Below are 144,179 nucleotides of genomic sequence, written 5' to 3'. Positions count from 1 at the left end.
ATTCAACAAGGTTTCTAAATTGGTTCATATATATAGAACTTCCAAGAATTTGAGTAGTGTAGCCGTCAATAATGGATAGAATTGGTGAATGTTACACGTGTGTAAAGTGATCACTTAAACCAGCCTATGACGGTCGTCAGCCCCGTAAATGCCCAGACTTCCATATTCTTCTTCATCTTTGATGAGATGTCAAAAATAATATGAAAATGACTACTGTAATTGGAGATAATCCAGATTTTGTGAACAAGTATTTGGACACACTCAAAATGTTGTAAGACACTGACATTAAGAGTATTTCATTAAAATTAAACACCTGAATATACCACTTCAATGAGTTTTATTTATATATTCTACTAGTTTCGAAAACTTACAGATGTTTTCATCTTCTGGTGCAAATTAAAACATAAAACTCATTAAAGTGGTAAATTCAAGTGTTTAATTTTAATAAAATAATCAACATGTCATTCCACAAAGTTAATGTTGAATCAATAAATGACATTAAGAGTAATTCAAAGACATTAAGACGTTGTTTGATTAATATTATGCTGATCTATTACAAGCCAGCAGAATGACAAGCTATCAGGCATAGACTAAGGGCATAAATTCAGCATTCACGTATTCAATACTCGACCAAAATACTGTCGAAAATGATACACGATTATCCCATTTGCATTCTAAAGTAAGTGTAATAACGTGAAAGGGATTCCGAATTCGGAGATTTACACGTTTCGCTCTTGCCTCAAATACTAACAATGTACGCACAAAGCGAATAAGTCGGCTAGGGGAGAAATTGTAAAAATAAATTTACAAAATAACCGGGGATGAAGTGGTACAATAATAAACACAGCTGCAGGAATTCATTGTTTATTATTTTAAGCGTTTTACGTGTTTTGATTGCGCAGACTTTGAAACGTTCAAAAAATAAAAATATACCGTATAATCGCTCTCGTTTTATCATTACTGAATTCTAACAGAAGTGAACACGACAATAGAAGTGATTCTCAAGGATGTAATCAATGGCGAGATATTAAGACTGAGATCTCGAACGTTCAAATTCAGAAGCCAGACGGCCTGCTAGAGGTCGGACGTGTTTCCGGACGTGTTTAATACGAATTTTTCAACGACGCATTTTTACTAAGTAAATGAATAAATATCTGAGAAAAACCAAGATCTAAGTACAACGAATTTGGTGCTGGCCATTGCATACTGAACACATTATGCTCTTTTTGTCACACTTCGAGGAATGAAGTTATTTTACATTTTATATGAAATTCTATTATTATGCTAATGTCAATGACCACTGTTAATCTCCATCTGTTCCAGAGTTCACTGGTAAGTAGGTTGAGTTCATCGCGGATACTTCAATAAAATTATTATATTGTGGTCGAATTAATGATCGTGAATAATAAATACATTTATAACAACAATAATAAATAAATAAAAATACATATATTAATACATATATACTTACAAAAATATTACACTTTGATATATTGAACATTTCTAGTTACTTATAATATGTATATATTATTTTTCTATTATATTATAGTTACAAAGTACCTGTTCAAAAAAGAGACTAAGCTCTTGTGCTTGGAGAACAACTTATACTGAATATTTGTTAATGATGTTTAAGGATATATCATAAAAATGATATTTTTTCCAGGCATATTATAAGTAATTGATTCAGCAGTCACTTTGTGGTAATATCTATCAATTTTTAATTAAAACTATTCTTGGTATATACCACTATTTCTTAAAATTTATTTGCATTTAGCATCACTATCAAACATTGTATTTTACGGTTTAAAAATTATGCTGCTTTCATCAAAAACACACGTTACAATAGATTTTAAGAAAACGTGGCATTTGCCTAGTAAAATTTACGTTTGAACAAGAGATTTAAGTATCTGGGAAATTTCATTACTTAAAAAAATACTTTAGTTTGCATTAATACAAACATTGTTGTTCATAAATACACACACTGGTGTACACAAATACACACATAATTGTGCATAAAAACACACATTGATGGGCATAAAAAACACGTAAGTAGGTGTGCATTAAAAAAACACACACACACACTAGTGTGCATAAATACACATACTGGTGGGTATAAATACACATATTGGTGTGCATAAATATACACACACTGGTGTGCGTAAATACACATATTGGTTTGCATAAATACACACTGGTGGGCATAAATACACACATTGGTATGCATAAATACACATATTGGTATGGATACAAATACTGATGTGTATAAATACACATATAATTTTCTCAATATTATTAATATTTAAAGCATTTACTTTGTGGTTAGTCATTTTTACTTATTTATTTTTTTACAAAAATGTTAATAAAATTAGTATATAACCACTCACCGAGATTTTTACGTCTACCGGTTTCGAGACGTACCCGTCTCTTCGTCAGGACAATCACTAACACAGCATGCAAACAATACTACCCTTCACCACCATAGCACCATTTACACACTCAAAACTACACAAAATGTCTAACACATGTTTTGAGTGTGTAAATGGTGCTATGGTGGTGAAGGGTAGTATTGTTTGCATGCTGTGTTAGTGATTGTCCTGACGAAGAGACGGGTACGTCTCGAAACCGGTAGACGTAAAAATCTCGGTGAGTGGTTATATACTAATTTTATTAACATTTTTGTAAAAAAATAAATAAACACATATAATTTTTGACATCTCATCAAAGATGAAGAAGAATATGGAAGTCTGGGCATTTACGGGGCTGACAACCGTCATAGGCTGGTTTAAGTGATCACTTTACACACGTGTAACATTCACCAATTCTACCCATTATTGACAACCACACTACTCAGTTTCTTGGAAGTTCTATATATATATATTAACCAATTTAGAAACCTTATTCTTGAATCACTAGAACTTCTCTAGAGACATCTATTGGCGAGATGTAAAGAAAATTGCCCGTAAATGCTCAGACTTCAATATTCTTCTTCATCTTTGATGAGATGTCAAAAATAATATAAAAATAACTCCTGTAATTGGAGATAATCCAGATTTTGTGAACAAGTATTTGGACACACTCATTGGTGTGCACAAATACACTTAATAGATATTTGCAGTACGTTTGTCGACATCCACATAAATTTGTATAAAAATGGTACGTATAAGGTTGAGTGAACTGTGACAAGGGTTGGTCCTGGGAGAGAGTTACCCGACTCACGAATAATTCACATTTGTTCCAAATATCCGAGGTAAGTTTGGAGATCATTCTAAAGTAGGGTTACTTTAGAGGGTTGATGGATAGAAGTGTACCGGACAGACGTCACCCTGTTGTATAATAAAATTACGACGGTTTATTTATTTTAATGTAGGGTATATATGTATGTGTGTATATATATATATATATATATATATATATATATATATATATATATATATATATATATATATATATATATATATACATAAAAGTATATATAAAAAATACTAACATTAATAAAAATAAGCCAATTACACAATTCCACCTTTTTTACAGGGCTTTTTTTTAATGTAACACATATTACTTTTTTCATAGATAAGTATATATATATATATATATATATATATATATATATATATATATATATATATATATATATATATATATATATATATATATTTATATATTTATATATATATATATATATATATATATATATATATATATATATGTATATATATATATATATATATATATATATATATATATATATATATATAATATATATATATATATATATATATATATATATATATATATATATATATATATATATATATATATATATATATATATATATATATATATATATATATATATATATGTATATATATATACTTATCTATGAAAAAAGTAATATGTGTTACATAAAAACAGCCCTGTAAAAAAGGTGGAATTGTGTAATTGGCTTATTTTTATTAATGTTAGTATTTTTTTTATATACTTTTTTATATGTAAAGCTATACAATTCCTGAATAAATAAATAAATAAAAAAACCTTCATTTCAGTACACATGGAGTGTTCAATATTCATTAATGATAATACAATCAAGTGAGCTTAATTATGTCCAATTAGGTGATTACATTTGTGAGCTTAGTCGACGGATGCAGTGATGGACATAATGATAAGGGACCTCTATGACGCAAAGGTCAAGTGCTGTGTAAACGCATGAACAATTTATGCATTTTTTAAACTGTTACAGAATCAAATGCATCGTAGATCATCCGTGACGTGTGACGTGTTTAACTCCCACTCTGAAAATTTATAAAAAATCATGCATTCTTAATTTTTAATTTTCATTGTATTGGTTAGCGTTTAGCTACCGTGTTGGAGGCCCCGGGTTCGATTCCCAGGGAGAGGGTTGAAAATAAATATTAATGATTTTACACTCAAACATTTATTTAATATTACTCTGGACTGGTCTCCGAAGCGCAGAAGTGATCACCTTGTCTTCATGTAAGTTACGATCAAGATAACAGTGCGTCAATACGATGCAGTGCCCTATACACAATTGGGTGTGGATAAGGGTTAGAAAAAAGACAGTTTTAATAGTTTAATTAATAAGATAATTTTGTTTTTCTGGGCATTGAGACTTATAGTAATAAAATTTTAAACAAGCCAAAATATCCAACAAATTTATTTTATTAAACGTATTTATGTTTTTGAACTAAAATACATTAAAAAAGATAAATTGCTGCCATGTGAAAGAAAAACAAACATATAATACAAAGACAGAAAAATTACAATATTTTTAGTGTGTCCAAATCCGGGTATTTACAATTTTATCAAGTTTTCGGCTAAATACAAAAACGTACTTAACTCAACCATAAATAGTACCGAGAACTAGAACTAGATACCGAGAAAGAAGGTGACAATTAGAGAATAGAAATAACTTTTCGAAATTAGAGTAGTGTGGTTCTCAATCATGGGTAGAATGGTGAATGTTACACTGTATAAAGTGATGGTTGAAACCAGCCTTTGACTGGTCGGAAGCCCAGTAAATACCTAGACTACTCAAATAACCACCCATCTCAAATTTCGGACGTTGTATTTATCCTTAGTGGACAAACCCAGATTTGTGAACAAACATATTGGTATAATTAAAATGTAACTTTGTTAATAACTTAATTAGGATAAATCAGTCTTGATAAAGAAACGGTTATCTTCGAAACTGGTAGACATTATAATTAAGTTACAATAAAATATTTTTAGTGATTTTAAAACAAAGTTACATTTTAATTATAAAATGGAAAATCACAAATTTAGTGCTTCAAATATAAATTATATAAAAATATTGGTAATATTTTAGGAATCTAATTTAATTTTCAGTAGGGTTATTTTCCATAATTTAAAATATTAAACCTCAGTTTTTAAAACGTTTTCCTTTCAAAATATTCTATGTGTATCTTTACGTAATTCAGCAGTTCTGAAAGTGCAACTTTTATACAATTTGTAGCGGATTCGACAGAATGGGAAATATGGGTTCCGTTGAGGAAATGCATAATGCAATAGCTATTCAAAATGCATTGCCACAGCAAAGTACCCATAAAGAGTGAATGCACTTCGAAAGCAGAGGAAACATGAAACGAATGACAGAAAACTATCTATGAATTACACTTAATCATTTTCCAAAGGACATACATATCGTAGTCGTACAGGAGAAAGTGACCAAGTGCATTTGTTTACAAAAACATGATCATTGACTATTTGATATCTTACTAGCTTAATTTTGCCCTGAAAAATCCCATTTCGATTTTAAACTTGGAAGTATAATATATTGAATAATAATAATAAAACCCTTATCCGCACCCCAATGGTGCATAGGGCACTGTGTCATATTAACGCAGTGTTATCTTAATCGTTTACACATGAAGGAAAGGTGATCAGCCCTCCGCTTCAGGTATCAGTCCATGGTAATATTGAATAAATATTACAGTGAAAAAAAAACTTATATTTATTTTACCCCCCTTGGGAATCGAACCCGGGACCTCCAGAACTTTTTGGCTTTTATTTTTGTTCGTTATGCGAATTACTCGTTCTCACAGGTGTTCGTTATAAGAGGTTCCATTGTATTTTATTATATCAGACACTGGATTATTTACCCTATGGACGAGATATCAATATTATTGGTATCATAAGTATAAGCTCATGGCATAAACTAAATAAATACTTCCCGAATTTTTCAACTGAGGGCGCTAAAATCAGCCATATTTTCAAATGTATTGAAATTCGTACCGACATGTGAAAGGTATTGCATATATAGTATACAGGTTTCATCATGTAATATGGATGTTCAAAAATGGGTAAAATGGTGAACGTTACATTAGTTTATAAAGTGATCGCTTAAGCCAGCCGAATGCTAGGTCGTAAGCCCTTGTATTCTCAGACTTCCAACTTTTTTCATTTAAATAAGAACGATAGATGTTTTATATCGAGTTGAGATACGTTTTATATAATCAATGCTTATCAAACAGTTTTTATTAATTTTCTTAAAACCACCCCTAGTGGACAAGTACTATTTCTTGAGTAATTCATTCACATTTAAAAAAGTATTAGAATTTACTAAATACATACTAAGAATGTTAAGTCAGATTACGTCATGCTTTGAGACTGGAGTAGTATAGGTACATGTGTTGTGTGAAGATAATAAGGCTTTAAAGTCTGTGACTCTTTGATGGCTTCTATGCCGCGTAGAGAGGGTGTGTACACAATACAAAGCTTAAATATTTCATCAAAGGAAACACGTCCTCACGATATATTGCAAGTACTATTAACAGTATTTTGTGTTTTTAGACATGTACCATAAAGTTTTGAATAACTCATTCATTCATTCAACCCTTATCCCCACCACAATGGTGCATAGGGCACTTTATCATATAAACGCAGTGTTATCTTGATCGTTAACAAAAGAAGGAAAGGTGATCAGCCCTCCGCTTCAGGTACCAGTCCAGGGTAATATTGAATAAATATGAGAGTGAAAAAATCACTTAAATTTATTTGACCCCCCTGGGAAATGAACCCGGGACCTCCAGAACGGTAGCTGAGCGTGCTGACCATAACACTACGGAGGCGGACAAAAATTTTAATAATACGAGCAGATATTTGAAATAAGAAATACGGGGGAATGCTGGAAACACAGTGAATGGTGCGCTGAAATTAGTAATAGCAAATATAAACAGCAAAAGCTAAACTGGCAGTACACAACGGAGTCCTGGTTTCAACTATAATGTATAGAAGTGAAGTATAAGGTGTGCAAAATAAGAATGGAAACAGACTGAATGCAGTCGAATTGCGATTTTCCAGATAAATAAGCGGTAAATCAATGTATGATAGATGTTCGGTTGGTGACAAAAGGAAATAATGGAAGGCTGATATAAGCATTATTAATCAAATTAAGAATGGTGTGAAGATTGGTATAAATGGAACGAATGAAGGGGAAAAAACAAACTGATGCAAACAATATAGTTGTAAATAGAAGCAGAGGAAAACCGAGAAAGACTAGACACAATCAAGTATATATCAATATATCAAGTATATATAATGGTCAGGAACCTTAATATTCTGCGGATGGATGAATGTGGAAGAAACGAAGAATGTTTAAAAATAGATAGTTTAAATCAGAATGGTGAGGCGTTCTATCCAATTTTCCTACCCTTTCGGTGGAGTAACATGATAGTTAGTTAATTGATAACGTTTATATATATATATATATATATATATATATATATATATATATATATATATATATATATATATATATATATATATATATATATATATATATATATATATATATATATATATATATATATATATATATATATATATATATATATATATATATATATATATATATATATATATATATATATATATATATATGGTTTTTCATACAGTATACGATCTACACTTTTAATTCCAAAGGATAAATTTTCTAGCTTGCTTTTAGAATTCACGTCACAACTTTTTCGAGATCTATTGTAAATGCGAAGAAAACCAAAAACTTTCTTCTCAATAACACCCCCACGTGCACAGGTATCGTTTCAACTTTTCATTTTTCATTCGTCTATCACAAAAGAGCACTTTTCCATCATGATATTTTTCGCATACAATTTTATATTGTCGCAGTTGTCTATTCAAATATGCTTATTCAGAATGAAATGACATTATTTAGCGATTCTCACCTAGAATAACGATATTTGGCTAGAAATGAAGACAAGGTGGTATTTTACATGAAATTTGAATTTGCATCGTCTCAGCAACGTGTTTTGTGTATTAGAACCTTCACGCACGATTAATTTTCCAATGAGTCACATGTCTGTCGACAAAACTATAATACTGATTTTCCGTTTAAAAGCGAAAACACACGTGAGTACAAAGGAGTTAATTTTCCATTACATATGCTCTACAAGAAACATATATTGTAATATTAGTGTCAGCAATATGAATTTCGAAAAAAATAATATGCAAAATGATATCATGGGTTAATTCCTTAAGTGAAAAACCTTAAATCAGGTAATTTCTTATCAGTCAGATATTCCATTATACTCGTACTTAAAAAATGTCGCCTAAAATTCATTACAATGACAAATTGAGTCACAACGTATCTATGGTGTATTCCATAAATTTTGGTAAGTATGCGTGTATTATTTAATTTCATCCTTAATATTTTCTAAGAATACATAGTTCGTTACATTGTCTGGTAAATGCTTATTGTAAGAGATATTTTTTAAAGTATATAGTATAGTATAAGCCTATATTGAGCATGCAGGTAGGATTGTAAGGATGGGGAAGGTAAGTTTATAATTTTTTTTAAAACATCATCCAAAACTAAGACTAATTGACCATAAATAAAGCTTGAATTCGGACGAAGTTATTTTTACATCCAGCGCCTATCTAAGCGACGACGCCTTAATGCTTAAATGCTTAAATGTACGCGGTGATAAGGTTATCGTGCGACTGGGCACTTACACTCGCATCTCTTTAGATCGAAAATCTTGCAGAATATTGAGATGTAAATATTTCTGGCAACTTGCAGAGTAAATTGTGCAGACATGCAAGTAATAAAGGTGATGCATGATGAGAGTATAAAGGACTTAGGAGGCTGAATCGTAGCAAGTTTGTAGACTTGTATCATGCAAGTTCGTGAGAAAATTGTCCATGATTTCCATATTTTTAAATAAAAAAACAGTATTATAATATATTAATAGTGTATGCAAATTATTGCCGTATAATGTATGAGAGAAATGATAATTAAAGAAAAATTAATCTTCACTTATGTATTTTTAATCGATGCACTACCTGTCAATTACACATCTAAAAAAAAATCAACCAATATAAGAAAGGCATCTTACAGCAGTGTATATATACATCTTTCAAAATTTTATATAATGATGGTCTATATAATGATTCACAAAATAATACAAATGAATAAAAACTATTATATCATTCATAAGTATAAACAATAAACAATGAGTGTAAGTCTGTCTCCAACCACAAGAGTTTAGTCTCTTTTTTGAAGATGAACAGCGTAACTAGTATTAAAAACAAAAACAACAAAAAGTGTATGAAAGTAATTATTTAAGACAAGCAAATGCCAGGTTCTGGAATGTTCAGACTTCCATTATCCTTTTGTATAAAAACAATAGATTCTTAGTCTCGGTTCAGACACCTTTGTATAATAAATATATAGTATTTCTTAAACATCAATTGTACTTATCTTCGTCTGGTATTCACAAATGGGATTATATTATTGTATATTAAATTCTGTATCTATGAAATTCAAAACATTTTTATCAAGAATCACCCTGATGAAAATTGTTTGTACTTTGAACTGATGATAGTACCAGAAGCTTTTACCTTAATGAGCTTTTTCAAGTGTGAAATGTTTTGCATTTGCTAAACTACGAGTGAATGAGTAGGGGGAACTTGGACCCTTATATAATTTTTCTAAGATAACAGAGAAGCAAAAAAAATAATTCTAAAACAAAATGTATTTCTACATTCAAATCGCAACAATAAAATATTTAATGTTGTATAATATAATATCTCGTTACTCTGTTATTGTCATTTGATGTGGAATTCTAATTTAGTAAATAAAATTAAGGATATATTTATTATAATTAAATCTAATAAGTCATTTTTTAATATAATAAAGTCAAGAAAAAAAGTACACGTCAAAAATATATATTAATTATTATGAATTGAATTTGTAAAAAAGAACACGTGTTTTAATTGGTACATAAACAAAAATAAATTATTTTACTGTTTTCATTTTTCATAACATACATAAATACAAACATATTTTCTAACCCTTATCCGCACCCGACGGTGCATAGGGCACAGCATCATATAAACGCAGTGTTATCTTGATCGCTAACACAAGAAGAAGGGGTGTTAAGTCCTCAGCTTCATGAACCAGTCCAGGGTATTATTAGATAAATATTGAATTGACAAATCACCATATCAAAAAAATCCATATATTTATTTAACCCCTCCCCCTGGAAATTAAACCCAGGACCCCCAGTACGGTCCGTGCTGACCAATACACCACGGAGGCGGACATACATATACTCACACATTCTCGTACATAAATATCAAATAGGTCGAACTAAAAACCTCTGGCACAAAATTCGTCATTGACCACGGGACCACATCCTGATCCAATAATGCATCGCCTAATCCATTATCTAGTCAATATGTGTGTGTGATATCAGGGTTTATGTGTGAATATACATACATATATGTAAAGTATTTTAGTAATAAAATAACAATTTGCAGCACAAATAAAGTTTCAGCATGCTTGTCGATTTATTCCGAAACTGCTTCATGTGTTCAGTGAACGACAACTGTTGGTTTTTACATAATTAAATAGCAACATGCCGGAACTGGAAATGCAACGGAGCGGAATTGAAATCAGAGTCATTACGGTTTCCAGCAATCCGAAAAGGTTTGCAATCTGCATTTTGAGTGCACTCGTTACGTTCATTTTTCACGAAGCACATGTCATATGTTAGGTCAGTGGGCTCAGAAAAATTAATGAAACGTTTTGTGAAATAAATTTAGTCCTTTGCCCAGGATTAGAATAGGATATTAGTTGTAAAAAAATTAAATTTGAAACATAAGTATATAGTTTTAAAGAATTTTGAAGTTAAACAAATCGTCACCCTTAATCATTTGTATAATTTCAATGTTAAACATGTTTTTTTAATGCAATGGTTTCTTTCTTCTTCTTCTTCTAACCCTTATCCGCACCCAATGGTGCATAGGGCACTGCATCGTATTGACGTGGTGTTATCTTGATCAATTACACATGAAGGAAAGGTGATCAGCCCTCCGCTTTAGGTGCCAGTCCAGGGTAATATTGAATAAATATTGGAGTGAAAAAAAACACTTGTATTTATTTGACCCTCCTGGGAATCAAACCCGGGACCTCTATTATGGTAGCCGAGCGAGCTGACCATTACACTACGAAGGCGGATGGTTTCTTTACCTATCGAATGTTTTATGGACTGCGATGTAATTGGATAATTATAACGGAACAATAAATAATTCTTCTTCTTCGTGTCGTGGCGGGTCTGTCAGAGTATCGTGACTATCACTCATGTCGTGGCAGTCCAAAACAGCTCCTCTACGTTCCGTACTCGTGTCCACTCGCGTATATTATGGAGCCATGAGATCCTCTTCTTTCGACACTCTTATAATAAAGTAAATTAATTTTACATAAAATATAGTAGTATTAGTACAGACCTATACATGAAAACAAACAAATAAACAAAATGATTATATTATATATTAGTTTGAGAAATAAAAATACTTTGTTTTTTGATCCACTCACATTTTTATAAACAACCAACTAGTTTCGGCAACAACCTGTTACCATCTTCAGGGTTTATCATTCACCAACCATAAAATTTATGAAAGTCATAAATTAAACCCTGAAGAGGGCAACAGGCTGTTGCCGAAACTAGTTGGTTGTTAATAAAAATGTGAGTGGATAAAAAAAAACTATTTTTATTTCTCAAAATAATATATCAATATGATCCACAAAAAAAAATTAATATCATACAATACTTAAAAATATTTTAAAAAAAAATATTTTTAATATCATACAATACTTAAATTCACTCAAATTAAATTAATTTCTCAATAAAATTATATCAAATCATGGTTATCAACTCCTGCCTTCTTTTATATATAACATAACAATTTGTATAGCCTCCCACCAGTCTGATGATGTCTGTAACGACGAAACCCGGTCGCTGGTCAAATAAAAATAAAGTGGAAAAGCTAAAAATATTGGTTTTAATCTAATAATATATTAATTATGATCCACAAAGGTAATGCTTTCGATATTCAAAATAGATTATATTAAATCCTTAATTGAGTACAAAAAATAAATATAGTGCTTAGTCTCTTTAGCGGAGAGGCACAGTGCCAATAGAATAAGCAATTTCATATGCATGTAGAAATATAACTAACTTACTATTATGCCATTTCTAACAAGAATAGAAAGAGAGAAAAGAGCGCCACACAATTTGCCTTTGCATATAATCTTCATCTATTTCACATTCATGCATCACCTCATACACACTCGCTGATTATTCCTACCCTTAACCTGATCGCTTTCAAATATTAGAAATAATAGATCATTCCAAGGTTTTCTTTGGTCTTTTTCTGCTTGTATTCCCAACTACATTGGTAATTTATTTATAGGTTATATAAATAAATTTAAATTATTGCTAAATCTTTCTATGTTAAGTTAGTACTAGAAATGATTTTCGACATGCAAAAAGCTCGTTATTAAAATTCAAGCATAGGCGTTTGAAAAACATAACCACAATATGCTAAAAACCCTTTTATGAAAAATTTAAAGCACTTGAGCTTTTCCATCGCCCCGGGAAAGTTATGGCATCGGAAAATCCTGAACGTGGTTCAGTTTACTGGAGAAATAAAGGCATATTGTTAAGAAAATCACCAAAGAGTAAAATACTGGGTACACCAGAATTAAAAGCACACCTTACGATAACGCACTGTAAAAATATGAGGTAAATACTTAGTACCGTTTTAAAAATTACCTACTTAATTCATCTATAAAAAGATGTATTCAGGCCCAGTATTTGTTAAGTCGTAACTTAAATTTTTCTAAATCCAGGTAACATTTTACGTAATTCATTTTTTATTAAAACATCGTTTTTTTTAAATAAGTTTTTCTTCAAAAAAGTTATATGGCTTTGAATAGAAAATAGTTATTGAAAGGTAAGGAGTTGAAAAATTGAAAAAATTTAAAAAACAATCCAATACACATTCTTTAAAAAATCGGGCGTGTACAGGCATGTGACCTCTCTGGTGGTCTCCGTTGGAATGAACTCTGTGTTTGCGTATATATCCCCTTAATTTCACAATATTTTGAGTGTGCCTTAATACTTTTCTGTCTTAAATTTTTTACATTTTTTTGACATTCGACATAGAATGTACATATGTATATTTGGATGCCAAAAAATGTAAAAACAACTCCCTTGTGGAAAAAACCTAGACCTGTGAACAAGTATTTGGACACAATAAAAATTTTGTAAATGAAAATAAGTTTAAAAAATCAAATTTTAAGCTGCATCAAAAAATTTAAATTTTGTTTTCGAGCGAACACAAAAGTGTCACACAATTTATAGCCTTGTGTTTTAAAAAAAAAAGCTTTCGAGATATTCCTTTATCATAAGCGATGTACCATTTATTCATGTTTTTAATTATTAATAACAAGTCCATAAATAACAATGTTCAGTATTCTTCCACATTCGGTATAATCATAACCAAGCATAAAGGTAGTGCAGACCCTTAGCAAATGAAAGTTTTCCTTTTATTCCTAAAAAGGAAGTGCGTTATAAGACCCTATTCGACCCTTTGTGGATTCCATCCCTTGATTTTCTATATACACACTCTTTGCATAGGATAAAATCCGAATAAAGGTCAATGTGCTATGGACGTACACCAAAAGAGTGTAAAATATTATCTGTAGAAAATTCAGATATTATTGCGAGGTTTTAAATTAAATAAATTATTCAAATTAAACTTTTTAAATTAACTCACTCAATTCAAACATAGATGCTGCCGAGTCTTCACCGGCATCTGTGGTTGAGCAGACTAAGTTTTTTTTTATTACCTTCCTCATGTAAGAAGGTATCAATTGAAGAATATGTATGTACAAATAAACAATTTCTGAAATTTCAGTATTGCGATTGTCAATTCTGGGTACAATCGTGAAAATCATTCAATGAATGGTGAATATAAGTGTATAAAGTGAAAGCTTAAACCAGCCTAGAACAGGTCGGAAGCCCTTTAAATATCCAGACTTCTATTTTCCTTTTCATCTTTATCGAGACCTACAAATGTACAATTTTTAAGGTTTATATTTCATTATGATTTAATAAAAAAGAAATAATTCCTTAGTGGACAAATCCCAGATTTATGAACAAGGATTTGGACACACTCTAAATATTGTGAATTAAATATAAAAAAAATTAAATGTCTTTTTCTTAAATGGAATATATAGATGAAATAACAATTTCTTAAATTCACTCGTGTAAAAGCTATAAACCCTTATTTTTTTAAATGATTTATTTTTTCAATATGGTGAAGCGGGGATCGTATTTATTAAGTCATAAGCTTTTTTATACTTCCAGGAAGACCACACATAACACGTTTATCTATTTCACAGACAATTAAGATACTTGTAAGGTTGGGTACAATCCAGTCCGGTATAGTGAAATAGCCCATAGATATAGTATTCTCCTGTGACAAGATGATCTCCGTAATTATTTCATTTAAGCTCATCAGTCACGCTCGCAGTCGGCGCCAAGATTTATTACTGGTATTACCTGAAAACGTTCGCTGAACGACTTCAAACACTTATACCTTTTTTAGTCCGAGCTAAGAAAGGCAAATATTTTTTGTGAAGGTTTATATAATTTATTTTGTATATTAAAATCATTGTTTACGTTGTGGTATGGTATAACTAACTAACTAACTAACTAACCATCACGCCGCTTCCCCGCAGGGGTAGGCAGAGAGAATCGAACGCCACACCACTCTGTCTTTGCAAACATTCTTTGCCTCTTCTACATTCATGCATCTCCTCATACATACCCGGCGATTATTACGACTCCTGACCCGGCCGCTTTCAAGTATTTGACATACCTGATTGTGCCAAGTTTTCCTCGGTCGTCCTCTGCTTCTTTTTCCAACTACATTCGCCTCATAAATTTGTTTAACCGTTCTTTCTTCACTCATACGCTCCACATGTCCAAACCATCTAAACACACTTTTCTTAATTTTATCGATAGTGCTTATCTAAGCCTTACATTCTTTCCTTATTTCATCATTCGAACATCTATCAAACATCGTTTTGCCACACATTCGTCTGAGCGATCGCATTTCGACTGCATTCAGTCTGCTTTCATCCTTCTTTTGCCAACTCCGTGCTTCGCTTCCATACATAAGGGTTGGAACCAGAACTCCATTGTGTACTGCCAGTTTAGCTTCCGCTGATGGTATAATATATACATAATTGTTTATTTAGAAAAAATAAATACTTGTATAATAATACTAATAATAATTTGGATAATTTGTATAGCTCTATTTTCGTAAAATACTACCTTAAGGACGCTTATGGATAATAATAATAATAATAGGATGATGACGATAATGATATATAAAAAATAAATGGATTAAAACGTCGTCAATCGGTCTCGGGCCGTCGAGTCTGGACCGGGGAAAAGATGAGCCGACAAATTAAAACACCTTACTCTTGATCCCATGGGCTAGAGAATGGCCAAGGTGTTGGGCAGGACGCCTTCCATTCCAATGCCACTTGAATGAGTTTTATTTCATTACACACGACTAGTTTCAAAAACTACAGATGTTTTTATATACAGGTAAAAAAAGTAAAACTAACGAGCAAAAAATATTTAGGTATGTAAAGACATAATATACACATATAGACATTTGTCCGCCTCCGTAGTGTAATGGTCAGTACGCTCAGCTACCGCACTGGAGGTCCCGAATTCGATTCCTAGAGGGGGGGGGTCAAATAAATATAAGTGATTTTTTCACTCTGATATTTATTCAATATTACCCTGGACTGGTACCTGAAGCACCATAGGGCTGATCAAATTTCCTTAGTGTGTTAATAATCAAGATAACACTGCGTTTATATGATGCAGTGCCCTATGCACTATTGGGGTGCGGATAAGGGTTTGAAGAAAGAAATATAAAAATGTATTTATTAAAAAGAAAAGAAAAAAACTAAAATCAGATATGTAGCGAGAAATATTAGGTACATGTTAGGGACCACCTGAGTGCTTCCGTTCATCATGTGAACACATCCGCATATCAAGTTTCTTTCTCGCTAATAACCGTGGCGTATTACCATCCCTCGCACGCGACAGCCCGTCTCGACTCGAGTGATTCTATTCACGAGGCCAAGACGATAAAAACAAAAGGCAACCCTGTATTGTCTTTTGTCTGTTGCTTCTTGCCATAGAGTTCCGGGGATGTAATTATGTGTTATAAAGACAGGGTTGCCACAAACCCCCTTTTGTAGTAACCAAAAAATGTATTTTTTAAAAGGTCATAAATAAATTATTTAACCTTCACGTAAATTTAAATACTAAGGATTTTGATTTTAGAGTTATTAAAAAAAATATATAAAAATATATATTACACATATAAATCTTCTTCGTCTTTTTCTAGAGGATCTCAAGATGTTCAATCATAGACAAAATGGCGAATGCGACAAAAGGGACTAACTAAGTGCACTCAAGAGTAAAATGATATTTAGAGAAAAACTAAAAACGCATTTTTAGCTAAATCATTTTCACTTCTCCTTTTTATTACTTTTGCTGAAATATTATACATAATCTACATAAAACATTTAAAACAAAAAAAGGATGTGTTTACTATATACTGCATTTAATTTACATTAAAATGGGATATAATTATCATGTACTTCATTTAATTTACATTGTCTGAACTGAATTTTTATGTTAGAGGTAGGATGTTGAAAAACAAGAAATTTTAATCGTGGGTAATTTAAATCTGTAAAAAAGAAAATGATTTATAGACAGCGGTTGAGATTAATGTAAGAAGCATTAGTTGTGGTGACTTAAATAGAAACTACTTAGAAAAAAATGCAAAAAAAGTAGTATAAATTATTTCAGGGGACATCCCTGTCCCTCGGAAATATCTGGTATTTAGTATCACCCCTTGAACCAATCTGCCACAGTACAGTTCCAAGTTTCCACCCCTCCATAGCTCGCAGGCACTCTTGTGTGACACCCGACACGTGACAAGGAACTCCTCGGCGGGAGTTTCCTGCTTCGCTGGACATCAATGGAGCAGCATCACAAAGGGTTCACATGCTCTGAGGGAAAATGTAAACCGATAGCGGGACAAAGGGGAAGTACGAAGGGAACAAGAGTGGCGTCAAATGACAAAATTGTCTTAGGATTTGATTATGATTTATTTTGTTGATATCACAAAATGTATATATATTCTTTTAACCCTTATACGCCCCCAATGGTGCATAGGGCACTGCATAGTATTGACGCAGTGTTATCTTGATCGTTACTTAGATGATGAATTCACAAGTACAATATTCACAATTCTACTCATGATTGACTACCACTCTACTCAAGTCTTTGGAAGTCCTACATATATCATTAATCTTATGACACTGTCCATGTGAGTTCACTGGAGCCATCTGTGGTTGGATTGGGACAGATTTTTTTTTTAGCAGAGACCCTTTTTTATTTGGATGTATGCAAGATGAACCCCAGATTATTTTACACACTGGGAAATACCTGAAAACATGATTTTTCATTTTATACAGCTCATAATTCGACCAGTTATTTTTGTGAACCAATATATTCAAGAATCACAAGTTTTATCTTGTGAACACGTATTTGGACATTCAAAATGTTGTCAATGTAATAATAGTTCTACAAGAATTTTGAGTAATTGGAAGGTATTGTTTCATACCAATAAGCCCGCTAGTATACAATAGATATATTATGCACAATATGTTACCTACATACGTATATCTGATAATATAAGCGAAAAATTCAATATTTATCATTCAAAGAGCAGCAGTTACCGTGTCGTAATAGGCAAATATAAGAAATTAATCCATTAAAAATCAAAATAGTTCCCGACGAGGATGGGATTCGAACCCACGCGTGCAGAGCACATTGGATTAGCAGTCCAACGCCTTAACCACTCGGCCACCTCGTCTGACAAGCGGCTCGCCAAATCGGGCGATCATTTTATCAAAAGATGAGCAGAGCATGACGTCATGCCAACTGATTACACAAACGCAATGAGATCAACGGAATCGTGACTGCTAATGAAGCTACATAGAAATCAATACGTTGTTCCTATTTAATTTCAGCACTCATTTTTATTCTAATGTATGGTAAAATAAGTGATAATATTCGAAATAGTCCATTGAGAGGATATTCTTAAACACAGAATTCATTCTACCGAAGACCACCGGAGAGGTCTCTGTTCACACCCGTTTATTTTTTAATGTACTTTGTTTATTTTATTCAAAAAATAATACATACATTTTTTCTTTCAGTAACTCTTTTCTTTTCAAAAACATTAATTAATTATTTAGAAAAAAAAGGATTTTTTCAATGCAAAAACGGTGTTGAAAGAAAAACATCAATTACATAAAATGTTACCTGGATTTAGAGAAAATTAAGTTGCGACTTAAGGAATACTGGGCCTTAATAAATAGTGTCATTGTTGCCCAAAAACGTAATTTTGAAATAATACTTTAAGTTCCGAGACTCCCATAGAGGAAATATTCAACAAATTACAGCTTATGACAGTCAAACAACTGTACATGCTAAAACCTTCCTTACATTTGCATTTAAGAATCACTCTCATATAACACAAGAAAGCATTGCATAATAAACTCCAGAAGTCACAATTAAAACACTTTATGGTAACGTACATAGAACTACAAGATCCATGACATAGAAATACATCAAACAAAATCACAGAGGTACCCCTTTTGTTCAAAAGAACTTCTATATTTATGCAATAAAGTTGTACAACATGCTTCCATTATCTATAAAGTCATTAAAAATATAAATTAAATGAAAAAATGCTATCTATAAGTGTATAATGGATATAGGCAGATCGGAAATAGATCGCATCATTTGATTGTATGAATAAACAATTTTCTTACATTAATCAAATAATTTTCGTAAGATGTGAAAACACAGTGAGGGCACATTATTGTACGTTGTTATTTGTAATTATGTATATGATAAATTAAATTAAAAAAAATACATACGTTATCTTATGTACTCATTTATTTATCTCTAAATAAACTATGCATATACTTATTTTTTGACATCTCATCAAAGATGAAGAAGAATATGGATGTCTGGGCATTTACGGGGCTTACGACCGTCATAGGTTGGTTTAAGTGATCACTTTACACACGTGTAACATTCACCAATTCTACCCATTATTGACAACCACACTACTCAAATTCTTGGATGTTCTATATATATGAACCAATTTAGAAACCTTGTTCATGAATCACTAGAACTTCACTAGAGACATCTATTGGTGAGATGTAAAGAAGCTTTTTATGCATATACTTAGTATGAACTCTGTATAAACTCGTATATAAAATTGTCTGTATGTAAATAAAACAAATATCAAAAGATAAATTTTCAAACGTAAGTATAACTAATAATAAAACCCTTATCCGCACCCCAGTGGTGCATAGGGCACTGCGTCATATAAACGCAGTGTTATCTTGATCGTTTTACACATGAAGGAAAGGTGATCAGCCCTCCGCTTCAGGTACCAGTCCAGGGTGATATTGAATAAATATTACAGTGAAAAAATCACTCATATTTATTTTACCCCCCCTGGGAATCGAACCCGGATCCTCCAGAACGGTAGCCGAGCGTGCTGACCATTACACTGCGGAGGCGGACTAAAGTATAACTAAATATAACTAAACTGGAGAAATAAAAAACTACATGCATTTTTTAAATAATATTTAAATCAAGGGATGAAAAAGGAAGTAAAAACAGTCATTGATTTAAAATTCCGACAGAGGTAGCTGAAACTGGAGGGGAATTTTGGGTATTCTGTGAATATCAAAGTCCCACAAAAATGGATTATGTGATAAGAATAATGATAAATACAACTCTGATGAATTGAAAAAAAAGAAAGAGAGAAAAAAACTAAATTAATAGCAGAGAGAATACAATTCCACTCTAATTTGTCTCCAAACAGTCTTCGCCTTTTTCACATTCTTGAATCTCCCCATACATACACGCCGATTATTCCAACCATCGACCAGACCACTTTCAAGTATTTCAAATACTTGATCATGTCAAGTTTTTCTCGGTCTTCCTCTGCTTCTATAACCAACTATATAAATTTGTTTTACTATTCTTTCTTCACTTATTCGATTCTCATGTCTTTCATCAGCACATTTTTTTAATTTTATCTTTAATATTTTATCGTTTTAAATTATTTAAAAAAAATCTTGATGTAGTTAACTCCCTAAGTGGAGCGTATTCATAATTTGTGAATAAGAATTTAGACACACATATTCATATTGTGAAAGTTATTTTTCAAAGGTTGCACCCTCGCGTTCGTATTACATAGAACTGGCGAATCACTCCGACGAAAATATTGACAATTTCTACATACAACATACTTTCCCTCAGGGGTTATACAGCTACGCACCGGTGTGGTACCTACACATCCCAAAGAATGTCAAACAAATACACTGTTTCGAACATATGATAAATTGTTAAAATTATTTATCAATTTCCGGAAAAAAATAATGATTTTAGCTTAAAAAAACATTTATGAGCTGATTTTAGTTGGTAAAAGAAGCAGAGGAAGACCGATAAAAACTTGGGCGTGGTAGGTCGGGGGTCGGAGAAATAACAGAACAGTAACGGAAATAGTATGAAATTGAAATATTTGTGTAAATAATAAAAACACAAATATTTCTCTTTTTAAAAAAAAAAATTGTCAGGTTTGTATGAGGAGATGCACTATGTAGAAGAGGCGATGATGGTTTTTAAATACCGATTGGTGTGGCGTTCTATTCTCCTTCGTACCCCACGTGTAAGGGGCGTGATGGTTAGTTAGTTTTTTTATTGTAGTCTCAATAGAAATATTTTAGAAAAAAAAATAATTTCCATAAATATTAAATGTTTGTCTTAATTGATAATTTGATCGCAACGTCATTTTTAGGTTAATTTCGTTTGATAGAAATCAATTGATTTAGGAGTAATTTATCCTTGAGGCATGATCGCCAGGTTTACAGCATGTTCATGTTCTCTACGTCCTATGTGCCCATACCATCTCAATTACCTTTCATTTTCATTATTTTAAATTTTCATTATTTTTTATCATTTTCATTTTTATTTAATAATAAAATTGAAAACGATACGTTTTTCATGTGTGTGATTATAATCCAGGATTCGGACCTCACATACTCTTAAAACAGTTTCTGCTCAGTAAAAACCTTCTTTTTATCTTACCTATAGATGTCTCTAGTGAAATTTTAGTGATTCAAGAACAATGTTTCGAAATTGAATCATACATATGTATGGAACTTCCAAGAATTTGAGTGGTGTGGTTGTCAATCATGGGTAGAATCGGTGAATGTTACACTTGTGTAAATTGATCGCTCAAACCAGCCTATGACGGTCATAAGCCCCGTAAATGCCCAGACTTCCATATTCTTCTTCATCTTTGTTGATATGCCGAAAAAAATCTATCTATACCTTACTTTTGATGTCAGTTACAGCCAGACCTCCACGAATGCCTGAACTCTTTAATTCATCTCTAAGGGACACTCATTATATGCACTTTGATAATTGAGTATATTTTTAAAAATTCAACATATTTTTTTATTATTATAAATAACGTTATATCCTTTCTTCACAATAAATAACTGTCAAATTTTTACCCGGCCTTCCTAGTTTGAGAACCGCCGAGAGCTTACCGAATCGGTTGCTAGGCAACGTCCACCCCTGCTTTATGATCTGAAGGAAACTCTCGCAAACCGCACTTCGTATTTACTGCACTATATTCTGATATCAATACCAATACCCATATACCCGTACTATCATTGTCAATACGCGTTATAATTCACAAATTTTAATAAGTCAGCGATCTGGATTCCAAACAAGGAAGGTATTCGCTCAAGTATGAGGGAAACTATGTACATAAGTATAATTTATATGGTGTAATGGTTAGCGTGTTTAGCTACCGTTCCGGGGGTCCCAGGTTCGATTTCTAGGGGGGGGGGATGAAAATAAATATAAGTGATTTTACACCCCAGTACTTATTTAACATTACCCTGGACTGGTCTCTGAAGCGAAGAAGTGATCACCTTACCTTCATGTAAATAACCATCATCTTAATACTGCGTTAATACGATTTGGAATGGATAGATTTCACCAAAAAGCTGACTGCCGGATCAATTAATGAAAATATATTATTTTTTGACACCTCATCAAAGATGAAGAAGAATATGGAAGTCTGGGTATTTACGGGGCTGACGACCGTCATAGGCTGGTTAAGTGATCACTTTACACACTTGTAACATTCACCAATTCTATCCATTATTGACAACCACACTACTCAAATTCTTGGAAGTTCTATATATATGAACCAATTTTGAAACATTGTTCTTGAATCACTTGAACTTCACTAGAGATATCTATTGGTGAGATGAAAAGAAGCTATTTATTTATTTGATGAGATGTAAAAGATAATAATTAAATAATAAAAATGTAAAAACAACTGCCTTGTGGAAAAAACCTAGATATGTGAACAAGTATTTGGACACACTCAAAATGTTGTATGAAAATATTATATTTATTCATTAACTGACAGTTTTTCAAACTCACTATCTGTCGTCTGACCAAATGAACATCGCGCCTCAATGCTTTCAATGATGCGGTACACACGTAGAATTTCAATTATTTGCACCCCTAACGATTTCACCCACCCTTAGTAATATGCGCGAAGTACTTATATAGTGGATACAGGTTGAAAGTTCCGCCTAACGAACTACGCCCGGATTTTCTGAATGAAAGATATACCTCGCGATAATTTAAAGGGGCAATGCCATCCGTCTTGTTGAGGTGAAAACCACCCTTAATTCTAGTTCTACAAAGGGAATTTATGTGTGCAGAGATAGCGCGATAATACGAATACAAAGCAGAAATAAAACTCGGCATTTGTTTGGCACCTTACTTCGCTGTAGTGTAGCGGTTAGCACGTTTGTCATGAAATACACAGTGACATATAAATATCTTCTTCTTCTTATTCTAATCAAATGACTTACCGAATACGAGAGATCCAGTTTTAAGAGCTTTTAATGATCAGTAATAACGAAACCCGGTCACTGGTCAAATAAAATGAATGTGGAAAAAACCGTAAATGTAGTTGTTGATTTCATACCTAACATATTTTATTATTTGTTAAAATCAAACAATTTTTGTTAGCTTTAAATATATATTTTTTTTAACTTGATCATTTTAAAATCTAATTAAGTCATTCGTATTCGAATAAAAAATAACATCATGTAAATCTTGAACACAAGAAAAAATCACTTAACCAGTTCAAAATCGTTTTATGAGGCTCAACGAATGGTTCGTTCCTTTTTACACAGTGTGAGTAGATTTTTCGTATATTTTCGGATTGCATCCCCACCCTTATATCTGCAACAGGATATCCGGGGTAAATATTTATCTTCAATGGCGGAAGATTGATGAAAGCAAACTTTTCATTGTTATGCTTTATTTTGCACCGGTTGAGAGCTGTATACGCATCCCCACGCGGGTAATACAACTATGCGAGCGAGATTCAAACAGAGACTTTTTTATTTGTTCACTGGATAATGTTTCAGTGAGTCATAATTTATATAGCTGTGTGTCGCAAGTATTTGATATTGCAGAATCAGGCTATGAAAAGGATTGTGTCGGGAATATCAGAAATTCCAATAAATGTATTTTATTAATTATTTTTTTACAAACTTGCAATATATTTTTTTAAATAATTTAATTAATTTGTTAGACATTTATCCTTTTGACAATCTTAAAACTAGTTACGCTGTTCTCTCCAATAAAGAGACTAAGCTCTTTTGCTTGGAGAGGGACTAACACTCGTTGATTATTGTTTATACTTGTGAGGGATATGATTTAAAATAAAAATAAAATGTATTTTTAATTTTGTTTGTGTTTTTTTTTCTTGGATTGACATGTATAAAATGTATTTAATTTATTTTCCCTTTTTCTTTCGGGTATTTACATAAATTTACAAATGTGGAATTTCGAAATTGGAATAGTACAAGTACTTAAAATATTTTCTACAATTTAATTTATGGAACTAGTTTGTAATTTTTTAAATAAAGTAATAATTATAATAAAAAACAACTAAAATAAAATACATAATGTAAATCTGTAGGTGTAAGAAATCACATGCAAAAAATAATAATTTTCATTCATACCTTGTGTAAAATCTAAATGTAAACATTTTGAGAAACACTGTTTGAAAGAGAAAAGAGAAGGGGTAAATGGATAGGATTGCCTGTCACTGCATCAAGGATTTCATCCCGAATTCGGATTTAGAAGATTTACCACCAACTTGACGTAGTACAGTGCTTATAACGGAACGTAAATTGCTTCTTCAGATACTTTCAACCTTCACACAATCCAACAATACGTATCACCTTGGTGAGTTCCATTGTGAGCTGCTACAAAGAAGATCCAATATAATCAATTTTACTTGAAAAAGAATGAATCTATGGCGGTTTTTTATACTTGGTTAGACTTGTCAAAAGGTTTATCATCAACAATTTATTCAACTCCACAAAAAACATCTCATAATTCATCGTCACATCGTCGTGGACTAACAAGTAATTATTTTTCGGAATTTGCAAATCATATCATGGAAACTAACCACTCATTTGACTCTCATACACTTAAATTATTACAATCTGTTACAAATAAAGGTCAAGTTATGAATAATTTAGAAAATTTAGAAATACATAAAAATTTATATTCAGATAAAACAATAATTAATAATATACTGTTTCAAAATACGTCACCATTATTATCAATGTTTCCTTTTACAAAAAATTTTGTCCCTAACCCCCCTACCTGTATTTATTAACCTATATATACACCTAAACATATTTTTATTCGTTAGTTTTAATTTGTACCAGAAGATGAAAACAATTGTCGTTTTCGAAACTAGTCGCAAATAAAAACAAAACTCAATTAAGTGGATTATTCAAGTGTTTAATTTGTATTAAAATCTCATAATTCAATATCAAAATTAAAGTACATCTAAGGTGATTTAATAATAATTATTTCTCTGAATATGTCAATCACCTTATACATAAAGATAATTTCTATAAACCAAAGGGCATAGAAATTTTATATGTAAATAAAACTGGTCTTCGTTTAGATAATCATGAAAAATTAGAAATAAATAAAGCAATTGATAAAGATTTACCAATAATACATAACGAATTAATTTTAACTCCAAGTCTGCTTTTTAAAATATTGTTATTGTGATTCCTTCCTCCTCTTTCTCTCATTTTCAAATAATAATAATTTTATTTTTTGACAACTCATCAAAGATGAAGAAGAATATGGAAGCTGGGCATTTACGGGGCTGACGACCGTCATAGGCTGGTTTAAGTGATCACTTTACACACGTGTAACATTCACCAATTCTACCCATTATTGACAACCACACTACTCAAATTCTTGGAAGTTCTATATACAATATGAACCAATTTAGAAACCTTGTTCTTGAATCACTAGAACTTCACTAGAGACATCTATTGGTGAGATGTAAAGAATAATATTTTTTGTTTTATATAAATAGGAGATCGCAGCATTTTCACTTTAGTCTACATTTGACCTGATTATGGAATGGTTATTCTGAAGCCAACAGTCACGAAGAAATGTTTTTAAGTGGTATTACACAAAGTGAACAGTAAATGATAAGTAGAGTGTTATATCATAATATTACACCACAAAAAAAATATTGATGTAACTTCTTTATCTTCAATACTTTATCTGCACCCCAATAGTGCATAGGGCACTACATCATATAAATCCAGTGTTACCTTAATTGTTAACTGATCAGCCCTCCGCTTCAGGTCCAGGGTAATATTGAATAAATATGAGAATGAAAATATATTATTTTATTGATATAAATAATGTGATTTGTCTTATTATTTATTGACATCTCAACATAGATGAAGAAGAATATGGAAGTATGGGAATTTACGAGGCTTACGACCGTCATATATCGGCTTATCTTATGAATTATCTTAGTTAACCCTTTCAGGTCCAAAAAATAAAAATAAAAAATTCCACCAGGTCCACAATAGATTTACAGCATTACAGGGTTAAACAAAACATCCAAGTTTTTTTAAAAATAAAACTACACTTATGTTAAAAAAATATTTTTATTTTGAATGTATACAATCTTGTCTCTTATTATTTTATTTTACACTAAATACGAGTGAGAAAAAATATGTTTGCTTGTATTTTAACACTTAACTGATGAAGAAAAAAATGTCGAATGACATTCGACATAGGACTCACCGGAATAAAGTCGATATCGAATGACATTCGACATAGGACCGGAAAGGGTTAACTTGGTGTACCCCTGAGGGAAAGCGTACAGCTGATTGGGAAACACTGTTCTAATGGAACGCTCTCCGTCGTAAAAGTATACGTAAGCGGGCAACAAGTTATGAATTGTTCTAACCTACGACATGGTTCAAAAATAGATTGACTCGACCTCTCGGAAATGTCCACTAAGTGCACTTCCGGTGTCCGGGACTGGCCGGAAGTACTTCTGTCAAATTGTTCCGACAAATCTCCTCACATATGGCTGCATTCCGTTAACCCGGCGGATGTAGAGTTAAGCTTCAAATTGACTCGATGCATTTCAAATGTTATTTGTTCAAAGCTTCATTGAAGCGGTAATTCAATAAATCAATGAGTTAACCCAATAAATCCTGTGTGAGTTGTAAAGCCATAGGGCGTTTATGCACTACACGGAATTTTACCGTCCGGCAGTCCGGTTTTGAAAAATAAAAGCGAGTACGACAGTTAAGCGTGATCGAATTTACGCGCAACGTGTTCACGCACCGATCGAGCACACCGATCCGAAGAAAAAAAGACAAAAGCACAAGCCAATCATCGTTTTATCACTTTAACTGTAGTGCCGGACGGTAAAATTCCGTGTAGTGCACAAACGTCCATAGTCCACTAAATCCCAGATTAGAATAAAATATTAATTTCAATTTATTTAAAACTAACGCAAGTCTAGAGTTAAAAGAAATGCGTACATAAAACGTACATATAACATCAAATTAATTTCATTTAAGGTATCGTTTTTATTATTATTAGGTATTAATAAGAAATAATTACTAGAATTTATGGCATTCGCCGTAGCGTAGTTGAGTAGATGCTCGACTGCGAGACTGGCGTCGCGGGTTCGATTCTCACCTATTGCAACTTAATTCAAGTTAGATTTATTTTCAATTGATCTGGGTGTATTTTTTTACTTTACCTTCCTATCATTACTATCCTACCTGCAGACAAACCTCAAAAAATAGAGGCTTTGCAGGTTATTCTTTTATAAATACATGTGTATATTATAATTTCACGTAAAAACCCATGTTTTACAACAGCAACAAAAATACCGGTGTTTGTTTTAAAAAAAAAAAACTTCTCTCAAGTAAAGAGGTTTCAAATCGAATCGAGGATTCATAAAACTCTCGTTAACGAGAAAAAACGATTTTCTGAATTTTTCTGTAATTAATTTTTAAATGGAAATTTACTGACAGTCAGGATGTCAATAAGTTTTAAAATATTGAACAGAAATTTAACAGATCGTCAGCAAATCACAGTCAGTAATTAATATTGACCAATTGTATAAAAATGAATGACAACTCTAGTATACAAAGAATTTTCATACGTATATTTTCTTTCGATAATGTTGAAATATGTTCGATATAGTCACATGGGTGGGATAATGTACATTTATTTCTAACAGTAAGAGGGGGTTAGTGACTAGGGATGATTGGTATAGAGCCTTTCTTAAAGCAGATTGAAAGACTGAGGAGATTGCCAAATACGTATAAGTAAGCTCAGAGCTTTCGAATATTTAGGTGCTTACACAAATCGATACTCTCCTTCGGCTTTTATATTTTTTGCGATATATGATTACTAAATTATTATATTTAACGAAATATTTGGACTGATGTTTCCAAATTGTAATATTATGATATAAATTGATCAAAGGATAACAGTAATACGGTTGTTCCAACTTCTGAATTTGTGTCTCAATGACTTAATGATTTGAATTCCAAAAAGTGGAATTTATGATTTGAGATTCAACTGTCAACGGTTTTTAGCAAAAAGAGCTAAATTAATAAAAAAAAAAATAGACGAATAATTATTTTTGTAGGAATGCCCTAATTACACCAAATGTTATATAATACACAAGCCTTGAAATATTTTGTATGTAATCATTTTAAATTTTACTACAAATTTAAAAGTAAGTCTCGAATATATTAAAAAATATGCAATCAAGGTCCAGGGTTCGATTCCTAGAGTAAATAAATAAGTGTTTTTCACTATAATATTTATTTAATGTTTCCCTGGACTGACATCTGAAGCGCAGGATTGATAATCTTGCCTTCATATAATTAACGCTCAATATTGCATCAATTTAAAGGAGTGTCCTGTACACCATTGGGTGCATATAAGGCTCAATAGTAGTAAACATACTATCTTTCTTCTTTTTCTATGTTTACTCCTTAGGTGGAGCATATGGCCAACACAATACGTCTCCAAGTCGCTATCTCCTTGGCTTCTTCCCAGGTCAGTCTGGCATCTCTGCTGAGTATAGTCGATGAATGGTTGTCAGCGGCCTTCCAGGCGCCGGAATCCTCGTGGTTAGAAGATGAGAATGATGGAAGCTTAACTTCTGAAACATGTAGTCTATAATAAAACTCAAGTAGTAAAAAACAAGTGTTTTCTTTAATCATTGTAAGCTAGTAAGATATCAAATAGTCAATACTCACGTTTTTGTAAAATTGCACTTGGTCACTTTCAATTGTATGACTACGATATATGTTTTTTTTTAAATTAAATGTTATTTTTCTTATAAAACACACATCACACTGTGATGATTACCACAATAAGACGAATGTAAGTTAAGGTGAATGATTGATTGAACTTTTCGCTCCGAAGTTTTAGATACAAAAAAAACAACATCGCAACGTATGTTATTTTCTCGTACCTATACGAACAAAAAATAATTAAGTTTCTTTCGAAAGAAAAGTATTTCTTTAGAGGTTGGGTCTAGTAGCTTAGAGGTCCGGTTTTCTTGTTCGTTTTGTTTTTATGGCTCACCCGTTCACTCAATTTACGTCTCGTAGGGGATGATAGTAGGTACCCATATATATTTCTTACGCTTATCTGCTTTCTATTTTATATACACGTAAAAATAATTAATATGAATTAATTTAAAGCATTTAATAATATATTGACTGTACAAATTTTAAGATTGTTTTCTTTTATAGTTGAAAATTACAATTATATAAAAGTGATTCAGAATTTTTCTTATAAAATGATATAGATGCTTAATTTTAGCACTAAATACCGTATTTCTCAAATCCGGCAAATCATTAAACAAATGGTTTTTACAAAATAGGTAAATATTTTTATCTCAAAATGTTGAAAACACATACTTCTACGTAATAAATATTTTATCATTTTTATACAGTTAGATTAATTATATCTGATATTAAATCATAATTTATTTATTATTTTTTTACCCATTTCCGCGTCAAATAGTGCATAGGGCGCTACATCGTATCGACGCAATGTTACATTGGTAAAAAAGGCAAAATAGAAGAATCAGTCCTGCGTTTCATGTATGAATATAAGATTTTTTTAAACTAATATTGACTCCTCTGAGAATCGAACCCGGAACCTCCAGCATGGTAGCCAAACACACTAACGAGTATTACATTACGGAGACGGACAAAAGATTATAGTTTAATATTATATAATATTTTGTGTATTAATAAATTTACCAAAAATTTATTGATACACCATATAAACAATATTCCTCGTCGACTTATTTATGTATGCTTTGCGGATTAAGGCGCATATGACGAAATGAGATGGAAAAATATATGCAAATAATCCTACTCAAAAGTGTATGAAGTTACGGTGTTCATATTTTCACAAACGACGTCTAAAAGCATAAAATTTCCAATGAAATCTTTTGAACAATTATCCGAGTTTCCACGCTTTTCACATTCAGGCTTTTGATAAATTGACAAAAACTACATAATTTCTCATTATGTGATGGCGTGAAAACTTTCGGCAGACAATTTTACAAAGATAAAGTTTTCAGGGTTTTGTTTTGTGTAAAAAGAATCTTCTTTTAACTGTGAAGTCCGGAATCATATTGGCATAAAGCCCACACAATCTTAGAGTTTCGGGGAGGTTGCTATACCGGGAATACGAGTAATACATTCCCTTATGACAATTTAACTGCAGTAATATCATGGAATAACAGGTATTTGAAAGATGCTAAAAAATCTCTAAAGACAAGACACATTCAACATAACTATAATATAAAATATTCTTTGACACAATTATTAAAATCTTGTTAAGACGAAAATCCGCCTCCGTAGTGTAATGGTCAGCATGCTCGCCTACCGTTCTGGAGGTCCCGGGTTCGATTCCCAGGGGGGTTTAATAAATATAAGTGATTTTTTCACTCTAATATTTATTCAATATTACTCTGGACTGGTACCTGAAGTGGAGGGCTGATCACCTTTCCTTCATGTGTAATCGATCGAGATAACACTGCGTTTATATGAAGCAGTGCCCTATGCACCATTGGGGTGCGGTAAGATATTTATTATTATTATTAAGACGAAAATTTGTTAATTTTTTTAACAATTCTACTCATGATTGACAACCACACTACTCAATTATCATAACCCCTAGATATATTGATCAAATTCGTGACACAGTTCATGTGAGTTCACTACCAGCGTCTATGTTGGAATAGGGAAAGCTTTAATTTTACAAAGATTATTTCTATTCGCATGTAAGGCCCGAATCTTGGATTAAATTAACATACTTGTGCCCCGCCTAAAACCATGATTTAATTTTTTTTATGTAGGTTTTGATTTGATCTAGTGGTTCCGAAAATTGAGTATTATAGTTGTCAATCATGGGTAGAATTGATGAATGTTACACGTGCGTAAAGTGATCACTTAAACCAGCCTATGCCAGTCGTAAGCCCTGTAAATGCCCAGACTTCCATATTCTTCTTCATCTTTGTGAACTTAATTTTCGACTAGTTATTCTTATTCACCAAATTTTTGTTCACTTATTCTGGATTCAGGAGTTATTTATATCAATATTTTTTGTTGTTGATATTTTAACATGGAAGAAGGATATGGAAGTCTGGATATTGACAGGGTTAACGACCCTACATTGACAGGCTGGTTTGAGTGATTACTTTATACACGTGTAACATTCACCATTCTATCAGTGATTGTCATCATTTATAAATTAATAAAATGTTATCCGTTTATAGATAGTACTACGGATATTACATGAGATTTTTCCTACACCTTTATATTGTAAATAAGTCGTCAACTTTTATGGGAGACGGTCGGTATGTTGCAATATAAAATTCGCCCGACACAGCCCCATAAATAAGGGGGATTTTCCCTCTCTGTGGGAAACTTTCCCTTGAACAAACATATTTGAAATGTTTTATGAAAATACTACTCCACTGCATTAGTTTGAAAATATTTTACGATTAATAAGTAAGGAATAAGTTTTTTTGATAAAGAGAGTGGGGGACTTCAGTTTATAACATTTCTTTTTTACAGTATTATGCTGTATTCTTAAGGTGGGATAATCGATAGCCCGCAACTTAATTTTCTTTAAAGCCAGATAACATTAAACGTAATTGAATTATTTGAATAAAATACCGTTTTAAATAAATATATGGTTTTGAAAAGAAAAGAGTCATTGAAAGGTAAAGAAATTGTAAACTAAAACACTTGTGTTTTCTCATAATGTGAATGCCGAAATAATAAATGAAAGGTAAGGAAGGAGATAAAAAAATATTCAAAAATATTTTTTCAGTATTCATATATTCATATTTTATTTATTGTTTTGGCATTATATATATATATATATATATATATATATATATATATATATATATATATATATATATATATATATATATATATATATATATATATATATATATATATATATATATATATATATATATATATATATATATATATATATATATATATATACTCACTTTGTGGTAAGCCAACATGAAATTTTTAATGTAAATCACTTGTTACTTTACCCGTTTCCTTATATATAGAACAGTTAATTATTTATTTTGTTTTAGTTTACATTTAGACCTGAAGATGGAAGCATGGCTTCCGAAACAAGTCGTCATAAAATAAGCCTAAGTGGTAAAAACAAGTGTTCTTCATTTAAAATCTCATATATTCACACTATTAATTACTCCAATTCTTGAAAGTTCTATATGAATGATTAAACTCGGTTGAGATGTGAAAAATAATCTAAAAAATAACTCCTAATTGGAGATAATCCAGATTTGTGAACAAGTATTTGGACCCACTCAACATCTTGTAAACGGTGTGAATACATTATAATCTTTCAAAAATCATGACTTTGGTTTTCTCAACGTTCACGAAATAATATATCGTGGGTATACTGGTAAAAAACGTTAACTCTAAAACGTTATTTAAAGCTTTTAGGCTGAATAAAATACCCGCTATTAAACTTAAAGTTCAATTTACTTTTAAAACCACATATACATATATGACATTTCAAATTACTTAGTGTATTTTGCCAGTTTATCGAACGTTGAAAACTTTATGTGCATCATTAAGTCAAAATTGCATATTTATGTAATGTAGAACATACTTTCTTGTAATATTATGTATTTGAATGTGCTTGTCTGTGTTCTTAAAACAACTTCATATTTTTTGTAACTTGAATTTTACTTGTAAAAGCCCTCCGAGCGTTTATGGAAAATAAAAATTAGTAAAATAATAAATAAATCAAAATATTTTCGACCTAACGTTTTTTGCCAGTGTACACACAATATGTAGTATGAGAAAGTAGAATGTCAACCCTCGCGACATCCCCTCCATCACCTGAAGCCAGACGGGGTCCAATTAACCCGATGGGTAATTATCACCCCGCAAGGATGCTGTCTTTATGGAAGTTTGAATGACTTTCGCTCCCCGAAGGGTTATGCACATAGCTCTAAAGATCAGAAAAGGGTAACCCTTAATTAAGAGCGACCCACGGGCGTACCTGCGCATACTAATATCGTAATAATTTGATCCAATTCTCATGGTTATCCTATAACTTCGCTTAGGCTCTTAAAGGATATACAAAAAAAAATCGCACTCGCGAATTATATTGTTTTCTAAATTAACACATAAATAATAACTTAGCATTTTAATGTTATGTAAATATGTTAAAAAGGACATTGATAATTAAATATTTTGATATAAAATAAGGATTAAGTTTTTAATAAATAAAAATATGCATATACATATAAACGGTTTTTTTTTTCATGTAATGGCGTTCCGGTTCCTTTTTCAAGGACTTAATTTTTAATTTTCAAAATCAATGAGACATTACACGGAACAATGTTTGCGCGTACGTTATTACAATCTACACGTATTTTTTATTATTTTATTTATATTTATTTCAAAACATATTACAAACATAAATCATATACACATATAATATTCCAGATGAGTAATTTCTATTTCTCATTTTGGGACATGGGATTAAGGTTAAACAGACTGGAACACAAATAATAACGTAACATTTTTTTAAAATAACCAAAACTAATACTAATACATGGCAAAATATAAAAAACAATAAACAGGTATAATAAATAGGCACAAGAAGCATATTTAAAAGAAATAAATGAGAAAACACAAGGTAAGAAGCATATTTAAAATAAACAAATGAGAAAATATAACAAATGAGAAAATATTTAAAAAAAACACACGGTAAAAACAAAATAAGAAAACATGACTAATCACTACATATATATCTTTCCATAAAGTACCTTCTCAGATCATTTATTTTGGATCAACGAATGGATATATTTTTTACTTATTAATAGAATGTTAAAAATATGTTATTGTAATGAATATTTAAATGATTTCCGGAACATTTTTTGGCTAAAAAAGAAACCTATATTATATATATATATATATATATATATATATATATATATATATATATATATATATATATATATATTAGAAATTATATATATATATATATGTATATATACATATATATATATATATATCTATATATATATATATATATATATATATATATATATATATATATATATATATATATATATATATATATATATATATATATATATATATATATATATATATATATATATATATATATATATATATATAATATAAATATAACGATGTTTGATAGATGTTCGAATGATGAAATAAGGAAAGAATGTAAGGCTGAGATAAGCATTATCGATAAAATTAAGAAAGGTGTGTCGAGATGGTTTGTACATGTGGAGCGTATGAGTGAAGAAAGAACGGTTAAACAAATTTATGGGGCGAATGTAGTTGGAAAAACAAACAGAGGACGACCGAGGAAAACTTGGCACAATCAGGTATGTCAAATACTTGAAAGCGGCCGGGTCAGGAGTCGTAATAATCGTCGGATATGTATGAGGAGATGCATGAATGTAGAAGAGGCAACGAATGTTTGCAAAGACAGAGTGGTGTGGCGTTCGATTCTCTCTGCCTACCCCTGCGGGGAAGCGGCGTGATGGTTAGTTAGTTAGTTATATGTGTATGTATATAGATCAGCGGTCGGAGAACTGGGGAAAATTACCCCAAATGGGGTAAAAATGATTTTTTGGGGTAGTAAGGATATTTTCCTAGTTTTCTTTTTCATAATCGTGTAAGTATTTTAACAAACTTAAACAATTCAGGTGTGTGCGTGAGAAGTAAGAGACGCGTGTTGTGTGTGTGCGTGCATTGTTGCATATCAAAAACTCCCAACTTTGAAGTAAGTGTACTTATCAAAAATGAAGCAGCATCATTTCTCCAAAAACTGAAAAGGAAACCTGAAAACCCTAAAGTGGTAGTAAGCCTATCAATACAAAGATGTCAGGCAAGATTGTTTACTCAGTTGGGGACACCTGGTAGTTTGGCGTATTGCATTTGGATCTTGTATTAAATTCTAGTATTAAATAACTTACATGTAATTATTATTATAGTACAATACTAAATTAATTTAAATTAATTTTGACAGAAAAATAATATAAAATCATAGTTTTCAACTCCTGCCATGTTGTATATACTTATAGCATGTAATTTTGTCTAGCCTCACAGCACTCTGATGATGTCGGTAACGACGGTTGCTGGTCGAATAAAATTTACTTGGTAAAAATTACATACTCCACCAAGAAATGTCAGTACAAAACTTAAATCTAATAAAATATACTTATGATTGTATTTGTACCTACTTACTTTATTTTAAGTATTTTTTATATTTCGAAAAACTTTCTAACAGCGATTTCTGTAAAAAAAAATAAAAACCGAGAATACCGGATACTACTGCCATCTGCACAAAAATTAGTTTAACAGTTAAGTTGTTTTGCTCATTTAATCTATAGATGGCAGTAATAATTATATTAGATTTATGTTTCCTTATTTCTCCGTTCCGGCGGTATGACGAGGTGGCCGAGTGGTTAAGGCGTTGGACTGCTAATCCAATGTGCTCTGCACGCGTGGGTTCGAATCCCATCCTCGTCGTATAGTTTTGTTACCGAATATAATTTTCTTATCTAATGATACCTTTTTATCATTGATAACATTTTCGGCTAACTGGTATCTCTATTTCACCTAGCATTTGAGCGAGGAAGAGACGAACTTAATTATCATTATTGCTTTTGTTATCTTATCTGGAAACTTGTAGGTGCGTTTTTAGCTGTTACTCATGTACATTTTTAGTCTCAATTTTTTAGAGAAAACACTTGCTTCTCCTGTTGTGAACCAAAAATCAGTGTATAGTAATGTTTTTGTGTTTAAAGAAGAAGAAGAATACATCCATTTAATAAAAGGGTTCATATAAAATAAGCATAAGGTAAAAAATTTACATATAAAGCTTTTTTTATTTCCAAAATGGTTGCTACACAGTTGGCAGTAATTTTTTTGTATAATAAATGTTATTTTTCAATATTTCAAATATATTTTAGACTTGATAAAATTTCAGTGATCCCGGGTTAGGTGCTGCAAATTTTAATTTTTTGTCAATATCTCAAATATATGTATTTTGTAGTCTGTGTTAAATCAGAAAATATTAAGCATAACCGCCCCTGATCTTAAGAAACTCAAATTTTTAATCTTAACGTATTGTTATTAAAAGACTTTATTTATAAAATAAAGTCCGTATTCCATATTTAACTAAATCGCAAAGTTGCAGATAAAATTAATAATTTTGTTATTTCTTAGTATGTTCACATATTTTATAAATATTTCCTATGTTGGTTGGACTGGCAGCTGATTTTTCCTAAAAGCACATTTTCGGCTTTCTTCCACTACGACAGCTATCATTACAACCAAATATGTTATAAGCAACCTACCTACAAAGATATTTTTTGCCATAGCATCACATTTTCGGTCGGTATCTTATCTTAGGATTGAGCAATGTTTTCTAAATTCTAGTACACCACATTAGGAAACATATTACACACAATTGAGTGTAGGTCCATAGAACAATATAGCTTTGGGATAGGAACTAGAGCAGTGGTTCTTAACCTGGGTTCGATCAAACCCCAGGGGTTCGGTGAGTCAGCCTCCCGGGTTTGGTGGAGGTCAAACACACACCCGACTTATTGTACAATATCATGAAAAATAAGACATATTAATTTAGCCAATAGATCTAGTATATTATTTAAAAGGTATACATATATAAATCTAGCAATAAAAATTTCCAATTAAGGGTTCGGTGAACGAGCATATGAAACTGGTGAGGTTCGGTACCTCCAACACGGTTAAAAACCGGTAAACTAGAGTGCTGTACCAAAGGATAATGAATTGGTCTTACAAATAAACCCTAGATTATGGGAATTTGTATAGTTTACAACAGACAACCAGTCTATGGGCAGCACCGAGGCAAGGCATGTAAAGAATGTAGTGATAAATATCATGTTTCTTAGTTTTTTACTGATATTTTATGTTCATATGTTATAAAAAGTTCTCAAAAGGCATGCTGGCTCATTTTTAAATGTTTTTAGTAAATGCTTTTGGTAAAATGTGATTTTTCTCGACTACCGTACTGGACGTCCCGGGTTCGATTGCCCAGGGGGAGTTAAATAAATATAAGTGATTTTTTCTCTCTAATATTTATTCAAAATTACCTGAAGCAGAGGGCCGATCACATTTCCTTTATGTGGTCATGATCAAGATAACACTGCGTTTATATGATACAGTGCCCTATGAACCATTGGGTGCAGATGAAGGTGTGAAGAAGAAGAAGAGATGTGACTGAGATGTGACTGACTCTTTCAGTTACTCGACTGGGATGCATTTGTTAATTTTTCTTGCTGTATATTTCATTTAGCTTATGTTTTTAATGTCAAATTTTAAATATATTATCAGCTAGAAATGCGCAACATGCAATCAAATTTGTACAGTGATTGGAGTGATTAGCTTTGAGTGATCAAATCCAAAAATCAACTTTAGTAATGACTTCATTTGGAGAAATAGTTTTTTATTCAGGTTTTTTAATTTGATCAACCTATGTCTAGTTAGGATTCAGATAATGTAATTGGAAATCCTCAGGATGAAGGACAAAGGTACACGGGCTTGCATACCTGTACTCATATAAGCTTAAAGTACTTATATTTCCAAAAATTTTATAAATCTAAGCAGTTTTAGATTTTTTAGTCAATTTTGAATCCTGTCCATAATACAAAACACTTTTTTGTGTTTTTTAAAATTAAAGAGAAATATTTGTGTTTTTATTATTTACACAAATATTTCAATTTCACACTACTGTATTTCTGTGAGCCTAAGCGGCTCATTATTAGAAATAAGCATCAAATTGTGGTATAGTGGGTTCAAACCGAGAAACTCTGACTTCTCAGTCTGCAACACTAACCACGGGATCACAACCCCACTGTTTTCGAAAACATTTATTGTTTACCGTAACATTTTTACACATGTCATTTTGCAGTAACATTTTTACACATGTCGCTCACTCTTTTCAACAACGTCATAAATAAAAAAAAATGATTTTTCAGGAGATCGTTTTTTAAGTTTAAAAATACAATAAAATGTATTAAAAATAAATATCAAGCCACTTATTGAACTTTTTACTGTGCAACATATCTTTTTAGGTAAAACCTGAATGTTTTTTCTCCATTTGTAAAATATTTAGTATATTTAAAAAAATAATTAAACAATGCCTTTTCTTCAAAATGCAAAAACAACACTTTCTGCCCTGTAGCAGGTAAATATTAAGTTGAAAATATGCCGCTTTTGCTGGGATATAGTACATTTTTCGGGCAATCCGAAAACATGCACCACTGAAAATTGACGATTTTTGATATGTGACATTGTTGAAAGGAGTGAGCTATTTGTATTGAAATAAACAAATTTCACCATAAGATGTTTTTTTTTATAAATATTCCATGAAGAGATACAATATAATGATCATAATGTGCTTATAAAACTCTCTGAAAAACATATTTCACGTATGACGATAAAATCTTTATTTTTTACTTTTAGTTCCTCATATCATACACCTGTTAAACATACATAAACCGAAGATACGGCATTTCTTATTGATGCGTAATATATTGATTTCGTTGAAGTTTGTTATACAAATAATAATCATATCACAATGGATATGGATGGCGGGTTGTATTAAAAAATGCGGCCACTCCCTACTTACAGAATAGTGAGTCAAGCAGGGGAACCTTATCATTCGTTGTTTATCTGTTTTTATCCACACCAAATAGATAAAATCGATCATTAGCAGTTTTACTTTGAATTCTGATAGTGAAAAAGCAAAATTCGGTGTGTGAATTCATTCTTCTTTTATTCAGAATTAACACAGTCATTTATTAGTTCAAATAAAGTGAACACCTTATGTTTTAAACATCTTGTACAGGTAAACATTGTTTTCTAGGTTTGTAGAATTGTGATAAAAACTACACATGTATGTTATAAGTGATTTATCTGCAAGATTCTTAAGTTTGTGAAGTAATAAAATATTTGGAAGAGATGAGGAGAATAATAGTGAAAAGTTTAACACTTAACCTTTAGTATTCGCAGGATCACGTTTGATTTCTAAAACTGTAAAAAAGTTTCTATTTTACTATATTTTATTTCTGATTTTGGATATCTCTGGAATTTGCAATATATATCGCTTAGTATGACGCGTGGGGTGAGATAGTTTAATGCGCCACAAGTTTGAATGTTTGAATTTGACAATTTTGGCAGGAGCAAATGGTTATGATGACAAATTTTACTGATTGCCTTGCTTCCATGTTACTAATAATCAAGATAAGACAACATTCTTTAATATATTTTGATAATAATGTTGTTCAGTTGGTAGATGTTTTTAGTATCATTTATAGTAAAATGTGATTGTAAAAAGTTACAACATATTTACGAGGTAGTATTTCTTAATTATCAAATCGAAAATTGTACTAACAAACAGTTTTTAAATATTTTAAGCATTTTTCATATAAAAATAATTATTTATTGTGTTTAATTTATTTCAGAAACATTTCCAAAATGTTTTCGAGCAAGATATTACTATTGTTTGTTCTGTCAACGATTGCATTTTCACAAGGACAAGAAAATGCACAAACGGGTATTCCTGACTCGCTCATCGAGTGTTACCAAGATCCTATACTGACACAAAGAGATTATAGACTACCTATGACCATGAACATGTTAATTGATATAATTAAGAAAGCCGAGAACAATAAAGAAGGAAAGAATATGGACATGAAAAACATAGTTGTGAGTCTAGTTCACAGGTAAGAGACAATTTTCACAATGAATTTTATTTGTATTTAATATAACATCTTGAATGTGTTCTCTTGGGTCCCGATCTGTTACGTAGGACAGATTTCCTTCTTTAGTGTAATTTATTTACAAAATGATACTGCGGAAATTCCGAACAGTGTTTAAAATTGTCTTTGGGTGCTAAAATATCCCATGGTTTATTTCTAGTAGTGGTTTATATATTTATTTTTAAGAATAAATCACAAATTTCTGTTTTTAGAGAATAGTATGCAGGTAGGATAGAAAGAATATAAGTGGTAAATGTTAAAAATACATTACAAATACCCAGACCAATCGAAAAGAAATATTTGTTGAATTCATTTTGCGATTAGCGTGACTCGAACCCACAACGCCAGTTTCGCAGTAGAACTAATAAACAATGCCATAGCGCCTATCCGATAATGTTCTGCCAAGTGGCGGACGATTTAGTTGAAGATTGTCAAAAATTTGGTTTGTGATCATATTAGCTGCATAACTGACATGTTGCATGGAAGAGATAATAATAAAAAATAAAATAAAATCTGTTAAAACTCTAAGTAATCTTCAATCAATCCAAAATGTTATCTAAAATTTTTCATTGTTATTTTATATTTATATGTCAATAATAATAAACCTGTATTTATAAAAAAACTATTAAAATAGTTTGAAAGTTAAGATGTCATGTTTTTTTTTTTATTGAATATGTACAATTGTTTTTTTTGTTGCTTTTATTGATAGATTCCGGCTGGATGGAATAGTTCGAGCGAGTAATATTCCTGCTTCCTCTAGTTTTATACCGTACAGTCCCTTGGGATACCAATTCTATAAACATAAAATCCTTCTCGTCAACCTCGTTCCTGGAAATGCTTATCAGTTCCCGAATGCCTCTTTGACTTCGGTTGAAATGGTAAGACTCTAAATGAAACTTATCAATAAACTAACTAATCTAAAATTTTAATGTTTAATATTACTAATTGGTTTATTTAGTGTTCCCTCCACCACATGATGTCAAGTACGATAGAAAAGGAAATTCGCGGAGATGAAGGAAGTGTTTGTAATAAACTTTCTCAGTATCGAACTGAGAGACTGCCGAGAGAAATACGCAGAAATTCTGATGTGGAGGTGTTGGACCCAAATCTTGTGTAAGCCCAATATCTTTTTCAACCCTAGATAACTAAACATTTGACGACGCCCCTCTCCGAGAAAGTCAAGTGCACTTACTTCCCCGCGCCCCACACCCGCCATGCTTTGTTTACCTTCCTGATTGGTGCGAATAGTGCATCGGGTGATGCGATTGCAATTACACAATAATTAGGAAGTGACCTGCGGCTATATCGTCGTCCGGTTGACGAAAGTTTAGTTACTACGTTAGTTTTTCGTAAAGGTATGTATTATTATGACATCATGATAAAAAATATTCTGGGTGAGTCTTCAAACCCTAAAACCCCTGTTCATTCTGTGACTAATGTGCGCAAAATCTGTTATTTACGTCCATCAAAGGCTCGTAGGATGACAAAACATTGATGCATGAAATGCCAAAATGCCATTTGTGGATCGCACAATATTGAGATATGTAGTAGCTGTGCGTACTAGTGATTTATTGTTAAATGTCTCTTACATTCATTCCTAATCAAGCCAACTTAAGCGTCATATAACCAGTTCCTATTTTTAATACATACTTTTGATCATTTTCAAAGTTTAGTTAGTATGTATCTAAAAATATAGTTTAGTTATCTAGGATTAAGCATCATTTAATTATAAAACATAAATTGATCTCGACAAGTCAGGTATCCAAATGACCAGGTTTTTTTTTCAGAGAGAAAATGAACACAAAAGGTCACATAAGAATGTCACTGGGAGACACGGAAGATACATTAAATGTGGACATACTTCCTGGAGTATATTCGTATGGTTCAGACACTCCCTCTAGTCAGTGCCCAGTGGAGACTGGTGTAGTACAAACCCAGTGGGGAGCTGTCGCTGTTGGACCCCTTCTGGCAGGAATAGCTGCTGGCCTGGAACCCCAGAAAGTGACGATCCGCGATCTCGTCAAAGGAGACATGTCAAATATAACAAGCATTACTATTGACAATAAGTTTGCTGCTACCCTTGCTGGTATGTTTGATTTTTTTTACAATTCTCCTTTGACCTGTAAATAGTTGTGTAGTTGAATAACCCACAAACACATTTGTTCTCACATATGAGTATACAGATATGTAATTCATTTGGAATTATGTCCAGTATAGCTTAATTCCTTGATGCTTCTATATGAAGTTTTGGCATTGGCATTTAAGCTACACACAGATTTTTTTACAAATACTGTATTTTCATCTTCTTCAAACCCTTATCAGCACTCCAATGGTGCACAGGGCACTGTATCATATAAACGCAGGGTTATCCTGCTTTAGGTACCAGCCCAGGGTATATTGCATAAATATTAGAGTGAAAAAAATCACATACATTTATTTCACCTCCCCCCCCCAGAGAATTGAACCTGGGACCTCCAGAAGGGTAGTCAAGCGTGCACTGCAGACAAATACTGCATATGGGGGTCTAAATTCATATACACATATTTTAAATGTAATACATTTAAAAAATGCACATTTGCTGCCGTCAAAAGATTAAATTATTCCATTAACGCCCACTAATAGTCAACTACTGCTGTGACATTTGCTTTTCTCTTGACCACCACTGTTCTCTGTCCACGAGCTAGAGTTGTCCCTCAAATCTAATAATCTAACCACTTTAAGAGTTCTAAGAACTCTATGCACTGTTTAACCAAATAATATAATATAATTTCTACAAAACATTTAGTGATGTTTGGAATGAAATAATTTTAGGGGACTTGGCTGAACTTGCACTACGACAAGGTCCGGTAAAGCAATCATCCTTCAGTGTCGGTGCAGATGGTGGCTGGAATAGTACTCAAGCACCAAAGTGGTTCTTCCTTAACCAAGCTTCAGATCACGAGATGACAGACGCAGAAATAAGGGGAGGTATTGATGGTCTCATATTGGCCACCAATATCCAATCGTTTATGAGCAAAGCACCATCCATGAAGTTATCCCAGCTACTTGACAGTTATTATTCGCAGGTACCTATATTCATCTTTTTATTTATTATTTGTAACTATATTTCTGTAAAAAAAGACATGAAAACTTTCCTACTTTTTTTTTTTTAATTAAAAATAAAAAATACAAAATTGTAAAGTCTTGAAATATGTATGCTATCAGGTTATTGAAATAAAGTTCAATTTAAGTATTACAATGAAGAAAAATTTACTTAATCATCTACAATTTAATGATTTGAAAATGAAAACAGCAGAAAAATAAAACTATATAAATATTATTTACTCAAAACAGCATATTTTATTTATCGAATAACAAATAACAAAAAAAAACACAAAAGTAATCAACCAACTTACATACATTTTCGCTCATTTTAAAGTATCTAGATCAGTGGTTCATAACCTGGGTTCGATCAAACCCAAGGGGTTTGGTGAGTCAGTCTCCCGGGTTTGGCGGAGGTCAAAATACACACCTGACTTGTACGATATTATGAGAAATAATATGACGTATGATATATGCATTTATCCTATACATCAAGTATATTATTTGAAAGGACAATATCAATCTAGCAATAATTTTTTCCAATTAAGGGTTCGATTTACGGGCATATGAAACTGGTGGGATTCGGTACCTCCAGCACGGTTGAGAACCACTGATCTAGATTATAATGCTAAAAGATGAGTTGAACCATTGGGGCTATTCTCATTTTTCTTTCCTGTACTACTTATCATTCCTCCTCAAGTACCTTTCCATATGGCAGTAATGTCATTTACTTTGAGATCCTTCACTTACTTCATCTGCATCCCAAAAAACGTACTCCACTCCTGAATTTCTTGAATCTGGAGTACAGTCTTGATCACCCTGCCATTATTTAATTGCGATTCAGTAAACACTTCATTTATTGGATGCAGTATTTTATGCATCAACTGAATGGGAAAGGAGTTAAAGATGATTATTAAGTTGCACATGGAAGTAATTTAATTACTTCCATGTGCGAAAACAGCTAATAAGAAGTGAAAATATTATTGATAAATTCACATTATTTTGGATCTGTGCAAATAAACGTGGCTGGCCTAATAATAAATTAAATATTTCATTTGATGTATGTTTGAAAAACATAGTACATATTTCATTTAGAATTGATATTATATTGTGTAAATGGAATATTAGAAAAACAACATTTTTGGTTCTTGTAATATAGAGTTGGTCATGTTTTGAAATACACTGACTTATATACACCATCATGTTATCATATAAACCTTTTATTATCTATTTATTATCAATGACGTTTTATTCCTGCGAAAAATTGTTAGAATAAAGATAAAGAAATTAATTCTCTTTTATATTCACGAAAAATGATAATGTGCACTCCAAACATAATTGTCTAATTCAATCACAACATATTCTTTTGAAATTGTTTCCAGCGTGGTGTGTTCACAAACAATGTCCGAGCGTGTAATCGTAAAACCCTTATGACAGAAGTAGCTCCGAGAGAAACACTTCGAAACCAAGTTCTTGGTTTCTCATATGCCTTGGACAAAATAATGCTTTCCAAAGTAACTATCCGAAACAGTGGTTTTAATGAATATTCAACAGCAGCAACAGATAGTCTTCTTTCATACATACGTAAGCATGTGTTTATTATTTTTTTTTTATATTATTTAAACTCAAATGTATTCTTTATTCTCATTTTCTCTCTTAAAGTACCTCCACTTCCTATTCCATAGAGAGCATTCTTCATCGTAAACTGCATCACTTATAATATTTGCTTAAGCATTTTATTCCTTTATCCGGTAATCTGGTATGCAGGATTATGATTAATTATTGATTTAAAACCCCGTTGATCAGATGTAATATCCTAAGGACTATTGAGGTGGAGACTGGGTCAAAGAAATCAAATAATAATCATTAAATAAAAGAAAATGTGATTAACCTACCTGAACGTAAAATGGGTATTTAAAAATCCCTTAAAACATGCCACTGACTGCACGTTGTTTGTCTCAAGTTATGTTTTATTAATACATATAATATTTTTATGAGCACAGTTCCGTCATTCAAATATCCCCATTTGGAGCATGCGTAATTTTTAAATACTTCAGGTGAGTTAAAAGAAATCCATTGGTAACAAGAGATTCTTCTTCTTCTTCCTTCTGAAAGATCCGGGAATCTGTTCCGTTATCTTTCTCTTGTGATGTAGACTGCCAGCGAGTCACACCATCGCTTTAGAGGTCTTTCAGGTGGTAAAGAGCAATTCAAGCATTCTATTGACATGACATGGTCATTCCAGAATCGTCTTCACTGTCTTCCCCATCTGACTATTCCTCCGTACTACCTTTTTTTTAAATGTTCCTTATTTGGTCTCTAACGTGTTTCCAGTTATTCACCTCAGTGTCCTCTTTTGTGAAGTTCTTAAAAGAGTTTTTAGATAGGCGCTGTGGCGTAGTTGGGTAGACGCTCGACTGCGAAACTGGCATCGCATGTTCGATGTCCGCCAATTGCAAAATTAATTCAAGATATATTTATTGTCTATTGGTCTGGGTGTTTGTGATATATTTTTCACATTTACTTTCCCTATCCTCACATCCTATCAGCAGAGAAGCCTCTAAAATAGAAGTCTTGCAGGTTATTCCTATTTAAAAAAAGGATTTGGTTCTCGCTGTGCCTGCTCTGGTCTCTATCCAGTGGTGGGATTCAGAACTAAAAACTATTTTTTTAAAGGGGGGGGTAGAGGTAGTACCTAAAGGGCGAACCGGTTCTTGAAAATTTTGAATCACCTCACTCTCTTTATCCCATGTGTGCAATCGGTCATACACACGTCATAGAAGAGATTATTGAATATAATATATATGTTGATTCACAAAGAACTTCATAAAAAATAAAAATTTCAGAGCACAATAATGCATTTTTTTACTGTCATTTTATTTTTTCAGCAAGCCACTTGAATGATTTGTCGTGTTCAGCGTCTGCTACTACTGAAATGAATAATAAGATAGAAGCATCAACCGGTATATATTTGGTATTGGATACCACATGGCAGTACACAAACATTTATGCATCAATCACAAATTTACTGGAAAATCTGAACGTCGGCCCTGTAGGATCAAATGTAACCTTACTTTCTGGCAAGGAAGGAAAGGTTATAGTCAATAATACCAACTCACTGGCTACTTTCCAACAGCAATACAATGAATCGGTCCACCAATCAAGTAAGTAACTTTCAGAAACCCAAAGTGTGTTTTCTATAAAATAAATAAATAAAAGCTTTTAATGTATTGTTGAATTTTCAGTGCCCATAGGATTAGATATACCTAAAGTGTTGGCATCCATCAAGGAGCTTGGCAAAGCTGAACTAAATAATCAAACCGTTACAAATGAAGCCGGAGGTAGATCTTCAATAGTTCTTATTGTAACTGGATCAAATACAGTAAGCGACGGCGATATAAATTATTCCATAGAACAACTGCAATTCATACAACAGGAGCTCCCAGGTAAAAATAAAATTAACTCATTTTCACCTACAGTATTATAAGCTAGATTTTTCTGGATCAATGCATAAATTAATACCTGAAACATTACTATCTTTCTTTAAGACCCTAAGAGCCCATCATATCATCTTTTCTTCGGATCCTCTACATCAACTCCTTACATGATCCTACTCTATTAAATCAATTAAGAAACTTCATAAATATACAATGATGAAATTATTTGATCATTCATACTTTACTTTATAGTGATTCATGTTTTTTTTTAAATTATGTACAAGGACTATCGGCCCACTATTTTCAATCAGTTGAGTAGTACCACCAAGCCGTTTTAGGTTGGATGGAAATTATGACTTCTTAGCCATAAGCCTACCAATGTGTATTTATTCTGTACAAAAGTTTAAATGAATAAATATTTCATATTATTTTTTGACATCTCATCAAAGATGAAGAAGAATATGGAAGTCTGAGCATTTACGGGGCTGACGACCGTCATAGGCTGGTTTAAGTGATTACTTTACACACGTGTAACATTCACCAATTCTACCTATTATTGACAACCACACTCCTCAAATTCTTGGAAGTTCTATATATATGAACCAGATTTAGTGAACAAGTATTTGGAAACACTCAAAATGTTGTGAATAAATATTAAACCAGAAAAAATAAATAAAATATCATTGTGGTTTCACGGTGGTTCGATCTCAATATCTATTTAAAATATTGTACCAAATGATGCATATTGCTGATCAAGTTTTCCTTTTTTAAGTAATCAAAATAATTTTGTTTTCTTTTTAGATATGTACTTCTTATATCTTGTGTCGGGCTCCAAGGAAAGATTCAATCTTTTAGTAAAGAACCCGGCAAAGGATATTATGACACTGACTGTAACTGGAACAGAAAGTACAGCTGCGCAGATAAATGAAGTTGTTAGGCGAGTTAAAGATGGTGAGCTAATTAAAAACATTTAAAAAATACTGACATTATTTTGTGGCAGAAACTCATCCTGACTTTGAAGACCGTTAAATTAAATTCTCTTTTTTTCACCAAATATTTCATTAGCTAAGATTATTAGATCATTAAATGATCAAGAGTTAATTTTATGAAAATTGTAAAAAAGTTTATATTCTAATTTTTTTCTCTCTTTTTCGTGTGTATATTAATTAGGTTAAAATGGTTAAAAACAATAAAAAATGTATGTAAAAAGAACTCCACCGACAAGACACACAAGGTGGCTTGGTGGGTCTCTGCAATTATCTTTTTAAATATGTTTAAAATTGTTCTTTGAATAAATGTATACAATTTATGTTAATAATAAAAATAAAAATAAATAATTATTATGTTTGAAATATTAATGTCAAAAATAATGTCATTTAAATGTTAAAATTAACGTAAATCATAAAGCGCCCTGGAGGTGATTTCTCACGAAAATGACTATATAAATTGTTAAATAAATCAATAATCGTTTTTATTATTTTAGTTCCTAGACGTCTGACAAATCACCGTTGCGGGGAAAACTGGAAGGCAACTTCTACTGGAAGCAGCACTCACTATGGTTTCGTTACTCCTGGTAATGTGAACTTCTACCGTCTGGCTCCCAACTACTTCTTCCGTCTCGGAGGAAATTCAGCCGTGAAGATTCAAGGCATGGGATATGGATCAGTAACTGTCTGCCATTCAAGAAATGTCGAATTGCCAAGGTAATATTTTAATCTGCCAACATATTTTTGCCATTGTTTAAATACCTAATTTCATCCCATCTGGTAAAAGGGGCAATTTGCAACTGTATCAAAGACCAGAAATATAATGTAGGATATCTTTCACCAATTTGAAAGCAGAAACGCAACAAACTCTTTACCTCACTTTGCGCCTATGTCTATGATTAGAAGGAATGTGTAATTGATTATGCATTTTTATCAATTGTTGCGCGGTGTGATCGATAATCCTGAAATTATCGGGAGCATCGGTCTGTATATTCCCAATAGTTACCTAAGACAGCGACAGCATAGATTGTTTCACATTCCTATATACAGGACCAACTTGCTAATGGTTGTACCTGTGGGAAGAGTTACCGCATGCTGAACAATGTCACGACATGTGTCTGAAGGGGTATTCCAAAGCGGGATTCTTCTACCACTTTGACAAGAGTCTTTTTGCATTTTGCACTTGTAATTAATATTAATAACACCTACTTGTAATTTATATTAATAATATATATGCCTTAAATGTAAGTTTGTCATGCACATATTAATATTTAAAAAATTGAATTGAATTGAATTGAAGTTGAATTTTAAAGTAATTGAATTTCTTTTACTTTAGGGCGAACTCAACAAGTGGAAATGATGGTGTAACATGCGTTCCGGTTACAAGCAATACGGTGGATCTGCCATTAGAAGGCGCATGCTCCAGTTATGACTTTATCAAGGACTGTCCACCGCTTTACATATCTGTTGAGGCTTCCTTACCTGTAGATACTTCACAAAATACGAGATGTTCTGGTAAGTAATATGTAAATATTTAAAGTGGTCTAAAATAGGATATTATAAGTTTTCTATACATATCTGAGCTATATGTATTTGCGAAAATCCCATGAATTCATTAACATTCCGATTCATACTGGTCTACCTGCCTTACTACATTCGATTTAAGAGGTAAGTTTGATAATCAGCATATTCCGGATGGGCGATAGGTGGTAATGTATTACTTTATTGATGGTACCTAAAACATCAATAAAGTAGGTATGTACTATTTTTTAAACTGGGCTAACAATTATTACTTACACTGTTGATGCTGATTTTCTCGAGGTACTGCTATTACTGATAGAGGCTGTGTCATTGAATGTCAATTTTAGTGATCAGTGCTAAAGGAATAAATAAATATATTTTTTAATCAACTTCAACCTTTTAAATGCTCTAAGGTTTGGGGGAAAATAAGAAATTTTACATTAATTAGAAATTTTGTTAATATAGCATGCAGTATCTTTTGAGTATAAAAACAATACACTTTTTTAAGTTTACTAATGAAAACACAACATTTTTTTTTTACTTTTGTGAACTTCAGATGTTCTATCAACAGGTGAAAATACAAACTGTTCAATTTAAACTTAAATCTACACGTTTGGTAGATTGATGGTTAAGGGTAGGATGGGTATTTTTACCTTCTGCCAGAAAAAAAGAAATTATCCAATGTTTTTATTTGAATATTACATACCAATATCTTTGTTAACTATACGTACATAATTATACCCATCTGAAATGTGTTAATCAATATAATGTATACTTTATTTTGTAGAACGAGACTGCCGCTACGCCGACAGCATAAAGTTCACCGTGAATCTTCAAGAATTGGGATGCTTCAGTGGCGCAAGTCAAATAATTGTCAACTTTGGTCTATTATTTATTTCTATAGCTATAATGCTGAAATCACTTTTGTAATAGTATGGTACCAAAGATACAAGTAATACATTATTTAAACATGTAGTTAAACATAAGTTCAACAAACACCATAATTTTGTGTTCATTTTGAAATTGTACAAATAATTTATGACAGTAAATAAATTCACATATAAGTTATCATACAAATAGTATACACATCAATGTATACAAATCATCTGTGTAAAAAGTTTGTATTAATATTTTTTACATGTTCATAATAATATTATAATATAATTACAGTATTTATGTATGTATTAAAATAACCATTTTTAAGTTTTACTTGAAAAATTTCAAATTTTAATAGTACATATTATTTAAAAAATGAATTCACCAAATTAAAACACATCTTTAAGTTGCATTTTATCTTAAGCTCTTATTTTTTATATTGAATAATAATAAATCAAATGAGATAAAAACTGATTATATTGTTTTATTATTGTTATAATTTTAAGATTTACAGGTCATTTAATTGGGTTTATAAAAGTTTTGGTCATCATTATCAAAATTCAAGTTTAGATTTTATAATTAATCAAGGACAAGTACTGTCAGGGGATTGCACTCCAGATAATCCGGAGTCTGAAATATGGATTATATAAATTTTCTTTAACAGTGAGTGTGGCATTTTATCTTCTATCCCTGCAGTAAACCAGTATAATGGCAGTAAAAGTAAGAACTCGTTAAAATTTAAAGTAAGCATATTAAAACCCAAAATAAGATTATTTGTGTAAGTAATACACCGAGAGCAATAAATAATAGGTTTAGTGTTGTTATTTTTTTGCATTCTCTAATGTTTGTAAGTCTATAATCTAGCTTTGGCTTATGCAACATGGCTTATTGTATTCCTCCTTAGGTGTATAAAGTTTTGACAAAAAGACGTAAAAAATAGTCAAAAGTTTTGAACACAGATTTTGAGTGTCCAAATACTTTTTGTATTTTGTGAGTTATTTTTACATTTTTGACATCTTGATTCTACGATAAGCCACAGACTAACTAATTTATATATAATTTAATTTATATAAGTATTATAATTTATGCTAAGCCCCCTGATTTGACAAGATTCCATGCTAGATAAAAGCTTTCCCAATCCAAGCATAGATGGCTCCAGTGAACTCACAGTACGGTGTCATGAGATTTGATACATCGCTCACTCCTTTCAAGAACGTCATAAATCAAAAAACTTGATTTTTCAGGAGAACGTTTTTAAAGTTTAAAAATATAATACAATGTGTTAAAAATAAATATCAAGCCACTTACTGAACTTTTTACAGTGCAACAGATCTTTTTAAGTAAAACCTGATGGTTTTTTCTCCATTCGAAAAATATTTAGTTTATTTAAAAAAATAATTAAACAATTCCTTTTCTTCAAAATGCAAAAACAACACTTTCTGTCCTGGAGTGGGTAAATATTAAGTTAAAAATATGCCTCTTTTGCTGGGATATAGTACATTTTCTGGGCATTCCGAAAACATGCACAACTGAAAATTTTCAAATTTTGATTTATGACGTTCTTGAAAGGAGTGAGCGACATGTAGGAGTTGTATCACTACACTTAGTTTTTATAACTAGTTAACGTCGGGGGGTGAGTGTGGTTTTCAATGATTCTACATTTAATAGTTCCTGACGGGATATGAGTTTGAGTTAAGTGCGCTATGCCCATCGACTGCACTTAGAAATTGAAATAAAGTAAAAAAAACACTGTATTAAATTAATAATCAAAGCAAACACTGTCGTAGGGAAAGTGGCAAGTTAAAAACCCTGCGCAAAAACAAAGTGGAAAATACAACGCGAAATTGAAATATTTCACACATTTCACACTCTCTAGAACTTAATAATATACTGTAAAGTAATGCATAATTAAGAATGTAAACATGCTTAATAGGTAATTTATAAAATAATACTAAGTAGTTTATAATATTACATATATTAATTTGTATGGCCAGTAATAATCAAAGATTAACTAATTTATATAGGTACATAGTTTACGAGTCGAACCCCCCTGATAATAATATAATCTTGAGAGTCATCTCTTGGATTTTTTCATAATAATTCTAGAAGGTAAAATTTAGCACTGTTTTATCGACAAGTTTTCTGGTATATTTGTTTTGAGTTTAGCTGGTTCAGTTTTTTTTTGACAGTTGAGTGGTTGTCTTAAAAATGTCAGATGACTTAGATACTTACGATCGAGGTGATGGAGACAGTCAAAAACCAGAGAAAATGTTCACGTTGAAAAAATGGAACGCGGTCGCTATGTGGAGTTGGGACGTGGAATGCGATACCTGTGCAATTTGCCGAGTTCAAGTCATGGGTATGTGTTTCCATATTATTTGAGGTTAGGAATTTGACATTCATATTTTTATTTACGAATATAAACAAATTATTGCTTTGATTGATATTTGTTGGATTCTAATTAATATTTATCTAATTAGTTTCTTACAAATTCAAATCACGGCACGCTCAAAATTATTCGTAGAGAACTATTCTTAAACTTGCTACGGCTGCTCTGAGCCCTTGTCAGGTGCCATGTTTCACAGCCGTATAATATAATTCCAGTATTTATTGCATTGTATTGGCGGTATTTGATTTTCGCCGTGTACAAATACGATCTTCATACAGCCTTTATACTGTAGAATGCAGTGACCGCAAGGCGTAAGCGCATTCCCAGTTCTTTTATCTTATTTTTTCTAGCACATTTTATAATATTTTATTCTTGTACATAAAACAAAGCTGCAGAAAACTTTGAATTGCTCTCTCGACAGTAGCAATGTGATTGATATATATGATAGAGCAGGTTGTTGGGTAAATATGAAATAAATATAAATGGGTTTTAAACTCAAATATACATTCTTCTTTTGAAAATGTTGCCGACGTTTAGATGACTACTCCTACTTCTAACGCTTATCCGCACCCAATGGTGCATAGGACACTGCATCATATAGAAGCTTTGTTATTTTGATCATTAAATACACGAAGGAAAGGTCATCAGCCTTCCGCTTCAGGTACCAGTCCAGGGTCATATGAAATAAATATTTGACTGAAAAATCTATTTAGATGACTACATGATAATATTTCTTTGTCACCTTCTAATGTTACCCTTCACAAATGCATAAAACACTGTTTCAATTTGTTAAGATACAATTTTGCATTATTTCATGGCAAGATGACCAATCTTACATTCATATCACAATCTGGAGTTATACTTATGTACACATGATACAAATTATGTTCATTTTGTTTTTCTGGGTGTTTCTGTATTCTTTACAGCAGCCTTCTTATAAACATCAACTAGAAGTGCTAATAACATTCGTCATATAACCCAGAAAAACTATTTTCATTTATGTGCCTATTCAAATCTAAAAGTTTATTTTATTTAAACAGATAAATATTTGTTTTTTTTAATTATTTCAGACTATTTCTGTATGCCTAAGCAGCTCATTATTAAAAATTGATATCAAATTGTGGTAGAGTGGGTTTGAACCAAGAAACTCTGACTCAAGAGTCTGCAACTCTAACCACTGTACCACGAACAGACACATTAAATCCAATGACTATAAGAGTAATTAGACTACTTAATTAATCCGTAGTAATGTTATTTTTATACCACCAATCCCTGTGGCGTGTTTGGGTAGTCGTTTTTCTTCAAAAGTGGCATTGTGTGTTTAATTCCTGTTCATTACAAAATGAATTACTAAGAAATATTTATTTAAATTAGTCTAGGTGTTTGAGATGTATTTTTTCACATCTGCGTTACCCATTATTTTTTACCTGCGGACAAACCTCCAACAATGTAGGGTTTCAGGGCTATTCCTTAAAAAATCTACCCACTTTTTACAACCAAAAACGAAGAGTGGGAAGTTAGCAAACTCATGTAACTCTGTATATGAGCAGGTTTATGTTAAACTTAAAGTAATGCACCCATGTGTTACCAAGCTGGAAGATGCGTGAGGGTTTTCACTAAAACAGCGTAACTAAACAAAATTTTGTTAATATTTTTTAAATATTTTTATTTTTTATTTTGAATTATTATTTTCAAAATTGTACACACACAAAGGTAAAATGAAGAATTTTATACGTATATGAAGTGAATTCGACTATTGCAAATTTGACACAATCTCCATATTGTCACCATTTCCATCGTCGCTATAACTATGTATTTTCTTGTACCATATTTTGTAATACCTTATTAAACTTTATCATTGTGAACGATACATTGCTGAAAATTTATTATTAGGCGACAATTTAATTATAGGTGTCTCTTTGACACCTACAATATACAGTTATTATATTGAAAATTATAAAAATTTCATAAAGAAAATTAGAATGTCTACGCATTCCCAGGACTTACAACCTAATACTAGCTGGTTTATGTAATTACTTTATTCACCATGCAATGTTAACCATTGTGTCTGTTCATTGTTGAATTACTTATCACATTAATGCATTATTTATATATGAGATAAGAAAGGTGTGTTGAGATGGTTTGGACATGTAGAACGAATGAGTGAGGAAAGAACGGTAAAACAAATTTATGAGGCGAATGTAATTGGAAAAAAGGAACAGAGGAAGACCAAGAAAAACTTGGCACGATCAGGTATGCCAAATACTTAAAGGTGGTCAGGTTAGGATTCGTAATAATCGTCGGGTATGCATGCGGAAATGCATGAACGTGGAAGAGCCGAAGAATGTTTGCAAATTCAGAGTGGTGTGGCGTTCTATTCTCTCTGCCTACCCCTGCAGTGAAGCGGCGTGATGGCTAGTACATACATACATATATGCATATATGAAATATTGGTATTTAACATGTGGGTTAGTAATTCTTTTTAATATCAAAAAATATATATTTTTAACTAGTTCAAGAATGTATATACCGCATACTAAGGCATCGTTGGATTTATTTCTATGACTGTTTTTATGTAATTATTTTTATGAAATATTTTAATTATTATAAATCGGAAGATGTCTTTAATAGGGAGAGGTAAAAATAAAACGATAAATAATGTTCTTAAATGTTTACTCATCTAACTTTAGGTCACTAAATACCAATCTTAATATGAATGGTATTCAATTATAAAAAAATATACAATCACTAATGATAAATTTTCTTATACATGTATATAAATTTACAGCCTTAATGTATAAATATAACATAAGTTTTGTCATGGAAATAATAAAATATATTAGTTTCTTACACAATTATCTAACACTTATAACTAAACTGTCAAGTAAGTGGCCTATGGCAAGTTTCTTGGAGCAGTGGTCATCAACACACGGCACTCCAGAAATTCCTGATTTCGGCGAATAAATAATTCATATCGCTCACTCCTTTCAACAACGTCATACTGTATATAAAAAAACATGATTTTTTAGGAGATCGTTTTTAAAGTTTAAAAATATAATAAATTGTATTAAAATAAATATCAGCCACTTATTGAACTTTTTACTGTGCAACAGATCTTTTTAGGTAAAACCTGAATGTTTTTTCTCCGTTTGAAAAATATTTAGTAGATTTAAAAAAATAATTAAAAAATATCTTTTCTTCAAAATGCAAAAACAACACTTTCTGCCCTGTAGCGGGTAAATATTAATTAAGGTAAAAATATGCCGCTTTTGCTGGGATATAGTACATTTTTTGGGCATTATGAAAACATGCATAACTGAAAATTGACGATTTTTGATTTATGACGTTGTTGAAAGGAGTGAGCGATATGGGATACATTAATATTAATAATTTTATAGAATTTTGTTGTTTGGTTGTTGCACATTTTGAGTGTGTTATATACTTGTTCACAAATCTGGATTATCTCCAATTATCAGTTATTTTTATATTCTTTTTTGACATCTCAAAATAGATGAAGAAGGATATAGAAGTCTGGGCATTTACGAGGCTGACGACCGTCATAGGTTGGTTTAAGTGATCACTTTACACACGTGTAAAAACCTGCAACATTGACTAAAAATACCTTAAAACTAGTAGTATTCGAGAGATTCATGTTCCTCATTTCTCACTATTCACAGTTCATTTTATAAGCGTAAAATGGAATAAATAAAATTACAAATGAGATTCTTGAGATTTGTGGTAGATTTAAAGGAATAGTATTCAAGACGTAAATATTATTTTGACGGACTTGTTTTCGAGTGAAATTCACACTTTCCAACTGAGGATGTTGCGATAGTAGTTTGGTTCCTTTACACTCATCATCATCTACCACTATTAAATTTCCTAAACGTCTCACATATTCGTCTCACATATGCGATAATAATTTGGTTCCTTTCCACTCATCTTCATCTACCACTATTAAATTACCTAAACGTCTCACACATTCGTAACTCAACACTCCATGGCCATCTTCTTTATACTAGTTATTTGGTCAGCTCTACTTTTCTTTCCCATAAGTTTCTTCTCTATTTCCTCGAGAGTTTTGCCTTTCGTCTCGGGTACCCAGATGCACGTGAAGACCATTCCAAACATGCATATGACTCCGAACATCCAGAAAGTACCGTGGGTCCCGATGCATTTAATGATATCGGCAAAGGTCTTAGTGACAATAAATGTGCAGGACCAGTTAAAAGCCGTAGCTACGGATGCCGCCGTTCCCCTTATCCTCCCGGGCAGAATCTCTCCCATCATTAGCCATGGAATGGGACCGAAGCCCAGGGAGAATCCGATTACGTATACTACAAAGCTCGCCAGAGGGATCCATCCGTAATCGGTCATATCCATGAAGGTGCGCAGGTAGAAGAAAGTGCCCAATGTCATTAGCGTGAAAATCATCGCCGCTCCAGACGCGTATAGTAACATTTTCCTTCCCAGACGCTCGATCAGGACTGTCGCGATAAAGGTGGCTGCGAAGTTAACGATTCCCACGATTATGGTGCTCAGATTCTCGTCAATCGTGCTTCCGGCATCCCTGAAGATGGACACGGTATAGAAAATCACAGCGTTAATGCCGCTCATTTGTTGGAAGAACATGAGACCCAGACAAATGATTACAGCCCTAGAGTATTCCCGCTTGAACAGTTCTCGCGCGATAGATCCAGTGGCGTTCCTCTCGGCATCGGCGTGCGACTTCATGATGCCTCGGAGTTCGTCTTCCACATCCGCGTCGCTTCCTCTCAACCAGCGAAGCGCGTGAGCCGCCTGCTCCTCGCGCCCGTGGGACACGAGCCAGCGAGGCGTCTCGGGAATCAGCAACATGAGCACCAGGAAAGGTACGGGAAGAGCGGCTCCGAGCCACGCTAGACCCGACCAGTCCAGGTATTTTCCAGCTATGAAACAGACGAGGATTCCTATGTTACCGAAGGCCGTGGGCAGAAGTCCTAGTTGGCCTCTGACTTCGGGTTGTATGATCTCTCCGAGGTAAACGGGGAAAGACAGGGAACCGATTCCCACGCACAATCCGCCAAGGACGCGTCCCACATATACGACTGCCACGCTTCCCGCTGTGGCGATGACGATCCAGGATATAATGAAGGGGATGCTGATGGCCAGGATGGTGTTTTTTCTTCCTAGTCGTTCTATTAACGGCCCCCCTATCACTCCACCGACGAGCGCTGCCAAGGGCATCAATCCTCCTACCCACGACCCCTGCAAACAGAAAAGAAACATTGTAAAATATGCCATTGCAATACAATGCCCATACCCATACGATTTTATTATTTACGAAGATCGCGTAGCATGGAGTTAGCAAATATTGGAATAGGGAAGAAATCTAATCTCTTTCAATTGTAAACATGAGATTTTTTAGGTAGATTAGCATAGATTTATACATGTAGTAATAGTGAATTCACAATATGTAGAAGTATAACATTTTACGACAAAAATTACGAGTAAATGTATTTTTTTTTAATTGTACATTTTTCGTGCATTCAATGGTACTCTTCTATTATTACTACATTACTACGTAAGAAACACCACCATTAAAAAATATATTAACAGGAGTTTAATGTATTTCTAGTGCATAATCAATAATTTGTTATCCGAACCCATTTCAGAGTATATTATAAGCATACTGTGTAAACGGTGTGAGGTCTCCTAATCACAACTATTAATACGTATATTAAGACCGGTTGATAGTAATTACTTGTGCACTTTGTATATAAAACTGAAATGAAGAACACTGTTGATGATTTTCGAAGAAACAGATGTAAATATTTTTTTATTGGCTCGTGTGAACGATATTTTAAAGTCAAAATAAGACAGGATTATAAATATCGCAAAGTTTACGGTATACTTATTATGAACTTATAAGTCTTTTGTGAAAAATCCTTATTGAATAATTTACCTTTTTTGGTTTCACTAAGTGGAATCATTAACAACCCTACAATTATGTGGCGCATGCCTTACTCGGGCCAATGCCATTAACAAACAATTAGGAAATCGTCAATATTATCACTTAAGGTGCTAAATATACATTCTTAGTAATGGTGATAATCAGCTGTACCTCGTGTGAACCGTTACCAGATATATAAAAATATTATACATAAGTATATACTCGCGCCTTAAAAGCGAAATTTTGTAGGTTCTAGAAACATTTGTTCTCTTTGCATTTGTTGACGATTTTATTTTTATTTCAGGATTAGGAAATGGTTATGTGGAATTTAATGGATGAAAATCTTAGATTTTGAATATTGAAAGCAACAACTTTGTGGATCATAATGATATATTATTTTGAGAAATAAAAAGACTTTGCTTTTTGATCCACTCACATTTTTATTAACAACCAACTAGTTTCGGCAACAACCTGTTGCCCTCTTCAGGGTTTATTTTATGCGAAGAAAATCTTACTATATTAAATTAAATATTTCTTTTGTTCCTCAATTTTTATACCCTAAGAAAGAAATTATGGGTTTATTAAAACTGAAGTATAATACGATCGATCACCTAGTATATTTGAAGTCGTTGTGAGATTATGTTGTCCACCGTATTGAAGCCTTCCGCCGGGCTTAAAATACTACTTCTTTCCGAAGAATTTTTTTGCGCTTTTTTTAGATTATTTGCTTTTTTCGTTCTCTAAAGCCTACCACTATTTCTGTCTTATTTTTTCTCCATTTCATTTGAAAACACAATGTCACACAATCGAAATTGTTAACTAATAAATATAAAAACGTGTTCAGCTAATGTCTTCTTCAAACCCTCATCCGCACCCGATGGTGCATAGGGCACTGCATCAGATAAACGCAGGGTTATCTTGATCGTAAACACACGAAGGAAAGGTGATCAGCCCTCCGCTTCGAGTACCAGTCCAGGGTAATGTATTGTATAGTAGCCAAGCGTGCTAACCACTACAGAGGCGGACAATTTACGTAATGTACAATATGCAAGCGTCTACTGGTTCCCTATTATTGCGCTACGTATTAACACAGTACACGCGGCATATGCACGTGTACTGTGTTAATTCTCTTGTTGAACTTTTTTTTTCAACTGCTGGTTGAATTCTAAGAAGGGGAAGCGATCACTTTTTCATCTTTTTCACCAATTTGCCCTTCCTTGGTTTTTTTGTTTCGATTCGTTTTAGTATATTGTTTACCCCTTTTAGATTTACTCTGTTAAATTATATCGAGTCTTTGTCAACTTACCTCGTCTTTAGTTACAACGATAGTGCTGTTTTCGTGAATCATTGTGGCAAGGGCTGGAGATGTATAAGCCGTACAATATCCTACCACCAATGAGCCTAGAGACACGGCTATGGCGGCCACCAGCTGAAAAGAAATATTTTGTTTCATATAAAAACAAATTACAAAAAATTATATTATTAACTTTACTTTATAAATCGAACACTCTCCTTATCATTCATCGTTCACTTTGTATAATACCACTTTAAAATTAACAGTAAATATTGACTACCGGTTTCAGAATAATCATTCCATCAACAACAAAAAATATTCCCGTTGTGATTAATTTGTCTTCTTTCTCTCTTTCAAAATTTTATTTTTGTACAAATCGCTCACTCCTTTCAACAACGTCATATATCAAAAAACTTGAGTTTTCAGGAGAACGTTTTTAATGTTTAAGAATCTAATAAAATGTATTAAAAATAAATATCAAGCCACTTATTGAACTTTTTACTGTGCAACATTGTAATCTTTTTAGGTAAAACCTGAAAGTTTTTTCTCCATTTGAAAAATATTAAGCAAGTATATTTAAAAAAATAATTAAACAAAACCTTTTGTTCAAAATGCAAAAACAACACTTTCTGCCCTGTAACGGGTAAACATTAAATTACAAATTTGCTGCTTTTGCTGAGATATGGTACATTTTCTAGGCATTCCAAAAAAATGCACAACTAAAAATTTAGTTTTTTTAAAAAATATATATGACGTTGTTGAAAGGAGTGAGCGAAATGTCAGACCGTAATAATTTTATTTTAATGACCATATGATGATAAAATTATTCCGAAACCGCTAGTCGCGAATTAGTGTTTATTAAAGTCATATTACACAAAGTGAACGATGAATGTTAAAGAGAGTGTTATATTACCATACCTACCACAAAGTTAAAAATGCTTTCAATATACAAAATAAAATGATGTGTTTCAAATAACGAGCAATAAATTGATTACTATTTTAATGAGCGTCGTGATACGAAGAATACACGTGTTAAAAATTAATTGCATTTGTAACTATGCAAATATTAATATCTTCTTAGTGTCAATGGCTCCTGTAAATATCATTAAAAGTTCAATATTGAAGAAAGAAACCAATATTTATTCTAGAATTCGTGCCTTTATCTATACAATGTTTACGAAAACGGTGAATATTTGTCGTATAAATCTTTGTTCAGGCGATAAGGTTGGTCACCATTTCCTAATACAGTATAATCAACCTGTTTTCGTCTCCACTTTATTAAAATATTCACCGAAAAATACTTTCTTTCATTGAATCACAAAAGCTTCTTCAAGCTCGTTCGACATTAATAATAATTGCCCGAATTGATCTGCCTTGCGATTTTTTCATTCTCTTGTCATATTCATTGAACGCGAATAATAAATAACTATGGGTAAATTGACTGGTGTTCATTTTATTTATCGTTTCGGCATTTATTTTGTGATAAGACACGATTAAAATGTTAATAAAGACACTTGTGTATTACCAATTGAGAATTATATATATTTTTTAACGACTAGTTTCGCAAGCTACAAATACTTCCATCTATGGGTTTAAATATAAAACATATTTAAACCAGTTGATGGAAGCGTCTGCAGCTTCCGAAACAAGTCATTGAAAAAAAAATAGTACCCGAGTGATAATAAAAAAGTGTCTTTATTTACAATTGGACTCGAGTTAATAATATATAACACGAGATGAATTTTTATCAGAAAATATATACTATAGTAACGCGGACAGTTTTAAAATTTAAAATTAAACTAACTAACCATCACGCCGCTTCACTGCAGGGATAGGTAGAGAGAAGAGAACGATTCTCCACTCGAGAATGTCTTTGCAAACATTCTTCGCCTCTTCCACGTTATTCCACATCTCCTCATATATAACCGCCGATTATTTCGACTCCTCAACTGACCGCTTTCAAGTATTTGACATACCTGATCGTGCTAAGTCTTTCTCGGTCTTTCTCTTTCAATTTTAATTCAATTCGGTATTTAAAAAAATAATAATTAAACGTAGAGAAGACGTATGAGGACAGTATGAGGAGATGCATGAACGTGGAAGAGGCGAATAATCCTTACAAAGAAAAAGGTGTGTGGCATTCTATTCTCTCGGCCTACCCCTGCGGGGAAGCAGCTTGATGGTTAGTCAGTTAGTTAAATTAAACGTAGAATTTCTGCAACGTACCTGCATCCAAATGTTGATTTTTTTAGTCGTCGGCAAATACGGTGATGAATCTGTTTTTCTGTCATAATCTTTGATCTTCGCGCTGTCCGAGAGCGCCTCCACGAACGGCATCGCGTTGCGCAAATTCTCGTCCCGGCTGCCCTTGATCTCCATCTCCATCTTGTACTTGCTGCCGCCGCCCAGGCTGATGTGCTTCTTCTGCTGGAAGTGCTGCCGGATCTGCTCGTAGTCCTCCGGCTCCTCCTGCGTCAGGGAGCGCTCCTCGTCGGCCGGCTCGTCCTCCTCGAGGTACTGCTCCTCGTAGGGCTCGTGCGAGAAGTCGTGCGGGAAGAGCGCCCTGGGCAGGTGCAGCTGCGAGCCGGCGTAGTCCGTCACCAGGCTCGTGCTGGTCGTGCTCGCCGAGATGGTCGCCTTGGACGGCACGCGGGCGTACCCCCTGCCCGGGCCGGACGACAGCGTCAGCAAGCGGCTCTCGGCTCCGCGTTGCTTCGAATCGCCCCCCTGAAACAAATTATATTTTTATTTATACATTTGGCGTTTAACACGTTTAATGTCGGTCACGCGTATACGCGTGATCCGGCCCGACAGCCGATGACCGATCACGCGTTACCTCGTGATAAATATTTATATTACGTTAAACCTACTTAGATCAGTGTTCCGTAAACATTTTCTGTTCAAGGTACACCTGCCAAATGAAGATATTTTAGAGGTAAACCAAAGATAAAACAAAGTTTAGTTAGTATTTTTTTGCTTAACACATTTCGGAAGGGTATTTTTTACGCCTCCGCTGGCATTACTATGTACTTATAGTTAAAACCTTAACAAAGAGATTGGTACATAAAATTCATATAAATAATGTAATTCCTTATTTTCTGACTTTAAAATTAGGCCGGCGCAGAAGATTAAAATACCCTTCCCGTCCTTAAGCATCAATCGACCGAACTGGTAGAAATACCTTTCCCGTCCATCGTGTGTTAACAATAGAATACTTTGCACACAATCTACAAACACATTAGCGTTGATTCGTATAAATAATATATTTTCTTAGTACCTTTTTCAACTGCTTGCGAAAAAACTCAATAAAATCAATTTATTTTTATTTTTATTTTAAACACTACGAATTTCTTAAGTTTAACACTTTAAATCTTTATGGGAATCGCGGATAAGCGAACTGTCAAATTGACAGCTATTAAGTTCAGCGTCCACTTATGATTTAATCGGTAACGATTTTTCACCGAGATATTTAATGGTCCTATGTGTAAGACGTTGTGATAAATGTCACAATATTGAGTATTTGCTCGTATTTATAATGTTATCATCAGTCCAGGCAAGGTCATTATTTTAATGATCTCTCTTGACCGGCGGCTATGCTCTTAAAATTGTAGCGATGACCGATTGAAAACGTCACATTTCCCCCCGCTAGCGTAAACTGTTTGATAACCCCTGATCAGGGAATCCTTCGATATATGCAATTTGAGCAGATCGCTAATTGACCGCGTGTTTCCTGGTTCAACATTCAACTCCGATATCAACAATATTTAATTATTCATTAACACGTTGAAAGCCATGTGAGTTACAATTAACTCACGTGAGTTAAATGTAACTCTAACCATGGATTGGATTTTACGTTCTGTGAATTGGATACGCTTCACGTTTGCCATGTAATGTAAATGTATTCACTTTCCGCGTGGCCTACTGGCCAGATTATCATTACATTTTTATGGCTTTGTGTTTCATGAAAAAACATTTAATACCGAAAAATAACCGCATCCTTCACATTTGTATGGATCTTTTTTTCTAATTTGACAGTCAATGTGTTAAGAAAAAACAACGTTGACGAAAATTTATTTTTTTCTCCTTCTAGTCATATAGTGTAAAAATGGGCATTTTATATGCATTTTTATTACACAATGTTTTTTATTGAAATTTTTCTATTGAACTTCATATTTATCAGTGATTATATTTTCAAGTACACATTTCCAATTATAAAATTATGATTTTATATTATCACGAGAATATGCACGATTGTAACATCAACATGTATTGATTGTTTGTGTTTTATATGTAAGGTTAAACCCGAGCGTCATATTTACTAGAAATGCAACCCAATGATCTGAAAACAAAATTATTAGTATTATGTCTGAAATGTGAATCTGAGATTTGATCTGTAACTTATAATGAATGTTTAATTGCGTATTTATCCGCCTCCGTGGTGTAATGGTCAGCGTGTTTAGCTACCGTGCTGGAGGTCCCGGGTTCGATTCCCAGGGGGGGAGGTGAAAATAAATATTAGTGATTTACCACTTTAATATTTATTTAATGTTACCCTGGACTGGTTCCTGAAGCGCAAGAGTGATCACCTTGCCTTCATGTAAGTAATGAACAAGATAACACTGCGTCAATTTGATGCAGTGCCCTATGCACCATTAGGTGCGGATAAGGGTTATAAAAAAAATAATGGCGTATTTAAATCGGTTTTTTCGATTTATATTATGTTTTTTTTACCTGATAATATATCGTATTTAGAAATCATGTAAATATTTGATCCTGTAACGAAAGGTCCATTAAAAAAAGAGATTAGGCCAATCTTCATCCCTTGTATTCTTCCCTCGTCCAGTTGAAATTATCATTTATCCAGGTAATAACCAACGCTCTGTATCCTATGCGCTCAAAATCAATGTAAACGCGGTCCAGTATCGTTACCCTAAACCAGAGGTTCCCAACCCCGTGCCCGATTCGTATGTGCCCGCCACTAATCGACAGAGACAGTTATTTTTTTCATTATTTTTAATAAAAAATGTAAATTATTTTTATTTATTTGTTACTTTATTTTTTTAATGCTTAGGTTAATTAAATATTGTTTGTTCGTATGTTTGCGATATTGTATGTATGATTGGTTTCTTTGCTGACAGTACTTAAAAATAAGCCGATTAAAAATAGGTGACGCCCGCCACCCTACTTATATTTTAGATTGTGCTCTAGACTGCAAAAAAGTTGGGAACCCCTGCTCTAAACGATATTTCCAACGAAAATTAGTAAAAATCTGGAATATTTATATATTGCATTGCCTTTCTCTATGCTTTACTTTGTTGAATTTGAATATACGTTTGCCGGCATGGCAAGGCGCCGTTTTGTGTTACCACCGATTGATTGATTACATTGATGCCTTCTGATTCCTGTTCCGAGTTAGAAAATATCCGGTTTTTCCTATTCATGATTTGGAATAAACTTATTGTTTTAAATATCATTACGTTGAGTCTAGGGCTGATCACCTTTCCTTCGTGTGTTAACGATCAAAATAACACTGCGTTTGTATGATGCAGTGCCCTATGCACCAGTGGGGTGCGGATAAGGGTTTATTAAGTCTGTACCCCAAAAACAGGCTTATCTCTATCCTCAGTATACTTTATCATATCTTCTGGTAAATTATTGCTGCTTAACCTTTATTTTATTAGTTTTTGTGTTCAATCTTAAATGTGAGGTTATGAATAATATGTTTTAACCTATATATTAATATATGTTTATATATATTTATATATGTATATATATATATATATATATGAATATATATATATGTATATATATATATGTATATATATATATGTATATATATATATATATATATATATATATATATATATATATATATATATATATATATATATATATATATATATATATATATATATATATACATATATATGTATATATATATATGTATATATATATATATATATATATATATATATGTATATATATATATGTATATATATATATATATATATATATATATATATATATATATATATATATATATATATATATATATATATATATATATATATATATATATATATATATATATATATATATATATATATATATATATATATATACATATATATATATATATACATATATATATATATATATATATATACATATATATATATATATATATATATATATATATATATATATATATATATATATATATATACATATATATATATATATATATATATATATATATATATATATATATATATATATATATATATATATATATATATATATATATATATATATATATATATATATATATATATATATATATATATATATAATGACATTCAGATGAAATTCATTTACTGTATTGGATAAAAATACGATTTGCTTGTTGTCGTTAAAATTATGAGCGATAAGCAAAGACGTCATTTGCGTTAGGATCCTTAGTCGGAATAAGTAATATGGAGATTTGTCCGGAACTGACCAGAACTTTTGCCCTGATAGTAAAAGTCTAAAGGTTACTAAAATATTGAGTGTTTCAAAGAAAACTTCTCAATAATCATACGTCCGCATGATTACGCCAGTTTCACGCGCTGGCAATACAATAATAGCGTGCCATCTTCACTATACAAGGCTTGCCCGTGATCTTGACGACCGAGTTTAGTATGTACTAATACATATAGTAAAATCTCGATATAACGGAATGATTGGGAGGGGGTGTCCGAAAGATTTTGAGAAATACAGTGATATATCACAATAGCTTTTGAGATATACAAATTTATATTCACCAAGTAAAATTAGAATTGAAAATTTATAATTAAATATATTTAGAGTACAATAAATAAAAATTGAACTCGGTAATTGACAGTCGAGCCTCATGCATTGTTGCAAAAATGTCTAAATTGTCATTTATTTAAATATGCATATTAGCTTCCATCGTTTTTCGCGAAAAATAATAAAACTCAAGTAAAGCCTCCATATAACGGACTAATTCCGGGAGGTGGTGTCCGATAAACTCGAAAGTCCGCTGTATAAAAATACGTTAAAAATAAATACAAAAACTCTTGTTTGAAAATAGAATATGTACACTGTATTTAGATAATCTCATTTTTCTTCTTCAAATCCTTATTTGCACCCCAATGGTGCATAGGGCACTGCATCATATAAACGCAGTGATATCTTGATCGTTAACACATGAAGGTAATCAACATTCCGCTCCAGGTCCAGGACAATATTGAATAAATATTAGAGTAAAAATATCACTTATATTTATATGACTCCCCCCCCCTGGGAATCGAACCCGGGACCTCCAGAATGGTAGCCGAGTGCGCTGATTATTACACTGCGGAGGCAGATTTAGGTATTCATAAACAATACTAAACACAAACAAAATTCTATTTATTGTCTTCGGACACTCCTCGTGAAGTGACGTTGCTGTCATGATGATATCGACGCGTTTGCTTTCTGTCAGTGTTGCCATATATGGTATGCAGATTTATCTGTATTGATACAGATTTTAGGCTGCCGTTACAGATGACAGATTTAACTGTTAGGTAGTACTTTTAGTTTTATACAGATTTTTGGAATTGGACATAGTATATGATAAAACAGAAGAATGAAAATATGTATAGATTCGAGCATGATTAACATTTGATAGTAAGTACTGAAACATTGGAAGGATTATTACTATCAAAACAACTGCAATGATCCATGTGTATAAAAATAAATTTTATATTTTGGGTTATCGATTCTAAACAGATTTCTAGACATTTGATTCAGATTTTTTGGTTTGGCATATGGCAACATTGCTTTCTGTAATCCTGCTTTCAATAAAGAACCAAGTTTTTTTGCACTTTTGAAGTTTTCTGTTTTTTTTTTTTTATAATCAATTCTCTAAAATGCGTTTAAAAAAGTCGAACTTTATGATAAATGTTATTAGATGGTCGAGTTGTGATCTTACCATTGATAACTTAGTTTTTGGCAGTGTTGTTTCTTCTTCTTCTTTCTCTTCTTTTTCTTTCTCTTTCTCATTTTTTAAGTTTATAACTTCATCAGCTATTTCACAGTATTTCAGTCATGGCATTATACTCAGGGTTACCTTCATCTACATACTTGAATTTTTTGTCGTTACATCCAAAGTTCGTTAAATAGAAGTCCGTTATATCGAGGTTTAACTGTATTTTAAGCATTTTACGTTCTGATTTGATTTAGATTTTAGCCAAAAGCGTGACCATATCTCAACATAGATGTTGAAAACTATTAAAGTGCGTTTTTACAGGGCTCGCGATCTGTCATAGGCGGGTTTAAGTAATCACTTTATATACGTGTAGCGTTTATCATTATATGATCGAGAATCACACTACCCAAATTTCGGAACTTGTATATCCTTTGATTCACGCGTTCTTTCTCATGTGAGTTTTCGGAACCGTCTATGGTTCAGCTGAGTTAACTTTTTATTTAGCAGGGACCTCATAAAAATGAATGTAAGATTCAGCCTATGGCAGATCGTAAGCCCTGTAAAAACCCAAACTTTCATATTCTTATTCATCTGTGTTCAGATGTAAATATAAAATGACTCCTGAGTCGATAAACCCAGATTTGTGAACAAGGATTTGGACAAACTCAGATGACGATTTTCGTAAATTTTATTGTATTTTTTATTGTTTTTTTATGGAAAGGGACACACCTTTTTGTTTTTAAAGTTGATATTATTTAACAAATCGGTTAATATATGTAAAATATTTTTATACCATTATTTGTGTAAGGGACAATGCCTGACTTCATATAACTTATCGTTGGTCTTACTTTTCCTCTCTTTCCTTCCATTTTCATCATTCTTTTAAAAAATAGAAGTAATAATATTTTAATATTTTTTACTTAATTTTGATAACTTGTCGAAGTCAAAGCGAATCCAATTACCACATATCGCTCACTCCTTTCAAGAACGTCATAAATCAAAAAACTTGATTTTTCAGGAGAACGTTTTTAAAGTTTAAAAATATAACACAATATATTAAAAATAAATATCAAGCCATTCATTGAATTTTTTACTCTGCAACAGATCTTTTAAGGTAAAATCTGAAGGTTTTTTCTCCACTTGAAAAATATTTAATATGTTTAAAAAAATAATTGAACAATACCTTTTCTTCAAAATGCAAAAACGACATTTTCTGCCCTGTAGCGGGTAAATATCAAGTTAAAAATATGCCTCTTTTGCTGGGATATTGTACATTTTCTGGGCATTCCGAAAACATGCACAACTGAAAATTGACAATTTTTGATTTATGACGTTCTTGAAAGGAGTGAGCGATATTGGATTTCATAAACCTGTTGTTATTAAGCATGGTTTTATATTAATAATACGATGTTTATATATTATCTTCCCCCCCCACTTATGGAAATTTCGCTGACATTTTTGCAATTAATTTTGTTTTATTTATTATTTGAAATTAACTTTGTGGAATAAAGTGATATTTTGAAATTAAAAATATAACGCTCATATTTCGTATTTATTAAAAACGAAATATGAGTAAATAATAAAAACACAAATATTTATCTTTTTATTAAGAGAATATAAAAATATTAATATACTATACGCTATTTGTTTGCACTGTTTTGGACCATTGAACTGTTTTTTTTTATCTTTAAAATTAGAGTCATCTGTTGTGTATTCCTTGAATAAATAACGTATATCGTAATATCTCATGTGTTTATGATATTCAGCGAGTGCTTATCCGTCACAAAAAGGAATCCATGTAAGTAAGTATTTATAATTATTTAATTTTATTCAAATGGTTCGATTCATTGCTAGAATCAGTGGCGCCCTCTGTATGGATTTCTAAATAAACAGAATAAATATAAACAAAAGTTTATTGTCTCGTCTGTTTTGTCAACATTAAAATCAATACATACAAGCAAGGAAAATGCTGCAATTATAATATGTTGTTGTATTTTAACTGTTACTGAAAAGAGTTTCCTGTATTGATTACGCGAAAATTGTAAAATTATCTGCATTTTTCTCGCAGCGCCTAGCTTTGTGTTAGATGCAATCGGTTTTACACGCGTGTTTGACATACTGCCGGACCTCAGGCGTTGCAATCCAACCTGTTCAATGCATCGATGCCATATTAATCAAAACTTCATTCACTTCATGTTCTGTGCCAATGCCGCGTAGCTCGCATATCAGATGCGTTTTCCAGAATGTTATAACGGTCAGGAGAGAGGCGCTTATGACCGGCCTAGGGCATGACAATTTTTCATTTGTTCCTTACCTTCTCCGAAGAAAGCTGCCTCAGCATATCCATAAACTTCGCCATCGTCGACGTGTTGCTCTTGTTGAAACTCATCTTAACTTTTTAAGTCACTCGTTTAGTGTTCTTAATAATGTTCTAATCAGGCCTTTCACGGCAGTTAAAAAATGTTCAATATTTTCCGATATTCACGGCACGTTAAAACTGAAAGGATTGTCAAATTGCCTTTTATGTATTTTGTATTTTTTGCACTGCACTCCCGGAATGGTTAAAGCCAGGATAATCGTCTCCTAGCCTCGACGAAAACGTCCAATTTTCATTAATATTCTTTGTATATGAAATATGAATTGGTAAAAAAACATAGCACTAATAATCGTCTAGTTATACTAAAAATACAAAATGTTTATTCGGCTTCTAGATCATTCGATTCTGAAACTAAATTTCGCGCCGTATTACCCTGCGAAAAGGTTAACTGCTTGACGGTCGTGTTCCGTTTAAGTTCTCGCAGATGTCAGCCGTGTCTTTTATACACAGAACCACTGCGCAGTCGCCCCACTCCGCCCCCCTCCACTACCCTTCTCATTAAAATGTTTTCACGATTAAGTATTAATTTAAAATAATAATTGAACGGATATTTTTACATAATATATATTTCTATCTTCGAATTTTATATACGTATCCCATTTCAATATGTAGCTTTAATAATTCACGTTCTGTTTTTATTTTTTTTGTTAAAAGTTTCAAACGCCATTTATAAAAGGGTGGGTTATTTTAAAAATAATAAAACAATGTTATAACATAAAAAAATATGAATTTATATCTTAATGTGTAAATTATATTTTTATTAAATAATTTATTTTACGCGTGTATTTTTATTATTTATATCAAATCAAGTAATTTATTCAACAACAATAAAAAGTTTGTTTTTTCTATATCACAATCCCCGCAAGATATTTCACAAATTTAACATTAAAAAAATATATATATTTTTTATTTTTATTATACAGTTTGTGCGGGCTTCGAGGCAAACTCACTGGTGCCCGCAGCGGGCAAAAACCAGGGGAAAATAAACCAAACCTAATTTTTTACGGAAATAATTTCATTGAAATTAGAAGAGACAGATTATTTTTTTTCTTAATTTTTTTTCTTATACTACGCGGGTTCAACAGAGAAAGATAATATTTTCGAAATACATATATCAGTTGTTGAACCTGTGTATATAATTTTTTAGCCTTTAATTTTTTTTTTTTTTTTTAATTTTACTTATTTTCGCATTATATCTTGTTTTTTTTTGCAATAAACTTTACTGTATTTAATTCACGATTCGAGTTTTAAGTCACTAAGGGGGATGTTAAATTGAATATATTTGTGGAGTGTGTTAACACCCTTTGGGCGGGAAAGATATTTCTACCCGTTCGGTTGATTGATGCTCAGGGACGGGAAGGGTATTTTTACCTTCTGCGCCGGCCTCATTTCAATGTCAGAATAGAAGGAATTACACATTTAATGTTTTTATATGAATATTTAGAACCAATGTGCGAATAGTGAAATAAGGAAGGAATGCAAAGCTGAGATAAGCATTATCGATAAAATTAAGAAAGGTGTGTTGAGATGGTTTGGACATGTAGAACGAATGAGTGAGGAAAGAACGGTAAAACAAATTTATGAGGCGAATGTTAGTGGGAAAAGAAGCAGAGGAAGACCGAGAAAAACATGGCACGATCAGGTATGCCAAATACTTGAAAGTGGTCAGGTTAGGAGTCGTAACAATCGGCGGGTATGTATGAGGAGATGCATGAACGTGGAAGAGGCGAAAAATGTTTGCAAGGACAGAGTGGTGTGGCGCTCTATTCTCTCTGCCTACCCCTGCGGGGAAGCGGCGTGATGGTTAGTTAGTTAGTTTTTTAAGCACCAATCTCTTTGTTAAGGTGTTAACTATATATTAAAATTATCAAATCCCGTCGTCCGCAGGCGAAGGCGTAAAAGACACCCGTACGAATTCAATAGTTTATATTCAAACCCGTAGATGGAAGCATCTGTAACTTTCGATACTATTCGTAACAATAGAATACTCAAGTGGTAAAAACAAGTGTTTTGTTTATAATTTTATATCATGTGTTACCACAAAGTGGATACCGAAACAATAAATAACATAAATAACTCTCGTTGACAAATGAGATGAACTATCTGAAGGAACTCTTGTCAATCTGGAAGCCTTGGTATCAATCTATGTGCAATAAGTAAATTGTAAAAATTAAAAGCGACTTCTACACTGGTTTCAATTGAATTGTCTTCTCGTACAAATATTATATCTTAAGGGGATACAGCGTTCACACCAAATTCAATTACAAAAAACGTATTCAATCACCGACCGACCACTGAAGAGGTCACACGTCTCTTCACGGCCGATTTTTTTAAAGAATGTTTATAAGAGTGTGATTCAAATGGCTATACAGATTGCCAAATTAAAGCCTTTAATTTTATTGCATTAGCGTAATTGATTCATATCCTACGAATTACTAATCGTAATCCTTACTCTGTTGATTTTTATCATTTAATCTCTCCGTTTTTTAAATATAACACGTTACAATTTTTTAACTAGAAATAAGGAGGTGTGACAGTGACGTCAAAATCATATGTCATAAGTATTACCTATTACTTATATAATTATTTGTCACGTGCGTTGCTCATTCAAGCAACTTATGGCTCAACATCCTCAAATCCAAAGTTTGAGTGCTATCTTTCAATTCTACTAAGCCGCTGGTATTTTACCTCACTACTATCATCACGCCGCTTCTCCGCAGGGGTAGGCAGAGAGGATAGAACGCCACACTCTTCTGTCCTTACATACACTCTCACATCCATGCATCTCCTCCGCATACATGCCCTCCGATTACGTAGACTTTTGACACCACTAGATTTTAGGTTCGTTTTTTTACAGCAGTTATTTTCATATTATTTTTTGACATCTCATCAAAGATGAAGAAGAATATAGCCATTTACATTTAATTGGTTCATATATATAGAACTTCCAAGAATTTGAGTAGTGTGGTTGTCAATAATGGGTAAAATTGGTGAATGTTACTCGTGTTTAAAGTGATCACTTAAACCAGCCTATGACGGTCGTCAGCCCCGTAAATGCCTAGACTTCCATATTCTTCTTCATCTTTGATGAGATGTCAAAAAATAATATTAAGTATTGGGGTCTCTAATGTGAAAGGCGTTCCTCGGTAACAACCAGAAATTCATTATTCTCAATATTATTAATATTTAAAGCATTTACTTTGTGGTTAGTCATTTTTACTTATTTATTTTTTTACAAAAATGTTAATAAAATTAGTATATAACCACTCACCGAGATTTTTACGTCTACCGGTTTCGAGACGTACCCGTCTCTTCGTCAGGACAATCACTAACACAGCATGCAAACAATACTACCCTTCACCACCATAGCACCATTTACGTTTAACCTCGGCTCGTAACGCATGTCTGTATTGAAAACTATAGTGCATGTTGGTCTTCGGGTCGACCAAAAATCGCATGTGTTAGAAATTTTGTGTAGTTTTGAGTGTGTAAATGGTGCTATGGTGGTGAAGGGTAGTATTGTTTGCATGCTGTGTTAGTGATTGTCCTGGCGAAGAGACGGGTACGTCTCGAAACCGGTAGACGTAAAAATCTCGGTGAGTGGTTATATACTAATTTTATTAACATTTTTGTAAAAAAATAAATAAGTAGAAATTCATTAATTGCAACCGTAAAATGCGAGGCAAAAAATGTCATTGTAAATAATCTAAACCGCATCTCATAAAATGTTACTTTTTTTACAAACCATTTTAAAGGTTCCATCCAACCGCTTCATGGCTACAAATAAAATATCAGTTTCAATTATTTGCTATTCTGACATTATATCATATCCTCGCAAAAATCTCTTAAAACTTTTATTTTTGGTTTGCAAACTCTTGTATTACATATTTGGATACCATCATTTCGTATAAAATCTGCATTTTTTTAAAAAATATTTAAAATAAAAATGAAATATTTATAAAAGACCACCTTTTGAGTTTATTAACACATTTCGGACGGGTGTTTTTTACGCCGCCTTTTTTTGATAATTATGTACATATAGTTAAGACCCCTCTTAACAAAGAGATCGGTAGGTACATAATATTTATATAAAAAAAACATCAAATATGTAATTCTTTATTTTCTGACATTGCAATGAGGCCGGCGCAGAAGGTAAAAATACCGTTTCCGTCCTTAAGCATCAATCGACCGAACGAGTAGTAATACCTTTCCCGCGCAGTGTGTTCATGTAAACACGACTAGTTTCGAGAACTGCGGATGTTATCAACAGGTGGAAATACAAATTTACGAGCAATAAATAAATAACTTTGGTATCTATAGAGGTCTCTTAGGGATTAAAAACGAATGTTTAGATGAGAGAAAAGACCACCAAGGTAACAGATGTGGCTCGACTAATCGCGGAACAAAAGTGGGCAGGTCATGTGGCACGTATGTCTGAAGATAGATGGACGAAGATGGTGCTTGACTGGAGTCCTAGAACAGGACGCAGAAGCGTGAATAGGCCCCAGACAAGATGGTCCGACGACATTCAAATAGTAGTGGGCCTGCACTGGAAGAAAGCCCAGGAGCCTGTGTTCAGTACTGGATACTTTTTTCTATCTATTTTTATATAATTTACACACAACAAAAAAAAGAAACTTAATTACAATTCTTATAATATTAACTCGTGATTATTTACCCATTTCTTTATTTTGCCTTTGGTCCATATTGTTGTTTGCCATCTTACCTCCGCCGACAATACGTTTACGAAGGAAAAGTACATAGTTACTTTATTTTGAATTATCTGATCGAGTTTTATTCAAAAAAATAAAATTTAAATTAGAGTGAATTATGAAATTGGCGATCTTATTGCTTTTTTTATAAAATCAAATTTACACGTAAAATCTATTTTTATCAATTTTAAAATTTCAAAAGTGAAAAATATTTTATCATATTCACTTCCTCACACTTACCCAATGGTTCATAGGGATCGTTACTTATAAAAGGGCAAGGTGTTCAGTCTCACCCTTTAGGTACCTGTCCGGGGTAATACAATATTTAATAAATATTAGACAGAAAAAAACACACATTTATTTTGACCCCGAGAGTCGAATCGACTTCCAGCTTGGTAGCCGAATGCAGTATCCACTAAATTTATTGAGATTGTAAGGGCAATGATCTCTTTATTTGATTCCATATGTATTTATGTATATGTGGTGGAATAAAGTTAAACTATTTAAAAAATATGCATAATACCGAACATAACCTCATTTTTTTTAAATTGGTTTAAATGAACCAGATAATGCACAATAATATTCACCATCGTAACGTGTGTTTGTCCTCCTTTATTTTCTTTCCCACTAAAACTGGTACCATCACTGTTTTAAATGAAGTTAACGAAATCCCCTCTCTGAAACATGCTTTTAAATTTGTCGCGTAACATTCTGCACCCCAGCATGGATTATTGATTTAATTACATATTACATAATATAGATTGTGTACGATCTATCTACTCAAAGATGTTAATTATTTTCAGTCGTGTTTTCAGTGAGCACCTGAAATTCATGATTCATGCAACCATTCACTTGCCTTCCTCAATACAATGGCGGTTTTCTGGGTCCTGTCATGCGCAGTTCATTGGCCCTGAAACTAGTAGAAGGTTCTACGCCGTGGGAAACTCCCCCACCCCATCCCTTCTATATCTCATTTTAGGGTGTCTGCCGAATCGGATTATAGGGAAGTAAAAAGGTCGTGAAATAGAAATTTTGTTTGAATAAGTTTTTGACAATAAACATGATTTTTTTTGATAATTTATATTTGAAGCACTTACTTTGATTTTCCATTTTATAATTAAAATGTTACTCTGTTTTAAAATGACTGTAATTATTTTATTATAACTTAATTATAATGTCTACCGGTTTCGAAGCTAACCGCTTTTTTATTAAGACTGATTAATACTAAAACACTATCTACTAAACAAAAAAACGATTTTTCTTACAGTCCGTTATTAAATATGTTTCCAATCACTCACATCCCTTATCCCTTTTGACTGTAAATTGAGATCTTCCCAAGCTCTTTTGCCTGGCGGCCAAAATTTTTTGAATTTTGTTTAGTAGATAGTATTTTAGTATTAACCAGTCTTGATATAGAAAAAGGGTAGCTTCGAAACCGGTAGACATTATAATTGAGTTATAATAAAATACTTATAGTGATTTTAAAACAAAGTTACATTTTAATTATACGTTTTTTTGTTTTCAATCGTTTGGAATGAGAAGGAGAATATTATTTTATTTTTTTGTATGTGCTGCAAAACGTTGTATGATATATGTTCAAATGGTGATATACGAAAAGAATACAAGGCTGAGATAAGCATTATCGAAAAAATTAAGAAAGGTGTGTTGAGATGGTTTGGCATGTGAATCGAAGAAGTGAAGAAAGGATAGTTAAACAAATTAATGAGGTGAATGTGGTTAACAGAAGCAGAGTAAAACCTAGGAAAACTTGGCAGGATCAAGTATTTCAAATACTTGAAAGTCAGGTCAGGGTCGGAATAATCGGCGGGTTTATATGAGAAGATGTTTGAATGTGAAAGAGGCGAAAATTGTGTGCAAAGACAGATTGATATGACGTTCTTTTCTCTCTGCCCACCCCTGCCGGAAGTGGCGTGGTGGTTGGTTAGTTTTTAATAGTTTATTTACGTATGCATATTATAGGATAAAAAATTGGTATAAGCAATTCAGTGCAATTAAGGATTACAAACCTTGGTAAATATCACTATTTCTAAATATGTATTGTGTCAAGTGTTTCGATGCATTCAACGTCATTTCATACACCGTATGTGAAGCTTAGTATAAATTTCAATGTTGTGCCCTTGGAACGTTGAAGTATGGGGGAAGAAGATGTTTTATAATGATGCTGGATGCATCGAAACCCGTGTCACAATAAATTTGAAGGAATAGTGATATTTACCGAGTCAAATATAAATTGAAAATATATAAATAAATTGAGAATAAAAGAAAAATTGAAATCGGTAATTTACAGTCAAGCCTCATGTATTGTTGCAAATTTTTGCAATGATTTGTCTGCACTGTCATTTATAGAAAAAATATTGGCTTCCACCTTGTTTTTTTTGCGATAAGTAAATAAAACTACACTAAAGCCTCGATATAGTGGACTAATTGGGGGGAGGGGGTGTCCGTTAAAGCAGAAAGTCCGTTATATGGGTTTAAAATAAATCTAATAACTTTTTTTGAAAATTTTAACACTGTATTTAGATATAAATAAACGATAAAAAAAACACAAACAAAATTATTTTTATTGTCTTCGGACACTTTGGACTTCGGTCAACGATACAAAATACAAATCAAATGCTATGAATTGTATTCGGACACTCGTCGTGAAGTGACGTTGCTGTTTGATATCGACGCGCTTGCTTCCGGTAGTCCTGCTTTGAAAAAGGAATCAAGTTTTATTTGAACTTTTGAAGTTTTGGGACATCATGTGTGATTATCATGACCGCTTATAATTATTTACATGCGGTGACACTTGAATTTAAGCACATACTCGTATAATATTAACTGAACGTTTTAAATTTTTGCGCTTTATATCAGAATTTGTTCTAATACAGGTCTGTTATATCGAGGCTTTACAGTATGAATAACACGGTCACGCCCCTTTAATTGTCATAAAAATGCTTTTGAAGAACTGTTAATTTTTTGTGTATTCTTTAATTTAATTGGAAACCTTGAGAACGCGACTGGCCAGAATAACAACAGGCCAATGGAAAATTTACATTTTTTGCTCTCTCGGCGGCTACTGAGATACCAATCTTTAAAAGATCGCCGTCTCGTTCCTTCCCGTTACGGCCACACGGACGTGACGGAGATGCGAATATGTTTTTGATATGGTTACCCAAATCGACCGTCTGATTGTTGCTACGTTACCTACTAGTTTTATTTCAATGGTGGCCAAAACGCGAAAACACATTGCAAAACATGTCCTAATTCGCGGACCAAACGTATTCAAAACATCTTGAAGAAAGTCATAGAGATGCTAGAGACGCATATTACGGTAATAACGTGTAGAAATGAATGGCAACTTTCCCTGTTATTTATTATTATCGATGTTAAGCTGTCATTCACTACCTTCTGTTAAGTTTTTAATATCATTTTTTTGACATCTCATCAAAGATGAAGAATAATATGGAAGTCTGGGCATTTATGGGACGGACGACCGTCATAGGCTGGTTTAAGTGATCACTTTACACACGTGTAACATTCACCAATTCTACCCATTATTGACAACCACACTACTCAAATACTTGGAAGTTCTACATATATGAACCAATTTAGAAACCTTGTTCTTGAATCACTAGAACTTCACTTGAGACATCTATTGGTGAGATGCAAAGAAGCTTTTTACTAAGTATTTGGACACACTCAAAATGTTGTAAGTTTTTAAAAGCTGAAATTAAATTAAAATTCCTTCTCCGTAGTGTAATGGCTATCACACTCGACTACCATGCATACTTATAGCGCGTTTTAACTCTTGTATCATACTTATTTATTTTTTTACAAAAAATGTTAATAATATTAGTATATAATTACTTCGGTGAGTGGTTATATAATAATATTATTAAGATTTTTGTATAAAAAAATAAGTAAAAATGACTAACCACAAAGTTAATGCTTTAAATATTAATAATATTGAGAATATCTCATATCGTATGTATGACATTACACTGATATTGTATTTATTGTTTCGGCATTCACTTTGTGGTAAGAAATGATGAAGTTTAAAATAAAACACTTTTTTATCACTTGAGTTATATTAATTTTATTTTAACTAGTTTCGGAAGCTACAGATGCTTCCATTGGGGGTCTGAATGTAAACTAAAGCATAAGTAATTATCTGTACTGTAAGTGAGGAGGGGGGGGGGGTAAGCACCACCTCTCCCCCTAATGGATGAGGAAAACTTTTATTAAGCAGAAACTCTTTCATTTGTATTTGATTTCCGAATCTTGGATTATATTTATAATTATATTGATAATTAATATTATATCATTATTTAATAGAAAATGAAGGTGTTCGTTCCTCGACCTATCGCTCACTCCTTTCAAGAGCGTCATAAATCAAAAAACTTGATTTTTCTGGAGGACGGTTTTAAAGTTTAAAAATATAATACAATGTATTAAAAATAAATATCAAGCTACTTATTAAACTTTTTACTGTGGAACAGATCTTTTTAGGTAAAACCTGAAGGTTCTTTCTCCATTTGAAAAATATTTAATACATTTAAAAAAATAAATAAACAATACCTTTTCTTCAAAATGCAAAAACAACACTTTCTGCCCTGTAGCGGGTAAATATCAAGTTAAAAATATACCTCTTTTGCTGAGATATAGTATATTTTCTGGGCATTCCGAAAACGTGCATAACTGAAAATTGACGATTTTTGATTTATGACGTTCTTGAAAGGAGTGAGCGCTATGTGAAAATAGCTTACTGATCTAAGTCATAAATAATGAAAATTCAAGACTTGTGTTTCTTACAAAGAGAGTACGTATGTGCGGTTAGGAATCTATCATGTATTTTATTTAAAGCGTGGTTAGAGATAATCCGCCCCCGGGGTGTAATGGTTAGCGTGTTTAGCTACCGTGCTGGAGGTCCCGGGTTTGATTCTCAGGGGTTGTGAAAATTTTTGTAAAACAAGTATTAAATGCATTTTTTCATTATTCCAAATAATTTTATTTATAAGTTCTTTACGGAGGCGATACCGCCCCTAAGTGGGCGCCGGAGTGGTCTTCTAGTGGTATTAGAGATCCTTGGAAGGTTGGGCAATATATTTTGACGCTTCCCTCCTCTAATTACGGGACATTGCGCAAATCTGCTTTCCCCGTCTATTTTACACAGAGTAATACAATTTGTCCGCCTGCTGAAGGTCCCAGGTTCGATTCCCAAGAGGGTCAAAATGAATATTAGTGATTTTTCAGTCTAATATTTATTTATTAAGACCCTGGAGTAGTACCTGAAGCTGGTCACCTTTCCTTCGTGTATTTAACGATCAAGATAACTTTGCTTCTATGCGATGCAGTGCCCTATGCACCATTGGGTGCGGATAAGCGTTAGAAGTAGGAAGTAGTCATCTAAACGTTGGCAACATTTTCAAAAGAAGAATGTATCTTTGAGTTTAAAACCCATTTATCCCCAACAACCTGCTCTATCATAAATATCAATCGCATTGCTACTCGGCTTTCCAAACTCAAAACACAGTAAAGAACATCTTTTTTGTAGTACGTTTTTTTGCATTTTTGGACTAAGTAGATTCTACTTAGTCCAAAAATGCAAAAAAACGTACTACAAAAAAATGTCCCTTACTGTGTTTTGAGTTTGGACAGCCGTACTGTCGAGAGAGCAATTCAAAGTTTTCTGCAGCTTTGTTTTATGTACAAGAATAAAATAGTATAAAATGTGCTAGAAAAAATAAGATAAAATAAACTGGGAATGCGCTTAAGACTTGCGGTCACTGCATTCTGCAGAAGAAGAAAAAGAAGATTTTATTTTAATACAGCCTTCAAAATACCCGGCACCGTTTGGATCGAATTGCTGTACGTTCATTTGCTTTTATTGATGACCAAACAAAGCACGTGATTTATGACACGATGGAAATAAATAAAGTAATGTCTTTGTAATGTATATTTTAATATGGTTTTTCTTTTATGTTATTCTAATGTAATGAAAAGCAGACGACCTTTTATGTACTTTTCTTGACGTCAAAGCATTAAAATGAAATGACGATGTTTATTGTTCCTTCACCATACGTAATAACACGCCGGACTGTGTTATACAATCACCTTCCAAGGTGCAACTATTCACACTGACTTCTATTATTTTAGACCTGCCATTTTATATCGGCTTATGTAGAGGAGGCTTGTTCGCCTCCGTAGTGCAGTGGTCAGCATGCTCGGCTACCGTTCTGGAGGTCCCGGGTTCGATTCCCAGGGGGGGTCAAATAAATATAAGTTATTTTTTCACTCTAATATTTATTCAATATTACCCTGGACTGGTACCTGAAGCGGAGGGCTGATCACCTTTCCTTCGTGTGTTTACGATCAAGATAACACTGTGTTTATATAATGCAGTACCCTATGCACCATTGGGGTGCGGATAAGGGTTTGAAAAAAATAAAAAGTATAATTAAAATAACAAAATTTAATTTCTTGAATGCTTTTTTTCTGTTACTTTGTGGCATATTTCATTTAAATTTCTTAAAATAAACCTTAATGTTTTTAACCACTTTTATTTTGGTACTTTTTTCCAACCGGTTTCGACAAGGTGATTGTCAAAACCGGTGCTTGGCAAGAAATACCAAAATAAAGGTAGGTAGTCGAAAACGAAGTTGGAGTTTTATTTTATAAAAGTTTAACAATGATTAAAGAAAACACTTCGTTTTTTACCACTTGAGTTTTATTATAGACTACATGTTTCAGAAGTTAAATTTCCATCATTCAGGTCTGTATAGTAACTAAAATATAAAATATAAAATTGTTCTATAAATAAGGAGAGGGGAAAGTAAGGGGAAGGGGTTAGTCAAGGGACGGAGTTTGAAAACAAAGGAAAAATGGAAAGCAATGGTGAAGAATTTTGAAACAATATATTATTTAATAATGTCTTACCACAAAGTTAATGCCGAAACAATAAATAAAATAAAAGTTTAACAATATTTCAATCTGGCACGTCCGAAGTTGTAATGTTAGTGTGGTAGTTCGCGTGCATTTAATTGCTTTTCTCGGATTTATATTATGTGGCGACCGCAAACAACCTTCACACACCCCCGGAAATCATTTCTTGAACGATATTAATGTCGTTTGTTAGAGATGCTCTGATTCCGAGCGCAGTTAATTAAAACTGTTTTATACGTCAATTAACTATTACGACACGTTTTGTTAATGTTTACATCTGGCTGCGTCCTTCTTTAGTAAATATTATTCATATTATTTTTTGATATCTCATCAAAGATGAAGAAGAATATGGAAGTCTGGGCATTTACGGGGCTGACGACCGTCATAGGCTGGTTTAAGTGATCACTTTACACACGTGTAACATTCACCAATTCTAGCCATTATTGACAACCACACTACTCAAATTCTTGGAAGCTCTATATATGTGAACCAATTTTGAAACATTTTTCTTGAATCACTAGAACTTCACTAGAGACATCTATTGGTGAGATGAAAAAAAGCTTTTTATTGAGAGTTTCTGCTTAATTGAAGTTCTAGTGGTTCAAGAACAATGTTTCAAAATTTGTTCATATAAATAGAGCTTCCAAAAATTTGAGTAGTGTGGTTGTCAATAACGGGTAGAATCGGTGAATGTTACATGTGTGTTAAGTGATCACTTAAACCAGCCTATGACGGTCGTCAGCCCCGTAAATGCCCAGACTTCCATATTCTTCTTCATCGTTGATGAGATGTCAAAAAATAGTATGAAAATAACTCCTGTAATTGGAGATAATCCAGATTTTGTTAACAAGTATTTGGACACACTCAAAATTATGTAAATATTATTCAGTTGTGTTAGCCCTATTCTGACATAACGTCTCCAGATCGGGTCCCTAAAATATGATAATATGTGGATCGGCAATCAAATATTTATTTTGTTTATCGGGTTTTTTTCTAGCTAAGGAGTTATTTTCGACATTTTATTAATATTTTCAAAAAAAAACTCAATTTTTAAATTATTGATACAAATTTTAAATCTCTTTTTTTCATGTTATTTTGCTATGAAGCTCATTAAGTTAACTTAGTTATATTTCGACTTCATTTTTATCTCGATTTTAATGGATATTTCTGCTTGCTTCCGTTTTCCTCATTGGTAAGTCGTTTATTCGTGCATATTTTCATAAAATTTTAATATCAATTCACTTCGTCCTTTCAAACGAAGGTCTCAATAGTCTGGTATTTTTAATGTTTGTATAGTCGAGAGTTTGAAGTGTGCACCTATTCTGAAGATTAGCATAAATCAGTATTTCTTAACCTGTAGGTCGTGAATCAAAATTCAGCCTTTTGGCATATTTACCATAGTACATCGGGGAATATTGTCAAGGCGAAAATTATCTTAAGATGCTGTATACTCTTCGATATATTTTATTATGTTTGGCAATACTGTTCCTGTTACAAAGGATAGCCAATTGCGTAGAAAAAAATACCATTATATTTCAAATCCCTCGGAAACGCCGGGTGCATTTTTTTGCATTCATGTAAACAATTTTTAGCGGCCGTGGTAATCACAAATTATGTCTCAAAGTACATGCAAAACTTGAATCCTTTTTCAAAGCAGGGTAACCGAAAGCAAGCCCGTCGATATCACACAGCAACCTCATTTCACGACGAGTGTCCGAAGACAATTCATAGAATTTGATTTGTATTTTGTATCGTTTATTTATATCTAAATGCAGTGTTTTATATTTAATAAACAAAGTGTTTTGGTTTATTTTAAACTTATTTTTATGTAACGGCTTTCGGCTTTAACGGACACCCCCTCCCCCCAATTAGTCTGTTATGTCGAGGTTTTACTGCATTGCAATTGAATTAATGTTAGTTTGTACTTGGTATTTCGTTAATGATGTCCTGGGTCGCGAAACCGAAACCACTACCCTAAACTGGATCGCGACTTAAAGAGGTTAAAGAACGCTGGCATAGATTAAAGGTAATGTAATAAAATTCTTTCAGTGTGTGTCATTCGATGGTTTCAATACATTGACGTAGACGTAATATTGGAAAAACTATTTGATTCCCTATTTCCATCTTTATGTCCGGTCGTAAGACATTTAATGTGGAAATCGTCAATATAAAATACTTAATTATTTGTTTCTTTTCTATACATGACAACACTACTATCAGATAGGAATGTAATTTTGTGAGTGACAAAATGTGAATAAAAAAAAACATATTTATGGTGTATTTCTTTACATTACAATTTCATTATATTTCATGTCAACTTATTTGATGGACGTATCGATTTGAGATATGACCTCTAGCAAAACACGATAGTTGAACATTATTAAGTGTGTATTTGATATAAAAACAGAACAGTAGAAGGAGTCTGCCTTAGTTTGGTTTTAAATACGAAATCCCACGTATTTTTCAAATCTGTATAATAGAAGAAAGGAATTTAATGCTGAACAAGGGGTAATTGAAAATATTAGGAAGAGTTATTTAAGGTGGCATGGACATTTGGAGTGAATGGATAACGAGAGAATGACTTAAAAAATATGTGGCGAATGTGAGCGGGAGAACAGTACGAGGATGGCCAAAAAAGACTTAGCACGAACAGATATATCAGAACCTAAAATCTGGTGGTATCATAAGTCTGCGTAATCGGTGGGCATGTATGACTAGATGTATGAGGCGTTCCATCCTTTCTGCCTACCCTGCGGGTAAACGGGGTGATGGTGGTAGTAGTTATTATAGTGCCCTTAACTGGTTATTTAAATAACGGCCATCCCATACCTTAATGCTGCTAATATTCTTTGTTATTGTGATTTTTACGTACGCATATATATCTTTTCTCATTCTCTGTGTTAGAAATTATTATGTTATTTATTTAATGTCAAACAAATTCATGACTTGTAGTCACCCTGTACAAACACAATAAATTTCACTTGCTTGTTTAATTATGCCTAGTTAAACTTGGCAAAACTATTCGCCATATTTTGAGTTGCTCGTACCGGCGGATGTAGTGGGAACATATTATCCGTCATTTTCATTGATATTCGGAGGATCTATAAATCTATGAATTTACCCAAGCTTGTAACACTTTAAACACCTAGGAATAATGCTGACCTTATTTTCCTTTATGAAATCTTAATCCTGTAGATTGCCCAGAACTTTTATCACTCGTTAATTTTAGAGTTCCGGTAGCGCAGACCGGGAACAAAACTTTATTCAAAATCCCTTAAACGCATACCAAGTCCTACAAAAACTCATTTTTAAATAGAGCTTGCGATATGTACAATGAAATGCTTAATCAAATGGACTTCAATAATATTTCTTTTAAAACGTTAAACATAAATATTGTTGATGTCTATTTGATTAAGAAATGTATGTTATAATATTATATAGTTATACTTATATACACGCCTTTTTTATAGTTTATTTTTAGCTGTTATTGGAATTTTAATTTAATTTAATTTTTATAATTTTACAAATATTTTGTTGTTTTTCTAATAAATAAAGATTTAAAAAAATATCCACAGCCGTCTAAACTCTATATATTTAAGCTATAGATAACCCCATTTTTTTCTACTTACTTCACGTGTAACAGGCAGACAGACATACATATACTGTATATTTCAGTAGAAAATCAGGAAAATATATTGTTTATTCCTTAATTGTTGAGAAAATATTTTTCATTGCTGATTTAAAAAAAACCTTTACGTATATGATCTCGGAGTTTCGATTTTTTTCTAAAACTCCTTAATTATTTCCCACATTCCTTAAAGCATTAAAAAATCACAATTTTTACTTTAAAAATAATCACCTTTTAAATGAAATAATAATTATAATTTATTTCAATAGCGTACAAGTTATAATGTGAGCGCGTTTAGTTGCATCTCATAAATAATATTTTCCACTTGCCTCTATAATTGCTTAATTACTTTATAGCATTCATAAAATTTTACTGTAAAGATCAATAAAACCACAATGCAATTAGGTACTTATTTTTTTATACTCGGTAACGAGATAAATGATCCGCATATAGTATTATATGTAATTTACCATATATAAGGCCCAGTATTCGTACAGTCGCAACTTAATTTTCTCTAAATCCAGGTAACATTTTTCGTAATTGATTTTTTTCTTAAAACACCGTTTACGCATTGAAAAAATAAGTTTTTCTTTGAAATAATTATATGTTTTTGAAAAGAAAAGAGTTATTGAAAGGTAAGGAGTTAATAAAAATCTATATATTCTATATATTTCTATATATAGTATATTTAAAAAAAAATCCAATAAGCATTCTTTAAAAAATCTGCTGAGAACAGACACGTGACCTCTCCCACCGAAGACCACTGTCTCCGGTAGAATGAATTCTGTGTTTGCGAATATCCCTTTAAGTCTGAAAAAGTTTAGTGATTAACTTCAACTTACAATATTTGATGATTTTAAATATAAAAATACTCTTACCCACACCATCAGTGCAAAGGGCACTGCAACGAATTGGTGTAGTGTTAATATGATCATTGATCTCGGGAAGGGATGATGTATACAACGTAGTTAGTATATAGTCCAACGCTTCATAAACCTAGGTAGTTACCAGTTAAAAATCTATGTATAATCAATTTATTTTGGCCCCCTGGAGACCTCTAGAACTGTAGGTGAATGCACTCAACTACCGTTTTACAGGCAAAAAGTACTATGTGAAGTTTAAAGTCTAAAGTGATTTTTTAAATTTAATAATAATTATAAATTCGGATGATTATAAAGCGCCATTTTCGTAAAATACTACCTAAAGCGCGAATCCCTATGAATGAATTGGGAAAATATGATAGTGAAAATGATTTAGAAAACAAATGTGTTTTTAGTTTTTTTTTTCTTAAGGTCATCTCACTTTCACTATTTCTAACTACTGGTGGAAGAGCATTCCATACCATCGGTCCCGCAAAAGCAAAGCTAAACTTTAGATATACAATTTTTAAAATAATAGTATTAAAATTTCATTTGCTTTTGATTAAAAAAATCTTAACTTTCAATGACAACAAAAAATAACCACAAACAGTACAAAATAAACGTAAAAAATAAATAATAAAAATCCATACCATGATCACCAGTTTATTTTCCCGGCTTTCCTTCAATAGTTCCCCCTTTTCTTCCACGCTAATAATCTGCTTTTCCGGTTGCGCCATGATGCCACTGAAATTTCACCACTAACAATGATAAACTAACTGTTTTACTTTTGATGTTTATACTATTAAAACCGTCTTTATATTAAAAAAACTTTCTTTTTGTAAGTTTTATAAACGTTTTTGTATTTCGTCGTATTTGGTATATTTAAAAAAAATCTTGTCTTTAATATAAAACGTAGAACTTAGGTATGAATGTATTAAGTAAGCGTTGTCACTTTTTATCAATTTTTGATACTTTTCGTCTAATCACTTTTTTTAGATGTGATGTCTATTTACGATTATTTAATGTTTTTTCATCACTTTTTTCTTTGTATTTTTAATGTTTTTTTTTATATATTTATTTTATTTTATTTATTTTGATGTTTTCTCACACGCACACGGTAGAAAGTTTATAGAGTTTTTTCACCCGTTTTCACTGACAGTTAATTCTTCTTTTTCAAGTAGATCCAGGCACAAAGACACACTATTTCTGCTCGTTGCATTTACTTTTCGCCTCTCATATAGGATCCTGGACATCTTTATCTCTTATCGAAGATGTAATAAATACGTAATCATTTTAAGTGCGATGTTAGCTTTTTTATTGTTTTTACAAGTGGTATTTACGAAGAGTTTTCACTGAACAGTGTGATCGCTACATGCACAACTGACTTCCTTATTGCTGATAAGTTGTGATTCGCTGGCTTTTATGTGTCTCAGGTAATGTCACCTTGGAGCTTTGGAAAAGTGATACGTATGAATTCAAAGTAGGTACCTACGTTATTTTCCGATCCAACAGTTTTCCAATAAGATATGCACCTATTCACATGTCTTCCAGTGTGTTTGCACAAAACATATTGTATTTACAGCAAACCTCTATTTGAGACCATCGGAGCTTAATGGTCCAAAATAATGTGCGAGAGTAAAAATATTGAGAAGGCGAATCATCTTCTTCTCAAATGCTGGATTTTACCTCATAAAAAGCTTGTTATCAATAAGCTGCACTGAATTCGTACCGAAAATGGGTAACGTTTCTGTCACTTGACATATATACAACTTTCGTCTTTTAAGTGTCTTATTTGTCAGTCATGCTTAGAATGGTGAATTTTATCCAGTTTATTAAGTTATCACGTAAAACAGCCAACCACAGGTACTTAACCCTGTAAACACATTCGTATTCCTATCTCAATAACTTTTACATCTTTGTTGAGATATGAATAATATTTTTTCATTTCAAAATTGTTATAGGGTGACATGTTATGAAAAACTTTTTGCTCTTTTATGTTTTCAGAACTGTTTGATTTCAATTTTATATTTCTTCATTTTCTCTTACGTAATAAGTATTCACTCAAGTATCATATATAAGAAAGCTCAGTTATAATTTTATTCTTCCTATCCACTGGGTCAGATTTACATTTATTTATTTTTCATCATACACATATTTACAATAATGTGCCCTCACTGGGTTTTCCAATGCCAAGGGCACATTTGACAACCCTTCTTCTTTTTGGTTCAATCTTTGTGATGATTGATTTGCTTCTTTCATGGTCAGACTCCACCCGTCTCTATCCCTCCTAATTTTAAAAACTTATATATTTTGATATTTATTTTAGATTTCTTATTGAATGCTATTCTCGCTTGTTTTATCCGGCTAACTATTTGACAGTCACATTTATTCAAGTGCACAAATTTAATTCAGTTGTTGAATTATTGTTTTAGAAAAAGGTTTTTTGTTCAGATGTTCTGATTCTGTTAGTTTCCTTTATTAGTAGGAGTCTTAAAGATTTGATCCATCGCAAGAGTAATCATACCAATTTCACTTCAGGTTATCTTCTCGCGGACGATGGTGAATTATGATGGCTACATAAGGATCCCAGTCTGATAATTGTTCCGAGGTAAACACATTACCCTTGCGTTTGCTGAGCGCACCTTATCCATAATTCATTAACCACTCGGTGACTCATTCTGGCGTAAAAACCTGGTTTATTTTACATTTTTATGTATTTTTCGATACAACGATCTCGACAAGGAAGTTGTCTAAACTACAAAGTATTTCTTGGGCGTTACAGTTTATTTTATTTATTTTTATTTCAAACCTTGAGGTAAAGGGTGCAAGTCTCTAAGGTGCGTATGGTGTATAGATGATTTAAAATGCAATAAAATTATATTTAATATAAAATTTTGCTTCCATCGTTAGGTGATCCTACCACACATCCCACATTATGTTGATTTCAGTTACTAAGGTTTTAAGGCTCTCTTTCATAAGACAATGATTTAGCCAACATGAACACCGTCAACACTATAATTTGGATGATTTCCTGCATCAAAAAAAAATATCCAATGGAAGGAACCATCTATCCTTAAGTGAATTGACGTCATATTGATTTCTAATGTTTTGTATGTGTTTTTCTGTACGTGTTACTGATCTGCAGTTGAAAAATATTATTTTATAGTAACTTTTGAATACTTTTGGACTTTGATGCATTTATCATATAAAATTAACGAACACTTAGGTTCTGATTGGATTTGTTTAATTTTCACATTATATTCGTGTTGTTTAATTGATACCTCAGTATATACATTCATTATGTGTAGGAAACAGTTCTGGTGTACTGTATTTCTAATATGTTTTAATAACTTTCAAAATCCCCCTTTTCCCATGATACTCTTATCCCCGATATACTCCAAGAAGACGTAGGTTGCCATTGAAGTTGTCTAATGCTCACTGCGTATTTGTTTTGTTTATTAGATACCTGCGTATCTACCTGCATAGGATTCCTTAAGTATATTGTAATATGATAGTAATTGATTTCTATTAGATGCAGAAATATGCAGTGTCCAACACACTTCGAGTACTTAGAAAACATTCATGTTTGCTTTGGGAATTTTCCACTGCACTAAAAATATTCATCTCACGTACCACTCAACGCACGTTTGCTTACTTTCAATCGTGTAATAATTTATTTTCCGCTAATTTATGCATTTTGCACTATCGTTGATTCCGGATTTTATCGACTTATTTTTATTGGAAATACCTGAGACAAAATAGTGATTTCTGACTGGAATGTTTTTCGAAACTTAGTTGTCAATTCCACCAGTGTTATTGACCAACTAAAATACTGGTTGGATGATATTTTTTTTTAATGATACAAAAGATCATAGATGAATACAGAGATTTAGTTGCGCCTTTACATATTACATTCTTAGTCACTGGAATAGTCGCAATATATTTTTCACGTTTCGGATACAATGTCAATAATTACTTTCAGAATAACACGCTCCTTATCATTCATCGTTCACTTTGTGTAATACCACTTAGAAGTGAAGTACAAAATTTGAGTGGCATTACACAAAGTGAACGATGAATGTTAAGGAGAGTGTTAAATGTAAAATATACCAATTTTTGTATTTTTTGTATTAGTAAGTAAGTATATCATTTCTATTTTTTTTAACGATTCAAAAAATATATTTATATTATCCACTGACACTTCGTGATGGAATTGCATTTTTAATTTATTATTAGATTAAAACCAATATTTTTAGTCTGTCTGTAAAACCTAGTCTGTAAAACCAGTCTGATGATGTCGGTAACGACGAAACCCGGTCGCTGGTCAAATAAAAAAGTGGAAAAGCTAAAAATATTGGTTTTAATCTAATAATAAATTAAAAAATATATATTCATAATTAGTGTTGAAATTATATTAAAAACATTTTTTACACAAAATTATCCTTTTATCTACTTAAATAACTATTTGGTTTTTAATTAAGTATTTTCAAAAAACTTATATTTTTTAAATTTTCCAGTTGATCTCATAATCAAAATAATTTTTGCATGCATTGTAATATTTCATTATTTAATTCAATTAAATTATATGAAAGAATAGACTGAATAATAAATAAGGTCACCGTAATCAATTGTGTAGTTATTTGCTGTTGACAAAAATGTCTGTGACCAGATCTACAAAAAAGTGCACATTTAAAAAAAAATATTAATCTCTATATGCAGTTTGAATCATCATGTTGTCATTTTGCTATCTTTTTTGTAACGCCAACCAAGAATGTAAAAGAGCTTTTCTCTAATTTAATTCGTATTGTTATGGTTAACTATATTTCTGATCACAGTATTATATAACAATGTAGTTTTATTTTTTCTTTGTTTATATATCGACCATTCCTACATATACTTTTCTTTCCATTTTTATTTAAGGTACATAGATACATTTCTGTATATTTTATTAATTTTATATATTTTGGCTTTTTAGGCATAGCCTGCGTTGAGCCGAAATACTTACATTTTAATACAATATAGGGTTTTTATTTATTTTTTTTAAATTACCAGATTTTATACATTACAAGAATAAAAAAGTATACAATGAAATAATCACAAGTAGCCTGAACTCTAATTAAGTTTGTTTCCACCTTGTCCCTACCAACGAGGAGCAACCATCGTCGGACACTGTTTCCCAAAAGCATGATCACATTTGGAATTCTTTATGGTTACGGGCAACAATTTAAATATTTTTGTGTATTATACCCACAAATCGACAATTTAGAGTTTATTTTTTTCCACTTTATTTCTTTTATATTTTATCATATAATTAGTTTTAACTAACAAAAAAATGCAAATAATTACATTTGTATAAAACGAAACACTGCAGCAACGGTGTATTGGACAAAATACATATCGCTCACTCATTTCAAGAACGTCATAAATCAAAAAACTTGATTTTTCAGGAGAACGTTTTTAAAGTTTAAAATTATAATACAATGTATTGAAAATAAATATCAAGCCAGTTTTTGAACTTTTTACTGTGCAACAGATCTTTTTACGTAAAACCTGTAGGTTTTTTTTCCATTTGAAAAATATTTACTATATTTAAAAAATAATTAAACAATACCTTTTCTTCAAAATGCAAAAACAACACTTTCTGCCCTGTAGCGGGTAAAAATTAAGTTAAAAATATGCTGCTTTCGCTGGGATATAGTACATTTTCTGGGCATTCCGTAAACATGCACAACTGAAAATTGACGATTTTTGATTTATGACGTTCTTGAAAGGAGTGAGCGATATGTTAAAATTGATTACCTGTAAAATTGCATATTATGGTTTATCATAGTATATATACATAAGAGGGTTCGATTTGTAGATAACAATTATATCGTAGTCATACAGGAGAAAGTGACCAAGTGCATTTTTTACAAAAACGTGATCATTGACCATTTGATATTTTACTAGCTTAATTATGTCCTGAAAAAAATCCCAATTGATTTTAAACTTGGAAGTATAATATATTGACTTGTTAAAAATTACTAACTGAATTGGTGTTTATTTTCTTGCCAAGCAAAAGGAACTTAAATGGCCCTCCTGAACATTTTACATTTTGGTAGTTGGTCACTTTCTCCTGTACGACTACGATATACAACAATAAGTTAGAGATTCGTGTCACAAAAATAGACAAAAAATATTACTGGCTTCAGAAATTTCCAGAAATGTTTTAAACATTATTTCCCTTCGACAGATTCATTTTATGCAACTTTAAGCTAGGAAAACTTAATTATTATTTGATAAGACAAACTAGAATATAATTTTAAATTTAAGTTTGACTTAGTAAAAACCACTTTTTTCCATTAATGGAATATTATCGTCGGTATTGGTAGGAATTTTATAATATATAATTGGCCGAACTTGTTTACACTTTTTTGATGCATGACGTCTTCTGCAGCATTGTATAATTCGAATCCAATACTTACGTTTCTTTCTTGTTCTCGGCATCCTTAAAAAATAAATTTTTGTAATGTTATTCACAACTCTTCATTTCAATCACGCTCACTCGTATTTTAAATTTACAATCCCAAAATAAAATTGCATAGCATTGAGCAGTGATAATAATTTCATTCCAATTACACTAGTAAGTTTAGAAGACATATTGACAAATATTTTTAATAAAATATCCGTAAAAATTATATTTCTCACCTTTTAGTCGAGACTGCAATGTAAACACGCTGCTGATTCGACCCAAGCACGCGCACTGAGTACAATCACGTATTTTGTAGAAACTCTTACTAGAAATTTCTAGAACACGGGCTGATGAGAGAGAACATCGAGTTAAATTTTCCAAATTATCTTATCATCTGTGAATTTCAAATGGAGTGGAATAAAACTTGCAGTATTTTTTTGTTATTAACATATCGCTCACTCCTTTCAACAACGTCATATATCAAAAATCGTAAATTTTCATTTGTACATGTTTTCGGAATGCCTAGAAAATGTAATATCCCAGCAAAAGCGGCATATTTTAAACTTAATATTAACCCGCTACAGGGCAGAAAGTGTTGTTTTTGCATTTTGAAGAAATGGTATTGTTTAATTATTTTTTAAATATACTAAATGGAACTATTTTTCAAATGGAGAAAAAACCTTCAGGTTTTACCTAAAAAAATCTGTTGCACAATAAAAAAATCAATAAGTGGCTTGATATTAAGTTTTTTGATATATGACGTTGTTGAAAGGAGTGAGAGATATGTGTTCTACAATGGGTAACATGGAAATCTAATATGCGTTCATATGTCTACAGTTAATTATTTGAACAAATCAAATTCACAACTAAAATATAAATATCAACAACTTAAAAATCTAAAAATTTTAATCAGAGAACATCGCCATGGACTTACTAGTAATTTTTTTTCAGAATTCCCAAATCACATAATTGAAACTAACCAGTCATTTGACTCTCATATACTTAAATTATTACACTCAGTTACAAATGTCAAGTCATGAACAATTTAGGAATACATACAAAAATTAATTCTGATAAAATGTTATTGAATAATATGTTTTTCCTAAATACGTCACCATTATTATCTATGTTTCCATTTACAAACAATTCCCATTCCTCTACCCGCATCCTCCATTTATTACTCCACCAACCTCTATATATACCTGAATAACTTTTTTGCTCGTTCGTTTTACTAACCAATTGATAAAAACAACTATAGTTTTCGAAACTAGTTCTGTGTAATTAAATAAAAGTCAAAAAGTGGTATTATACAAGTGTTAAAATTATTTCAATAACGTTAAAGTAATTTTTGCATTTTATTTTTTGCTCGTTCATTTTACTAATCACCAATCGATAAAAACAACTGTAGTTTTCGAAACTAATCCTTTATAATTAAATAAAAGTCAATAAGTGGTATTATTCAAGTGTTTAATTTGTTTTAATAACGTAAAGGTAATTTTTGCATTTTATGTTATGCTAATTAAATCGCAGAGTTTTGCAATTTTTAGAATTTAACTTAACACATTTTTTTCTAATTTTAACCTACCAATTTTAGATTTGTATCTTTAATTTTTTACTAAAATTTGGCACCATCTAATAAAATCTTTAAGGTGTCAATATTCAAAATCTCAACAATTCTGCTTATTTGGAGTAGTTCCCATATTTAATTAGTATCTCGATACTATTATATTGCGTGAAAAGCGATTTATATATGTACGTTACATAAAAGTGAAAAGATTTACGGAATGGAGAATTTTCGGCCCCTTCGCTTGAGGACTACCGATATATGTATGACATCAACCAATAACCAATTTGGTCTAATTTTAAATAGGTTATGACGTCATAAGAGTAATTTAAGAATACTTCCTATATGTGTCGGGATTCCTCCCTCGCAAAAACAAAAGGTTAATAATAAAATCATGTTGTGTGTTTCGTGAATGTGTGTTCATTATATGTATAACTAATTGACTTAAAATGGGTTCGATTCATGTATTTAAATGTGTATTGTTTTTTTTACATGCCTATTTTTTTATTGTACCCTCATCGAACTCGGTGGTGCATAGGGCACTGCATGATATAAATTCAATGTTATCTTAACGCATGAAGGAAAGGTGATCAGCTCTCCGATTTAGATACCAGTTCAGGGTAGTATTGAATAAATATTAGAGTGAAAAATTACTTATATTTATTTGACCCCACCCCTCTGGGAATCGAACCCGGGATCTCCAGTACGGTAGCCGAGCCTGCTGACTATCACACTACGGAGGCGGAGACCTACATACTATATTAGGTTCCATAAAAATTATTCACTATTTTACAAAAAAAAATGTTTTTTTTTTTTAACCAAAGAGATCAGAAGATTCAATTTGAATAATTTTTTTCAATTTTAAATTATTTCGTCATTTAATAATTTGTTCTTGTTTGATATATACTTGACTATAAAACTATAGTCGTGGGTTCGATTCTCACCACTGCAAAATGAATTCCAGAAAATTTCTATTTTAATTGGTGTAAGCGTTTTGAATAAATATATTTTTCATACCTTCCCTATTCTTATCTCTAACCTGCAGAAAAGCTTCTTAAATAAGGGCTTTGCAGGGTATTCTTTAAGGAATACTAATACAAATAATTGTTTTTACTGCTGTTAGGATCTTGCTTTTTTTGACTTCGACTTTTGATCAAATTATGTAATATTTATCAAATATTTATTTCCATGCCATTTATAAGATGTAAACTGGAAAATGATATAAGTGACCTTAAACGTGAAACAGAATATTGCATTTTTTTTATAATTGTAGATTTGATTTGAATACTTAAGTCTTCCAAATGAACTATTTAGTAATTTCATAAATTGATTCGGCAGTCACTTTGTGGTAAAATTGATCCATTTTTAATTAATGTTTTACGTGGTAAATACCACTATTTCTTGAAATCCACTGACTGTTTTTTTTTAATCTACAGTACAATTATTAAGTGTTGAAAGAAATGTGCGTAAGAGAGCGAGAGAAGTTATGATAGAGCATGATAGTACGATGGTATAAAAGTGCATAACTCGTGAATATGGGATAAACGTTTGGGTACGTGCCTACGTATCTATCCCTTAAGAAGAAATATACGAAATGTTACTATCTGTAGGTACACCATATTATAAAACGAATGTAGAACCTAGAAATTTAATTTGTCTTATACTTTTGCCATGAGGGTTTATTATTATTACCCCAACTACGTTTAATCATATTATTTTTTTATCATTTATTTTTTAAAATTTACATAAATTGGATACATTTATTTAAAAGAACAATTTTAAACATATTTAAAAAAAAATTGCAGAGACCCACCTACCAAGCCATCCTGTGTATCATGTCGGTGGAGTTCTTTTTACATACATTTATATTGTATTTATCCATTTTAACCTAATATATACACAAAAAAAGAGAATTTAAAAAATATATAAACTATTTAAAATTTTCATAGAATTAACTCTTATTTTACCCATTCCTTAATTTTCCTTTGTTTATATATAAAATAACTATCCTAACTATATAATTATACCTACAGCATATTTAAACCATGTAATATATTTTGTATAAATTGGCTACAGTATTTATACCGAGACAATGTTTTTGTGGTAACCTATTGGAATATTAGTACAAAAAATAACAATGATTAACAAAGTTTGAATTTTTTGATTTTACAAAAAAGATAAAAAGTTTCAACCCTCTATGCGCTAGACAAAAAATCAAAACGTATTCCGCTTGATTAAATTTCGATTCTTTGTGCTTTATATTTGAGTCACTAGAGGCTATTTACAATCCCTGGTTTATGTCGTACGATTCTCCTATCCCCGTGTTCTACGAATAATGTATTCCATCTTTGTACATTTTCCACGAACAAGTTACTGTCCATATTAAGTTCTAACATCATCTATGGCGATACGCACCTTCTGCGTACTGCATTCATTACTCACTGTATTTATATCCTTCTGGTTTTCCTATCTTCCTCCACTTTCTACATTCCTCTATTCCACTTATTCCGTAACTCGTCATCGGTTTAGCATTTTACATAATACACTGCTTCTTTATGCCCGTGTTATGTGTACATACAGTATCTACTCAATGAATTAGGGCCACGCAGAATTTCGCGCAATTTCTCAATTCAAACAGGAATAACTCAGAGAAAACCTTGAATAAAACAACATTGAATTTTATTTACACATGAACACTTTATTACGCTTAAATTATGCATATATTTTCATATAGATATAGTTAGTATTTAGTATTTCCACCTTTGGCAGAAAAAACTGCCTCAATTCATTTTGGCATACTTAAAATGCACTGTTTTATCATGTTTTTTATTTCTTCGTCTTCTGACCAAATTTTTTGAATATTTTTTTTTAGACAGTCTACTGTCGGATTTGGAAATGAGTATACCTTATTTTTTAACCTGCTCCATACGTTTTCTATAGGATTAAGGTCCGGAGAATTTCCAGGTCAGGGGAGCAAAGGCAGATTTTTGTTAGACAAAAATTTTATTATTGATTTAGCCCGGTGGCAAGGTGCCCCATCCTGCATGAAGGTGTATGGACCTTCTGTTGGGTCGAGTGTATGGTAGAAGGGCAATAAAATTCGTTTGAGGACCTGCTTATAGGAATTTTGGTTCATTGTTCCTTCCACGAAAAACAACGGCCCAGGTAAATTGTTAATAATACATGACCATATCATTGTTGCAGAGGGGGTGTTTTATAACTTTTACCACACATGCCTCATTGTAACGTTCCATTGGTGTTCTCCTGACGAATCGACGGCTCTCTGTCACGGCTTCTAACCGGCACTCATCACTAAAGATGACCTGAAAAATAATGAAAATTTAGTTTAATTCAAATATATAAGTTTATTTACTAAAATGATATGTTGAAAATTCAATTTAAATAAATACCTTTTTCCAATCATCTACCGAGTAATTTCGATGTAGCCTGGCCCATTTTAATCGATCAGCTTTCATTCGTGGTGTCAATTTTGGTACTTTTACAGGGCGCCTGCATTTCAGATTTACTTCGTAAAGACGTCGCCTCAGTGTTGATACTGATATATTTATACCCTCTTCTTCCAATTTTATTTTTAATGTTTTTGCTGATGCACTACGGTTTTCTAAGGCACTTTGAACGATTTTTCGATCAGTCTTCGGTGTTGTTTTTCTAATCCTACGACAGTTCTTTCGCCGATTGCTGGTGGCGGGTGACTGATTTTTATTGATTTTGAAATTCTGTCCACTGTTTGACGAGAAACGTTTTCTTTTTTTGAAATTCCTCTATTAGATAGTATTCCTAATTTCAGTAGCACTATAACACTAGACTTTTTTTCCTCAGAAATGTCTTTACTTTTTCCCATTTTGTCCTTTTCAAAAAAAAATATACTTTATGAACTAAAATTAAAAATTAAGTTTTTTTCACAAAACACGATAACTATATAACCTCTCTGAACAAAACAACAACCAGAACTCAAGAAACTTCACTAATAAATGAGATTGGACTATTTTTTGAACTTTCAACTATCTGTCTATCTGTGCTAATTAGGGACCTTTCTCAGAAAAAGGATTTGAAATTTTGTAAAAGCTTAAATAATCCAGGTAAATTTTACATATTATTGAAGGTTATATACATGATATTAGATGTCAATTGAAAAGTTAAAGTATTTATGTAAAATAAATATAATAATCCAAAAGATTTCAGAGTATTCAAAAAAATAATGGGTGGCCCTAATTCATTGAGTAGATACTGTATATATGTAGCTGCACCAGTGCAAGGGAGCATCAAATAAAATATCTCTCAAAATCCTAAGTTTTCCTTGGCTTAAGTCGTTGTACGTTACAAGAACTGAGAAATAATGGAGAATTTCGTTGTTTTTTTTTTGGAATAACCCGCAAAGCGTCCATTTTAGATGCTTGTCTGCAGGTAGGATAGTAAGGATAAGGAAGGTAAATGTGAAAAATACATCACAAACATACAGACCAATTGAAAATAAATATTTCTTAAATTCATTTTGCATTTGGTGGGAATCGAACCCGCGACACCAGTTTCGCAGTCGTGCGTCTACCCAACTACGCCACGGTGCCTGATTTAAAAACATTGTTTTATTTATCGATTCCGCATTAACTTGAATGACATTTGGATTATTAAAAAAACACTTGCATAACACCGCTTAATGAGTTTAAATTTAATTACACCCGACTAGTTTCGAAACTAGATGTTTTCATCAACAGGTGAAAAGTAAAACTAACGAGCCAAAAATATTAAGGCTAAATAGAGGTTGGTAGGGGTAAATATAGGGGGGGGGGGAGTTAAGCAACGGGACTCATTGTAAAAGGTATCATAGATAATAATGGTGTCGTATTTGGAAAAAGTATATTATGAATTAACGTTTTATCAGAATGTTAATTTTTATGTATTTCAAATTTTTTAAAATTGTTTATGACTTGACCTTTGTTTGTAACTAAGTGTAATAATTTAACCCTAGATTTTTAATGCGCTTAAAATATTACTATAATTTATTAACGCTCCATGACCATAACACCATATAAATTATGTAAGATTACTGTAAAAAATATTGCTTTTTATAACATTATTAAAAAATATATATGCAATAACGTGTAATCCTTGTAATGAGTGCAATTTTTGCAATAAAGTAATTTCAATAATCATTGATTATAATCAGTTTCACGAAAAGTAGAAAGTAGTATCACTTTTTACTGCAATAACAATTAAAATTTTGATCCAGGTTGCCATATTCACAAAACACTCACTTTATTATGCACAATTCATTTTACTGCGGGAATGGTGCTATAAAACGACAAATAATTGGGTGTCTACGCAAAAATTAATGACATTCTTACACCTCTGCGTTTACGATATATGGTGGTACACACATCGCTCACTCCTTTCAACAACGACATAAATAAATAAAAAACTCGATTTTTCAGGAGATCGTTTTTAATGTTTAAGAATATAATAAAATGTAATCAAAATAAATATCAAGCCACTTTTTGAACTTTTTACTGTGCAACAGATCTCAAAAAAAAAATTACTATTAAGTCCATGGCGATGTTCTATGATTAAAATTTCTAGATTTTTAAGTTGTTGATATTTATATTTTAGTTATGAATTTGATTTGTTCAAATAATTAACTGTAGACATATGAACGCATATTAGATTTCCATGTTACCCATTGTAGAACACATATCTCTCACTCCTTTCAACAACGTCATATATCAAAAAACTTAATATCAAGCCACTTATTGAACTTTTTACTGTGCAACAGATTTTTTTTTAGGTAAAACCTAAAGGTTTTTTCTCCATTTGAAAAATATTTAGTATATTTAAAAAATTAATTAAACAATACCATTTCTTCAAAATGCAAAAACAACACTTTCTGCCCTGTAGCGGGTAAATATTATGTTGAACATATGCCGCTTTTGCTGGAATATAGTACATTTTCTGGAAATTCCGAAAATTTTCACAACTGAAAATTGACGATTTTTGATTTATGACGTTGTTGAAAGGAGTGAGCGACACGTTATAAAATTTAAATATTATGTACACGTCTCGAAATTGCAAAGCTACATTTTCAATTTTTTTTCAACCCTTTGGTTGCTAGGATTTTAAGGGTTACTATGCGAGCAATACCGCGATTTAAACATTAATAATTTAAAAGTAAAATGTGTTCGATAATTTGGGTCATTGTTGAAACACATCCGTTTTTTAATTTGATCTTCTGCGCGATGAAAACGTCTCTCGCAGTTTAAGTAAATAAGTGTATGCAACGTTATAAAAAAAAACGAATAATAAGTAATATGCTGCTAGCTTAATGTCTACCTTCCTTTTACGCCGTGCGCATTACACTGAAGATTAAAGGACTCGCCGACGTAATTGCCAGGATTGAAAAAGGAATACAATAAGAGCGCTACACGTAATTTTACTGCCCGGCAGTCTGGTTAGCATGAAAAAACGGATGATTGCCTTGTGCACTTGTCCGTCTTTCTCCGGATCGGTGGGCGATCACGGTGCGCGTGAACTAGATCACGCTAAACTGTCGTACTCGCTTTTATTTGAAAAAACCGAACTGCCGGACAGTAAAATTCCGTGTAGTGCACAAGCGCCCTAAGGGGTGAATATTTGAGGATTATTTTTTTGTTACTCATGAAATGTTTGTATCAATTTATTGCATATTTTAAATTAACTTTCATACGTAAAAATGCTTAAAATACGTATAAATCTTTTTGAAGAATATCACAGTTTTACACAACTTACTTTTCGCAGAAAAAAAAATAGTTTAATATTCTTTATTTTACTCGATCCTCTTTAAGTATTTTTAAAACTTAAAATTTTTGTACTGTTACAACTAATTGTAAGATATAAATGATCATCCAATTCTAAATATCGATGTATATCTTATTGAAGAAAAAAAACACAATTTGAATAGATTTTGCACGACCCTGCAGGCATCCCTTACATACTGTCTTAAATTTATCTGATACTATTATAAATCATGACATCAGATCCGACGGATCCGGTATTTCTCGTTAGAGTATCGAAAGCCGATATATCGGATTTTGATAGTCAAAGGGTTAAGGATTCTACAAGATTTTTACCCATTTTTAAAAGTCATTGCGCTGCTTAACCCGATTCACTGATACAACCCATTATATGGTCACTGACCATTTAAGGTAGCTTGCTTATATTCTATTCAACAGTCGATAAAAATAGCAATTTACTTACTATGTAGTTACGGTTAAATCATAGATTTAAAAAATATATACATATAATTTTTTGACATTTATTAATATTTTATTTTTCTTAGTAATTTTATTACTTGGTACCAGAAACTATTTGGCTGAATAAATAATTTTCTGGTTTATAAGGTGACGTGGGTAGATTTTTACATTTTTTGGCAAGTAGTTATTGTAGCTATTCTAAGTTGTAATTTTCAAACTAGAAACCTATTGGTATATGTTTATATATTAGTATATGTTTTTTGTCCGCCTCCGTAGTGTAATGGTCAGCACGCTTGGCTAACGTACTGGATGTCCCGAGTTCGATTCCCAGGGGGGGGCAAATAAATACAAGTGATTTTTTCACTCTAATATTTATTCAATATTACCCTGGGCTGGTACCCTAAGCGGAGGGCTAATCATCTTTCCTTCATGCGTTAATGATCAAGATAACACTCCGTTTATATGATGCAGTGCCCTATGCACCATCGGGTGCGGATAAGGGTTAAAAAATAAAAATAATAAAAATACTAGCACTAAAATGTGCAGTGTCCCGTTATTGGGTTACTTGATTTAATTTTTGTTGTTAAATTGTATTTTACTTACTGTTAAATTCTCCGTGTTTTGAGATTTCAGATTTCTTTCTTCAATTTTTCAGGATTATCACGCGTTGTCAAACCACTTCAGTATGACATTTTAACTGTCCGAATTATATCTATCTTCCACTCTTGACTCGTTATCGTAGGAACCTTGAAATGTATGCGAAAATTTCCCCACTGCGTTCGGTCAAACGATCTTTCCACTGTCAAAAGTTAGATTTTATTTTCCCGCATTCCGCGACGCACTTCCGGTGACTTTCCCGCCATTCTGGTTGAGCTTTGACCACCGATCGGCGGTTTTTATAACCAGACTGCCATGAAAAATCTCGCTTCCGGAAAGGCCCTTGAATCTAGCCGGTAAATATGACCCATATTTATCTTTACACCCCGACATTGTTCCAGCACAAGAGCGACTAAAAGGGGCGCTTTACTTTCTCAGCCTATGAGAGGTAGGACAAGGGTGAGTAAGACGTCTTTTGACACGGTGGTCTTTGGTTGTCTACCGCCGGGGTGGGGAATTGTGAGTTTCAAGATGAGCGTTAATTTATCCGTCATACAATGTCAAGTTCGCGTCTTTTCATATTTGCCATGCAATTTCATGCATCGCTTAATCGAGGTGTACTAAAACTTTTTCCTGTGTATTTTTTTTTCAAATCATAGGCACCTTCTACTTGAATCTTTTCCTTTTTTATAAATATTTATTACTTCCCTAGAAAATTCTCCTTATAATATGCAAAATGATTTATATCATATTTAGTTGATATGTCTTAAAATTGACAGCGTATGTGTATAGTTGTACAAATGAATAAGATTGGTGCCTAAAAACACTACAAAACATACAACAATACAATATTCTCAAAGGAATTAATATATTATATCAATCTAGATTTTCAACATATCAATAATCAATAATCTTTTCCTTTTATTTTTTTTATATATCTTTAATTTAAGTTTTTCCTTTTATATTTTATAATTAAATATGGACTGTTTACGTAAGATTTGAACAAGTAATGTTCAATTTATCGTGTATGTTATTTGTGTCTTCCTATCAAAATTTCATACAGTATGTCAACTACAGTATCAACTCAATGAATTAGGGCCACGCAGAATTTCGCGCAATTTCTCAATTCAAACAGGAATAACTCAGAGAAAACCTTGAATAAAACAACATTGAATTTTATTTACACATGAACACTTTATTACGCTTAAATTATGCATATATTTTCATATAAATATAGTTAGTATTTAGTATTTCTACCTTTGGCAGAAATAACTGCCTCAAATGTTTGAGCATTGTATGATCAATGTATGATCACGATGCTAAGGTGTTTTCCCTTTCATTGGTAGTATTAAATCTACATAGTGTAGTCTCACAGAGAGTGCCATCTGAATCCAAGCGCTATTGGCAATGGTCCAGTTAAGAGGTGAAGCTAAATGTTGTTGAGTGCATAATGTCAGTAGCCTTTGAATACAAGATAGACTTGTTTTTATTATTTATTTGTCTTGGGCAGTCAATCCTTAGTTAGAATTTACTCTGATTACATACGCACATTAAAGCATGAGCGAGCGTTTGCGTACGATATTATCTTATTACCATATACTCCTTACGGTAAGTGCAATAAATCTGGATAGTAATAATAAATACCGGTAATTATTAATATTAACCGGTAAACACAATGTATGTACACAATGTAATAGGTACTTATTAATAATTATGTAAAACTGGTTCATATTATTGAGTCCTAATGTTTGATGGTAAATATAATAAAATCATGTGCGGTCAACCCGAGGACATTAAAATAAGTAGTAAATATTATCAAAAAAACATTTTTTTTTAAAAAACTTGATATTGCAATAAATTGTGCTGAAGATCCCGAGTTCGATTCCCAGGGGAGTATAAAATACATATAAGTATTTTTCCCCTCTAATATTCATTTAATATTACCCTGGACTAGTACCTAAAGCGCAGGACTGATCATATTGACTTCATGTAATAAACGATCAAATTAACATTGCTTCAATTTGATACAGTGCCCTATGCATCATTGGGTGCGGATAAAGGCCAGGAGCAGTAGTTACACTAGTCTTTTTTATGTATCAATAATAATAATAATAATAATAAATAAACTTTAAAAAGCTCTTTTTCGACTCGACCACCAATAGTGATAATTTTAGAAAATCTTATGAGAGTATTTTAACTGTGTGCAACCCCTATAGCATCCATCCCCGTATTGACCCATCAGGATATAAAGTATAATTTGCGCTGGCATACACATTGTTTTAACGTTTGATAAATCGACTTCTACGACCCTCACACTTTCAATCGATTTTCAATAATGACTTCTCTAGGCTATAGTTATTTATTATTGATTTACATGAAAATTACCGTCATTTTAATTCGAGTTGCACACACGATGGGTTATTAATTACAACCCACTTGATGTAGTAAACTTTGAATCAAATTTACATGGATTCTCGACGCACTTGGTAATATACGAGTAATCAGCTCGGTTGTTTCCCACGTTTGGCCAATTATTGTAAACGGATTTGAAATAGAAACTTAATTGAATAATGTGAAGCTGAGCAAACCATAAGACACATAGTGCAGGGGTGCAGGGTTAGGTGGTGACCTTTGGGATATCCATGATGTGACCCCAGATGCGTTGGACTGGTTGACAAGGCTGGAGCCAAGACTCTAACCCTATAAGACGCATCCCGCATGGGTGAAAAAGAAGCTGAAATCACGAAATATAAAGTAATTAGAATGAAAGGTAAGGAAATGTGTCTCTGTCGAAGAATGCCACTAACATCCAGTGAAGAAGAGTTCAGAAAGATAGGATGAAGGTATGAGCTCAAACTGACAACTATTGACACGTATTTCGTCCAGAGAAATGTTACATTCTGCAAAGTATAATGATGTCAAAAATAGAAGGACGCCGAGGACCAGGCAGAATGCAAACATTGACCTACTGGGATGAGAGATGAAGAGGAGTTTTTCCGGACGGCGCAGGACCACGAAACCTTTGATATTGTGATTGCCAACGTTGGGGGGACATGACAAGACACACAAGTAAAATATTGACAACAAATTAACAGTTAAAATACTTTAGTTCTTGGGACACGTTATCAGTGAAGATCGGTACAACTCTCTCCACCAAAAAATATATTTTTAAAGGGGAGAAAATACATATAGAATATAATATAATATCGTAGTCATACAGGAGAAAGTGACCAAGTGCACTGTTTTACCGAAACGTGATCATTGACTATTTGATATCTTACTAGCTTAATATTGCCCTGAAAAAAAACCCAAAGGATATTAAACTTGGAAGTACAATATATTGACCTGTTAAAATGACTAACTGCATTGATGTTTATTTTCTTGCCAGGCAAAAGTGACTTGAATGGCCCTCCTGAACATTTTACGTTTTGGTAGTTGGTCACTTTCTCTTGTATGACTACGATATGTCCACAACAGAAGGAAGTGACCAGGATTTAACGTGTCGAGGATATCTTTGTCTTGCCAAATTGCAAGGAGTCGTTTTATTGCAGGACTGCGGTAAATTTTCATCGAACATTTACATAAGACATTTTGACATCTCAACATGAAGAAGTTAAGAAGAAGTTAATGCTGGTTAAGTGATCACTGTACACACGTGTGTAAAGTGATCACTTAACCAGCATTGGTATAAAGTGTGTAAAGTCCAGTTGTTTGGACAAAATGTTTTTTGTAAATAAGAATATATTTGTATTACCGCTACTATTTATCTCGGCGAACGTATCTCGTGTTTATGCCTGATATTGTTTAAATACATAATTTAGATAATCCGACGTGCAGTTTATTATTTTGTTGCTTTCGTTGCGTGACTATACTCCATAATCGACTTTATGTGTTGATTTGTAATAATTTGGTCAAGGTATATTATCCACTTCCTTTATACGATGATAAGAAATACAAGTATCTTCATTTTAATAATTGAAGTGCCATGTACCTTTTTTATTTCCTTATTATATTTTTGTTTAATGAAGGATTCTCTCTTCATCGTTTTGCATGAAGCGCTCAAACCGTCACGTCTTAAGTCAATCATAAAAGTATTATTTGTGATGATTTTTTCAATATCGACATTGTTTACAATGCAGTCAGTTTTGTAAGATGAATATCTGACGGTAATAACCAGCAAAATTAAAATCAACACGTTTCATTACTTCAGGATTAATAATAATATTGTGCAACAATCGACAAAGAATCCTTATCAAATGCCATTAGAGTTGTCGGCAGTTAAGCTTGCCAAAATCTCATAGGGTGACCATGGTGAAAAAAATAAAGATATTAGATTTTTTTTTTTTTTTTTTTTTACTTGAATATATTATTAGATTAAAACCAATATTTTTAGCTTTTCCACTTTATTTTTATTTGACCAGTGACCGGGTTTCGTCGTTACCGACATCATCAGACGACGAAACCCGGTCGCTGGTCAAATAAAAATAAAGTGGAAAAGCTAAAAATATTGGTTTTAATCTAATAATATATTAAAATGCAATTCCATCACGAAGTGTCAGTGGATAATATAAACCTTTTTACTTGAAGTTTTGATTTGAACATTGGCACCAGGATAATAACGCAATAGTGTAATAGACGTCTGATTTTTAGTATGAGAGATGCGTTTAAAGAAAAACGCAGACAATGTTAGTACAGATTCAGGACAAAAGGAACATTTAAACAAAATATAATATCTTTTATTTATACCTTCCAACTTGCCATTCCATTTTGCCAACCATACCCTGGAGAAAAGTGTTCGGGAAGATTCCTGGATAATATGCGTATAAATGGATACCGGACCTGTCTATTTCCCGAAGTTCTACAACCATGAACATCCTTGTTCTTCCTTTCTCTTATTTTTTTGTAGGAAGATAGATTAAATAATAACGTCATCTGTAAAAAGCATAAAATTACGTAAATTTAATATCAATACAGGTGGACCTCATCTTTCGCACATTCGACTTTCGCACAATTCGCTATTTCGTACATTAAAAATTATTTTTTTTGGCAATAATGCAAAAATACTTTGTTTTCGTGCAGTTGTTTCCCTTGCACACTATGAAATGCATATGAATGTTCACCTAATGAACGAAGTAAACCTGGATGTTAACAGTGAATATGTTAATGAAACGATTGAACCCCTGACCAATGAATTTCTAATGGACCGACAAGAGAATGAAAATAATATACAAATTGAAAATAAGAAATAAGAACCTGAATAAATCATCAATATCTTAACTATAAAAATATGAACGACGCATCTCGGGACGTTTTGAAATATTATGGAGGAATGTGATTCCAATGGAGAACTCTTATCTCAAGTGCGTAGGGCGATCCATAATAGTACTTTATGTTACAGAAATCTCTATGAAGAAATGAAAAAAAAAATACTTAAATACAACTCGGCTGTCCAAACTTAAAACACAGTAAGGGACATTTTTTTGCAGTACTTTTTTTTTTTGCATTTTTGGACTAACTGGAATCTACTTAGTCCAAAAATGCAAAAAAAAAACGTACTACAAAAAAATGTCCCTTACTGTGTTTTGAATTTGGACAGCCGAACTGACTCTTGACAAGTTTTTTAAGAAAATATAATTTTTATTAAATATGTACTTAAGTAGTAATTTTTGTGCAAATTTTTGAGTAAATGTAAAATTTTTGGTGTTTTTTTTAATCCCTCTACTTTCGAACATTTAACTTTCGCACACATTTTCTGGAACCAATCATGTGCGAAAGTTGAGGTCCGCCTATATATCAAACCTTAATCCGCACCCCAATGATGCGTAGGGCACTGCATCATATAAAGACAGTGTTATCTTGATCGTTAACACGTTTTAGGTTTAAATTATATTAGGTTTAAATCGTTAAAAATAATAAAATATATATTTAAAAAAACTCCACCGACAAGACACACAAGGTGGCTTGATGGGTCTCTGTGCAAAAAAAATTATAAATATATAAAATTGTAATTTAAATAAATGTATACAAAAAAAACTAAAGATGGAATATTGATCAGCCCTCCGCTTCAGGTACCAGTCCAGGGTAATATTAAATTAATATTTGAGTGAAAAAATCACTTATATTCATTTGACCTCCCCCCCTGGGAATTGAACCCGGAACCTTCAGAACGGTAGCCGAGCGTGCTGATTATTACACTACGAAAGTATGTTTTTTGTAATTTTAAGATGTTTATGGTTAACACTGCTAGTTTAATACTCGCTTCTTAAACAATGCTTCCATTTCTTCATAAAACAGTCACTTTCCACATGTATTTGAAAAGCAAATAAATATAAAATAAATATATTTATATATCATTCTATTGACATAACTGCTACTCATTCCGATGCTGATTCACCAGTTTGTACTATAATTATACGATGTTTTCTATACACATTTTTTTTTAAATCATTTATATTTATGTATTAACAACTGTAGCATTTTTTTAGTATGTATAATGCTACATAACACTAGTCTCTAATTGTTACGTACTCGTATAATCAGTGATTCAATCTTGCTTAGATAGTGATAAATACAACACATAGGTAAATAAAAATGTCACACTTTCATACTACGATTATGTACATATTATGCATGTAATATTTTAAGAATAAACTACTCGTCGAAATAACCCTCTGTTTCGATCTCTGAATTACGGAAGTTCTACAATACCCCACTGTATTTTATTTGTTGTCTCATAAATTAAGCATTATTTTAAAATTAACTATTTTTTTGGAGCATAAAATAAAAAAGAATAAATAATTGTTCACAAGAAACAAGCGCATTTCTTTTGTGAATATGTACTAAGTATGTTTTTTTTTTAAATAATTGAATTCTTGTGATATACTCAAAAAAAATATTAAATTATATTTTCTTGGCTTGTGCTTGAAAATTGGGATCAAGTTGTTGCAGAGTAGGGGTCGAGCCTAGAGCCTCGGACTCAAAGTCCGCGACACTAACCACGGAACCACAACCCGACCGTACGGGTAATGTTACAGTACTGAAGGTTTCGCGTATAAGGATCCAAGCAAAAGATATTGTCGTTATGTAAATGTATTATAAAATTATATACTTATACGTAAATATATCCTTTTTGATATTGGGTAAATTTTACTTTTATTTAAAGGACTCGTACAAATCAGCAATGTATTTAACCCTCACATACTAGTACGAGTACGGATATGAAACCTCGAGTGGCCTAGCCATTGCTGTTATTCTCCATTTCCCACCTTCTATTCCTACATTTCCTTTTACCTTCTTACTGAGCACCCTGCACTCACGTCATTTGTATCCCTTAAAATATATTCCAATGAATCAGGAGAACATTACTTGACTTTACGTAACTTGCGATCAAGTTAACACCGCATCGATCCAATGCGGTTTCCTGTGCTCCATCTGCGTATGGACGGGGAATATGCAAAGAAAGAAAAATTACTTTTATTTGTACTTTTCTCCTCTTAAGAGATTTTTCTGCACTGTACAATGTATGGAAGTCGATTTTTATTTATTGCTTAGCATCTATATATAGCCCAACGCGAAACCGAGCGTGTATATAAATACGTATAGTATGAATGTGTGCATAATACCGTCGCTGGAAAACGAAAAGGGCGTAAGAACACTTAATATAAATTATTAAAAATGTTTTTTTCCAATTTTTTACACAGATCTTTTTGTTTATATGGCTTGTGACAGATTTTTTCTAAAAAAAAATTTACGTATGTCATGATTTAGTACGATTTCAACGACATGGAAAGTCACAACAGTATGCATTTTTAATTTTTTTTTTGAAAACTGAGGTTAAACAATGCAATATCCATCCCCAATAAAATTCACTTTTGAGCAGATAAAATTATTTGTTTGAAAATCCAAGACGCTTTCAAAAATGTTTTTATTACCAAACATTCAAGTTTTCTTAATCCAATCGTCATGAGATTGATCATATATGTATGACTTCAAAAAAATTGAATAGTGTGACTGTTAATCATAGGTAGAATGGTGAATGTTTACACATGGGTAAGGTGATCACTTAACCAGATTATGACAAGTCCTAAACTCTCCATCTCCCAAGATCTTCATCACAAAATTTTAGCGGTCCACCTTGTAGGGTCCTGTCTTGCAACATATCCCGCCCATTGCCACTTGAGTCTTGTTATGCGATCCATGATATCCGCTATCATGTTCTGTTTCTAATTTCTTCATTTCTTTTACATCTCAGGCTTAAACCAAACATGGATCTTTCCATGGATGTCTGTGTGCGTTTGAGCTTCTCTACATTTATTTTTATCAGAGCCATGGTCTCTAGTGCATATGGTATGTATTCACTGGCAATATGCAGGATTCATACGTTTTTCTTTTTAGACAAGTCGGAATCTCTTCACTCTTTCGAATTGGTTTGAGTTTTCACTATCGTCATCATCCTTTAATTACTTACTTAAGTTTTTATAAGCGTCCTTGAGCTAGTATTTTACGAAAATGAAGCTATATAAATAATCATTATCATAGAATATACGAGATTGGACGGGGATCAGGACCGTCGGGGCACTGTTTAGAGCTGCCCAAGACAAAACAATTACTCTCAAGTGATAGTCGACGTCCGGGGGACCTGACATGACACGAATAGAAGAAGAAGATAGATTAGTTTTTTTTTGCAAAAAAAAAATGTCTCAATTTGAAATGGCACTGCGACCTTTTCACTTTCTACCGTCGGCCGATACATCACCCATACTTGCCACGTTATATCGTTATTGGTAGGCCCGCTTCTGGCTGCTGCCGGTCGGGCCAGGGGCACGGGGAGGGCGGGGTGTCCAGACTTGCCGGGAGAGGGGGGGCGGGTGGTAGGGGCGGGGGCGGGGGGTTTGGAGGCGCGGAGGTGGGGTGCATTCCGCGGGCCAGTGGAAAAGTACTGGCTTGTAGTCCGCGGCGTTAGCAGGTGGAATGAATCGAGGGCCGGGGTCCGTTGATAATTATTTCGTTTTACTACCATCACGCCGTTTCTCCGCAGGGGTAGGCAGAGAGGATGGAACGCCACACTCTTCTGTCCTCATATACACACCTCTTCCATACAACTAGTCATACATGCCCTCCGAATACGCAGACTTTTGACACCAATAGATTTTACGTTCTGATTGATCTGATCGTGCCAAGTCTTTTTCGGTTATTCTGTTCCTCGTTCTGTTCTACCGCTTACATTCGCCACGTGTATTTTCTTAGTCATTCTCTCGTTATCCATTCGCTACACGTGTCCATACCACCTTAAAGCACTCTTCTTAATATTTTTGTTTATCCCTAGTTCTGCCTTACAGTCCTTACATTACATTGTTTCGTTTTTATTCGTGAAATCGACGATTTTCGCTATGTCATTATTTTACTGTCCAGATTTCAACAATAGTTGCTAATCGACCAACCTTTATATACCTAATAATTCTTATTTTGGTATTTGGTATTTCCATGTACGTTTTAAGGCCCTTTTCACGTCCAAAAGAGCAATCGCTTATCCCTTGTTTCTTACATTTTACAGTCATGACATCCGTCATTCTACTCATCGTGTCACTTCGACCTTTCGATGGATCATGGTTTGTACCAAGCAATACTTTGGACTTTCACATTATTTGTCCAACGTATAACGTTGTCTCCTTTTAGCGGATATCGTGAGTTCATGACCTTTGCGAAACCGTTTCCTTATAATATCAACTTATTTTTCATAACATATGCTGGATGTTCACAACATTTTGGGTTTTTCCACACTACTCAATTTTTTGTAACTCATGTAATTCAAGCGTCGATCCATGTGTGAATTCGCGGCAGTATCTATGGCTGATTGGAGTAAGCTTTTTATTTAACAGAGACTCTATTATTTAAGATAAAGGAGATTGAATGCTGGGAACAGAGTGAATAGTGCACTGAAATCAGTTATGGCAAATAAAAACCTTTCCCCGAAAGCTAGCTATACTGGCAGTGCGCAATGGAGTCCTGGTTCTAACCCTTATGTTTGGAAGTGAAGCATGGAGTTGGCAAAATAAGGATGAAAGGAGACTGAATGGAGTCGAAATGCCATCTCTCAGAAGAATGTGCGGCAAAACGTTGTATGATAGATGTTAGAAATAAGCATTATCTGTAAAATAAAGAAAGGTGTGTTGAGATGGTTTGGACATGTGGAACGAATGAGTGCTGTTTTCAGGCGTCTCAAAATATGCAAGAGAATTCGGGAAAGATTTCACATATCTTGCATACATTAAAAATAATAGGGTCTAAACTAACTAACTATCTAACCATCACGCCGCTTCCTCGCAGGCGTAGGCAGAGAGAATAGAACGCCACACCGTTCTGTCTTTGCAAACAATCTTCGCCTCTTCCACGTTCATGCATATCCCCATACATATATGTGCATACCTGCCGATTATTCCGACTGCTGACCTGACCACTTTCAAGTATTTGAAATACTCGATCATGCTATGTTTTCCTCGGTCTTCTTCGCTTCTATTACCAACCACGTTCGCCTCATAAATTTGTTTTACTATTCTTTCTTAACTCATTAGGTTCACTTGTCCAAACCATCTCATAGACACCTTTCTTTATTTTATCGATAATGCTTATCTGCATTCATTCCTTATTTCACCTTCGTATATTGTTCTTCCGCCTTTTTGTCCGCCTCCGTAGTGTAATGGTCAGCACGCTCGGCTACCGTTCTGGAGGTCCCGGGTTCGATTCCCAAGGGGGGTAAAATAAATATAAGTGATTTTTTCACCGTAATATTTATTCAATATTACCATGGACTGGTACCTGAAGCGGAGGGCTGATCACCTTTCCTTCATGTGTAAACGATCAAGATAACACTGCGTTTATATGACACAGTGCCCTATGCACCATTGGGGTGCGGATAAGGGTTTTATTATATTGTTCTTCACCCATGCTACGTCAAGATAATCAACTCGTCGAAATAAGTAATTTAGAAACCTCTTATAACGAGCACCTCTCATAATCCTCAATCTCCAACAGGTTATTGCTCGTCATAATTCGTGTTATAACGTACATATGATTATTGTTTTTTACCTTCTTTATTACTCTTTTTAATGTGTACTATATCTTATATCTGTTTATTACATGCGTTGCACTATTTTACCTTTTTCGCTTTATTTTGCTTACATATCGCTCCCTCCTTTCAAGAACGTCATAAATCAAAAATCAATTTTCAGTTGTGCGTGTTTTCGGAATGCCCAGAAAATTTACTATATCCCAGCAAAAGAGGCATATTTTTAACTTAATATTTACCCGCTACATGGCAAAAAGTGTTGTTTTTGCATTTTGAAGAAAAGGTATGGTTTAATTATTTTTTTGAATATAATAAATATTTTTCAAATGGAGAAAAAACCGTCAGGTTTTACCTAAAAAGATCTGTTGCACAGTAAAAAGTTCAATAAGTGGCTTGATATTTATTTTTAATGCATTGTATTATATTTTTAAACTTTAAAAACGCTCTCCTGAAAAATCAAGTTTTTTTATTTATGACGTTCTTGAAAGGAGTGAGCGATATGTCTATTGGTTTTTTCTATTTCATTACTCTTTTAACTTATACTACTTCTCATATCTGTTTGTTGCGTATGTTTTCTGTTTTATATGTGTTTACTGTTTTTTGCTGTTGTCTTATTGCACATATTTTTACTTTATTGCTCTTCTCAACTTATTATAACTGTTTGTGTTATTTTTTTTACTTTAGCTCTAAATTAAGTCTGCTTATTGCTCTTCTTAACTTTAACTATATTTTATTCTTACTTTTGACTTTTAACGCTTTTAACATTTCGCTCACTCCTTTCACCAACGTCCAAAATCAAAAAAACTTGATTTATCAGGAGATCGTTTTTAATGTTTAAAAATGTGATGAAATGTATTAAAAATAAATATCAAGCCACTTATTGAACTTTTTACTGTGCAACAGATCTTTTTAGGTAAAACCTGAATGTTTTTTCTCCATTTGAAAAATATCAAGTATATTTAAAAAAAATATTAAACAATACCTTTTCTTCAAAATGCTAAAACAAACCTTTCTGCCCTGTAGCGGGTACATATTAAGTTAAAAATATGCAGCTTTTGCTGAGATATATAATAGTACATTTTCTGGGCATGCCGAGGACATGCACAACTGAAAATTGACGTTGTTGAAAGGAGTGAGCGATTTGTGATATTTTGTGAAATTTTGTAATTGGAATGTTACAATTACCTGTTTTTAAGTTACTCATAATTGTAAATCTATTTATAAAAATGTTCTGTTAAATTTACAAATAAATAAAATAAAATAAAAATTCAATAATGAGTAATTCGCATAACATTTTTTTAAAGGTGTTTTCTTAACGAGCGACATTTCGCATAACGAGTTACAGAGAAAGGGCAAGTCCCCTTTTCACATGACATTCACTTGTGAGCCGGGACTTCCGCACCGGTCGAAACAAAAAATGTTTCGCTTAACGAGTGTTTCGCTTAGCCCGTATGAATCTGGAACGAATTATGCTCGTTATGAGAGGATCTACTGTATTTAACGTTTGTTTATTCGCTTTCTTGTTAATCCTTAAATTGTTGGTTTTAACATAATGCATAGAATTAACATGAAATAACTCAAGTATTTTTATATATAAGTATATAATAATAAATAAAACATTTGGTTTTTAACGTATGATGTAACCATCGTTGATATGTCCAGCGCTTTGCCTGCTGAGGGATATTAACATATTATTTATGTCTCGGGGTATTTTTCCACTCCTGGAAATCATTGTAAACATTTAATCCTTTATCGTCTGCATATGCATATGTTTATATTTTGTCTGATTGTGAATACGACGCGACCGTCCCATATTGCCGAAAAATATTGCATGTATATTATTTCAGTACACTAACACGACTCGTCTAATCTCACTTCCGATAAGTTACTGATAAAATCACCTATCTACATTTTTTTATTTGGTACCGGCGCGTAACGACAATCTAAAATTAGATACATACACCATCAGCGTATATAATTATCCCTTTGTGCAATTTTTATTTAAATAATCATTACATAATACTTAACCGTGACGCCATATTAGTTTATTAAGGAATTATCTTTAATTTTAGTTCTACTTCGTAAATACCACTATTTCTAAACTCAAAATCTATTGTGACACGTGTTTCGGTGCATTGCGTATCATTTTCAGTACGGTTAAAAATGAAAATGAAAATGATGCGGAATGCATCGAAACACAATAGATTTTAAGAAATAGTGGTATTTATTTAGTAAAACCACAAAGTGACTGCCGAATCAATTAATGAAATTATCTTTAATTTTGAGTTTAAACTCTGTAATGCTATTATATATGTATATATATATATATATATATATATATATATATATATATATATATATATATATATATATATATAGATATATATATATATATATATATATATATATATACATATATATATATATATATATATATATATATATATATATATATATATATATATATAATTTATCAGAATTATTATTATTAATTAATACAATAGAAAAGTCTGAGTAGTGCATTTTAAAGTTATAATGAAAGATATAAATATGATATCGTAATTTTATAGAGGATAGTCAAATTGTATTATTTTACTAGGTATGGTTAATATAAACAGTTTTTTTGCTATACGGGTGGTGACATATTAAAGGTTTTAAATTTTTACCGCAGTTAAATGTAATATATAACTAAGAGAGTCGTTCATATGTTTTAGCATTGTACAATTCCCTTTTAAATTTGATTTTTGTTAAGCTGAAATATTTATTAACTATCAATATCAATAACTTGAGATTATATTAATAAACATTTTTTATTATTTTATTTATAACCCTTATCCGCACCTGATGGTGCATAGGGCACTGCATCAAATTGACGCAGTGTTATCTTGATCATTACTTACATGAAGGCAAGGTGATCACTCTTGCGCTTCAGGAACAATTCCAGGGTAATTATTAAATAAATAAATAATATTAAATAAATATTACAGTGTTAAATCTCTAATATTTATTTTCACCTCCCCCCCTGGGAATCGAACCCGGGCCTTCAGAACGGTAGCTTAACACGCTGACCATTACACCACGGAGGCGGACAAAAAAAACATTTTAATAAAGTATTACCTCAAGGGACTCGTACACATTCCCAGGGTCTCCACTTGCACGAGCTAGTATAAGTACGGGCATGCAACCTCTAGTGCCCTAGCCATTGCAGGTATTTTTCTTTCCTTTTCTTTTTCCCCCATTTCATTGCCCAATATAGCAGTCATGTCCTTCATTTTGATCTTCACGTGCTTCATCTGGATCCTTGCAAATATATTCCACTCCTATATTCATGAACCAGGAGCGCATTACTGACTACCAAGTCTTTACGTAATCGCGATTACAATACATGAATATTGCGGTTACTTATCTAAGACACAAAAAATGGAAGAATCTAGAAAAAAAAACATGTATTATAAATCATGCATATTTTTATATAATAATATTTAATAATATATCAGGAATTTTTTGTAAATACATGGTGCATTTCAACAATTATTTCATGTAAAATTACGTTTATTTAGATTTGAATGTATTTTTTTTTTGTTGGTTAAAAAAATCATTTATTTACCCGCCCGTTTTACGACCTGTTCTTATTTAAAATGAGTTTTTTGTTTATTTTTTTTTAAGTGTTAATAATACTAGTATACAACCACTCACCGAGATGTCTACCGGTTTCGAGACGTAACCGTCTCTTCGTCAGGACAATCACTACCATAGCATGTAAACAATACTACCCTTCACTATCATAGCATTATTTACACACTTAAAACTACACAATTTTTTTATTGTTTTATCAAATTACTTTCGTTATGATTTACATAAATCACAGTCTCAACTGAGGAAAATCAATGAATTATAATTCCAACTTCTCATCTACCCTATCTATTGAAAATGAAGCAAGATAATCGTTGTTGACATTTAATAATATAATGTAATCAATATTTTAATATTTATCTTAGTACCATATTACGGTTTATTGACTTACGTTTTTTAATGCTATTATACATTTGTTAGAGTATTATAATACTATTATATTATTGGGTTGATGCAAAAGTTTTAACCGTTTTTTACGTATATATTTTTTAATTTTTTTTTAATGTGTATTATTTATTTAATAAATTATATAATTTCCATCAGTTCTTATAACCTTCTCCCATCTTTCTATCAACTTATTAATACCAGTAGTAAAAAATTCCTTGGATTTTGATGCGAAAAATGAAGTAAGGGATGTTTTTACCTGCTCTATTGTATAATTTTTTTTGCAGTGATCGGAATAAATGTAAATCAGAAAGAGCAAGATCTGGAGAATACGGTGGATGCTTGATAACATCCCAATTTAACTCATTTAGCTTGTGTTGGGTCATCATAGCCTATAATATTTTGTTGCTGTGAAAGATATTTATTTCTGGAATTTTCAGAATATTTCAGGACCCAATAACTTCGAATTAACTGAAAATTGAATTTTTCTCTTTTGAATTTTGAAAAATATGAAATCTTCAAAAAAATTCGATTATGATTTCCTTTTTATACAATTGTTTGCAATACAACTGAGTTATCGGGACGTCAGGACATCACTGTCTATAACAATGACATGTCCTGACTATAATAAAAACAATTTACCAGCCTGAAAAAAATGCATCTTCATAACAGGCGTTTGTTGTGACTATTTTTTTAGTGATGACTTTTATTTTAAATTTTACAAAAATACCTGTTCTTAAATTATCCCTTCAAATCTAGAATAAACATAAGCGATAACATCATACTTTTATAATTAGACGCTAGACTTTACATAGCTAAAGTAGAGACATTTGATGTTGAATTTATCATTTCAACAGTTTATTTTCAAAAGTGTCTCAGCTTCATATGAAACTTGTATACGGAAGTCTGAGCATCCCAGGGCTTACGACCTGGCATTTGGCTGGCTTAAGCGACCAATTTATGCACTTGTGTAACGTACGTTATTCTGCCCATTATTGAACATCCATATCGCACTAATTCTTAAATTTGTATTTTTGCAACGATCTTAATTTCCTCCGATCTAAATGAGATCAATGACCTCATCCGTAGGGTGAATAACCCAGTGTCCGATATAAAAATTGTAGTAATATATCTCCTTATCATTTATCGTTCACTTTGTTTAATACCACTTCAAAAAACACTACTTCGTTACTACCGGTTTCGGAATAATCATTCCATCATCAAAACAAAGTTAACAATGCTTTAAATATACTAAAAATACTAAAATTGTTAAGTTTATTTTTAACCTTCTTTTTAGAGAAACTTTGTCAATTTACAATCAATTTCAGGCATAGAATAAAATAACAACTATGTGTTTTTTCCACATGAATTTTATTTGACCAGCAACCGGGTTTCGTCATAATCGAGCAGTCTGGTGATGTCTGTTACGACAAAACCCGATTGCTGGTCAAATAAAATTGATGTGGGAAGAACCACATAGTTGCCATTTTATTCTATAAAATGCAGTTCCACCAATAAATGTCAGTACAAAACTGAAATCAATTTCAGTCAGTTTTGAATTTTTTATATTCGCTTAACCCATAATAACTAAACATTTGTCTGGCGGACTACGCAATTAAAAACGTGAAATCAAAAGTATTAAATAAAAATAGGAACCGATTACATGGCCCCTTAGTTTGGTTTATTAGGAATGAATTTAGAGACATTAAACAATCAATCACTATTCCGCACAGCTACTACATATGTCAATATTGTACGATCCACAAATGGCATTGTATCTTCAAATATAGTTTAGTTATCTAGAGTTTAACTAATTTTGGGCTAAAATAATATTTACACATTTACAACACACTCAAAATGTAGTAAATAAATTATCTGGTCAAATTAAAAGCCTAAATAATAAAAATGAAAGTGATATTTTCTGGCGTTTCTCGTGTGTGTGATTATAATCCAGGATTCGGACCTCACATACTAATAAAAGAGTTTCTGCTTAATAAAAAGCTTATTTTCATCTCACCAATAGAATAGTCTCTAGTGAAGCTCTAGTGAATCAAGAATAATGATTCAAAATTGGTTAAAATACATAGAACTTCCAAGAATTTGAGTAGTGTGGTTGTCAATAATGGGTAGAATTGGTGAATGTAACACGTGTGTAAAGTGATCACTCAAACCAGCGTATGACGGTCGTCAGACCCGTAAATGCCCAGATTTCCATATTCAGGCCATGCCTAAAGAGCCGTAATACATATAGTAAATGTATATATGAAATAAATATGTATCTATGAATGTATCTATGTATTTATGAAATAAATAAAAATTAACAAAATTAAAAAAAATCTTCTTCATCTTTGATGAGATGTCAAAAAATCATTCATGCATTTCACCACATTGTAACATTGTTAAAGCGACGATTGAGTTTATTTTTAAGTATGAAAAATTCTCCTTTTATTAAGGAACGATGCCTTCTATAAATTGAGATCCCCTGACAGTACTACATAATATCGCCACAGAGACCCGAGATTGCGGTCTCCTTTGCTTGCGTCTACCCGGTATAGCACGGGTTCACATAGCTTCTCAGTTTACCTTATTCATCAATCTGCTTTACCTTACTCATAGTCGCTTACCAATTGAGTCCGGATCACTTAACCCTTTCCAGTCCATAAAAAAAAATAAAAAACTCCACCAGGTCCACAATCAGCATTACAGGGTTAAACAATACATCCCAGTTTTTTTTTGTGTAAAACTATACTTGTGTTAAAAATTTATTTTTATTTTGAATGTCTACAATCTTGTCTCTTATTATTACATTTTACACTAAATACGAGTGAGAAAAAATATGTTTGCTTGTGTTTTAACACTAAACTGATGAAGAAAAAAATGTCGAATGACATTCGACATAGGACCGGAAAGGGTTAAAGTCGCATTCGCGTCACAACTTTGTCACGAGTATAATGTATACCTTAATATTTTTGCAGCAGAAGGTTGCATGGGGTTCATTATTCACTTATTCGATTCACACGCCCAAATTATCTCAACACACTCTAATGCTTATTTCCAGGGCTGTGGAGTCGGTAGAAAAAAATGCGACTCCGACTCCGACTCCGACTCCGATTCCTATATTTGCCAACAACACGACTCCGACTCAAAAAATTTAACTCGACTCAATTTTATCATTTTGTTTCCTACCTCTGCATGAAGCCATTTTTTTGTTATTACATTTTCGTACACTTTATGCATTAAATGGGTCTCGGTAATTCACCATATCGGCGCGACTTGCATCTGCAAGTTTAATATTCGTGCACAAAACACATTCATTATAATAATTTTAAAAAATATATTTTATATTTGAACGAAAAAGTAGTCGGAGTCGCTCATTTTTTACGACTCCTACTCCGACTCCTCCGGCTTAAACACCGAGACTCCGACTCCATAGCCCTGCATATTTTATCATTGCTTTCTTTCCTTATATCACCATTCAAACATCTAAGGAACACCACCATGAAGAGAACATTTTTTATCTCCTTGCTGTAAATACAAATTCAATACACTGTTTCAAAAACAAAGCATGATGTTTTGTAGAGTATTCATTCCTTTTATAATTCCTAATTGCACCATATCATATCCGATCCCTAAGCGGAGCATATGGACTCCTCAAACTGTCTTTTCTGTCTGGTGCCAGCTCTTTGGCATTCTCCCAGGTCAGATCCGCGTCCCGAAGTTCTGACGAGAACTGCCGACGAATTGTCAGCAGTGGTCGTCCTGGGTGGCGCGAATCTGATGCCTTGTAAAAGAGGCGAGCTTGAATAAGGCTCTCGGGAGGCATGCGGAGTACATGGCCAAGCCAACTGAATCGCCTTTTCTTGACGTCAGTTGTGACCAAGATTTTAATTCCTAAAGTGAATCAATAATGGCCAGAATGGTGAACATTACACAAGTGTTTATAAAGTGATCGTTTAAGCCAGCCAAATGCCAATTCGTAAGCCCTGGGATGCTCAGACCTCCATCTTCTTTTATAAAAAAAGGAAGAACGAATGTTACATGTTTACGCTTTTTAATGACCTTAGGTTAATTGACGGTATTTTTTTAATAATTTACTTTTTATGGATATTACAGGTCGTAAGTCCAATGCTTCCATATTCTTCATCATCTATGTTGAGAAGTCAATTAAAATATTGTTATCGTTATGGAATAGTACTTACTGTTGACCACAGAGAATTAATTAGGGTAGGCAGTAGAGGTGGATAATAAGGTAAGCTGGTAGTACTTAGTAAGGTAGGGTAGGTACTGGTTGCGTTTTGATATTATATGTCACGCGGGTAAGTTAGGATAGGCATTGCTTTTCTGCCTATATAGAAGGCACACCCCTGCTGTTGACATTTAGCTTTATACAGGGTTGTTTATTTATAAGCATAGTAAGGTGTTTGGTGTACCTAGAACCTTGATTTAGAACACCGTTTATATACGAACTCAGCTGTTAGATGAAAATACCGCAAATTTCACTGATCAGGTGATCAGATTTATTCGAAATTGCGTTGTTTTCATCAAATAAATTGCAAAAAGTCAGCAATCCCACGATGGCCGCTGACTCATAAGCAAAATATTTCATAAGTAATTAAATTCGTATCCAATTAACTGTTTTGTATAATGTTGTATAAATAAAGGCTTTAGTGTTACTGCCTTAAAACGAGTTATACTAATTAGACGGTCAAACTGCAAGAAACATACTTATTCTCAATTCTTGTATCCACCAGGGTCGGTCCATGTAATTTATTAGCCTTGCCTCAGTTCAAAAGAAGATCCTTTAAAATATCAAGTTTGTTGGTAGAGTACTTTTTTTTAGTTTCTTGAATGTTTTTCGCAGATACTTTGCGGCACATTTTATAAACTTTATAAAATAAAACAACTTTGTTTTAAGTTGTCATCCGGAGTTGACGTAATCGCTGCGCAATGCTCAATAAAAGCACTATTTAGGAGTTTTTTCCCGTTTTTTAAATAATTTTTTTTTAATCATTTTTTCACATGGTGTACGGAGTACGTGGAAGTTTTTGGTATCCTAAGGGAAGGGTTATCAACTATAACCTAACTTTGAGTATTTCAATATTTTAGAATTCAGTACATAAACCCTGATGATGACAAGGTTCTTGTCAAAACCGGTTGGATAAAGTGTACCAATAAAAAGTGGTTAAAACAAAGTTCTTTTATTTTATAAAACTTTTTTTTAGCATAATTTTTGTGACTGAGTGACCTAATAATCATTGTTGATATTCTCCTTTTTCTACCTACCTTTCTTCCTTCATATATTACTAATATTAGCCTTTTCCGTGAGCTTCTTCACTTACGTCATCTCTTCAAATGTATTTTACTACCATATCCAATAATCTAAAGTGCGAAATATATAATTTATTTTTAAGCTGTCTCAACTTGATATGAAATATGTATCATTATTCTTTTTTATGAAAGAAGTTAGAAGTCTGAGCATCCCAGGCCTTACGACCTGGCATTTGGCTGGTTTAAGCGATCACTTTATACACTGGTATAACGTTCCTCATTCTGCCCATTATTGAACATCCATATTGCACTTATTCTTGAAACCTGTATATACTCGTATATGCAATGGTCGTTTGCCAAAGCAAACTCAAATAAATTCTACAGATTAAAGAGATTCCGACCTGTAGTAGAAAAACGTACTAACCCTGGATACTGCCAGTGAACCTATATGTACTATAGACTATGACTAACAAAAAAAGCAGAGAATCTAAAATGGAAAGATTCATGGAAAGATCCATGCTTGGTATGCCTGAGAGATAAAGTAAGAAATAGAGAAATCAGGAACAGAACCAAAATATAGGATATCATGGATCGCGTGGCAAGACCCAAGTAGTAATGGGCGGGACATGAAGCAAGACAGGATCCTGCAAGATGAGCCCAAAAAATGTTGAGATGGAGACCTTGGGAGAATAAAAGAGTTGGAAGATCCAAAAAATATGGTCCGACTACATAGCCGCTGTGGGGGGAGGGGGGTAGAAACTGGCTACAAACAGCGACTGACCGAAGGAAATGGAAGTATACGGAAGAGGCCTATATCCAGCAGTAGAGAAGAAGAAGAAGATGAAGCTAATACGTAGTTAACGCCTTATCTTTTCACTATCCAGCCTTGAATACAGCTGGGGCGCTAAATTTTCACCTGAGGCAAATAAAAACCTTACGCCTGCTCTGGTACACATACATATTTATTATCCTGTTGCTAAGTCAATAAGATTTTTGCTTAGTGCAAATTTCTATGTATTTCTTGACGCAAATCAATATGTATAAATATATATATTTTTAAATAGGTTTCACAACATTCTTATCCGCTGATTAACTAACATGAATTAAGCATATGTGAAGGTAATTTATTTTACAAATTCGACTCTTTGTTTTCACTTTTGAATACTTTTATAGATATTTCAACAGATATTTGTGCAAACCTGCTTGTAGCTTATTTATTATGTATATTACATATCGCTCACTCCTTTCAACTACGTCATAAATCAAAAATCGTCAAATTTCAGTTGTGCATGTTTTCGGAATGCCCATAAAATGTACTATATCCCAGCAAAAGTGGCATATTTTAAACTTAATATTTACCTGCTACAGGGCAGAAAGTGTTGTTTTTGCATTTTAAAGAATATGTGTTGTTTTATTATTTTTTTAAATAAAGTAAATATTTTTCAAATGGAGAAAAAACCTTCAGGTTTTACCTAAAAAGATATGTTGCACAGTAATGAGTTCAATAAGTGGCTTGATATTTATTTTTAATCGATTGTATTACATTTTTAAACTTTAAAAACGATCTCCTGAAAAATCAAGTTTTTTGATTTATGACGTTGTTGAAAGGAGTGAGCGATATTATATTCTTTAACGTTATGTGTGAAGGAAAAATTCACTTAAAGATTATCACGTATTCGTCTTATACAATATCATCCTTTCTCGAAGTTGGATTCGCATTTAACAGAAAAAGTCTTTAAAATCTTCTAACGCGTACAGAATCTACTAATATCTCCGGAAAAATAAGTCCTTGTCCCGTGAATAAATCGATAACAGTTACGCGAATTATTCAAACGTAAACAAATATGTAAACTCGTTTTTGTACAGTTTATTAATCCAATTTTTTAATAATTCAAGTCCAAAAACATGTATTCAAGTGCATTGACCTTTTCCCTGCAAAATATAAACTCCGGTTGAGTTTTACATATGATACCGACCCTTTTTCGGCACACATCGTAAATGCAAGTTAGGTGAACATCGTTTTTTTGCTCAATCTTCATTAAAACAAGCATGATCTGTAAAAAAAACATCATCATAGATTGTTCAGTCCAGATCGTGCGTTAATTGATATCTGGCAGATTTACTGTGACAATATGATCTTTACCTAACTTGCGTTCGCCGGAAAAGGGTCGGTATTATATGTAAAACTCAATACATAAATACTTAAATCAAAACTTTTTTCAGACCTTATATAATTGCGAATTGTGCCATAAAAACTCAAAAGAGAGACTTTATGAATTTCTCACTCGCGCATATGGAATGCATATAAGTTCTAATCGATACTTCCCTTTATACTTTTTTGAGCCGAGATTACAATTTGCAAAGCTAGGAAAGTAGAATTTCTAATTTTGTTAGTACGTTTTAACTAAGCAAATTTCTAATTGCAGTATTTCTTAAAATGTATTGTGACCCGTGTTTCGGTGCATTCCGCATCATTTTCAAACACCGCATGATGCGGAATGCATCGAAACACGTGTCACTATAGATTTTAAGAAATAGTTGTATTTACCAAGTAAAACTTACAACATTTTGAGTGTGTCCAAATACTTGTTCACAAATCTTCATTATCTCCAATTATAGGAGTTATTTTTCACATTATAACATAGATAAGGAAGAATATGGAAGTCTGGGCATTTCCCGTAAATGCCCAGACTTCATCTATGTTGAGATGTCAAAAAATAATAAGTAAGACTTAAATTTTAAATGGATATATATTACCATAAAGTGACTGCCGAATCGAAGCAAATTTTATTTCTTCGCTTTTCAGAGTTTTTGTTTAATTATTATTAATTTTTTAACATTATTTTTCACGCTACAAAATTAATTTGGATTTGTTTTCTTTCATCTTAATGAAATATATCCGATTTTCAACAAAGCTGCATCAAAGTTGTGATTAGACCTTGGTCGTATCTGCATTGTATACTTTTTGTATAAAATGCAGTGTTTCATTGCCGTCAAAACACAAATCTTCATTTCCTCCTTATTTTATCTTTACATATTTACACTGGCTGGTAAATTGTACACTTGTGTGATATACTTGTGCATATTGACTGTGTGACGCGTTGATTACTTTGAGTTTAACACGAGTTATGATACCTGAAACGTCACGCTTGCGCATGAATAATTGTTGACTCACCTGTACAAATAAGCAAGAGATTGATTCTCAAAATTTACCTCATAATTTGCTCTTAAGTAGTCGTCCTTCGATATTCGTTGGGTTTCGTTATTAGGACAGGTCTCATATACCAAAACCGCGAATATCGAGACTACTCTCAGCCAATGTGTTTTTGTATACAACATTTTGAGTGCGTTCACAAATCTGGATTTTCTCCAATTGTAGGAGTTATTTTTCATATTTTTTTTCGAAATCTCATCAAAGATGAAGAAGAATATGGAAGCCTGGCCATTTATGGGGCTGACGACCGTCATAGGCTGGTTTAAAGAATCACTTTACATAATAACAAAAATCGGGATGGAAAGCTTACAAAACCTTGCAGGTTTAAAGGTATGGAAGGGAGAAGCTTTGTAAGAGGCATTAAAAATAAATAAATAAAAATATGAGGAACTGTTTGCTCGTCAAAATCAAGGGCGAGACCTTTTTAATACTTACGACATTCTCGCACGTCTGTTATTTCTTCTGGTTTGGTACTCAATATGAATAATATCATAGTTAAAATATTAAACTTTGTACGCACGTACGCATATTTATATATATATATATATATATATATATATATATATATATATATATATATATATATATATATATATATATATATATATATATATATATATATATATACATATATATATATATATATATATATATATATATATATATATATATATATATATATATATATATATATATATATGTAATAAAATAACTAGGTACCTACCTATACATTTTATTAAGTACTTACAAAAAGTACCTACATAAAACAGTTCTACCACCAGATGCCGCATGCGTCGCTCAGAATAAAACAAAAGACTTCCGATAATATTATTAACTGTCAGAATCAGATAGATAGATAGATATAAAAATTATTATAAAGATCAATTGAGAATAAACTTTTATTGTCGTTTCTTTAATTACAAAGCAACACATATATATATATATATATATATATATATATATATATATATATACATATATACATATATATATATATATATATATATATATATATATATATATATATATATATATATATATATATATACATATATATATATATATATTTATATATATATATATATATATATATATATATATATATATATATATATATATATATATATAAATATATATATATTTATATATATATATATATATATATATATATATATATATATATATATATATATATATATATATATATATATATATATATATATATATATATATATATATATATATATATATATATATATATATATATATATATATATATATATATATATATATATATATATATATATATATATATATATATATATATATATATATATATATATATATATATATATATATATATATATATATATATATATATATATATATATATATATATATATATATATATATATATATATATATATATATATATATATATATATATATATATATATATATATATATATATATATATATATATATATATATATATATATATATATATATATATATATATATATATATATATATACACATGACAACCGTGGAAGATATTCGATTAAAATATCCTCAGAGTGCAAAAATAGTGCCGTTTTGATAAAATAAATACAAAATAAATATAAAATAAAAATAAAATAAATACAAATAAATTATAAAAAACAAAATAAATATAATAAATATAATATAAGAAAAAAGAACGTTTTTTTCTATTCTAGATCAGTACTTTTCGAATAAATAACACATAACATTGTTTTCCAACTTTTCAACACATAGCTCTTTTGGTTAAAAGTACTTTCATGGCTATGCAATAAAATAATAATGAAATAAATAAACTTCTTTTTTAATATAAATAAAAGTAAATATATTTAACAATATTTTATATCCATTTTTTTTAAATGCTGGAGCCAGTCTGCTCCTAGTCTGTTAATTCTGAAACTTCCATTTTCCTATTTCAACTTCTTCAACTTCTAACTTCTCCATCTTTGTTGAATATTAATTTTTAAAATACCCTCTGTAGTTAACTAACTTCTTATATAATTCCTCACTTTTTCAAAAAACTTATGATATTCGTTTTTAGACTTTTTAATACCGCGAATTCAATTTTTAATGATTTTCCTTAATTGGAAATACGAAAAAAAATAACTCAAGCAAATATCTACTCATTTTATAGAAATGGGACTCGATAACGAATCGGTAATTTTTTTGTTGTCATCCAATTTATGTATGATACATATCGCTCACTCCTTTCAACAACGTCAAAAATAAATAAAAAACTAGATTTTTCAGGAAATCATTTTTAAAGTTTAAAAATATAATAAAATGTATTAAAAATAAATATCAAGCCACTTATTGAACTTTTTACTGTGCAACAGATCGTTTTACGTAAAACCTGAATGTTTTATCTCAATTTGAAAAATAGTTTTAAGTTTATTTGAAAAAAAAAATAATAAAAAAATACCTTTTCTTCAAAATGCATAAACAACACTTTTTGCCCTGTAGTGGGTAAACATTAAGTTAAAAATGTGCCAATTAAAAAAAAAATCTGGACATTCCGAAAACATGCACAACTGAAAATTGACGATTTTTTATTTATGACGTTGTTGAAAGGAATGAGCGATATGATATTTTTAATACAACATTGTTTTCATTAAATTTGCACGTATTGCAATATGTGGACCCGTGTAAAGGCACGTACAACCAGTTTCAATCAGATATAGAACAAGGTTTTTCCAATCCTGTGGAGGCTCGATTTATTTATGTACTAAAACTATTTTGAATAAACCATAATATACCCATATTCTTATAACTAGAACCAAATCAACTACCATGCTATATTTTAGTAACGGTATTAAGCAATATTTATTCAACAACATGAATAATAATCATAAAAAAATATTGTATTTAAATTATGCACAGCGAAAAGTGTACTTTTCTGTCTGGCAACATAAAAATAAATTTTCCATGTACTCGTATATTATTTATTATTTGCTTAATTATGCTTATTTGAATTAAAAAATAAAACCTTTTGAAAATTCGAGCTGGTATTTTTTAAAAACTTTATACTTGCGAATTTTATAAGGAACAGCTTAGCCATTTAAACGTTAAATTAAAAAAAATAAAAGTTTAGTTTTTTTACAGCCAGATTGACTAAAAATGAAGTTTATACTCGTATTAGTTTGATCTGTAATGTTTAGGGCCGTTGTGTAGTATTTTTACTTATTCTTGGTATTTTTTTTGTTACTTTGCTCATTTTAAATATTTTCTATGACAGCCTCTATTGTAAAGGCTTATATGTGGGTAGGATAGAAGGATAAGGGCGGTAGATGTAAAAACATAACATCACAAATATTCGAAAATAAATATTTATTCGATTCGTTTTGTAATTAGCGGGAATCGAACGTCAGGTAGCCTCCTCATGGCGTTTTAAGTGACAATTATGACGTCTTGTGTTTACTGCAGTAATCCTATGTACAATTTTGGGGTCCTTACGTTAAACTCATTACCTTGCTATTTCCGTCGAATGAAACGCAAAATCTTCATTATAGTTCGTTATTATTTCGGAGACATTATTGTCTTCGTCACGAATAAAAAACGGCAGAGAGAGAGAGAGAGCTCAATTAACAAGGAAATGTATCTGAAAACAAATAATTTATGTGTATGTACTCGTAAATCAACTCTATTGCACGTTTTGCAAAATGCATTTTGACCTTCAAATGTGGATTCAATAAATCGTTATTTTTTATGCTTCACAGCTATCTGATAATCAACAACCATAACTGAACTATTAAGTTATTTTCTTTTCTTTATAATAATGTCCCACGACTTTAGCGTAATATTTTTTTAAATTATTTGCTCGCACGACAATACGTGCTTTATGAACTACGTAGTTTAAGTACTAATGATTGATTTTATTTAGGAATCATTTAAAGAATATGTATTGAGAAGTGGCCTGATCCCAAACGCCATCTATGTAGATGTGTCGGTAAATTTAGATAAATACGAACTAATTGTGGCTGTGGTCTGTTCGGATTTGGAAAAGTTCGGATAAACCGAGAAATTTCTGATTGTGTGTTTTTCCTCTGTATTTTTTCTTGTTCGTTAAGCGTTAATTCAGCGTGTTGGGTTGTGGTCCCGTGGTCAGAGTTTCTCGGTTCGAACCCACTCTACCGCAATTTGATACCTATTTCAAATAATGAGCCGCTTAGGCTCACAGAAATAGTATGAAATATTTGTGTAAATAATAAAATAAAATAAAACACAAATATTTCTCTTTTCTTCACAAAAAAAATTGCTTGAAGAACCATACGACATTGCTTCTTTAAAGGTAGACTATATGTACATTATTTGCAACTTTTTACATTTCAATCTAATATTGTAGGTACTTAAGTAGAAATACAGGCACAGTACTGTATACTTTATTAACATTTCAACATTTTAAAAACAAAATAGGTTATAAAGGGTCCGCCAAATAACTTTTTTTTTTTGAAAATGCTATAAAAAACATCGAGTGTAGCTTCGGCTGTGTGGCACGTAGCGCCGTCCTGTTGAAACCAAATGTTGCCAATATCCTCCTCTTCAATTTTTGTGAACAAAAATCCGTTCAACATGGCCCGATAACGATCGCCATTGACTGTAACGGCCACTCCTTGCTCATTTTCAAAGAAAAATGGCCCAATTATGCCTCTGGACCAAAATCCGCACCAAACAGTGACTCGTTTTGGGTGTACCGGCTTTTCAATGTATGCGTGCGGGTTTTCTGTGCCCAAAATACGACAATTTTGCTTGTTTACATACCCGCCAAGATCAAAATGAGCTTCATCCGAAAAGATGATTTTTTTGGCAAAATCGGCATCTTCTGTAAGTCGATCGCAGGCCCACTCAGCGAAGCGAAAACGCATTGGATGGTCAGTTGGCTTCAACTCCTGAACCAATTGGACTTTGTATGGCGTCATACCAAGGTCTTTATGCAAAATTCGTCTCAATGATGTCTCCGAAATGTTCAATTGTTGAGAACGACGGTGAATTGATGTTGATGGCGCTTCACGCACACTTTCTGCCACAACATCGATATTCTCGGGTGTACGCACTGTTTTTGGCTTTTCACGCTTTGGTTTATCGATGAGGATGCCAGTTTCTTTCACTTTTTTCACAAGATAACGAACATACGGAGCTGACGGTGCTTCTCTTCTTCCAAAAACCGTACGCAATTTTCGCACACATTCTGCAACATTACCATGATTTTCAAAGTAATGTCGCAATATTTCCCAGCGTTGTTCAAGCGTATACACAACCATATTCGCTCAGCGGAAGGATAAAACTAATTATCTGTCAAATCAGACATGAGCTAAGTGTTACCATTCACGAAATAAGCACTAGTTGAAAAAAAAAACTTTAGATGGCGGACCCATCTAAAGTTTTTTTATATATAATAATTTTATTCAATAATAAATATGTTCTTTAGTGTGCGTGTTTTTTAAATATTTTCCTACATAAATGTTTTTCTTCAAAATTTTCGTATTTCTGGGGTTCCACTATATTCCAAAAAAAAACATATTTATAACATTTTAACAATATGAAGCGACGACCGTTTCCAAAATAAAATAAAAAATCCGAATAAAATAAAATTCATCTGCACTTTATCTATCTACCATAGATAGATATAGCATTTAGGATCTACCCACGCAAAGTGATAAGATTTTACGTAATGCATTATATAATTTTACAAACTTTAGTTAACTGGAATGCAGTTTCTTCAGCAAACCAAGTAATTTTATGATTTTATTATTATTAATAATAATGCTGACTGCAGATGCAGTAATACGATACGAGACGGTGCCGAGGGCACGTACATATGTCTAAACTAAACGTTATCAAAGTTATCAAACTTTTTACGATATTTCATTAAATTCATTTCCAATGAAAAATTAATTGAATTATTATTTTATAAATCTACGAAACTGATGTCTTACGTTCTGTTCCTCGTAATCTCAAAAACACTTCCCAGATAAGTCACTTGCTTATTAAATTTCATAGAATAATTATTAATAATCAATTGTTTATCCTAATGGTGCGATTGTCCATTATTATACAATTTTTCCATCATCCTCAACTGAACGAATCATCCTCAGCCAAAATTCCGAATTAAAATCAAAATTACAACTAACGTACGCAAGGAATCCAACAACAGTGCATATGCGAGTAAACATTTTTCAAAACAGAATGCAATACGAATGTTCAATAATGGGCAGAATACTGAACGTTACACAAGTGTTCATTAGCTAGCCAAATAGCTAGCTTCGATACCCAGGGGGGGTTAAAAAAAATAAAAGTAATTTTTTCACTTTTATATTTATTCAATATTACCCTGAACTGGTGCCTGAAGCGGAGGGCTGATCACCTTTCGTTAATGTGTTAATGATAAAGATAACACTGCGTTTATATGATGCAGTGCCCTATGTACCATTGGGGTGTGGATAAGGGTTTTAAGAAAAATATGTATGTGTGTGTGTATTAATTGTCGTTGTTTTAAATGTATGCTCCAATATTTAACTTGTTATTTTGCCATTCACTGTGAATTATGTAATTTTTTCTAGTGTCAACGAATCTCATTGAACGTGTTCAATATATTTTAATTTAGTGGTGAATTGAAAATTGTTTTGAGCGTACGCGATATATTAAATTGGCTGGACGTTTGCGTGCGTGAATATATGATATATTATAGATATATTGACACCAAGTGGATAGTATATCGAAAACGTAATATGTATTCGTTTAATCGATACTGGCGTTGAAGTTCTGTTTAAATAGAAGCACGAATAAAAACAAATCTCTTTTACGATTCAATCAAGAAAAAGAGAACATTTGTATATGTATCTTACCTTTACAGGTTGTCGATTTGAATATTTATTTCTGGAGATCATTAAAAATAAATACAAAAATAATAATTGGGTACCCACATAATTTTTTTTTGGCGTTTATTTTTTAGATCTCTTATTCATTACATGTTAAGATCTATCACTGATTTTTTGAGTCTACTAAACTGTATATTATTGTTAAAAACCCATAAAAATAAAAATTGTTTCACCTGGTTATGGCATTTTCAAACTAAAGACATTAGTTTGAAAATGCCGTAACAAAGCGAAATAATTGTCACAAATTTTATTTTTGTATTTTTAATAATAAAATACAATCATGTAGACTCTCAAAATCAGCGTTTGATTTTAACATTCAATATATAAACTTATTTTATTAATTGAATTGGCACATATTTTTCGTGCGACTGCATCATTCTTAATTATTTATAAAGGAAAGTCAAAACACGATTTATAATTGTTTTAAGTATAATATGTTTCATATTTTTGGCAGGTGTTTTGCCTTAAAAACAGCTAAATTCAATTCAAAGCTAAATCTCGTTTTTATTTTTATAAATAACACTAGATTGGGCGTGCTTTTTTAAATTTATAAGGAACCGTTTTTCCTTAACAGGCGAAAATACAGACTATTTGAGAACATCTGTAGTTCTTGAAACTAGTCGTGTTTACATTAATAAACTCTTAAAGTGGTATTATACAGTGTTTTAATTTTATATTGAAAGCATCACGTTATTCCACAAAGTTAATGCCAAATCAATAAACAATATATCTATTTTTCCATTATTTATTTGAACATATCACATACGTTTGCGACTTCTGTTCAATTGCTATGTAACTCGACATTTGTTAAAATATTTTGTTGATGTCTTCATGTTTTTTTATTCGTGTCCTCATGTCAAGTCTGGGACAACTTCTATGGAGATAGGCAACATGCTTGTGTATTTAAATACTGTTTATCTATCTCATTAGGTGTTTACGTCATTCTTATAAAAACTGCCAAAAAGGTTATGGATGGCTTATTTCAAATGTGTATATTAATTTTTTGAGACGTAAACATTAGCGGACCACTTAAGTCAACTGTTTGAATAAGAAATTTTCTCGTATCGAATATCAATTTGAGTAAAAATGTAGTTATACTAAAGGTCAAGTTATCGTTTGGGAATCTAAAAATATTGACATGTTTTTTTTCTTGTTTCAGATGCTTGTCTTCGTTGCCAAGCGGAGAGCAAGAAGGACTCTTACGGTAAACAGGACTGTGTGGTCGTCTGGGGTGAATGCAACCACAGCTTCCATTACTGCTGCATGTCCTTGTGGGTGAAGCAGAATAATAGGTGTCCTCTCTGTCAGCAAGAGTGGTCTATTCAGAGGATGGGCAAGTAGGAAATGAGGACGAAGGAGTGTCAAGGAAGAAAAAATTCGGACTTATTAAGAAACTTGGTGCGATGGTTCCAACCTCTTAATTTTTCGTCTAAACCAGTGTTTCCTAACCTTATTTGTACCATACCCCACTTTAACGATTCAAAATTTTCCACGCCCCATTATCAATTTTTTATTTGCCAAACGAATTCTGAAAAACGTGAATTATTTCCATTAAAAAAATACACACTTGCAATATATACCACAATATTTAAATTTAATTTTTATATATAAATAATTTGCATGTTATGTTACATTACAACTTCAAAAAAAATTGGTGTGTGCGATCCTTGGGCTTGGCTTGAGAAAAAAAATGAGAATAATCTTCTGAATACTGACGAACATTTTTCATACTATTACTTTTCATTTTTGCATGGGAAATATAATTAAAATAAGTTTTTAACAAACGAACAAGTCAATCACACACATTCGAAGTACCCGAGTATAATCTCAATATTTTTACGTTGGACTCGTATTTCCATCTATCACTAACAATAATATCGTAGTCGTACAGGAGAAAGTGACCAACTAACAAAACGTAAAATGTTCAAGAGGGCCATTTAAGTCACTTTTACTTGGCAAGAAAATAATCATTAATGCAGTTAGTCATTTTTAAAATTCAATATATTATACTTCCAAGTTTAAAATCCTTTGGTATTTTTTTTTCAGGGCAATATTAAGCTAGTTAGGTATCAAACAGTCAATGATCACGTTTTTTGTAAAAAAAATGTCACATTCTCCTGTATGACTACTATATACCTACTCCAAAAGTCGGAGTTGCAATTTTTTTTCGAAAATACGTTCGTTGACATCAATGTAATAAATATTAACGATTTTCGCATTGCCTCCCAAGATTTTCAAATTACGTTGGGAAACACTGGTGTAAACATTAAATGCTTCAGCTTCATACTGAAGCGAAATGGATTTGTTTTATTTAATTTAAGGTGATGATATATTTGAATCTGCTGTTTTATTTTTTACTTATGCATTAATAAAGACATTCTAAAAAAAACTTTTTTTAATATTTCTTTTACAAATATTGATTTGGCATAGATGTGAGAATAACATGATTTAATAATTGCGCATTTTTCACATGTGTTGCTAATAAATTGTATAAGTATTTTGAACACATATGTACATTCAAGATATCAACATTAATTTAAACACGATTTCTTTTTAAAGAAAACTCTTTGCTAATACCATTCACCTATTACGTGATTTTAATTTTGTCACCAGCACCAGTGTCATAGGAACAGGTATAAGAATGACAAATGTGAGAAAAATTTAAAATTAATTTAAACACCCTCGCAAAATTAGAAATTACGAAAATAGATTTATTGGCTGTAAACCAAGAACAAATATAATTCTTCTCGACTCACTTCTACTAGTTTTACGTCACAAATATTCTGGAAAAATCCTAACTAAGCACAATTTACCATCGTATCTCATTAATTATTCACAGCGCCCAGTTACTACTGCAATTTTTTATAACATCACACGGACCATGTTATGCAGAAACCATCTAATCCACAAATTGCCAAGCTGAGATGATTGCATTTTAATGTTTTCAGAACCTAAAAAAATATAACATCGCTATGATAAATGGTAGAAGTAAGGTTTGTTTTATTATTACGAGTACCATCAAGAACCATTGTTCACTGTGTCATATTCAAGATCTTGATTATTTTGTTTATAAGGTACAGTTTGCTATTTCATTGGTTTCAGCAAAATATTAAAAGCGGAGCTTTGTTGAGGTATAATCTTTTTTATTTTATATTATTTGTATACATTTATTTAAATCACAATTTTTACAAATGTAGAAATTTTTTTTTCAGAGACCCACCAAGCCACCTTGTGTGTCTTGCCGGTGGAGTTCTTTTTTGTACATTTTTGTGTTAGATGGTAGAAGTAAGGTTTGTTTTGTTATTACGAGTACCATCAAGAAGCATTGTTCACTGTGTCATATTCAAGTTGTATATTCATGTTGATTATTTTGTTTATGAGGTACATTTCGTTATTTCATTGGTTAGATGGTTACAGCAAAATTAATAAAATGATAGAACGAATACATCACACCTCCAACCATCTTTCTTGGATTGTTTCATCGAAATTGTTTTTTACTTCTTGTAGTTCTAAGTCAAACCACACAGATTTTTTTCTGCAATATTTTCACGCATGTAAATAATTTTAACTGAGAGCTCTCAACCAACATGGATATTTTTTAACTTTTTTTTCATGGATGTATTGGTTGTGGGTTAGAAAAAAGCTCTCCAATAAATATTGTGTTGATCTTCTGAAAATAAAAAACTTACCATTGATGAAGTGAATGGATGAACTGTATGCTTCCATTGTGTAACGGTTAGCATTTTTAGCTACTGTTGGGTTCCCGGGTTCGATTCCCAGAGGAGGGTGAAAATAAATATTAATAAATTTACACTCTAATATTTATTTAATATTATACTAATAGTCCCTGAAGCGCAGGAGCAATCACCTTGCCTTCAGGCAAGTAACGATCAAGATTACACTGCGTCAATACGATCCAGTGCCCTATGCACCATTGGGTGTGGATGAGGGTTAGAAGAAGATTGATGAAGTAGCATTCTTAAAAAAGGAGAATTTTGCAAATCGTGGGTTGGATGGTTTCTGGATATCACGGTCCAAATTAGAGTTTAAAATTTCCAAACGTTCTCGACCTTTCCAGAAGAAACTGACGAATCAATGAAGAGTGTCAAGTGATCGTGTATTTTGGCAGCTCGTCTTCTCTTGGTAACCAGTGCTGGTCAGCAGAGGTCAAGCAAAGAGTGAAAATAATAAGGCCCGCGAGTGACACGCGATTGGAGCCAAACTTATTAACGCTTTTACATAAATTAAATCATGTTCAATGATACTTTGTACTTTGAGAATGATGACGGTGAGCCGCTCATCTTGATCGACATATAGATATACATACACACACGATGATTGCTATTAAGTAGTCACTTTTCTCTCCATCAGTATCACCAGTCAACTTTGATGGGCCTTATTACAGGGAGACTAAAAAAATAGTTCCTCTCTACGTAAGATAACAATTGATCTAATATGGTCGCAGTGATATAAGGGATGCAAGACCCTTTGCCTTCTTACATTAAAAAACTTATTCTTATAAATTATTCGGAGATTTTTGTATTTATTTATTGATTATATTTTACAATAAACATATCGCTCACTCCTTTCAAGAACGTCATAAATCAAAATACTTGATTTTTCAGGAGAACGTTTTTAATGTTTAAAAATATAATACAATTTATTAAAAATAAATATCAAGCCAGTTATTGAACTTTTTACTGTGTAACAGATCTTTTTAGGTAAAATCTGAAGGTTTTTTCTCCATTTGAAAAATATTAAATATATTAAAAAAAAATAATTAAACAATACCTTTTCTTAAAAATGCAAAAATAACACTTTCTGCCCTGTAGTGGATAAATATTAAATTAAAAATATGCCTCTTTTGCTAGGATATGGTACATTTTTTGGGCATTCCGAAAACATGCACAACTGAAAAATGATGATTTTTGATTTATGACGTTCTTGAAAGGAGTGAGCGATATGTTACCAACACAAAATATATTATTCTCTTAACACAAAACAGTCCCACAAAGGCATGGTCTATGTTTGGGTATACATTTTAAGCTTCAATAAAAGTTATTATAGGAAGACAATAAATATTAAATTAATAAGTTTGTAGTATTAAAATGACATTCATACATATTTTTCTTCTTCTTCTGCTTCTTCATGGTGTAGGCCCTGTGGCCTGTTTTTGTGACGGATTAACCTCCTACCATGTCAATTCGTAGCTGTCAATCTATCTCTTTGGTGGTCTGCCCGGGAGTCGTCGGCCTTGGTGTTGGCAGGGTAATGCAATGTATGCTTCCATTCTCCGCACATACGCATACCATTGTCTTCGTTGCTCTCCCAACCTAACGACTTCTTCGATTCTGCATATTTATCTTATCCCGGTGTTCCTCATTCTATCTCGTAGACTCTTGCCATAATCCTCAAAGTCTTCATTTCTGATACCGTGGAGCTCTTAGTAATTAGTCTAAACATTAATTTATTTAATAAAAAAATAAGTGATTTAAATAATTTGACAAAATTTTAGATGGAAAAAATTCTAATACAATAATAAATCTGTTCCATATATTATCTAAATGAAATGCATTAAAAAGTATTGGAGCTTTAAAAAATATTGTTTTTACGCGAGTTATTTGAAAGAAAGTAAGGGATTTCTAATACACTATTCAATCTTTGTCTACATCTATTTTTTTGGGAAATAAATATTGGCGCAAAAAACATTTTTCGGCCAACGTTTTTTAGTCACTGATGGAAATAAATTTCTCGTAGTTCCAAATGTTCAGCTTCCTGAAATGATTGGTTGGGGTGAAAACGACTTGCAAACGCAACGTCATATTTTTAAAGCATTGTATCAAAATTGGTATTCCGCATTTTGAAACTAGGCAAGGATCCTTTAATGACAAGAAATCTTGTGACAAATCCATATTGTACCATTAAAAATCTCAACATTTGTTTGCAAACATTTTTTTCAAATTCTGTCTATATTATCAACCATGTGGTTAATAAGACAAAGTACCAAGTTGTTAAGGCAGGGTGATCAGTCCTGCGCTTTAAATTGATGGGTATAAGAGTGGATTATGTTTGATGGGATGCAAATGATGTACATGAAAGAGTTGAAGGTGAAGGACATATGAAGGGCTGCTATATGAGAAAATAAATAGAGGAAGAATAAAGGGTACTATAGGGGTGAAAAAAAGGTATAGTTGTAATTACTATGCCACTCGGGGATGTATACCCGTGTCGCACTAGCTCGCGTCTCTCGAAGATAAAAATGACCAGTCGCATTTTGCATTTAGGCCAGATTAAGTGAAATTATCGAAATAGTAGTAAACTATATATATATATATATATATATATATATATATATATATATATATATATATATATATATATATATATATATATATATATATATATATATATATATATATATATATATATATATATATATATATATATATATATATATATATATATATATATATATATATATATATATATATATATATATATATATATATATATATATATATATATATATATATATATATATATATATATATATATATATATATATATATATATATATATATAAATATATATATATATATATATATATATATATATATATATATATATATATATATATATATATATATATATATATATATATATATATATATATATATATATATATATATATATATATATATATATATATATATATATATATATATATATATATATAAATAAACAAAATGTATTGATTTTGCATTAACTTTGTAGAGTAATGGAATAACTTGATTTAAATGTGAACATAAAGCATACAGTTTACTCGCGTGTAAGCCTACTTTGAGTTTATTAATATAAAAACGACTTGTTTCTAGAACTACAGATGCTCTCATTAAAAGAAGAACAGTCAATATTCAATACCTGTTAATGATAACATCTGTAGTTCTCGAAACTAGTCGTGTTCACATTAATAAACTCAAAAAAGTAGTCTTATACATGCAAATGTTTTATTTTTATATTGAAATAATTATATAATTTATATTTGAAGCACTAACTTTGTGATTTTCCATTTTATAATTAAAATGTAACTTTGTTTTAAAATAACTATAAATATTTTATTTTAACGTAATTATAATGTCTACCGGTTTCGAAGCTAACCGCTTCTTTATCAAGACTGATTAATAGTATTAATCAGTCTTATTTTAATTAAGTTATAGTAAAATATTTATAGTAATTTTAAAACAAAGTTACATTTTAATTATAATTGTGAAATAATTATCTTCATATCATCATTCAATCTTCTTTTTAATTTTTAATTTTGACGTTTTTAACAGAGGAGAATATGAAAACCATCGGTATTTCGCTTTTTTCAGCGATAAATGCAAATCAAAACTTGTTTTTGTGTTCACTAATCAGCATTCATCTAGCTGTCGTGTTTTGTTTAGTACGTGATTGGTCATGCCACACCCCCGGACAACAGACCATCAGACGTAACCATTCTTCTACCGTATTATTACACAAACAATTTGATGAATTTAACTCTTATGACCTTGTAGTTTTTTCTTTTATTTGCTTGGTCCATACTTGCCAAAACACTTCATTTCAATTATGACGAATGACGTACGAGCCTACGCCTGCATATGTACAAAAAACGGGTATATCATTGGCTTTTGCGCATATTTACAATTGGCTTCAAAAATTAATGATGCCCAAACTCATGTTTAATATGTCGCTCATGACCGATAGCTAATGCAACCTCCTTCGCTCAACGAGATGTTCTACGAGATTTCCCATAACAATGCATATCTGTACTTACCTTTGGCTGAGTGGGAAATGCAATGACTGAACCTTTTCTGCAAATGCCTTAGTACTGTTCCGTGTATGTCTGCTGCGCTGGTCAGGATTTTGGAGACGTCTGTGTACCGGCTAACGTCGGGTTAGAATCGGATTCAGCTGACAAACTGAACTAATTTACTACTTATTCCTTTCACTGCCTACTCTGGGGCACTTCTAGAAATTTAGTGGTTTTTTACAAATTTGTATTTACATATTTATTTAGATTGGCAGAGACAGGGGCATTGAAAGCTATTAAATGTAAATTCACTGTGATATTAGGAAACAATTATGTTTCACATTTTCGTATAATTTTCGCAATTTAGTTCACATAATAAAATTGCTTTGCAAGAGAGTTTGCGGTTGGGAGCTTTCAATGTACATACTAACCTGTGCAATATTTCATGAATTATCTCTTTTGTATTTTCTTTTATATTGGTCAATTCTTTAATTAATTTTTATTTAACTGTCAACAATTACGACTGTGAGTGCTAAGTCGTAAAAAAAAATAGTATTTACTTTGGTTTTCCTTTTGATAATAGACATCATCAGACTGCCGGTAACGACGAAACCCGGTCACTGATCAAATCAAATAAATGTCAAAAATTATTATGGACTCAAATATTGTATAATAAATACTAAATAACCGTGAATATTAAAGAAATATGATATTTTGTATATGGTTGCAATATTCTCATTCGACCATTTCAATCATATTTATATATGCACAGCTTATTCGATCCAGAGTTTATGTTGGAATTCAAACATAAATTGAATTCAAATTGCAGGCCATTCCACCCCGTTTCATGATATCCATTTTAATATCGGGAAGAGGTGATTACTTTTTTTTCTTATTTTAAAATTTTTACTTTAAATTATTTCAAACTGATTAATATGAAGAATTATGGATAAAAAGATCTTCTGATATTCTTCTTTGTTTTTTTTTCAAGCTGTGTAGCGTTCCTTTATTTTTTCTTTTGTCATTAACGACTGCTCTTCGATAAGTCTATTAATATTATTTTTTGACATCTCATCAAAGATGAAGAAGAATATGGAAGTCTGGCCATTCACGGGGCTGACGACCGTCATAGGCTGGTTTAAGTGATCACTTTACACACGTGTAACATTGACAACCACACTACTCAAATTCTTGGAAGTTCTATATATATGAACCAATTTAGAAGCCTTGTTCTTGAATCACTATAACTTCACTAGAGACATCTATTGGTGAGATGAAAAGAAGCTTTTCATTGAGGAGAAACTCTTTTATTAGTATGTGAGGTCCGAATCCTGGATTATTATCACACACATGAGAAACGCCAGAAAATACCATTTTCATTTTTATTATTAAGCTCATAATTTGACCAGATAATTTATAAAATAATATTTATTTAAATAATATGAAAATAACTCCTGTAATTGGAGATAATCCAGATTTTGTGAACAAGTATTTGGACACACTCAAAATGTTGTAAGTCCATTAATTATCATCACGTCTGTACATCAAAAAATATGTTTTTTTAGAAAACAAGGGGCTAAAAAACAATTGAGAAGGTTAGCCTTCTCAATTGTTTTTTAGCCCCTTTTTTTTCCTTTTTTTTCGACCCATCAAGCAATCTTCATTTGTTACTTTTTATAGGCATGATCGAAGTAAAAAAGTGACCTAGCTGAGAACACTCCGTTATTGAAGAATACTTTAATATTGTATTTATTTAAAACGTTTTTTTGTGTGATTAGTTTGCACTTTGGCGGGCATACTGCTGAAACAATATTTTCTATCCAGTTCTTCTTCTTCTTCTTCCTGGTTCCATCCCAACTTATCGTCTTTGTAGACTATTGGGGTCAACTCTCCTCGTCTTCAGGTTGTGGGTCCTTCTATCATTGACAAATATTTTCTACCCAATCGTAAATATTGCGGCAAGTGCTACTGGACGGTTTTATGTACGGACAGTACACATACCTCATTTTTTATAAAACCAAATATTTAGAATCCCTTTAGTACTTTTTCATGCACCATGTAGCAGCTATTTTTCTTATATCAAATTTTCAACGAACAGTTGAGGACAAATTTTTCATACGAAAAATGAATTATTATTTAAATTTGTCTTTTACTGATCGATAAATTTTCATGCGATGACAATGGTGTATTAAATATTTATTTTAATGAAAATTTATGACATCTCAACAAAGATGAAGAAGAATATGGAAGTCTTAACATTTACAGGGCGTACGACCGTCGACAAGGGTTGATTATGTGCATGGCATATGTTTAAAATGTTGATAATAAATGTATTCAGAAAAATAATTAAAAATTCGTTTCAAAAACTAACTCTGCAACCTTTTCCTTACAACATTTTCAGTGTGTCTAAATACTTGTTCATAAATTTGGATTATTATGAGTAGAATTGGTGAATGTTACACGTGTGTAAAGTGATCATTTAACCAGCCTATGATAGGTCGTTAGCCCTGTAAATGCCCAGATTTCCATATTCTTCTTCATCTATGTTGAGATACACCTTTTCATTAATATCTTACTACTCGACAGGTTAAGTCGTAAATCAACACCTCATACCCCTTGAATTCGACAAAAGGGTTCATATATTGAGCATATTATCTGAAAGTATAAAACCGGTATAATGTAAAAATTATATAATATAATATGTAAATAAAAAAAAACTATTATTATAATCGGTTTTTTGGTCGTTTAAAATTGAATTAATTGCTATGGCTTTTTGTGCTTTAGTCTGAAGTATTTGTTTTTTATTTAATTTACTATTTTTGTTATACCGGATCTTATTTAACCTTGATAGAAAAACAAAACTTAAATTTTGAAACAGAACTTCATTGCGTTTTCAATTTTTTCTTGTTAGCTTAATTAAAAACTTAAATTCTTTAGGGGTTAAAAAATTGCCACACCTCTTAAACACTGACGTAACAACTTTTTAACTATATTTAAAAATATATAATCACATCAACGACGTTGTATTACGTAATACTCACTTTCAATTACATTAGATATGTAGTCTTAAAATGTGTTTTTGGCGAGATACGTACCTACTATAAATATATTTATATTTCAAGGTGTTAAATTTCTTATGTTTGCCTCAATACGATTCCATTTCTTAACAAAAGAAAACGAGCTTTTCTCAATAGCAGAAACAAGGATAAATAAGATTTAAATAATAGCAAACGTCAAAAAAGCAAAAAACCTTTAACGTCAAATTTACTCGGTAAGAATTTAAATTAAGGAAAAAATATTTACAAATGATGACAACTACTGCGCATTGAACGATGATTATTATATTAAAAGAAGAATTTATTTTGTAAAATATGAACAACCCAAATGATATTTTTACTGAACACTTTTTAAAAGTCATTATTTTTAACTATATTTCATATAGAGGAATACAATATGTACATTAATATTTTTTAGAGTTTATGTTATAATTTTTAAATAAAACACAGATTTTTTGAGTTTACTAAGTTGTATTTTATTTTTAAAACGACACATAAAAATTAATATTGTGACAATTGTTTCGCCTAGTTATGGCATTTCCAAACGAATGTGAAGATTAAACGGACTAACTGATTAAATCTTTCGTTCGAAAATGCCATAACTAGGTGAAATAATTGTCACAATATTAAATTTTATGTGTTTTTTTTTTTA

At 31.9% G+C, this 144,179-nt stretch overlaps 3 protein-coding genes and 2 non-coding genes across 7 annotated transcripts; 3 read left to right on the top strand and 2 right to left on the bottom strand.

Annotated features, from left to right (window-relative positions):
* Positions 1-18,236: 18,236 nt before the first annotated feature.
* On the bottom strand, positions 18,237-18,318 carry TRNAS-GCU (transfer RNA serine (anticodon GCU)). The gene has a single exon. It is a non-coding gene; the product is annotated as a tRNA-Ser (tRNA).
* A 17,658-nt stretch (positions 18,319-35,976) lies between these two features.
* Positions 35,977-36,058, top strand: TRNAS-GCU (transfer RNA serine (anticodon GCU)). The gene has a single exon. It is a non-coding gene; the product is annotated as a tRNA-Ser (tRNA).
* Positions 36,059-36,217: 159 nt separating this feature from the next.
* On the top strand, positions 36,218-50,620 carry LOC148313931 (uncharacterized). Of its 2 annotated transcripts, none has more exons than XM_088277024.1 (13): positions 36,218-36,389; positions 40,039-40,299; positions 41,045-41,213; positions 41,294-41,448; positions 42,123-42,421; positions 43,147-43,400; positions 44,799-45,000; positions 46,305-46,580; positions 46,662-46,862; positions 47,655-47,804; positions 48,337-48,556; positions 49,176-49,354; positions 50,148-50,620. In XM_088277024.1, the coding sequence occupies exons 2-13, from the start codon at positions 40,052-40,054 to the stop codon at positions 50,288-50,290; spliced, it is 2,496 nt and encodes an 831-aa protein (XP_088133150.1). In that variant the 5' UTR covers positions 36,218-36,389; positions 40,039-40,051; the 3' UTR covers positions 50,291-50,620. The 2 variants fall into 2 exon arrangements, with proteins under 2 accessions (XP_088133150.1, XP_088133206.1); XM_088277080.1 differs by lacking the exon at positions 36,218-36,389 and adding an exon at positions 39,285-39,422.
* Positions 50,621-52,405: 1,785 nt separating this feature from the next.
* LOC148313929 (RING-box protein 2-like) lies at positions 52,406-135,452 on the top strand. The gene is made up of 2 exons (XM_088277134.1): positions 52,406-52,595; positions 133,839-135,452. Exons 1-2 carry the CDS (start codon positions 52,445-52,447, stop codon positions 134,018-134,020), a joined length of 333 nt encoding a protein of 110 aa, XP_088133260.1. The 5' UTR covers positions 52,406-52,444; the 3' UTR covers positions 134,021-135,452.
* LOC148313930 (facilitated trehalose transporter Tret1-like) lies at positions 55,282-70,612 on the bottom strand. 2 transcript variants are annotated; one of them, XM_088277113.1, is made up of 4 exons: positions 70,138-70,612; positions 62,078-62,578; positions 59,864-59,986; positions 55,282-57,872 (listed from the first exon to the last, which is right to left on the bottom strand). In XM_088277113.1, the coding sequence occupies exons 1-4, from the start codon at positions 70,210-70,212 to the stop codon at positions 56,616-56,618; spliced, it is 1,956 nt and encodes a 651-aa protein (XP_088133239.1). In that variant the 5' UTR covers positions 70,213-70,612; the 3' UTR covers positions 55,282-56,615. The 2 variants fall into 2 exon arrangements, with proteins under 2 accessions (XP_088133239.1, XP_088133248.1); XM_088277122.1 differs by lacking the exon at positions 70,138-70,612 and adding an exon at positions 63,129-63,357.
* Positions 135,453-144,179: the final 8,727 nt, after the last annotated feature.

Source organism: Brachycentrus maculatus, unplaced genomic scaffold (assembly GCF_059751285.1).
Source record: "Brachycentrus maculatus isolate JH-2025_06_01 unplaced genomic scaffold, ASM5975128v1 h1tg000004l, whole genome shotgun sequence".
Classification (NCBI taxonomy): Eukaryota; Metazoa; Arthropoda; class Insecta; order Trichoptera; family Brachycentridae; genus Brachycentrus; species Brachycentrus maculatus.
Note: the sequence above shows the minus strand (reverse complement) of the source record. Positions and strands in the feature narration are given on the sequence as shown.

Bases quoted from the DNA above. Each gene is read 5' to 3' on its own strand.
- LOC148313931 (XM_088277024.1), top strand. From the start codon at position 40,052: ATGTTTTCGAGCAAGATATTACTATTGTTTGTTCTGTCAACGATTGCA. The intron at 47,805-48,336 runs GTGAGCTAATTA...TTATTATTTTAG, and splicing joins TGTTAGGCGAGTTAAAGATG to TTCCTAGACGTCTGACAAAT. The intron at 48,557-49,175 runs GTAATATTTTAA...CTTTTACTTTAG, and splicing joins AGAAATGTCGAATTGCCAAG to GGCGAACTCAACAAGTGGAA.
- LOC148313929 (XM_088277134.1), top strand. From the start codon at position 52,445: ATGTCAGATGACTTAGATACTTACGATCGAGGTGATGGAGACAGTCAA. The intron at 52,596-133,838 runs GTATGTGTTTCC...TTCTTGTTTCAG, and splicing joins TTGCCGAGTTCAAGTCATGG to ATGCTTGTCTTCGTTGCCAA.
- LOC148313930 (XM_088277113.1), bottom strand. From the start codon at position 70,212: ATGAGTTTCAACAAGAGCAACACGTCGACGATGGCGAAGTTTATGGAT. The intron at 62,579-70,137 runs GTAAGGAACAAA...AATTTGTTTCAG, and splicing joins GGCAGCTTTCTTCGGAGAAG to GGGGGCGATTCGAAGCAACG. The intron at 57,873-59,863 runs GTAAGTTGACAA...TTCTGTTTGCAG, and splicing joins TCGTTGTAACTAAAGACGAG to GGGTCGTGGGTAGGAGGATT.